Source organism: Meriones unguiculatus, chromosome 2, assembly GCF_030254825.1.
Source record: "Meriones unguiculatus strain TT.TT164.6M chromosome 2, Bangor_MerUng_6.1, whole genome shotgun sequence".
Taxonomy (NCBI): domain Eukaryota; kingdom Metazoa; phylum Chordata; class Mammalia; order Rodentia; family Muridae; genus Meriones; species Meriones unguiculatus.
In genome coordinates this window covers 95,832,871-95,977,049 of record NC_083350.1, presented here as the reverse complement: position 1 = coordinate 95,977,049, position 144,179 = coordinate 95,832,871, and the positions used below count along the sequence as shown (strand labels likewise).

Sequence of the window (144,179 nt, the reverse complement as noted above, 5' to 3'; positions counted from 1 at the left end):
TTTAAACAACCATGGGAGCCCTCTCTAGTGCCCAGCAGCACCACTGGTGTAGGGGCTAAATGGTGCTGAAGATGGGGATAGCACTGGCCACGTGTAGTTTGTAACCTTAACTAGTCTATTCCGTGAACTTTTCCCCCTTGACCTGACTTGGAGGCTTGTGGCGCTCTCTAGAGCGTATTTCCCAGTGCTGGAAAGCTGGGGTCCTGAAGCGGGCCATAAACTGCATGGTGTATGGGTTTAATAATGTCAGGGGAAATTTTCAGTTAATTCCTTGGACTGTGGGTACACCCAGGATTCAAAGGCCAGACCAAAATGACATGAAGAGAAACAGAAAACTGGTAATTATCTGGTGAATTTGGGTCATGTGGAAAGCCAAACCAAATTACTTTCGCCAAGGAAAAAGTGATTTTTTTTTTCTTCAAATGGATTAGGTTTGGTAAGATTTTGTTGGGGTCTTCCCCTCCCTGCCTTCTTTCGCCTCCCAGTATTTCCTAGAAGCCAACACATGACTTGGTAAGATGAAAGTTGGGGACTTTGAAGGATGTGAAATTGCCCATTCAGGAGGAACCATGACGGTGCATTGCTCTCAGTATGAACATGCACAGAAAAATCAGAGTTGGATTCTTGAAGCTGCAGTAGCTAGGTGTCCTTCACTGTGAATGAAAGTTGACCACTTCTTCTAATTTTGAAAAAAATTCTATGTATTTTAAAAAAATTCTAAATTTTATTATACTCCAAATTTTTATTGCTAGAGCAAAAGCAAATGAAAGCAACAGGCTTTAATTTTTATGTTTTTGGTCATCTATTATGCTTTTAATAGAGGATTTCAAAGCATTTCCTTATCCAAGAAATAGTAATGGAAATTGCTGACTCCAACTGCAATCTGCAAAATCTCATTAAATGGTGTCATGAGAATTTGTCACTTTGTCACCTGGCTGACCTTTTACAACCCTGGGCACACACACTGAAGTGACATCTCCTTCAGCTCTTCATATTTCATTGTAGTCTCACCAAGAACCCCATTTTCACCAAAACTTCAGCCAGTCCAAGTCAATTTTTAAGCAAAGTGCATAACCAGAAATTGGCACCGATCTTTGTGCATCATCCTTTCCATATGCAGAGGCTGCCCTGGACTGATTAAGCATAGAAAGAACTCTGTGAATGCCATTAGGCTGATGAACATTCCACGTCTGCCCATTTGCATTTGTATTCTGGGGATGTATCATGAAGTCACTGATGAGCTGTTTCTCTGTGCGGACCTGATCATGCTCTCTAGAGTTGGAAAAAAATATTTTCATATTGAGTTTAGAAGGTTTAAATTTTCTATTTCCATTAAACAGAAAGGAAACAGCTGGCATGTTAGGGAAGGCCAGTGCAGTTCTTCTGGCTACTATAACCTCTACTGGGTTCTTTGATTAATAAAGCATCTTTATTCCTATCCTCTCCATGACAAATATCATTAAATAGAGTTGTGGTTAGAAGATAATAGATGACACTCTCTGTCATAGGTGACTCATCCAATGCTCCCATAGCTGGATTTTAAGTTTCCCCTCTTACACAGCTTTTTGTTGGCCATCAGTTTTTCTCCTCCTGGCAGCCTTTCAACACAGGATATGCAAAGTTCTTGATCTGTAGACCACTACTGAATGGAGCATCTTTTCACCCATTCATGAGGGATCAGCAGTTATATATTTATTTATTCATTCCATAGGCATTAATTGCCCGTCTTGCCTGAGGACAGCTTACTGGTTCATAAACTTTTGCTTACATGTTTCTTTGTTAGTTGGGAGTGTTTCTAAAATCAAGGAACTCTAATATATATCTAGTAAATGGCAAATAGGATTCCAAATGAAAACAGATATTAAATGGAGAAGTATTATTTAGGGAACTTGGTAAAAACGAATTTTTTTATGGTCCCAATTTCCAGGCATTATGAACCATTTTGAGTGGAACCTATAAGGTCCTAATGTGCAGTTAGATTTTTGTTTCAGTAATGAATTACCGTGATAGCAGTGGGTACAGAGCAGGCAGATGTACTGGAGAAGCACCTGGAGAGTGGGAACAAGGACTAAAAGATAACCAATACATACTATTTCTCAATTAATTCATTGGGACAAAAGAATACTGTTTATTTCATTGCCTGATAATCTTTCAGAACATTTAATGGCACAAAAATAAAAATAAAAAAATCATTTTACCATTTGTTAAAAAGTCCGTCCACCCATCAACCCACCCAGCTTTTATCCTTTCAACAGGAAGCAAGTTGTTTGATTTGCTGTTGGGTATGTGCACATTATGTTGGATATTCTTTTGTACCCTGCTTTTCATTTAACAGTTTATGTTGAGTTTCCAACTATACACTTTATAGAGATTTGTTTCCCATTTGTCTGTAAAGGCTGCTTTCTGTTCATGACCATGAACATTCTGATGGACTTAATGTTGCCTAAATTTAAGTTATTGAGACACACCCACTGTAGTTGTATTGTTAGGGCCTTTTCAGAAGTCATTAATTTATGAGGACTTTATAATTAAGAATGGATCAAGAGATTAAAGTGCTGGAATGAAGTAGCTTAGTTCCTTCGTATTTGCCCTTTTACCTATCTCTGTGTCCTCTAGAGGATGCAGCAGAAAGACAGAATTTTGGAAGCAGAGAGGAAAATCTGTTGGCATCAGTCTTCTTCTTGAAGTTCTCAGACTCTGGAATTTTGAGAAATAAATTTTCATTATTTACAGATTGTTATTTTCCAATAGTATAAGTGGACCAAGAAAAGTCATTCCCACATGCTTGACTATGAGTTAAATATCTCCTACTGTGTGCATTAATGTCATTCACAGGTTTTGATCTGGCAAACAAAACCAAACAACAAACAAACAAGCAACAACAACAAAACCCCACTGGGCTAAACATCCTCATGCCGCTCCTTGTGCACACACATGGCAGAGCTTCCGTGCATAAAGTAGATCTTAGGGATCGTAACATGCGGGTGCTTAAAATTTCAGCAGGTACTGCTCAGCTGCCGGTGAGCCCGGGCTACACCCACAGGCAGGATCTGCAAACTCTTGTTATCCTGCCCTGTTATCAATCCTTGATATTTAAAAAACACTTAAAATTTGTCAGTGTTATGGAAAAATGATATTTCATGGTGGCTTAATCTTCTGTATTTTTGTTTAGGAATGAGAGCAGTATCCTGTTTTTCATGTAATTGTGGATGGGTTCACTTCTACAAGTTTTCCATTCATATCGTCTCTCAAGTTTTCAACTGGATTATCTGTATTTTTATGTTGATTTTACAGGAATTACAAGTAATATTCTGGGTACCTTCCACCCTCCTTTGTAATGAAACCATTTAACCATTCTAAGTTCAGATCACTCAACAGGTAATTATGGTAAAGCCAAAAGAGTTATGTAGAAGATCAATAGAGGCAAAACATCGAGTTCTCTGTGTACTGCTTGCTAGATGAAAACTGCTCACGCTGGTTGGCTTTGCTGTCTACAGTCTTATTGTACACATGATAGTCTCAGACTTTTCATAAAATCTTAATTTAATTTTCCAAGGTCTCAATCAACTGTTGATTAATCCATCCATGCATTCCATGAGTCGTTGCTGATAGCTGGGTCAAAGAAGCTGCTGTAAATAGGTCTTTGGGGCTGTCAAGATGTCATTCATTGAGGAGGAGAAATAAATAAAATCACAGAGTCCCGTGATGAGGTTTAGTGTTCAGTGAGCCTGTTCCCTGGGCTCTTACACAGACATTCCCACTCCTATCGGAGTGGCAGAGTGGCTGAGAGACACTTCACTCAGTTTAAACTGGGTGCACCTTTAACAGATTAAACTCTGTTTTGCTAGTGTATCCTGGTACTACACCCACTTCCATGAGGGAAGCAGGAGAGGACTTTTCTCGGATATTTCTGCTGGAACCTGGATGAGTAAGTCTAAGAATACTGGGGGGATCCTAGAGCTGCCTCAGACTTCGTGGCTCTCAGTATAGTCAGTGTCAAGTCTCCAGGATACAGTCATTGTGCTTCATGGTTTGCTCTCCTAGTCCTGCCTCCCAGTTTCCACTTGCGAGCCCGTTTTCACCTTTCTCTAGTCTTGGGGGCTGCGGTTTATCTTTGTTTCTTTTCCTGAATCCAAGAGGAGTTGTTGATTTTGTAGGATGCTCTAATATTTACCTGTTAGGAAGAAATTTAAGCTAGATTCTTTAAATGAAAAAAACAGAGACCCAAAGTGTTTCCTTTTAGGAACAGATCATGAGACGGATGTGGTAGCACTCGGGAAGCACCATAGTTCCAGACAACCTTGACATACAGTGAGTACGAGGCTAGTCTGAGTCTATATAGTATGAGATAACGTCTCTAAAAACCAGCACACAGACAGACTGCATAAGGTGGGACAGAACATTAATTAGAGCAGTCATAATAAAGTGACACAACCTGAGTAGATTAAGACAGCAGGAATTTTCTGCCTTACAGATTCAGTTCTGGAAGGCAGAGATGTAAAGTCAAGATGTTGGCAGGGCCTTCTCTCTATGAAGACTTGAGGGGAGAATTCTTTGCTTTGCTCAATTTTGGCATTTTCTGTCACCTTGGTTTTTTTGTGGTATCATTCTAGTTTTTACAACCCTTGGCAGTGGCTTCTTCCCTGCATCTGTGTCCCTTTTTCCAATCTTCCTCTTTGCAATCACAAAGACCTTAATCACTGAATTTAGGGCCTACTTAGGTCTAGGATAACTATGTCCGAGAGTCCTAACTAGCTCACCTGCAAAGACTCTCATTTCCATATACTCTCTGTCATTGGTATATAAAGGGTTTTTGGAGACTTAATTATATCTTACCAAAGGTTACAGTCCATCTTATCACATTAGTAAAGAACCAAATTAGAAGTTGAATATACTGTGGAGACATCTTTATGGTGATATATGTGTGAAGATAAGGGGAAATCAGATTTGAGATATATTTTTCAGAGAAAGATTGAAAAATTTGTTAATGGATTCAATTTGGAATGAGAAAGAAAAAAAGGTAAAAAATAGCTCAGAACTTTCACCTGAACCATATGGTAGACAGAAAGAACCATTTACATATCTAGAGGGAAGCAATCTTTCAAGGAAGGAGATTGTTGCTGTCTCAATTAAATGTGACTCTGCATGTGAGGAATTGAATCATCACATAGGACTCCCCTAACCTCATCTATCTCACCTTGAAAAAGATTTCTCAGAGTTTCTTTCTCTTTCTTGGAGTTTCTCTTTCATTCTCTTAGTAGATTAAGAAAACTGATATGGATATTCTGTCAGGGGGATTGAGAGGAGGAAGCAAGGAAGCTGTGGGCAACTGTCATCAGAGATTTGAAGACAGTGGCATGAAAACAGAAGGAGAGGAAACTGTCCAAGACTTAAAAGGTGAACTATGAGGAAAGATAAAGACTTATGATGTTTTAAATCTGGAAAACTGGAAAAAAGTCTTTGGTGGAAGACAGAATGTAAGGTGTCCCTGAGAACAGAAAAGGTGCATTCAGATTTATCATGTGGAAATCCTGGTAGTAGAATTTAAGCACCAGGAAACATGGTAGCATGTTGTAATGGCTCAACATCAGAATGCTTGGTAGATATTCTAGGTGGCTAAAATCTAATAGAAATATAATGAAGGCTAGTGGTGGTGGCTAAAGGCACTTGTTGCCAAATCTGATGTCCTGAGTTCAGGGGACAGAACTCACATGGAGCAAGAACAGACTGAAGCCTGAAAGTTGACCTTTGACCTCCACATGACCATTGTAGCACATGCCCAGTGTGCCCCTAAGGTACAACCCTCCACAGAGATACAGACATAAATGCTGAGAGGACTTTTTAGAAAATGAGTATCACAAAGCATAAGCTACATGTAATGAATATTTCAGTTGTTATTTTAAAAACTAAAAAAAAAAACCCTTACAATGAAACATTTAACAAATAGGTCAACTCAATAGAACTAACATATATCATTCCAATACCCAATCAGTATTAAATATTCATTAGCGTTGATTTAGGTTTTTAAACGTTTCTACCTCCCTTTCAACCCACTGACCAGAGGTAGGGGAGAAAGAAGGTTATTAGGAAAAGGGGTGATGAACCTTTTTAGAAGTAGTTCCACTCTTCCTTGTCCAGATGCGAGCAGTTCAGTGCGAATTCCAACAGCAACATGAAGCAGCATGATTCAGCAGATTGGGACAAGTCAGTGAAAGCCACAAGACTCAGTTGGATTGCCCGAGAAGTTCTCTGGAATGATTCTGTGAAGTGAAGTGTGGAAAGACCAGTGCTGCGATGTTGATCCAAAAGCATTGTCTTACTGTCCGTGAGCTTTTATGTATCTATTCTCCTCAAAGTCCACCCACAGATGTTTCTAGCTGGCCAAAGTCACACCCCTAGCATGAGACAGCTCACATCAAAAAATCACGATACAATTGAGTCTTCAAAGAAACTAGAAACTTCCACTTCAGTGTCGTGTAGCAATTTTCTCTGAATTTAAACATTCCGTACTTGAGAGACTTTTGTTAAGACTTAGGAAGTAAATGAATTATGTAAAGCTAAAGAAGGAAACAACTCCTAACTCACAGGAAGTTCCTGAAACTGGTAAGTCACCCAAGTCATTCCTCTCTCCCCCAAGGCTAAACAAGTAGTAACAGTAGCTGGAATGGGAATATTCTCTGACCGACAGAGCTGCCTGCAAGTCTAGCAGGGGTTCTGGAGGAATGCAGTGTCACAAATCCATTCTGGGGTAGACTTCTTGATAATGCAACGGTTTTTTAGTCACCCACGTTCTTGTGAATAAGCAATCCCAATGAACCCACTGGTTCACTAAGCTGGACTTGGGTGGAGCTGTTTCTTTGGTCTGGCTTTGTTGCTTATCTGTGGCGAACCGATACTCATGCACATATCCTGAGGAAAAGTCACTTTATTATTGTCATTGTTTGTCACGGTAAGTCTTTGAACTCTGGTATTTTGGAGTCATACACATCCATGTTTGCACAAGTTGTATTTTGAGAAGTAATTCCTGCTGTATTATTAGAGCTGGAGACAGTGACCACCGGGACAGGGTTTCAAAAGAAGAAGTAAGTCTGGCAAGGCTTATATAGAGAGGAAAATACTCGATAACAGGATGATAATCTCTACTCAGATTTATTTGTTTGTTTGTTTGTAAAAGTTCAGTGTCCCAGGACTGGAAGATGGCTCCATTGTGCTTGATATCTATCCAAGCATGGGGACCTGAGCTTGATCCTCAGAGCTAACATAAAACCAGGCATAGTGTTGTGTGTTTGTAATCTCGTGCTAAGGAGCCAGAGACAAGTGAATTCTTGGGGTTCACTATCCAGCCAGTCTAGCAAAGACTAGGCCAGTAAGAGACCCTCTTCCATAAAAGCAAGGAAGTGGCACCTGAGGAACAGCAACCCAAGCTGAACTCTGGCTCCTACAAGTATGTGCACACATGCACACCTACATACAAACAAGGAGCATGTGTACACGGCACACACAATTCGAAGCCATTCTCTTTCCTTACTATACTGCCTGGCCCCAGAGAGAGGTGAATTCATAGTAAGAATTCAGTTTACATTTTTATCCTCCTGTTTTCTCTACTCTGAACTTTGTAAATCCTTTGTTCTCCTCTGGGCATGCCGTGGCTCTCGTCTTGAAATGGGAGAAGCTGCGATTACTCATGTGAGGTCCCTGCAAGCTTGAGTCCACTAGCATTGCTCTATGGGGGGAGCAAGGGCTCGTGTCAGCAGTAAGGGGTGACTAAGAGGATGTAGCTAAGGAGGCAGGCAGTTACAGGAAGAGCCCTCATCTCCCTGCAGACATGGAAGCACTTAAGTCCTGAGAGGAGCTGTGGGTCTCTCTTTATCATTTAGCCACCTCTAAGATACACAAGGCTCCTTTCAGTTACCTCTGTTAGAGTTGTTGGTCACCAAGCCACACTTGGCTGGAATTATTTCCTTAGCCTGTCTTTGGTGTCCTATCTGGATGGAATTGGCATTTTTTCCCACATCTATGCAGGGAAAGTTGATACAAACCATGTTCCTGTAGTATTTTAATTGTCCATCTCTCCATGGCTGTACTTAAATTGGATTTCCTTTTAGCCACATTCGTAGAAGAGTACCTCTCACCTATCAGGTTTCCAAAATGGCCTCTGACCTAAAAGCCACATCCTTGCCTTCCATGAATTTATAATATGATTAGTAGACAGGAATTTCATAGGACAAAACAATCTAGTGTTAGACGGTAGAGAGCTAGAATTGATAATATTGCAATATGGGATCCAGGAATTCAACTGAAAGAGAATCCACAGGTTTTGAGGTAGCCTAGAACAGCAGAATTGGAACACAGATTGTCTTTAAATGGCAACTCAAAGGCTGGCCTTTGAGTACATGGAAAGGGAAAAGGAGACAAATGACAGGGCAAGTGACATGCAGAGGCAGGATGTATATGCATAGTTAAGATATGATAGAGATAAAAATGTAATTGGAGAAAAAGTAATCTAAACTAGAACAGTAGCCACTGGGTAGTAGCAGGATTTGAGTTGTGCTCAGAAGGACTTTTGTGACTGCATTCACAATGAATTGGAGACAGTAGAGGCTGCAGGCAGCTATTGCAACTGTCTAAAAGGCAACAAGGGCTGGATTAAGAGGATGCTTTGGGGGAAAGATGGGAGCGGAAATCATGACAGGTGTTTGAACAGTTCCCTCACGGGACTGATGTAATCTAAATGTGTGTTGGAAGGCTGAATTCATTGTGAAGGACAACTTCAAGGTTCTGAGCTAGGAACTGAGTGATGGTGCTGCAGGCTGTAAGTTACTAATGAAAGAAATTGCTTTTTGAGCCAGATATTGAAGGTGAAGACAAAGTGCTAGAAGCTGTTTAAATGGGAATTTCCAGTAAGCCTTGAGATGAGGAGCAGTGTCAGAGAATGTAGGTTCTTCCCAAACTTTATCTTCTCTCTCTCTCTCTCTCTCTCTCTCTGCCTACCTATATAGAACATTTACTTATGTTTCCCTGTGGCTCAGTTGATTACATTCTTATGTGTGGTCTGATGCTTCTCTGGGTTCAAACTAGTATTTGTTTTGTGCATGGTTAAAGTAAAGTGTTAATGAGCCCAAGGTCATGGATTTAATCCCCAGAAGGGCCAGTTAGTTTCCTAAAGAGGAAAATAGCATTCCACGGTTCACAGACTTCACCCCTAATCCCATCTAACTTGTCTCGAAACTATGTAGCATTGTCCCAAGAGGGCCTAGTGAGAAAGGGTGAGTGGTTATGAGTTGTCCATTAAAGCCTCTGGCATAACAGGTTCAGACAGGTTTATCTGGGATGCCTCTTTGGAAAGCACTATCTGCCTTTCTCGCTCAGCCCTTGGGAGATCATAGTTTTCAGAGACAGGGTCATGACCAGATGCACATGGGCTTGTCACGTGCATCTCCACTCCTGTCTGCTTTTCTTGGTCTAGTATGGCGATCCAGGACTGTGTGGGCCTTTGCAACAAGGGCCTCCTTACCTGTGCTGGAGTGTTACGACTTTGAGAGCTGGCTTTCTGATGTACAAGTAAATCCTGGAGAACATGAGTGTGCCCCAAAGACTGTATGCAAACTTGTCACCTACTGTAGGGAAAATTTGCCTTAGCTGCCTTAGCTTGCTGGATCCTCTTACTGAGAAATAAAAACTCACATCCAAAATTCTTGTACAGTAGTCATACAAGGATACAGCACCAAAAATGCAGTGTCTTTTAAGGGAAGGATGACATCTCTAAATTAGCCCTGAGATATGTCTCCAAAGGACTTCTGCCATATATACTATTAACAGTGCTTGCTGGGGTGGTATCTGAGATTGTTGCATTTTCAAAAATCAGTCTTAAAGGTGCCCAAATTACTTTTCCATAGAAAAACAGTCCTTGCTCCCTCAGTTAAGAGTCTCACAAAAACACCGAGCTCCACAGCTACATGTATGTGGAGGGCCTAGGTTAGACTTTCAGGGATAACTGCATGGCAGTGTTTAATCCGCATATGAATAAAAGGCACACGTTAATACCACCTTATAAAAGGGAAAGCTGGGTCTCATGGAAGCGATTTAATTGCCCAAAGCACCTGGGCGATAGTGTCAGAGGCATACCTGAACCCCACCCTCTGGTTGATTTCAGCACTTACTATTCTTTTCTTATTGTTTCATTTTTATTGTGTAGGCTCCTCTGAGGAAAGCAGATACTATCTTAGGTATTTAAAGAGAGAATTTAATGTAGGTGATAAAGAGATTAATAGTCAAAGAAGGGAGAAGAGACAACCCAAAGATGCACAAACATCCAAAAGATCGCCGTGCCCAAGGCTAGAAAGACAGACAGGAGCTGTGTTTTTATTTGGGAAAACAACATGAGGGTAGATATAGGTCTATCATGAGGGGCAGGTACTTCTTGTTCATGGGAAAAGACCATAAAAAGAAGAGCTGCAATTATCACGAAAGTGCTTCTTTGAAAAAGATAGAAAGGAGAAACTTCGTTGCTTTCTTTCCTAAAGACAGAGCTCTGGCTGGCTGGAAACTGGCTGTACAGATCAGGTAGACCTCAAACTCACAGAGATCCACTTGCCTCTGCCTCCAGAGCCCGACAGTAGTGGGGTCTAAAGATACCAGAAAAATTGTCTTTGTATTTGCAGTCTAAGAGAATTAATCTGTTTGGCTGTGGGAGGAGGTTAGGAATATCTATTTCCAAATGACCTTTAAAGCAGAGAGAAATTTGATTCTGGGGTAGTTCTAATTATGAGTATTTTAGGTTACATAAGGGTGGCTAAACTAGAGGTTCTGAGCCAAATAAGGCAGGGAAGCACAGTCTTAAACAATGTCTCTGCTTTTCTTATTGGTTTCTCCTTCAGTACCTCAAAAAACCTACTTCACCCCCTTTTCACCTTTTAGAGATTTGAGGTTGGGAGAAATAGTTCCATGTTTATGGGGTGGAATGTTAGGTTTTTTTTATAGCATTTGAAAAGAGAAGCTATTGATAGAGTCTGTGAATCCAGCTTCAAATTTCCATTTGGAAGAAGAAACTTTCTCTTTTGCTCCTTCTGCAGGATACTAGGGGTAGGCAGAAGCCATTAAATTCAAAAAGTGAAACCGAATTGGGAAATAACAGGAGAGTTAATCTTTTTATTTATTTATTTTTAAATTTGAATTTGTATTTATTCATTTTACATCCTGGTCATAGCCCCCCTCCTCCTCTCTCCCTGAGTCCCCTATCCTCCCTCCCTTACTCCTCAGGGAAGGGGAGCATATCAAGTTACATCAGGACCAAGCACATCTTCTTGCTCTGTAGCTTGGCTAGGTAGGCCCATCACAGGAAAGTGATAAAAAAGCATGCCACAGTGTCCATGCCAGAGTCAGCCCCCATTCTCCTTACTAGGGAACCCATATGAGGACAAACCTGCCAATTGGCTATATCTGTGTAGAGGGCCAAGGTCCAGTCTCTGTGTGGTCTTTTGTTGGTGCTTCCCGCTCCAACAGCCCCACCCTAGGCCCTGCTTAGTTGGCTCTGTTGGTCTTTTCGTGGTGCTCTGGTCCCCTCTGTGTCCCTCTATCCTTCTCCTCACTCTTCCACAAGACTCCCTGCTTTCCACTCCCAGATTCCACTCAGTGTGGGTCTCTGCATTTGTTTCCATCATCTGCTGGGTGGAGCAACTCAGAGGTCAGCTATTCTGGCTACTGTCTGCAAGCATAGCAGAGTATCATGTCAGTGGAAGGCTGTCTCTCATGGGGTGAGTCTCAGGTTGGGCCAGTCAGTGGTTGGACATTCTCTCAATCTCTGCTTTATTTTTGTCCCTGCACATCTTGTAGGCAGGGCAAGTTTTGGGCTATGGTTTTTGTGGAGGGTGGGTTGGTGTTCCTCTCCCTCTTCTAGGAGTCATGTGTAGTTAGAGGATGGCTTCTTCAGTCCACATGGCCCCTGTTACAAGGAGTCTCAGCTAGAGTCACCCTCATATCTTCTCAGGAGCCTACCCTGTCATAGGTCTCCAGCTTGTCACAGAGAAGTCTCTGTCCGAGGTTTCTCTTCTCTTTGCAAGTTGTCTGTTTTCCCACCCCTGCTCTGCCCAGGTCTGATATCAACGCTCCCTGTCTTACCCTGTTCCTTCTCTTCAACCACTTCTGCTGTCTATTCTATTTCTACTTCTGAGTGGGAGTTAAGCATCCTCTCTGGAGTTCTCCTGTTAAATACCTTCAATGGGTCTGTGAGTTTTAATATGCTTGTCCTGTACTATATGGCTAAAATCCACTTATAAGTGAATACATACCATGTGTGTCTTTCTGGGTCTGGGTTACTTCACTCAGGATGATATTTATAGTTCTGTCCATTTGCCTGCAAATTTCATGATTTCCTTGTTTTTAATAGCTGAGCAGTATTCCATTGTGTAAAGGAACCACAATTTCTTTATCAATTCTTTGGTTGAGGGACATCTAGGTTGTTTCCAGCTCCTGGCTATTACAAATAAAGCTGCGATGAGCATAGTTGAGCAAGTATTTTTGTTTTATGGTAGAGCAACTTTTGGGTCTATACCCAGGAGTTGTATGGCTGAGTCTTGAGGTAGAGCTATTCCAAAATTTCTGATAAAGCACCAAATTGATTTTCAGATAGGTTGCACAAGTTGGCAAGCAAGGGAGTAGTGTTTCACTTTCTCCACATCCTTGCCAACATGTGCTGTCACTTGTGTTTTTGATCTTAGCTATTCTGAAGGGTGTAAGATGGAATCTCAGAGTCTGTTTAATTTGCATTTCCCTGATGACTAAGTACGTTGAGCATTGGTTTTATTTTTTAATTAATTACACTTTATTCATTTTGTATCCCCCCATAAGCCCCTCCCTCCTCCCCTCCCGATCCCACCCTCCCTCCTCTTTCTGCATGCATGCCACTCCCCAAGTTCACTGATAGGGGAGGTTCTCCTCTCCTTTTTGATCTTAGTCTATCAGTTCACATCAAAAGTGGCTGCATTGTCCTCTACTGTGGCCTGGTAAGGGTGCTCCCCCAAGAGGGGGAGGTGATCAAAGAGCAGGCCAATCAGATTATGTCAGAGGCAGTCCTTCTTCCCATTACTATGTAACCCACTTGGACTCTGAACTGCCCTGGGCTACATCTGTGCAGGGGTTCTGGGTTATCTCTATGAATAGTCCTTGGTTGGAGTATGAGTCTCTGGGAAGTTCCCTGTGTTCAAATTTTCTTGTTCTGTTGCTCTCCTTGTGGAGACCCTGTCCTCTCCAGCTCTTACTATTTCCCAGTTCTTACCTAAAATTCCATTCACTCTGCCCAACAGTTGCCCATCAGGCTCAGCATCTGCTTTGATAGTCTGCAGGGCAGAGGCTTTCAGAGGCCCTCTGTGGTAGGTTCCTAGTTTGTTTCCTGTTTTCTTCTTCTGGCTTTCAGAAGCCCTCTGTAGAAGGTTCCTAGGTTGTTTCTTGTTTTCTTCTTCTTCTGATGTCTATCCTCTTTGCCTTTCAGGATGGGAATTGACCATTTTAGTTAGAGTCCTCTCTCTTGCACAGATTTTAGTGGGTTTGTCCTATGTTGTATGTCTATATGAGTGAGTATATACCGTGTGTGTCTTTGTGCTTCTGGGACAACTCACTCAGGATGATTTTTTCCAGGTCCCACCATTTACCTGCAAATTTCATGATTTCCTTATTTTTTCATTGCGGAGTAATATTCCATTGTATAGATGTACCACAATTTCTGCATCCATTCTTCAGTTGAGGGGCATCTGGGTTGTTTCCAGCTTCTGGCTATTACAAATAAAGCTGCTACAGACATGGTTGAGCAAATGTCCTTTTTGTGTACATGAGCCTCTTTTGGATATATGCCTAGGAGTGGTATGGGTGGATCTTGGGGAAGTGCTATTCCTAGTTGTCTGAGAAAGCTCCAGATTGATTTCCAGAGTGGTTGTACAAGTTTACATTCCCACTAGCAGTGGAGAAGGGTTCCCCTTTCTCCACAACCTCTCCAGCATGTGTTGTCACTTGAGTTTTTTATCTTGGCCATTCTCATGGGTGTAAGGTGAAATCTCAGGATTGTTTTTTTTTTTTTCAATGCAGTTTATTCAGGAACCTTGAACAATCATCTGACCCTGGGGAAAGCCAGCCCACAGCTTAAATAGCCTCTGGGTAGCCAGCCCCAACATGCCACGTGGGCAATGCAGATAGGTCCACATACATGGAAGCAAGCCAGATCCTCAGCCTTAGCCAAATGTGGAGTTGTTCGTGACAGAGAGCACTCACCATCGGGAAGGTGGAAGGCAGAAACCAGCTCCATCTTTAAGGCGCGGCATTACGCAGCTCTCTACAGTTCCCCCTTTTTGTTTTAGATTCATCAGGCAAGAGTAAAGGTCTGATCTCTGATATTAGAAATAAATTGGGACTTTGTACTGATGTTCATTTAGGTGTCAACCACCCAAAGAGCATCAGACCCGTCCGATACCTTTTTCTCAGAGACGGGACCTGGGGCATCAACCCGCATGCAATCAGACATGCTCTTCTCTGGGTCCAAAGCGGCTGACCCTGAGTGCAGTGCTTAGCCTCGCATCCTGAGCGTAACATTTTAGCTTTTTATGGTAGCCAACCATGCTTGGGGAGACTGTCCTGCTTCAATGGCTGTAAAGGCCTGAATGGTCATGGCTGCATTACGCTGTTGTGAGACTCTAATCTTGCATATATATCACAGGCAAACCAAGGAGACCAACACCAGAAGGCCTGCTAACGCTCCCATGCCCGCCCATTCCTTCAGATGATTCATGGTTGCAGCAATCCATGATGATAATCCTGTGGCTAGTCCTGCGTCCACTCTGGTAGAATTTACCATGACAATGGCCACTCTCAGCTGCTCCATCATAGTATCGAATTCTCCAGTCCAATTACCTAAAATATAGCTAGACAATTGTTTAGACAGATTTGCAGCACAGGGAAAATTCTCATGTTGTATGCTAGTGACTCAAAGTCCAGCATACTTTCATTGACAGCCAAGTTGAGCAATTTGCCATAGGGTATCAATTTGCTCCTGCACGAGGTCAATCCTCTGATTGAACACCATCAAGCCTCCTTTTAGTTGAGCATTAATTCCTTTTTGTACATCTAAGGCATGAGCTACATTGGCTGAAAGGTTATTCAGGGTCTGAGCAGTCTGCACAGTATGACTCCTGGCTAATGCCACGGTGGTAGTTCCAACAGCCGCCAATGAGATGGCAGTAACAATGGCAGCTGTAATTCCAAGATCCCTTTTCTGTCTGAAGAGAGTCATAGCGTGAGGGGCATCAACGGGCACAGGCACCCAGCGAGGCATGCGAGTAACCAGCTAGTAAATTTACTAGCACTCCAGCATTGGGCAAAAAAGCAAGTATCATTACCACAATTACTTGGCTCTATCTGGCTAATAATGAATAAAAATGGAGGATATAAACAAACTGGTGTGGGCTTATAGGAAATATTATGAGAAGCCTTAACCCCCTCGTTGCAACATCCTGCATCAGTTCTAGAACTAGCAGTGGTGGTGTCCAAGGTCTGAGTAGGTTCAGGAGACCATTGCCCCCAGGGGCGAGACGTGCTCCATGTAAATTGACTAACTCCATGTTTTCCTCCACTTTTGAAAGTCATTTAAGGTTCTTAAATTATTTTCCCTTTTTTTTTTTAAATTTTTCATCAATTACACTTTATTCATTCTGCATCCCCCCATTAGCCCCTCCCTCCCCTCCCAATCCCACCCTCCCTCCTCCCTCTGCTTGCATGCTACTCCCCAAGTCCACTGAGAGGGGAGGTTCTCCTCTCCTTTCTGATCTTAGTCCATCAGTTCACATCAAAAGTGGCTGCATTGTCCTCTACTATGGCCTGGTAAGGCTGCTCCCCCTCAGGAGGAGGTGACTAAAGAGCAGGCCAGTCAGTTCATGTCAGAGGCAGTCCCTCTTCCCATTACTATGTAACCCAATTGGACTCTGAACTGCCCTGGGCTACATCTGTGCAGGGGTTCTGGGTTATCTCTATGAATAGTCCTTGGTTGGAGTATGAGTCTCTGGGAAGTTCCCTGTGTTCAAATTTTCTGGTTCTGTTGATCTCCTTGTGGAGACCCTGTCCTCTCCAGCTCTTACTATTTCCCAGTTCTTACCTAAAATTCCATTCACTCTGCCCAACAGTTGCCCATCAGGCTCAGCATCTGCTTTGATAGTCTGTAGGGCAGAGGCTTTCAGAGGCCCTCTGTGGTATGTTCCTAGGTTGTTTCCTGTTTTCTTCTTCTTCTTCTGATGTCCATCCTCTTTGCCTTTCTGGATGGGGATTGGACATTTTAGTTAGGGTCCTCTCTCTTGCTTAGTTTCTTTAGATGCACAGGTTTTAGTGGGTTTCTCCTATGTTGTATGTCTATATGAGTGAGTATATACCATGTGTGTCTTTGTGCTTCTGGGACAACTCACTCAGGATGATCCTTTCCAGATCCCACCATTTACCTGCAAATTTTATGATTTCCTTATTTTTCATTGATGAGTAATATTCCATTGTGTAGATGTACCACAATTTCTGCATCCATTCTTCAGTTGAGGGGCATCTGGGTTGTTTCCAGCTTCTGGCTATTACAAATAAAGCTACCACAAATATGGTTGAGCAAATTTCCTTTTTGTGTACATGAGCCTCTTTTGGATATATGTCCAGGAGTCGTATGGCTGGATCTTGGGGAAGCACCACTCCTAGTTGTCTGAGAAAACGCCAGATTGATTTCCAGAGTGGTTGTACAAGTTTACATTCCCACCAGCAGTGGAGAAGGGTCCTCTTTCTCCACAACCTCTCCAGCATGTGTTGTCACTTGAGTTTTTGATCTTGGCCATTCTCATGGGTGTAAGGTGAAATCTCAGGGTTGTTTTGATTTGCATTTCCCTAATGGCTAGTGAGGTTGAGCATTTCTTTAAGTGCTTCTCTGCCATTCGGTATTCCTCTACAGAGAATTCTCTGTTTAGCTCTGTTCCTCATTTTTTAAGTGGATTACTTGGTTTGCTGCTTTTCAGCTTCTTTAGTTCTTTATATATACTGGATATGAGTCCTGTGTCAGATAAAGGGTTGGTGAAGATTCTTTCCCAATCTGTAGGCAGTTGCTTTGTTTTGATGACGGTGTCCTTTGCTTTGCAGAAGCTTTTCAGTTTCTTTAGGTCCTATTTATTGATTGTTGCTTTTAGAGCCTGTGCTGTTGATGTTCTGTTCAGGAAGTTTTCTCCTGTACCAATGAGTTCTAGGGTATTCCCCACTTTTTTTTCTAGCCGATTTAATGTGTCTGGTTTTATGTTGAGGTCTTTGATCCACTTGGACTTCAGTTTTGTGCAGGGTGATAAGTATGGATCTATTTTTATTTTTCTACATGTAGACATCCAGTTAGACCAGCACCATTTGTTGAAGACGCTATCTTGTTTCCATTGTATGGTTTTGGCATCTTTGTCAAAGAACAGGTGTCCATAAGTGTGTGGGTTTATTTCTGGGTCCTCTGTTCGGTTCCATTGATCCACCATTCTGTTTCTATGCCAGTACCATGCAGTTTTTAAAACTGTTGCTCAATAGTACAACTTAAGATCAGGGATGGAGATACCTCCAGAAGATCTTTTATTGTAGAGGATTGTTTTAGCAATTTTGGGTTTCTTGTTATTCCATATGAAGTTGAGAATTTTTCTTTCCAGGTCTGTAAAGAATTGTGTTGGTAATTTGATGGGAATTGCATTGAATCTGTAGATTGCTTTTGGTAGGATGGCCATTTTTACTATGTTAATCCTGACAAGCCATGAGCATGGGAGATCTTTCAATCTTCTCATATTTTCTTCTAATTCTTTCTTCAGAGACTTGAAATTTTTTTCATACAAGTCTTTGACTTCCTTGGTTAGGGTTACTCCGAGGTACTTTATGTCATTTGTGGCTATTGTGAAGGGTGTTGTTTCTCTAATTTCTTTCTCAGCCCTTTTGCCTTTTGTATACAGGAGGGCTACTGATTTTTTTTGAGTTAATTTTGTATCCAGCCACTTTGCTGAAGGTGTTAATCAACTGTAGGAGTTCCCTGGTAGAGTTTTTGGGGTCACTCATGTATACTATCATATCATCTGCAAATAGTGATAATTTGACTTCTTCCTTTCCAATTTGTATCCCCTTGATCTCCTTCAACTGTCTTATTGCTCTAGCAAGGACTTCCAGAACTATGTTGAAGAGATATGGAGAGAGTGGGCAGCCTTGTCTTGTCCCTGATTTCAGTGGGATTGATTTAAGTTTCTCTCCGTTCAGTTTGATGTTGGCTATAGGCTTGCTGTATATCGCCTTTACTATGTTTAGGTATGTGCCTTGTATCCCTGATCTCTCCAATACTTTAAACATGAATGGATGTTGGATTTTGTCAAATGCTTTTTCAGCATCTAGGTAGATTATCATGTGTTTTTTTTTTCTTTCAGTTTGTTAATATGGTGGATCACATTGATGGATTTCTGTATATTGAACCACCCCTGCATACCTGGGATGAAGCCTACTTGGTCATGGTGGATATCTTTGATGTGTTCTTGTATTCGGTTTGCTAGTATTTTGTTGAGTATTTTTGCATCAATGTTCATAAGGGAGATTGGCCTGAAATTCTCTTTATTTGTTGAGTCTTTGTGAGGTTTAGGTATCAAGGTGACTGTGACTTCATAGAATGAATTTGGTAATGTTTCTTCTGTTTCTATTTTGTGGAATAGTTTGAAGAGAATTGGTGTTAGCTTTTCTTTGAAGGTCTGGTAGAATTCTGCGCTGAAGCCATCTGGTCATAGGCTCTTTTTGGATGGGAGACTTTTGATGAGCGCTTCTATTTCTTTGGGGGATATAGGACTATTTAATTGATTTACCTGGTCCTGGTTCAGCTTTGGTAAGTCAAATCGATCAAGAAAATTGTCCATTTTGTTTAGATTTTCAAATTTTGTGGCATAAAGACTTTTGAAGTAAGTCCTAATGATTGTTTGGATTTCCTCAGTGTCTGTAGTTATGTCCCTCTTTTCATTTCTGATTTTGTTGATTTGGGTGGTGTCTCTCTGCCTTTTAGTTAGCTTGGCTAAGGGTTTGTCGATCTTGTTGATTTTCTCAAAGAACCAGCTCTTTGTTTTATTGATTCTTTGAATTGTTTTATTTGTTTCTAATTGATTGATTTCAGCCCTGAGTTTGATTATTTCCAGTCGTCTACTCCTTCTTGGTGTGTCTGCTTCTTCTTTTTCTAGGGTTTTTAAGTGAGCCATTAAGTTGCTTGAAAGCGCTGTCTCGAATTTCTTCTTGAAGGTACTTAGTGCTATGAACTTTCCTGTTAGCACTGCCTTCATTGTGTCCCACAAGTTTGGGTATGTTGTGTCTTCATTTTCATTGAGTTCTAGGAAGATTTTAATTTCTTTCTTTATTTCTTCCCTGACCCAGCTGTCTTTTAGTAGCAAGTTGTTCAGTTTCCATGTATGTGTACGCTTTTTGCTATTTCTGTTGTTATTGAGGTCCAGCTTTATTCCATGGTGATCAGACAAGGGATTATTTCAATCTTCTTGTATCTGTTGAGGCTTGCTTTGTGACCAACTATGTGGTCTATTCTGGAGAAGGTTCCATGAGGTGCTGAGAAGAAGGTTTTTGTGTTTGGGTGTAAGGTTCTGTAAATGTCTGTTAGGTCCATTTGATTCATGACCTCTGTTAGAGATATTGTTTCTTTGTTTAATTTCTGTTTTGTTGACCTGTCCTTTGTTGAGAGTGGGGTGTTGAAGTCTCCCACTATTAGTGTGTGGGGATCTATGTGTGGTTTAAGTTTTATCAATGTTTCTTTCACAAATGTGGGTGCCCTTGTATTTGGGGCATAGATGTTCAGGATTGTGATGTCTTCTTGTTGGAATTTTCCCTTGATGATTATGAAGTGTCCTTCCCCATCTCTTTTTATTAATTTTGGTTGAAAGTCTATTTTGTCAGATATTAGAATGGCTACTCCTGCTTGCTTCTTGCATCCATTTGCTTGGAAAGCCGTCTTCCATCCCTTTACCCTCAGGTAATGTCCATCTTTGTGACTTAGGTGTGTTTCTTGTATACAACAGATTGCTGGGTTTTGTTTATGCATCCATTCTGTTAGTCTGTGTCTTTTTATTGGAGAATCAAGTCCATTAATATTGAGAGAGATTAATGACCAGTGGCTGTTAGATCCTTTGAATTTGATGTTGGCTGTGGTTATACGGTTGTATGCTTGGTTGCTTTTTGTTTTACTGTAGTGGGGTTATTTGTTTCCTGTGTTTTCTTGAATGTAGCTAGTTTTCTTGGGTTGTATCTTCCCTTCTAGTGTCTTTTGTAATGCTGGATTTGTTTGCAGGTATTGTGGAAATTTGTTTTTGTCATTGAATATCTTGTTTTCTCCGTCTATGAGGACTGAGAGTTTTGCAGGGTATATTAGCCTGGGCTGACATCTGTATTCTCTTAGAGTCTGCATGATATCCATCCAGGCCCTTCTGGCTTTCATAGTCTCTGTTGAAAAGTCAGGTGTGATTCTAATGGGTTTGCCATTATATGTTATTTGGCCTTTTTCTCTTGCAGCTTTTAGTATTTTTTCTTTGTTCTGTATACTTACTGGTTTGATTATTATGTGCCCGGAGGATTTTCTTTTCTGGTCAAATTTGTTGGGTGTTCTGTAGGCCTCATGTATTCTAATTGGCCTCTCTTTTAACTTGGGGTAAATTTTCTTCAATGATTTCATTGAAAATTTTTTCTGGGCCTTGGAGAAGGGAGTCTTCTTTTTCCTCTATACCTATTATTCTTAGGTTTTGTCTTTTCATATTGTCTTGGATTTCTTGGACGGTCTGTGTCAGGAATTTTTTGGATTTAACATTTTCTTTGACAGATACATCGATTTCTTCCATTGTATCTTCCACACCTGAGATTCTTCCATTTCTTGTAGCCTATTGGTTATGCTAACCTCTGTAGTTCCTGCTTTCTTCCCTAAGTTCTTTCTCTGCACCATTTCTTCCATTTGTGTGTGTTTTTTTTTTAATTTTTCGGGCAGCTGAGAGTGGACCCGACAGATTCCCACGCCGTGGGAGCCTCCCCTCACCTGAGAAACATGATCGTTGTAGTTTTAGGGCCCAGAGTTCAGTCTCCTGGTCGCTGCATGGAGAGTGCTGTCCCGCTTCGCAGACACAGTGCTCTCCCTGAGCCACCATCTTGACTCTTCAGTACCTCATATTTAAATTGGATTATTTGGTTTATATTGGTGTTTAATTTTTTATTTCTTTATATATCTTAGATATTAGCCCTTTGTCAGATGTAGGATTGGTGAAGATCTTTTCTCAGTCTCTAGGCTGCCATTTTGTTCTGTTGACAGTGTCCTTTTCTTTACAGAAGATTTTCAGTTTTGAGAGGTCCCATTTATTAATTGCTTATCTTAGAACCTGAGCTCTTAGTTTTCTGTTCAGGAAGTTGTCCCCTGTGCCCATGAGTTCAAGACTCTTCCCCATTTCTTTTCTAACAGATTTAGTAAGTCTGGTTTTATGTTGAGATCATTGATCCAAGTGGACTTTAATTTTATGTAGTGATAAAGATGGCTCTATTTGTATTTTTTATTAAATTTTTATTTTTCATATTAATTACAGTTTATTCACTTTGTATTATTGCTGTAGTTCCCTCCCTCACTCCCTCCCAGTCCCACCTTCCCTCATTTTCTCCCATGCCCCTCTTCAAGTCCACTGATAGGGGAGGTCCTCTTCCCTTTCCATCTGACCCTAACTTATCAGGTCTCATCAGGACTGGCTGCATTGTCTTCCTCTGTGGCCTGGAAAGGTTATTCTCCCCTTGGGGGGGGTGATCAAAGAGCCAGCCACTGAGTTTATGTCAGTGAGAGTCCCTGTTCTCCTTACTAGGGAACCCACTTGGATATTGAGCTGCCATGGGTTACATCTGAGAAGGGGTTCTAGGTTATATCCATGAATGGTCCTTGTTTGGAGTATCAGTCTCAGAAAAGACCCCGGTGCCCAGATATTTTAGTTCTGTTGCTCTCCTTGTGGAGCTCCAGTCCCCTCAAGGTCTTACTATCTCCCCCTTCTTTCATAAGATTCTCTGCACTCTGCCCAAAGTTTGGTTATGAATCTCACCATCTGTTTTGATACACTGCTGGGTAGAGTTTTTTAGAGGCCCTCTGTGGTAGGCTCCTGTCCTATTTTCTCCTTCTTCCAAAGTCCATCCCATTTGTCTTTCTGAGTGAGGATTGATCATCTTACCCAGGGTCCTCCTTCTTGCTTAGCTACTTTAGGTGTACAGATTTTAGTGTGTTTATCCTATATTATATGTCTAGCATCCACTTTGATGTGAGAATATACTGTGTGTGTCTTTCTGCTTCTGGGATACCTCACTCAGGATGATATTTTCTAGATCCCACCATTTGCTTGCAAATTTCATGATTTCCTTGTTTTTAATTGCTGAGTAGTATTCCATTGTGTAAATGTACCATATTTTTTTTTCTACTTGTAGACATCTAGCTAGACCAGCACAATTTGTTAAAGATGCTTTCTTTTTTTTCCATTGTATGGTTTGTCTTCTTTGTCAAAAATCAAGTGTTTGTAAATGTGTGATTTTATTTCTGGGCCTTCAGTTGGATTCCATTGATTAACTAGTCTGTTTCTATGCCAGTACCATGCAGTTTTTGTTAATATTGCTCTGTAGTACAGCTTGAAATCAGGGATGGAGATACTTCCAGAAGATGCTTTATTGTATGGGATTGTTTTAACTATTCCTTTTTTTTTCCATATAAAGTTGAGAATGGTTCTTCCAAGGTCTATAAAGTATTGTGTTGGTATTTTGATGGGAATTGCATTCAATCTGTAAATTAATTTTGGTAAGATGTCCATTTTTATTATACTAATCCTACAAACCCATGAGCCTGGGGGATCTTTCAATCTTTTGATATCTTCTTCAGTTTCTTTTTTCAGACTTGAAGTCCTTGTCATACAGGTCTTTCACTTTCTTGGTTAGAGTTATACCAAGAAACTTTATATTATTTGTTGCTATTGTGAAGGGTGTAGTCTTAGATTTTTCACCAAACCTACTTTTTTTTAGCGTTCCTAAGTGCTTCTACTTCCCTTCCATGCCCTGATCAGAGGTAAGGGAGAGAGAAGATTATTAGGTAAAGAGTGTTGTAGGCCTTTTTAGAAGTAGTTCTGTGGGATAAGTCCATTCTTTGTTATCTGGATACCAGCAGTCCAGTTCAAAGACCAAACAGCAACACGGATCAGCATGATTCAGAACATTGGGAAAAGCTGCAAGACTCAGTTGGATTGTCCCGAGAAGTTCTCTGAAACATTTTTCTCTGTGAAGTCAAGAGTTAGAGCATGAAGATCAGTGTAGTGATGTTGATCTAAAGAGCACTGCCTCACTGTTCGTGGACTTCTACATATTTCCTCTCATCAGAGTCCACCCATGAATGTTCAAAGCCATGCCACTCACACAAGAGAGCTCACAGCAATTATCACATGCCCTCTCAAAAGCCAGCCTCCAGCAAAACATCACATGCCCTCTCACAAAGACAGCTTTTAGCAAAACATCACATGACTCAACTGCGTCTTCAAAGAAACCAGAAACTTCCACTTCAGAGGATGTTGTTTCCCTCATTTCTTTCTTAGCTTGTTATTGTTACTCAGGAGGCCTACTGATTTTTTTGAGTTAACTTTGTATCTAGCCACTTTGCTGAAGGTGTTTATCAGCAAGGAGCCCTCTGGTGGAATTTTTGGGATCACTTAGGTATACTATCAAGTTACTCAATCTTTAAATCTTTCTTTTAGCCAAGAAGAGGAACATGTCCTTCTTGCTTGAGAGCCAAGGGCAAATTCTGCTACTGAACACTCATGCAATAGTTTCAAATCCAATTCACATCTGTTTGCATTTTCAGTGACGGCTGTATTCTCTTCATAGTCATCTCAACCCATCACAAGGTGGAGGAGAGACTAGCTAGAAGACAGATCCTGTGCTAACTATAACCACTTTCCTTTGTTGGGTCCCAAAAAGAATTACTCTCTGTGTATAAAGATCTCCTCTCAGATCTGCGCTGAAGATTCTTCACTGCTTAGGCACAGATGCTCTGCATCATATCTTCCAATACTAGGTATGCAGAGTCATGATTGATTGTCCTAAGGTCTTGAGTTTTATCAGAACCACAGTCCCCACTTTACGAATGACTATTTTTGATATGCTAATGTTCCAAAGTGAAACAATGTCAGCATAAAGGACTTCAAAAGAGAATCATTGCAAACAATGTCAGCATACACAGCTTCAGCAGAGAATCATTGCAATGATGCATGAGAGAAATGAAAAGAACATAGAGCAAAATGTACCCAAGATGGAAATACCTTACACTTCTCCATTGGAAAGCATAATGTAGTTGTCAGAGATTGTAACTGTGGGAAGAGCTAGAGTGGCATAGAGTGACACAGGGGCAGAACGGAAACTACAAATAACCCAGCCAGTGTCACTATTGTTGATGCTATTTTCCAAAATGGAGGATAAGACTTGTTAACATTCCAAACAATGGACAGTGTGACCTTCCCTTGATTAGATAGTAATTTTATCCTTGTAGTATCCAGCTTAAGTTAAAACCATGTAACAATACTTTGAACTTAAATAAGTTGAAGTTGTATTCTAAACTTTGATGATTATGAGCAGGTTATCATTTACATGAAATGTCTGAAGTCTTGGTCCCTGCCTAGTAAATGTCAACATTACCTCTATTACTCAGCAACTCTGATTGTCTCCATAGGTCCTCAAAATTTTGGAACCTATCATGTGACCTGACTAAGGTGAGTTGGAAGGAAAGCGGTATAGGTATGGTGATGTCATGAAACTCCAGGCCATAAAGACATATATATATATATATTTCTCCAGAACTTCCAATTCAACCATTCACCATTGAGACTTCAATAAATTTGACAAACTGTTGAGGAAAAAGCAGATGGATTATTTCCAAGTCTCTGGTAAGACTCTTCATGACCAAATTACACATTTCCTTCTGTATGAATTGCTTCTTCCTGGACTATATGAGGGTCTAAGACGTAACCTTGCTCATTGACATCATCTGAGATGGGTTTGCCCTTGAATTTTCCAAACATTATTCAAAGCATTATCAGTCTAAACAAGTGGGAGAGTGGCAATAGTAATGTTGAGAGTTCAGCTTACATGCATTGGCTGCTGGGCAGAAATGCTTAGTTATGTTGATAACATATTCCAATATGGTTTATTACTCAAAGACATTTGTAGCTATATTTCTTCCTTTAACATGGAAAGCAAAATTTGAATAAGAAGTATCAATTAGCTTATGATTGTGTCCTTTCATCAGGAGTGAATATGAAATGATGAAGTTGTAAGTTTGCAGGTTTTTGGGCCTTCAGACCATATTGAGTTTTGCTTTTCCTGTTTTTGACTGTATTAGATGTGTTTGAGCCTCCGTTCTTAGTCTTTAGAGTTCATAATAGTGCGTGGTGCTTTTTTTTTTAACAGGGATAAATGAGGCAGTATAGGCAGACCACAGTAAGAGCTTATGCTTATTAGCTGTCACTATTGTTACAGCTAATGGTAACTATCACTGATACTCATAGACAGCAGAAAATACTGTTTTAAAGAAAAGCAATGGTTTGGCCTAGATGATCTGATAGATATTCCCAGGGATAGAATTGTTCCTTGGCACTTTGGGAGGAAAACAGCTTTGGTCATAGTCAACGATTAAAAAGTAAGTCAGTCTGCTTGTACCTCTAAGCATAGGCAAAGCTGTGGGGGAAGATTGCTTCCCAGAGCATAATGGAATTTTCTTTCAAGCTCATGGAAGATTTGTTAGGAACCCATGTAGTTCCTGGGAGAGTCTCAGAATAAGAGAGGGTCTTACACAGAGGCCTGTGAGTAGTCAGAGATTCTTCTTGGTGGGTTTGTATTAATAATGATGATTGGTGTCAAATTGGAAACCCTGTTCTATCATGGGCCTAACAACCTCTCACTCCATTATCTACAAAACTCCATTATCTAGAAAAGGATGTAACTGAGTTTGATGGATATGAATGGGGGGGGTGTCATTCTGGGGAGAGGAAGGGGAAGATCTACAAAGAAGGCCACTGCCACAGGAGACAAAATGCATAGGGGCTTTGGAAGAGGACTGCCTAATGTTAATGGAAAATTCATAGCCATTTTAAAAAAGCAAAGATTGGGAGTCAAAGTGAGCTCAGCTACCTTGGGGACAATATGAAATCTGTATGTGGGACAATATGAAAGCAAACTTCTGCCTTACTTCCTTAAATCCAAGGACAAATCTCATGACTTATATTTACATTTGGGTAACTTTCCAAAGACTTGAAGGTTGGTTTTTAAAATGGGAAATAGAATCAGACTCTTAATCAGGAGGGAAACTTCTGTACTCTACACTTGTCTTTCTGCTAACACTTATGTGAACGGGACACCATGGTATGTGTTCAGTAAATAGATTTTTTAAAATATTCCAGTGCTGAGAAATCATAATCTTATGAGATCTTTTTGTATGGGAGTGCATCCAGGGTTATTTGTGTATGCTCCTTATAGAATGTGTTGGTGTGAATATATTTTCCCAAATGCTTGCACCGTGGATTATGACTCACTGTTGGGTCACAGTGAGTAGGTCTCACCCACCTACTTCATCTCATGCATATTTTATACAGCGCTATACATCTCGTATACATGCTTTGTACAATGCTTTTTTGTTGCCTTTTAGGTTTTTATTAAAATTTGCTTTTTTTTATAATTTATTTACTTTACATCATGATTGTAGCCCCCTCTCTCATTTCCTCTTGGTCCAACCTTCCTTTCCTCTTCCTCCCTATTCCTCTCAGCTTTAGAAAGGGGGAGCTGTTCTCCCCTACCATCTGACCTCAACCTATCTATTCAGGACTCCCTGCATCCTCTTTCTCTGTGTCCTGGAAAGGCCACCCACTAGGGAAAGTGATCAAAGAGCGGGTAACAGAGTCCATATCAAAGATAGCACCTGCTCCCCTTGCTAGGGAACCCACATGGAGATTGAGGTGCCTGTAGGCTACACCTGAGCAGGGGGTCTAAGTACTCTCCATGCATGGTCCTTCGTTGGTGCATCAATCTCTGCAGGACCCTCTGGCTCCAGATTTGTTGGCTTTGTTGCTCTCCTTGTGGAGCTCCTGTGCCCTCTGCGTACTTCTATCCCCCCACTCTTCCATAAGACTGCCTGTGTTCTGCCAAAGTTTGGCTATGAGTCTTTTCTTTTTTTTAATTTTATTATTAGTTACATTTTATTAACTCTGTATCCCAGCTGTAACCCCCTCCCTCATTCCCTCCTAATCCCACCCTCCCTCCCTCATCTCCTCCCTGCCCCTTTCCAAGTCCACTGCTTGGGGAGGACCTCCTCCCCTTTCATCTGACCCTGTTTTATCAGGTATCTTCAGGACTGGCTGCAAACTCCTCCTCTGTGGTCTAGCAGGACTACTCCTCGCTTGGGGGGTGGGGAGGTCAAAGAGCCTGCCATTGAAATATTTAATCTGTAATTCTTTAAGCTATCTCTATGATGCATGATTAGTCTTATTCTGGGTATTTTTGTGTTTGTGACTTGCAATCACTGTCACTAATAAAAATGCTGTATAACAGTAGACATTGAAAGAAATGACACACTACATCAAAGGAACCAATTAATCAAACATGATTAATTTTAATGTAATTACTAAAGAAAGATATACCATTTTATTATGACACTCTAGCCATACATTTTCAAAATATGCTTACTAAACAGTAAATGTAAGATAATGATTCAGTTAGTTACATTTTTAGAAGTAATTAGGATTGATATTGTTCTGCCATAAATGAATTGAATAATAATTATGACAAATACAATCAGGATTAATTTGTTAGAAGACATTTTTGAACAAGACACATACAATGCATGACCAATTGTTACTTTCAGGTTTCAGTAGGAAAATTAATTCAATGTCTGCAAGTTAATTATAACACCTGGCCTTTAAGTGTGATAAAAATAAATGAAGCAAGATGCATGATTTAATCCAAATCTTTATAGCTCATTAAATCTTTAACAAAAAGAGGTTGGATATGATATAACATTTGGAGCTTTCGTGTGAACTGAATAAAAACTGCATGATGTTGGGGAGGTTTTGATATTTTGAATAGACATTTTTAATGATACACAGACACAGATAAGAATTGTGATAATCACAGATAACATGTGAATAGACAGCTGGAGGTTTCGGAGTCCTCCTGTGGCGTGTTCAGCAGAAGGTACAAGGTAAATATTCAAACAGACTGAGATTAGGAGCTAGATCAACAGGAGAGACTATGCCACGAGCTGGGGAGTGGGGTCAGTGGGTGGTGTGGAAGGGCTTTTTAGAGTTCTCTTTTCATTTTCCTGTTTTACACAGTTACATTTTGGGCAAAAGGAAATGAATAATGCTTGCATTTAGTCCCGGACAATTTAAACAAAGGCAAATTCTAAAGATTGTAAAAGGTCATTTTGAAAGTGATCCAGTTATGTTTTAAGTAGGAAAAAGTATTTCCATTTTAGCTCATCTTTCAATTGGGCAGTGATATTTGGATTTTTGTATTCTTTCTCACTTTCTGATAATGAGTTTTTCTTCTTAAAAACCCATATGAAAAACAAAAAAAAAATTAAGCAGAGAGAAAAATCATGGTTAAAATCAGTGCAATTATTCATCAAGAGGAAACATGTGAAGTGTGTGTTTTAAAAACCAGTTCTTCAGTTGTCAGACTTTGTCTGGTCAGCCTCTAAAAAATTCAGACACGGGGAAAGAAAAATAAAAAAGGAACAGGAGGAACAAAGACAGTTTCAAAGGTCCACTGGACCTCTACCTTATCTGGGAAATTTTTCCTTAAAATGATAAAAAAGAAGGGATTGTAGGAGCAAGACTTGGTTATTTAAATCGATATCTTCATTGTGTACTGTATGCACTAAAGCTTCAGACAGTCTTGGCTCTTTCCTTTTAAATGGAAACCACACAGAAAAGGTTACTGATGTATCAGTTTCTAATGCCTAACAGGGACATCTTAAAGAATACCACAATAGCAATAAGCAAATGTGTGTATAGGGAAGCACTAGAATTGAAAGTGAAAACAAGCAACAACACTTTCCCTTAGTTTTTTTTTTTTCTCTCAGATTCAGGACTTGATGATCTTTGTCAGGAGTGGGGACAGAGACTCAAGCTGTCTACTGTATTTTAAAGCAATTAGTTCCTTAATATTAATTATCCATCTTTTTTTGAAGACATGGGAAAAACCATGTGCTTTGAATGGGAATGCTCATACATGTGAGAAGAGCCCAGAAGGGCCTACACTAACAAATTAAGACAATTTGTGATCAAAACTAGAAGGACTATTCAAAACAGTCTGATTCAGTAAGTCAAACCACACATTTCTAGCTAGCTTATAAAGAGTCTATGTGAGTTTATCATCTTTCATTTGATTATGAAAGAGAAAAAAGACCAAGTCATTTTTGAACATTAAGATTTTCATTTATAAAGATTGTATGAAGTAAAAAAAAAAAAAATCAAACCCAAAACCCAACACAAAAACAAAATCTTCACAGATTGTTAGTCATCTTCTTCAACAATTTCTCATAAATTCTTTTCTTCCTTTGTCAGTAGATAACCCCCATCTCATAAGGAAATACTTCCCAACCTTTTCCAATGAGAGCCATGAGCGAGCACTCCTTGATGTCTGATGGAATAGCAACCTTTACAAGCCAAACATCAGTGTTTGCCTCAGAGGACGTTGCAGAAGCTGTTTCTGGTAGCAGGTATGTCTACATTCTTAAAAATCTTTGTTTTTATTTGCTCCACATTCTGAATATTTGTTTTAGAGTAGAGCACACGCTCACACACATGTCCATTTGCTTGTACTCTTACCCACCCACACCAACTAAAACCAAAAATCAACAAGAAACCCAAACAATCAACAACAAAAAAGCAAGAAGTAGCTTGATTCTCTTCTTCTGCCATTTGCCTTAAGTTCTTTTTCTACCTCCATTTTTACTCCATGCTATTGAACAACATTTTAGATTGGGGAAAGTATTGCTAATTTTGTTAAAATAATTGAGAGCCAGTGAAATAATTGAGCCTCCTAACTTTAATTTTTTTTTCATCCTCTGTCTCTGAACCCCCAAACTTACAACTTGGTGAACAATATTCTCCTCGAGAGTGATATAAAGCTGAAAGGTGGTGGCTAGATCTAATGCTATCTTATGAAGCCATCTATCTATAGAATTGTTGTTTTCGCACTTTAAAAAAATATGTCTATGCTTTCTTTTTTTTTCTTTTTTCTTTTTTTTTTTTAGTCAAGTACTTTCTTAAAGAAACAATAGCACCACATTGGCATAACTGGCCAAACAATAAATGGGAAAGCAAAACACGATGTCTTCCGCACGTCCTCCCAAGTGCACAAACCCATAACAGGAACCCTGGAGCCATGGGCTAGGAGATGGCCAAATCTACACAGACATACCACATTTCACGTTGACATTCCAAGAAGGGAAATGGTCCCAAGGGGGGCAGGGTTGATTTTTAAAAGAAATAATATTGTCAAGGAAATGATTTCTTCTTGCTATTCCAATTGGAGTCTCTTAGGCTGAGGAGGGGTGTGTGTGTGTGTGTGCGTGCACATGTAGGGTAGGTATTTGAAAATATTTTTTTGCCCTAGGAGAGTAGATTATAGTGGTGTGATGCATAACTCCCTATGTGGAACCGACTCATCTTACAATGTTTGAACATTTGATATTCTTTGGAGAGCAGGATCAAAACTTGACCTATGTATTGAGTATTTTTAATTAAATCAGAAATAAGCCTATCAAATGAAAACTCCTTTCTACTTATCTTTATAGTTCTTTTGTAAACTTAGTTGTAGACATTAAAGCAATTTAACTCCATAGCAAAGCTTATGAAATTCTAAATTGTAAAATTTTAAGTGTTCCTTCATATCAATTTTGAGCCATTCTGATTCATCATATAATGATCAGTTGGCTTTCAGAGTTTATTTAGATTTATCTTACAATGTTCATTCATTTGAAGGTATAATGACACTGCAGTGTAATTAATTGATGTAATTAATTAATTAGTATAATTAATTTTTATTAGTTGATTTCTGATCCAGTTGGAGATAATTGTGTATTGGATAAAGGACTGCATATTTAAGCTTCTCTCACTGAGAGAATTTTTGACTGTGCATAGAATCAAATGAACAAAATATGTGATAGACACTCGAAATTACCATATCCAACCATGGCCCGAAACCCACAGATCTGCAGAAGACCACCTATAATGTTTTCTGGGACTCACCAATTTTAAAAGCTATACACTGTGAATAAGAACTGAAAGTCAGAAATGCCACCTTGAGTATGGGAGGGTCCAACCTTTCCCACCACACCTCTGGGAAACAGGTACTTGGCAAAACTGGCCTATTATTCCATTCTATCTCTCCACAGTAATCAGGGAATGTTCAGTGTAGCCTGACATTCTTAAGCCAAATCTTTCTGAGGGCTTTACTCAAGCACTTTCTGCATTTCCTCAGAGAGTCTAGAGGCAAGCCGGTGGAAGGAAAACCAAAGATGTCTCTTTTGTTTTTCTTATATGTTTTATAAGAATATTAAGAACCCTCACAAGGGAGAATCAAGGCTGCAGATAATGAGATGTAATATTGGATAATTGTTGTTGTTGTTCTAAAGAGGGAGACAATCTTGCTCCAAAAATAAAGAACATTTTCAAGATGTTTTTGGCTATCAATGTCCAGTAGAATGTATCCTACACATCTGCTGGATTCTTCCTTTTGAGCAGACACTAGGGAGAGTCTCAGGGTTGAGAAGAAAAACTTTTGCTTCTCCAGCAGCAATTCCAGCCAGCATATTTTCACAAAAGAAAACAAATACATAACAAGCAAGGGTAAGCCTATATATCCACTAAGGTAACGTGATTTCAATAGATATTATTTTAAAATTTAAGAATATTAAGGACCTTTTTATATGCTAAGGGGAAGGCAAATGCAGTTTCAGACTGAGTAAAGTGTCACTGATAATGTTAGAGTTGTGGCTAGATTCTAAGTGTCTGGAAGGAAGAGCAAGAGTGGATAAATGGAATAATTAACTACCTTTTAATTGGCAAGGATCTTCTTTCTTTCTCTTTGCTTGTCTTTATAGTCATGAGTTCAAATGCAGAAGTCAATCAAACTGTAAGTCAAATGTCTCTTACTTTGTGAAGTGTTGCAGAGACTGAGTCACTAGTTGGACAGCTTCACCAATGAGAACTTGGATATCATAGTGACATCTCAGTGACTGATGAACAAATGATCCTTGGAGCTACATTGTCAATGGGTTATTTACAGAATTCCTTGCATCCCAGCAACTCAAGGGTTCTGATGTTACACCCTCCTGGAAACCCAGAGCAAAAATCTGAAGGTCTATCTTTTTAATCTTCATACCACCCCTTTGAGGTAGGTAGATGACATATTGCCCCCATTTTGCAGATGAGGAAACTGAGGCACCGAGAGGTGGAGTGACTTTAGCAAGGTCACACGGTGGTGATTCCATGTGGCAGAGGTTGCAAATACTTATTTCTTCGGTGGTAAAAAGAAACTAGGACTCTTAAAATCCCTAGGTTCTTGCTGGTACCACTGCATAGCTTCCTCTCTGGACTTGACAGGTACGTGTATCTTAGTGAACTTTGTATCTTATATCCCTCTTGGAAGGCAGAACTGAGGAGGCCTTTGCATCTCCCAAGAGGATGGATTTTCTTTCTTTCTTTTTTCAGTTTCCTTTCTCATTTTGTCATCTTAGGCTCCAGGCTTTCATTTTTTTTTTTTTTTTTTTTGCTTTGCTTTCACCTTTTACAGTTTTGACCAGATTCTTTCATATAACAAACTACAAAATAGCACCATTGTACTAAAAAACAACAACAACAGAGGTTTACATACTGTTTGATATTTCCTGTATTATTGATATGCTAAATTTACATAGTGCTTTATATGGAAAAAATAAAAAGAGAAACTGCTAATTAGGTTACATACTAACTTATCATTTGAAGGAACCATTGAAAGTTTAAGAGACGGTCTATGCTTCAAACACACTCCTAAAAATGATTGACTTTAAAGTTGCAGTTTTTGTCATTCTATTTTTTTTCTTGTAACATGATGTCAAAAAATAAAGCTTTGTGTCTAAAATAAATGCATCCAACTTATATTTGGTACAAATGCCACGGATGGAATCAGGTGGGTTAAAACTTGGTGGGTCATTTGACTACTTATTCGCTATTGCTTTTGAGGAGGCCAAATTCAACAAATAAAAATGTCAGGAAGGGGCGGGGCTAATGGAGATAGACAAAGTTATTGGACTCTGTAAAACAAGCAGCAGGAGCTATGTGAGAAGACGCAAAAAAAACCAAAAAAACAAAAAAAAACAGGAAAACAATTCATAAACCACTTACAGTTGCTGAATGAATGGCTTCAGCAGCCAAAATTCAAAGAGGAATTTACTGAAACTGGATCTAACTAACACCCATGCATTTTCGGCTCTTGAGAGGCAGGGACTAGGATATATAATTATATATATATATATTTTCTCTATAGAACGTTATTGATAAAGGATCAACGGCAATCTACCCACTCGAGGACCACTTTTGCAAGGTGCAAAGCTTTTAACAAACACTCCTAAAGACAATGTTGGAATGTTTACTTGTATATTTCATTGGGGGAAATGCCCATCTTTGAAATGTTATTGAACTTCTTCTTATTCTTTTTTGGTAGGTGTTTCCACGTGCCGCAGGTTGGGCCTCCGGAGCGAAGGGTCCTGCGCTGACATTCTCCGCTGCTCTGGAGGCCCCTCCTACATTCTGTAGTTCTTGTTTGCTGCAGTCCCTCTACTTGCGTTCTTCAAGTGTACTTCCTACAAAGAAGAAAGAAAAGGTGCTTTCAAGTTGCTGTGGCTTTATATAGCCATTTATGTCTTTGGGCAATTCCTCTATCCCTGTGTTTGTTAGTCACTGTGTGATAGACAATGAACTTGATACACGTATGCAAAGCGTAAGGACCAAAACAGACTAAGCAGTATTTCAGAACCTTTACAGATTTGTTATTTCTTTATGACGGTAACTTCCGCGCTCTCCTGTGATTCTTTACGAGATGGGCAATAAATTCTTGTAACTTAACCGCCTTCCCCTTCGTTCTTGTGCTGCAGGAGACTGGTACTGATTCTTTCTAGGGACTGGCCACTATTTCTCACACTGGCTTTTGTATCTTATGCCTCACCGACCAAGCTAAAGGAAGGTTTGAAGTCTCAAATTCTTTGAGAAACACACAGATGGACAGGCCTTTAGCTAATACTTCAGCCGAACTTGACTTGTCTCTGTAAGCTCCCATGTAGCATAGTTACCATCGCTTTGTAATTACACCAAGAAGCCACTCTTTCCATTTTCCATCTGCCTCCATCCCAGACTCATTCCCGGGAAGGAGGGCTGAGAACTCTAACCTTTTGACTGGAACATGTTTGTTTTTTTTTTTTTCTCCCTCCCCCCCCCCCAGTGAGTAAAACCAAACCAAACCAGCAAATACAACACCCCAAACTCATCAGACTCCGAGGTTACCCCTGTTGTTTGATTACAGCTTGTTTTACAATACTGTTTTGTAAAAAAAGAAATGTTGCTTTAAATTGTGTCCTCGCCCCTCCTCCATGGAGAGAAGCAGCATTTAGCAGAAGCCTGGGAAGCCAGGTAAAAAATCACAACACATGGGCTAAGCTCAAATCCCACCCTCTTCTGCTTGCCTGCCCCGTGTACTTGTGTGTACAATGGGTTCCTCACCCAGAAAATAGAACAGCAGTAGCTGCATCCTAAGATTGAGGAGCTGGTGTTTGTGAAGGCCCTTTTCTCTAGTGGAGGCATAATCAGCATAGGTATTAGATGTTCTTACTCATTTCCTCTCTTTACCGTGTCATCTTTGTATTCGTGTGTGTGTGTGTGTGTGTGTGTGTGTGTGTGTGTGCTTATGCGGATGTGAATGTGGGTAAACCTGTGGAACTGCAATTTTTTTTTTCCACTGAACATGGCTAGAGGATTGAACAGCAAGCTTGGGAGATCTGCCTGTTTCCATGCCTTCTCCCTGGCGGCTTTACACGAGTGCTGAGGTATCTGAACTCAGGCTCCCATGTACTCATGATGAGTTCTTCACTGTCTGACCTGTCTTCCCTGTCCTTGTTTTGTCATATGAAGTGGAAAGTAACAATCCTAAGGCCCAGATGCCAAGTTCTTTGACTTGATACCATTATCATTTCCTCAACAAATATATGACTGAAGGAAGATGAATTCTGTTTAGAACAGAAGTCCTATGGGGACAAAGACTCATCTGCTTCATGACTGTTGAAGCTCAGAGTCTAACTTGGAATACTGTGGGTTTGTCTCTAGTTTTGCAGGAAGATACAATAGAGAGGTATAGGTATAGAGTGACACTTCATAAGTCACAGTATCCTTTATCCTTGGGGCATGTTTATGTCAAGACCAAATAGTCATTCTCTCGCTGGCAGCCAGGACTGCCAACCTTTCCTCCTACCTAAGGTAATGTCTACCCATTCAATTGCAACACTGTTAGGAACTAATAGACTTTAGAGACTTAGGGATGGTGAGAGGGCTTAATACTGGTGAATTCTGCCAATACCTATCAGCTAAGACTCTTAGACATGTGGGGATTTTTTTCTGAGACCAGGAGCATGCATTCTACCAATGAGTTCTTCATGAAACATGAGGGGAAACTGGCCCTGTGTGAGTCCATGGTCAATATCATACTGACAGAACAGAAGAAAGGTGGCATTACATAAAAAATACTCTTTAAAGCAACAGGTCCATGGCCACTGTCAAAGAACAGGCCAGAAGGAAGGGGGGCCCTGAGCAGAACACCTTGAGATGCCATCATTTAAAAGCACCAAGGCTTTTCATCTTTATAGCATGCAATGATTATAAAGTTCACTTAACATGCATTTGTTGCTGGGCAAAGTATTAGACATTAAGCTGCAAGTGAGCTTTTGCTCCTTAGAATCGATTTTCTAGACAAAAGAAGGGAAGGCAGAAGAGTGGGATCATCAAAGTTCCCAAACCACTTTGAACTTTATGTGCAGGCCCATTGGATTCACCTCACCACGTGCTTCAAATAGCTGTAAGGACAGCACTAGTCTGCAAAACTATTAACCAAATTAACCAACAGAGAGGGAACCACACTAAGAATCTGAGCCTTCTTTTCCTATTTAAGATGCACACTAGCTTAGAAACAAAGAATGGCGAGTCTAAAATGCACACACTAAAACTGGTAACCATGAAACAAATTCCATGATCTGATGAATCCCCAGTTCTCAAGCTGACTTACAAATTTGTGGAAGAGCACGTCAATTATCTTCTGTACTTTACTTTTTAAATGCACAAGGGTTGTACAGCAGCTAAAAGGAGGAAAATGAGGTTAGGCTGACTATCTTACAGAACTTTATATTCTGGGTCTTTTTTTTTTTTTTTCTCTGAAAGCAGAAGGTGGGCAGGTTGAGGTTGAGCAGAAGTGTCCCCTGGTGGTTATTTTGTGGGTCTGTCTCAGCATTCAGCAGAGCTATGGGCTGAAATGCACCCACCAATGCCCTAAGTAGCATGCTTTCCAAGCGCAAAGGCTCAGCGAACCCATTTAAAACCAGCTGTGTGTGTGCTTTGCAGTTGGCTCTCTTCCCAGGCTCACATGTGATTTCTTTGTTGCAAACAATGCTAGTGACGAACAAAAGCACTCAGGGACTTGGTCTCAGTTGCATTGGTTGCTTTCGCTCATTGTCTTAATTTAATTATGCTGGCTACCCTGGACAATAGGCTGCAAGTGGAGGCCTGCTAGAAGCAGCCGTCCTCAGAGCTGGCACCCACCTTCAAGGCACTTCTTGAACAGTTATGAAACAGTTTCTCATGCAGCCAAGCAAAAACTTTTCACTTCAGCGGCTTGTCCAAGACAAACAAAGCAGCTGAAGCTGTTTCTAGTATGCAGCTAGAGTTTTGAAAGGAAAACAGTAGTGAGTAAATATTATTTCCTATTGACACTAGAGAAGGTAAGATTATTTAAAAAAATAATGCCGGTTTTCCAGCTCATTAGCGTTGATGGAAGAAACTGACCCTTCTGAAAGAAGAGCTAACCAGCTTATTAGGGAATGAGCTGGGGAAGGGATTATCTGTAATAGAGGTCATTTATTCTCTTCCATAGCTCTCAAACTTTCCCCTCAAGAGTTATCCATGGACCTTTTGAGGGTGAAGATCATCTAAGGTTAATAACAATAAGCATCACAAGAATCTTGTTTGACACCTGCTGAGGCTTTACGGTTGAGTAAATTCTCTCACTGGCTCCTCACATCCATTTTGGCAAGGTGACCTGATTTGTATCCACTCCATTTCCAGGCTGAGGCTTGCTAAGATTTCATGGTGTACCTAAAGCTGTGGAGGAATTGTCAGAGTCCTCATAGGTGGTTGTTAGAATGGAGTGGAAATAACAGTAGCCATCAGTTGAATATCGATCACGTGCTAAGGATTAGTTCATACATGCCCATTGCATATGCTTTGTCATTTCTCATATTAGTCCTCAGGATGGGTACTGGCATCTTGACTATTTGACCTTTAAGGAATCTGAAGCTTTGAGAGGGAAAACAAAGCAAAACAAAACAAAACAAAAAAAAAAAAAACAAAACAAAACACCAGCTTGCTTATTTCTTACAGTGAAGCTGGGTTTCTGGTTTGGATTTGTTGCAGTTTCTTCTAATTCTGGAGGTGACCTGCTATCTTCCATTCCTAGAGGTTAGACAAAACCTGGTGCCTCAAAGACTTCTTTCTAACAATATAACTTAAAATGTCATAAGCTGTCCACCACCTTAGCTGGTTAACAGAGGAAGGCAGGATGTCAGAAGTAGAGGGCTCTAAGCTAACAAGGGCAGTGTCCTTCCTGACCACAATGTCACCTAGGCCACATTTGCAAGGTTGTTTATAGAGCTCTGGAAATGTAGTCTTTTCAGTTAGTGAGAGCTGTAGCTCTTTGGATGTTAATACTTCTGATTTTTTCACCACACCATTTTTTTTGGGGGGGGGTGCCGTGTGAGGCACTTGCCTAGGGGGCAAAATAGAAAAGAAAGATGATGGACCCTTTAAACTTCAGGAAGGAAGCAATAGACTGTGTTTCCATCATCCACCCACTGCAAACAAGTTAAGTATTGTAGGGCATAGTTTAGGAAAGGCCTGGCATCCTATTAGAAAGGCACCAGGGAAATAATGCCCAGCATAGAATGTTAGCAGCTTGTTTACAGCACAAAGTACTAACTCAGCATTGACCTTCTCCACAAAAGGGCAAATAGAAGAAGAAAGAACAGTGAGTGATTGACAGGTAGCCCAGACATCAACTCTTCATTTTCTGAAAAGGATATGCTGTAGTTCTTTTTCTCTGGTTGGCTTGGGGACACATGGCATTGTGGAGGATGATTTAGATGTCTTCAAGGAATCCCAAGTTAAAATTCTAGAAAAGGCCTTTCTTCTCTGGCAGCCAAGCTGAGTGAGTGCCAAGAGATCTAGTCTGTGCATTCGGATGGGACTTTAAAACCAAAGAACAAAGTGCATGCTCCGAGAGGCCTGTGCTCTGTGGAGTGTGGCTGACTCTTTAGGACAGACACATGTGGATGATTTTTCCAAGCTACCAAACTTCCTCCTATTGTCTTTTGCAAATAGGTACATCTTCCAATAAAGTGCTGAAGAAGTATTGGCCATTATTATTGTTATCCAGTTTTTAACAATTCCTGCTACCAAACCACTTTCCACGCTAAACTGCTGCCTCTTTTTCTGTTGAGTATAGGCAAAGTTAGCTACTTTCTGGATTTACAGAGTGCCATTGGATGCTGGGAAGGAGAGCATGCCCACAGCTCCTTTTCTTTTTCTCTTTTAATAAATGATGTGTCCGTAGGAATGCTCAGGAGCCAAGGAACTTGCCATTATCCGACCATTATTTTCTGATTTAGTTTAACCCAATTTAACAACTTTTTCACTCTTCAAATAGCCACCTGATTTGATTTCCAGTAGATCTTCCTGTGTTGTAAGAAACCACTGGTAAATGGTTAAGAGACTAGAGGGAAATAAAAAGAAGTAGAAAATACTGAAAAAAAATTTTTTCCCTAGGCAGCAGCAGCAGGAAGATTTATATTGTCCTTACCAATCTAGAAGGATATTGTAAAATCCTGCAGGTTCAAGGTTGTTTAGACTGGATTTTATGGGTAAGTTGTTTAGCTATTTTTTTTTTGTTTGTGATAAATTCAAATAATAATAATGACAATAATAACCATATGGTGATGTCGGTGATGATAAATAAGCTTAGTCATGCTATCATTCCTTGAGAGTTGATTTTGGAACTGCTGAAAGGTTCAAATGTGACATACCAGATTCTGTTAATTTTACTGATGTTTGAAGTTCTCACCTGAAAACTAGGTTTGATGTTACTTTTCCTCGTGCTTTCACAATGCTATCGTTCCAACTGGCATATGACTTTTACTAACGTTGAGCTAGCGTGTGTGTTGATTTGTATCATGATGTCCTTGAGAGACCTGAGGCCATGGAAAGTCTTCTGATGTCAGTTCAGTGCACTGGTGATGGCTTCACAGGGTTAGTAAGAAAGGGTGTTGCCCTCTTCCTCTCATTCTTTGAGTGTGTGACAAATTTGGGCAAGAACATTTCAAATTCTGTGTTCTGAATTTTCCTTCTCACTGACTTGAGAGAAATTTGGAAGCTTGGAAGACTCCCCTGAACTTTTAGGATGAACAAAATAACACTATGACAGGTTGAAGTGATTTGCATCTGTTTGAGGTTGATGGGAGCCTTGGGCATATGAAAGAAAACACAGGCCATGCCAATCAGCGGTTTTCCAAGGCAGAACACGCTACAAGAGCAGCTCATCCAAACAGTTTTACAACTTTACAGTCATTTTCTTTGTGGCGTTAAAAGCACCTCTAACCCCTAACCTTGTATTCTTTTAAAAAAATACAAATATTTCCAGAGACAGAGCATTTAATAGTGACCTGGTCAACTGATACTGCCATGCGTATATTACTTCACTTACATCTTCTTTTTGTCTTGTCTTGCCACATCCCATAAACTTTTAAACACACCTTGCCATGACATGAGCATCACACGTTTCCAAACGCACAATTGTCAAGCCCTCAACCTGCCATACATACTCTCGCTCTTAATTATTTGAAAATTTTGTCCTGCCATAATTGTTATCTACAGCTGTGAAAATAGCCCATCATATTTTCACAGATGGCAGCACTGGTTGGTTGTTGATTACTTAACCTCTTGGTGTTGGCCAGACAGAAAGCCCCATGTGAGCATTGCTAGACTTTACACAGAATTTTGTAAAAACTTTTGGCATATGAATTCTTGCTTGGAAGTCAAGGCCATTCAGCCAGTTTAAGTTTGGTTTAAAATTTCTTGGTCTTTCCCTGGGAACTTTGGAGCCATTTTAACAAAGAGAAGACTATTTGCTATCATGCTTAGACTGAATGAAAGTGGATGTTCTGGAGAGAAGAGAGGGCTAAGAAAGGGGAGGGTAGGGGCTAGACAGACAGCTTAGAGAGCAATTGGTTCTAACAGCAGGAATGTTAGGGTAGAAGGAGAGAACCCACTTGGCCAAGTTGTTCTTCAGTCACTACATACATACCATGGCGTATTATTACTCCCCCAGAATAGACATAATTTTAAACATTTTAAAGGAAAGGATAAAGAGGTCGCAGAAGCCTGGGGCAGATGCTGCCAATCATCTGTGACAGCAGCAGGGTGCTGTTAGGAATAGACCCGTGTGTGGAGTCAAGACTTAGACCCGGACCAAGTTCCTCAAGTTGCAACTCCATTCAATGGGAAACTATTGAGATCCACAGGTAAGAGAGAACTATAGAATTTTTCTGTACATTAGATGAGATGGGTTGAAGGCTCCGGTTCCCCTAAAAGACACTATGAAAACAAAAACTACTTCCCCTGCCCTTCCAAAAATGTTCCCCTATGTCCTGAATAACACTTACTTCAGGACTATACCCCACAGTTTTTCAGAAGACAAAGGAATCTTGAGATTTTGTGGATGGTAAGTGATGTTTACAAAGGAATTTACATCCATTGAAAGAAAGCAACCCACCCCAGTGTTTACCCATGATTGTGGAAAGTCATTTACGTACAAACCCTGCTGGGTTAGAAAAGCTATACAAACACATGCATCATAGACATGTGTTCACTTGTGCTCATTTGAACATACACATGCCTCCTTCTCTTCTTGAAAGATTGGTTACTGTAGTGAGTTATAGATTCCAAATTCCTACCAAAGACATTTAGAATTAAAGTCAGCTTGCAAGTATATATAGTATTCCCATTTTAACTAGTAACCCTCTATTAAAAAAAAAATCTCCTGACCAATGCTTTCTAAAAACTATAACAGTAATATTTAGTACAGATGGGAAGTTTTTCCAAAAACAGTTCCTAGTTTTTATGACTCATCCAGCAGGCTACAGAGTTGTTTCTGAGTGCCTGGTGTGGTGAGAACTTTCTTAGAGGTGTGACAGGCATGGATTCACAGATCTGTTATGCCATGTCCTTCCTCAGTTCCCAGGTATTTGCGGCATCCAAATTCTGTCTTCTGGAGTGTAAACTCAAGTTGACATTTCTAAATTATATATCTTGGTTGCTGGATGAGGCCCAATGGCATTGAGAAATCTCATTAAAGACGGGTTCCCAAACATGTGGGCCGCAGGGAAGAATTCTGATTTCAATCAGGCCCTTGGGAGAGAAGCTGACTTCATTCTTGTGTGTTTGGTGGCTCCTGAAGAATCTTCTCTAACTAGCGTCAGGTGTCCTTTCTCGCTTAGGTCAAGGGAACTTATAACTGGCCCTTCAGCCTTGAGGTAACATTTAAGGAAAATTCTATAGTGGATATTCTCATGTAGAGATAGGAGTTTTAACTCATGAGACGGGATTGCACTTCATCGAAGACTCTCAATCTTTCCATTGCTTTCAAAAGCCTTCACTTTAATTTTAGGCTATCAACTCATTCTGGCTGAAAAGTGAACTTTGTGTTCTCTAGTACATATTTCAAAAAATATTCCATTTGCCCATTCCATTCTAACAGGCAAATAAAGACTAAGTTTTTTCTTCCCTTATAGACAGACTCTAATGGACCCGAGCACTTGTAGACTGTGTTGCCTCAGAAAGCCTTGTTTCCTGCTTACTGTCGCTTGGAGGGGAGCAGTCAGGAGACGCTATGAGAAGACAAGGCATTCTTCAGGAGACATTTCTTTGTCTCATTTGCAAACCCTTATATCATAACAGTATATATTCAAAGCCGTATGAGGTCGGCTTGTTTTTAAGAAATGTTTGAAAGATCAGGTGCCAATGAAAGGCATCGGCAGCCCTAGGAACCATAGTGTCCCAGAAGCTATGCAAGCCCGGAAACATCCCACAGTTCTATTTATTTTGGCAGTTTTACTTAAAACTAGCAAGATCTAGAATTCATGCTACAATTAAATTTTCCCCAGGCACCATGAAATGAAAACACATATTACATTTTAACTGGTTGAGAAAAAACAGTGGGTTTCTGAAAAGTTCACTCTATGACCCTAAAATAAATATTAGCAGTTCCCTATGTGGAAGAGCTAGACTAACCATATAAATTGGAATTATTCACAGAATCAGGCATTCTTTAGGTTGGGAGGAATCTTAGTCTACGGAACTCTCTTCTATCATATGTTGGCGAATATGTCCATCACTGGAACTGCCGTCAAAGGGTGGCTTGGCAAGACGGGCGACACAAGACACTGCTGCTTCAGAGAGCTGTTCTATTGCTCTAGTTTCCAGAAGGACAGCAATACCCACTAGTATTTCAATAGTGCTTCTTATTTGTAAGCATCATTTTGAGAATATATGTGTGTGTATATATATATGTGTGTGTGTGTGTGTGTGTGTGTGTGTGTATACATACATACATATATATATATGCACAGATACAGATGGCCTATATATACTTTCAATAAGTCCTCACAACATGCGATAGATGCAGTTGTTACCATGTTTGAGAGATGAGGAAACTGAGGCACAGTTGAGCTAGATAGTTAAGAGCTTTGGCTTGCACTGAGAAGGTCTGACAGAGTTCTATGTTCATGATGCTGCTATTTTGCTTTTCCAACTTATAAGCTTTATGCCTCACTTAGACATTTATAGTCATAGACCCTTATTGAGTTTTGTCTCAGAATGATGATTCCTTACATATTTTAATCAACTTTAAACTAAATTTTCAATTTGCCTCAACAGAAACACTTGAAACTGGAAATGTGGGAATTTTAAAGAAAGGGTTTTCTGCTTAATTAAAGAAAATACTGACCAAATAGATCACATTTACTGTGAAATATTTAGCATTAAGTCTTTGAGCAATTTCAGTTTGCACCAAAGAAGAATATTCAAGTATGTGAGATGTCAGCAAAGCTGATTTGCCTTTTCTGATTTATTCTGTTTGCCTCACTATCCTAGGTAAAGAGCAGTGCTCAATGAAAGAACAATGCTTTATTATGTTTTCATGATTCCTATTACATGGCAATAACATGTAGGCATGTTAAAGATTGCTTTAAAATGGTTAACACCTATTTCAAAAAGAAATAAATTTCAACACAGTCTAGGGCTATGAGAACTTATTTTAACTAGAAAGTCTTGCTGCTTTAAGTTTTCCTTGAATGAAATTTGTAATTAGATACAACGACCCAACCCTTTCCATAGGACATAAATTGCTGAACTGTGGTCTCTTGAAGAGCCATCTGTGTCTGGAGTCTCTGCCAAGGTGGTGTTAGTCAGCTTTTGCCTGGGGCTGGCCCCAATGTGTGCTGTCTTGACAGAGTGCAGCTTTGCCTGACAACCTGGCATCTCTTTTGCAGTGATGCTGGAATGGGGCTGGTTTTCACTGGGGGTTTTGACACAGACTTGGAACTGAACCTTTCGTCCTATTTCGAGCTCTGGACACCTTTGTAATATTGAAGACATCCTAGCTTTTCAGGGAGCTGTGGAGAAAAAGTGATTCGGAAATAGAAAAAAAATGTCTCAGGAACAGGAAAGACTAGGCAGAAAGAAGACTTCTTTATAGCAGGACTTCTTCGAAGCAGGTTACACAGATGAAATGCTTCACTTGTGACTTTCAATCATTTTACCAAAGGGTCATGGTGCAGTGCTTCTGCCTTCTACTCTCTTAGTGTGGTAATTCACAGTTTGGATTCTCTTGACATCTTTGCTTCCTGCTCCAGGAAGGTCTTGCTTGTACTGATTAAATCAGGGGAAGTAAGGACAAAGGTCACCAAGACCGACTCTCTGTGAGTTGATTGTCACTTTCTTCACCTCTGGAAAATTCAGCTCTCCTAAGAGCATTGGTAACCTTTCTCCTGGCAGAAAAGTGTTAAACCGAGGGGAGACTTCCCATGTCCAATTCTGCACTCCCCCCCCTTTTTTTTGTACTTGACTCACTTTGATTAATTGTTGTTGTCTGCTGCTTAGAAGGAGCTTAGAAACCAAACACATGACCACCTATATCCAGATCTCAGTATTCTGGTCTTTAAAACAAAGAGACAAAATCAAACGGCTTCCAAGCCCTTTACCAGCACCAACATAGCATGGTCATAAGGGCTTTCTAGTGAAGAACGTCATAGGATTTGAGATTTCAATATCTAGCTCTAAGTGTATGCATGTGTGTCTAAGTGTGTTTGTGTGTGTGTGTGTGTGTGTGTGTGTGTGTGTGAGAGAGAGAGAGAGAGAGAGAGAGAGTTTGTGTGTATGCATATGTGTATGAATGGGTGTATAAGCATGTGTGTGAGTGTATGTGAGTTTTTGTATAAATATGTGTGTGTGAGTTCTATGCATGAATGTGTGTATATGTATGAGAGTGTGTGTGATTTTTGTGTGTGTATATGTGTGTGACTGTATGTACAAGTGTGTGTAAGCTCATGTGAGTTTATATGGGTGTGTGAGTATATGTGAAAGAATGTGTTTGTGAGAGTGTGTGGGTGTGTGTTTGAAGAGAGGGGCAGTGACAGAGAGAACAAAGAGATGGATAGTTGAAAATAAAAAGAGGTTTTTCCTAGGAGATATAACTAAATGATATAGTTTGGTATCAGATGTGTTCATTTTGGGCTAACTGCCATCCTCTAGCCCCAAATTCATGTATAAGGTTCCAATTTTTAGTACCTCAACAATAGAGTACACTTGATACAGAGTATTGGGGTCATCAAATTAAAGTGAGGTCATTATGATGAACCCCAATCCACTCTCACTGATATCCTAATGAAAACCCAGTATTTAGACACTGAGGTATGTACAGTGAGAAGATTGTGTGAGCTCAGGAAGGAGGCCTCCAAGTGACTGATGGTTTGAATGAGGACTTCCATTCTCCAGAAGGATGAGGGGGAAAAAAATTGTCTGTGGGTTAAGCTGCTGAGTGTCGAGTCTGTGCTGCTTTGTTACGGCAGCCATAACAAACTAATACATCTTTCCATGTCTGAGACCACAGCACAAAGTAAAAGTTCAGTGATCTGTTAAAGGTTACCTCACAGGACTTTCTGTAAATAGTCGATGCTCTTTGGCCTAAACCCTGGACTTGACTAAGAAGCAGAGCCACCAGTGAAATTCAGGGAAGAAATCTGGGAACTTCTATGACACAATTCAGTGTTGCTTCGAATTTAGGGTTAATATTTAACTCTGAACATATATTGACATGGGCAATTCTTCTACAACAGATCTGTGCAAAATTTAGAATGCATGGAGAAGATGTGCTCGCTGTTTGGACACTTGTTACTCTGGTTTCTTTTCTGAAGAAGGGGAAGGGTGTGTCTTGTTGGCATGTTTTCTTAAATTTGTTGTTGGTGGTGTTCCACTCTTTCTGTGTGCAATCACCACATTCATAGCAGGTTATTTTGACTTCCGTCACAGACATTATCTACTTCAGCCGGGACTACTTTTCTTCGTTTGCTCTACAGCCTTTCTGAGTTGCTGTCGGCTCCTCTCTCAGCCTTGCCTCTGCCACTTCCCTTTTTGGCCTCTTTGTTCCCAGTTCCTTACTCCACTCTCCTTTCTCTGCTCTTCCTTATCTCCTCTGACTGGCTGAGTTGCCTCTGTTCCCCTCCTGGGTGTGTCTTTGGCTCACCTTTCCTTCTCCTTTGAGGCTTCATTTTCTTGGTTGCAGGTAGGGCCTGGGACTGCAAACATCACAGAACAATGGCATTGAGAATAGATGGTTTCTGCGATGAAGACAGTCTTTGAACCTGCCCAGAATGTCTGGGCTCCATAGGAAACAGGAACCAGCCTTGGTGCTGGAGGAGGTCTCCAACCCGCACCGGCGCTGACATTCCCGAGCTTTGGGCCTTGTCTCCCCCACCCACTTACTCCTCAATCAGAAGGAGTGAGCACTCCCTCGCCCTTCACTCACACACTGGCCTTCTCTCTGACCTTTGCGCCTCCTGCATTCTGCATATACCAAGTCCTGAACAGCCCCTCACATCCTTTGAGGGAACTCACAGGGGTGATGTCTCCACCATAGCCCCCTTCAGCCTGGGCTGTGGTTTAGGACCGGAAACAACAGAAGTATCATTGTGAACTTTTGAGACTCTTGTGCTTTCTGCAGTGTTGGCTCTGTTTCAATGATAGAATCTGTATGTTCCCATTTTTCCCCCAAAAGAATCCCTCAAAAACACCCAAGAGAGAGCTTTTCCCTCTTTATTTTCCTTTCTTTCTTTTTTTCTTCTTTTTTTCCTTCTTGTATCTATATAAGGACTATGACTCTACTTAGACTCTATAATATTTGTTTTTTCATTCATTCATTCATTCATTCACACATGTATCAGGACAGGTGGTCTTTCTGAGGTTGCTTTACAATAAATATTTGGACAAATGATGCCTTGCATTTTGATCATTAAAAACACCTAAGCATTCCTAGAGCTAAACAGAGTATGTCCATTTTCACTATTTTTTTAATTTATAATTTCCACTGTGGATTTCAAATAGGTTCCATTAGGGAGTCTGTTTTTGAACCATTGTAGAATTTCAGGACTTACAAATTGTGTTGTTAGATACAAATATGGCAAATGTTCATCCTTATCTATCAGTTACTGGGGGAAGGCATTCTGCTTGTGCATGGATTACATCTCAGAGTATATCAACTTACTGAGTTCCGACCATTTGGTGCAGTATATACTATCATTATTACAATTTTGTTGGTAAATAAAACTTGGTATGCTACTGGGTCCAAAGGCCTCACTGGACAACTTGAGTTTTGACAGGGTTAGTCCTTGTTTTCCACCATCTTCCAAGTGTTATTTGTCCAGGGCAGTTGAAAAGGTAATTTAGAGCAGAGGGTGGTTGGACGAATGGACTCATAAACTGTCCTGTCGGTGGGATAGAGCTTTTTGACCTGACATCTGGGAGAGGAAGCACGGAATTTCCACTTGCCACCCCCACCCCGCACCATGTATGACAGAGCGCTCAAGAGCAGCTGAATTCCATCCACACGAGCTTACCTTCTGGGTCTTGGGCATGTCGGTGTGGCGCTGGGCACGGATGGAGCGGGCTGACTTGGTGGGCTTGAGCGGGGCACAGTACATCTCCAGCCTTCGCAGGTCGCAGCTCCGGAAGCAGCACTCATCTACAATGCCTGTCTGGGGTGCCCTCCGAGTGCTGGAGCCGTAGCCTGTGGGCTTGTCTGCACGAATCAGAATGGCCTGGCGTTAGACAGAGTTGCCTGTGCTCACAGACTTCCGCCTAGCCCTAGATGCCTGTCTTCTCCCTACATCCCATCTGTTTGCTTGTCCACCATGTCACCCTTTTGTTGAAGTGTCTCCAGTAATACTTAACCCACTAGGTTCTTCTAGCTTCCAGCACCTTCCCTGGAATCAGAGCACACTTGTGCTTAAGAAGTCATTTGCCACACGCTGTATTTGTATTAATTCTGCCTATGTTCCCAACAGCCTATATTCAAGGATCTTGACTCTGTCCACTTCCTTTCTATCACTTTCTGTATCACTTTCCTTTCTATGGTCTTAGCTGAGAGGTCTTTAGGAGTGTTACTTAAAAGAAAATCACAGATCAAGTTTCTTAAAATTTTGTAAAAATTATTGGGGTTTTTATTGTCAAATTGAGAAGGTGATTGTATATTTTGTGAGGGTACAATGTGATACTTTGAAACACATGTATACTGAGTAATAATCAGCTGAAGGTATATAGGTTGTTCACTATGTCAAACATTTGAGCAATACGCACTGAGAATACACTTTAAGACACGGTGCTGGGAAACTGAATCTTCTTAATCATTGTAGTAAATGAATACAGTTTTACACGTAGGGCGGCTCAACCTTCCTTTTACTTAACTATTTGTATTGTAAATCAAATTGCATATAAGCAAACTTTGAAATCTAAAAATACTTCCTTCTTATGTTGGTGGGAAAAGTGAGACTCAGAATTTGAAGTGGTTGGTGGAGTCAGGATTAAAACTCTGATCCACCTGCCATTAAGCCTCGGGGCCTCCTGGAGCTCAAATATTGGTGTATAACTCAAAAATGTCACTTGGGCTCTGTAGGTCTCCATATAATTGTTCATTGTACAAAATAATAACATTTTTGTCACAGTTGAGGATAAGATGAAATCATCTATTAAATAAAGTGATAAACAGCCCCTGATAGAGAAGAGGGCTTAGCTACAGATTTGCTTCTCTTGGGGTTTTTTTCCAAGTCTTAAATGATCTATAAAAACCCATTGTTGCTATTGGCCATATTCAGAAGGCCAGAATCTCAGGACTGATTACAATACCAGTGGGAAAGGGGCTTGCCCAGTCACTCCAGAAGGCCTGGATCAATCATTTCTGTTTTGGACTGGGACAGAAAGAACTAAATGCTGGTGGGAATACTGATATAAAACTCCTTTGATATTTGCAAGTCAATTAGACCTCTTGGCAAGTAGGTTTTGGTTTGATTTGATATTGGTTTTGATGATACTTTTACTGGCTTTCAGAATTAAAAGAAAAGGTAGAGTGAGCTTGCATAGAACTTAACATGCACCTTAATTATCACTTTTTGTCACAAATAAAATGTTGTCTGTACAGTACTACATCAAACACACAAAATGTGAAGCTTGTCTTAGACAGGGACACACAAGTTTGATCTGTTCTCATCTTTTCTACATCCTTTGGGAGATGGGATGTTTAGCCTTCCATTGTTATGTAGACCTTATGGAAGACATCTGTAAACTACAAGAATTCAGTTAACAACCTGATACATGGTTAATCTTAATTCCCAGTCCAAGAAGGCATGACATTAAGTAAGGACTTATAATCACATACATAATGACACAATACTTAAGAATGGGGTTTTGAAAACCAAAGTCTTCGTCTATATTTTCACCTTTCTCACAGGGGCGATTGGGAGCATGGTAATGGCCCACTATCACACTAATTTGGCTGCCTCAGTACTGGAGAGGCCAACCGTTCATGGCCTCTTCTAAGAACCCAAATGCTTTCCTGATGGTTGGCACAGGAACCTTGTTGCTGCTTCCTCACATAAGGAATGTTTCCTCTTAGGGCAGCTGGAGGTAGTAACTTACTGAGGTTCATTTGCAGTCTCTCTGGAAAGGATCTGCTGCTGATCTCTCTTCGTCTGTCTCTGCCTGTCTCTGTCTCTCTGTCTCTCTCGTCAGAGCAGACCCTGAGGATTCCTCATGGGTGTGAGTTTTGGGAGGGACCAGACAGCCGTCCCCAGTGAGCCTCAGCAGTGCTTTTACTTGACGTTGGAAGAAAGACTAACAGAATTGGACTCAGGCCTTTTGCTTGCCAGCCAGGCCTTGGCAAATTGAAACTAGCTGGTCCCACGGGCAATGTAAACAATGTTTTTTGCTGTTCTGGTTTTCTTGTTTTGTTTTGTTTTTCTAAATAATCTTTTCCTGGGATTACAAATTAGAGGAAAGACACAAACAGATACACATGGCTGTTGTAATCCACAAAGGACCTCTGCATAGTTTTTAACTAGCTAACCAGTTAAGACTAGGGGATACATTTGGGTTCTTTTTGCAGGTATGGGCAAAGGAGAGAAGGAGCCTGTCTCTTTTGCTGTACCTATCACAATAATAACCTTCAAGTAAGGACTGCCCTTTGTTTGTGGTACATATTTCTTAAATGGTATACAGTCAGTTGTTGATTATGGAATAGTTATTTGATGGGCTGGAGAGATGGCTCAGTGGTTAAGAGCATTATTGTCTGCTCTTCCAAAAGACCTGGTTCAATTCCCAGCACCTACATGGCAGCTCATAACTCTAACCCCAATTCCAAGGGATCTGACACCTTCACACTAATGCACATAAAATGAAATAAAATAAATTATTTGAAAAAAAATAGTTATTTGTGTTTGGGAGTAGAGTTGTAGAAGTCTTTCCAGAAACTTCCACACTTGGCCTGTTCAGATACAACTGTTTTCACAACTCAGGCTTATGGATTGAAAATGGTCAGAGATTCTAAGACCTACTTAGGATTTCCTTTCCAAGCATTTCTCACTTAATTTTACTCTTTCTATCCTTGCTTACTCCAAGAGGAAGAGGTGAGCCATTATCTAGGGATACTGAAATGCAGTTCCATGCATTACATGGTCCTTCTTTGTGACTCTCAATAGCCATAAGAATGTTTCAAAAGATGACATAGACAGTAATCACCACCACAGCAAAGGATTGCACACGTGCTTAGGGCCGAGTTTGCTGTGTCTCTCAGAGAGTCAGTTTGATGTAGTTCATTCTATAAAGCAGCTGTGCTTTCCAGTCTACAGACTGATGGTTTGTGAAGCAAAGAGCTTTAGGATTTTTTGTATACTGTTCCATTAAGAAGCTTGATCTTATTTTACATCTGTATCTTTTTAAAAAATGCTATTGGAGTAGTGATATACATATGCGGATTTTCCCATGAATATAACTACCAGTTAGCTCCAGCTACACAATTCTAGAGGGATGTTTTTCAATTCATAAATGACTACAATGGACTCATTGTACTTCATTCAGAATTTATGAATCTAACAAATGTTTACCTACTGCTTTTTAAAGCTTAATTTACTTTGAATGTCCTATACACTCAGTTTCAACATTCATCTCTCAGCAACTGGGGGACCACAGTTGTGGTTCAAAGTCTTAGAATTTTTTCTTCAAATACATCCTATTAAGTCTTTTTTAGAACCACAATATAAGTATTTAGTATTACTGTCTAAAACAGGAAGTGTACTGCAATAGTTTATCAGCCGTCAAGCAAATCTCTCCAGCACCTTTTGCAGAAAGTGAATATCTTCGTCACATCTAAATTACGGCAAATTTTAGTCATTTGATTATTTTTACAATGAGATGGAACTAGTTGTTACATCATTGCCATTAAAAACAGTTGTTATGTATTTTTATTCTGATTGGTAGAATCAGGATTATCAGGTAATCAGGAAACAAAATTTTCTTAACATAAAAGATTTTAAGCAATTTAAACAAAATGTTAAATAAAACTGACTTTCTTAAAATGTAATAAACTCTGCACTGCAGGAAGTGGCTAAGTAAAAGCTGTGCAAATACCTGTCACTGACCTTGGGGGCAGAATCCAGCATTGGAAAGATGACGGTGTGGTGCTTTCTGCTCTAGGATTCTATAGAAAACCTTGGCTGAAGATTCAGCTTAGCTTAACTTAGAATACAACACTTAGATGGTATTTAAGAAAGAGCTTCAACTATTTCTAAACTTAGAAGATGGGCATTTATTTTCTAATTATCATTTGAGTTATCCAGAATACTTAAAACACTTCTCATTGTCTTCAGCCGATGCAACAGTAAAATCCAGGGACCTGAGACAGTCAGTACCTTATACAGTGGGACTCAATGTGAGGACTCTCTTACACTGTCTATATATTTAACTGGTAGAGTGTGTAACATTCCACAGATGTTCTGCTGACAAAGTCTTAACACTAAAAATTTATAGCCCTATGCTTTTTTGTGGGCAGTTTTGGTTCAGAGGTTGTCTAGCATGTGGAACAAAGGCGGCTTTCCAGACAAGCCAGCCACCACTTAACCTACACTTTGAATCTGCTGTGAGTAGACATAGTGTTTAGTCATAACACACTGCTGTGTTCTAAACATGGGCCAACAGACAGACTTCCAACGGTTAAACAGATGGCTTTTATAATAGCAGTACTTCCCTTTAAATAATGCATGGCCAGTGCAGTAATTCAACAATCTTCAGGAAGAAACTGGCTAGTTACAAGGGTTTGGGACGGAACTGTGGTATCATCAAAACCACACCGATTAGCTGAGTATCACATTTTGTCACAGATGCAAGCATGCACCCCCCTCCGTTCATCTCTGATGAGAAGTATGCGCTTCTGAGACTCAACTGGGGCCATCATTCTAGAGCAAAGAGTTCTGGCCATTCCTCATGAGTTAAAAAACAAAAACAAAACAAAACAACGAAAAAAGTACCTCTACCAATCTGCATGAATTTGTGTTTCTCATTAGTTTCTGGAAATGTACTTGAGACCCTACTTGGAACACTGTATTCCCCTTTGATTCTCTGTGAAATGTCCCCTTTTGCTTACTGAGAAAGCTTTTTTAAACTATCATTAGAAGGAGGAAAATATTTATTTGATGCATCAATATTTAAATAATGACAAATGCAAACATTTTCAAAATAGAAACATACCTGGATTTGAAGACATATACTATTCCTCTGTGGGTTACAAGGAGCACACCGATTCTCTAAAACAGTTACTGATAGGAGGAAGGAGGCACCAAAGTGGATTCTTTCTTTCTTTTTATAAGTTAAATTTAATTTTTAAATTGAGAACAGTATGAGGAAGCAAGGAAATTCAAGTCGGGGTTAGAAAATTCCCAGTCATGTGTCTGATAGAAAATATAAGTGGAATTATTAGATACTAAACAATATGCCCTTAACTTGTATTATCTGAAGGTTGATTACACAACCAAATGGCACAGTTAGGACCTGGAGGAGCCAGAAATTTGCACGTTAGTTTTTTTTTTTTTTTCCAATCTCTAGATTCACTGACAATTCAGAATAATTGAGAATGATTGGCTTCTTTAAGTCAGTCTTGGTTTGTGAGAAACATTATCTAACAAAAATTAACTCAGCTGATATCAGTTTCCATTGGGTATGAGTAGGAACATTCTGAAAACCATATAAGAAGCAATCTTGCAGCTGCCCAATAAAATATATTTTGTTGCTCTGAGGATCCTGCATGCTGAACACACATTATCCACTGAACTAAGCCCCAGTCCTGCATCTTAGCATCCTAATGTCTTTCCTTCCTGTTCCCTCCCTCCCTGCTTTTGTTGCTCCCTTCCATTTTCCATCCTTCCTTCATTTCTTGGGGGACAGGGTTTGGCAACATAGCTCACATTGTCCTTAACCTTGAACACATGAATTGCAGCCTCCTGAGTGCTGGGATTGTAGGTTTAGGCTACAACTCCTGCATCATTTTAATTTTCATTTTCTTAAATGGAAGTTACTTTCCTACTTATAATAGCTTTATATGGAAAACTGACTTCTTTTATAATTCCTAATATAAGAAAAAAAATGGTAAAACACTGTACAGTAGTTGATATTTCCTGGATCCATAATTCCTATAATTAATGTCTTTGAGGGTCAATATTTTCTCCTTTAAAAACTTTATAGTAGTCATATTTAATTTAAAAAAATAATAAGGTATGCATGGCTGTATGTTTAGTAAAGATATAGAAAGAGAATTTATCACTGGACCCATCATCACTGGCTATTTATGATAACATGGGTGTATGCTTATATACTCAGGCATATCAGAGAATAAGAAGAATCATAATCAATAGTAATGTTTTTCAAATTAGGATTTTTTTTTTTTCTAGGCAGGATTCTCTGTGTAGCCTTAGCTGTCTTGGAGCTCGCTTTGTAGACCAGGCTGGCCTTGAACTCACAGAGTTCTTCCCTTTGCCTCCCAAGTGCTGGGATTAAAGCTGTGTACCACCACTGCCAGCAAATTAGCATTATTTGAAGAAGGTTTAAAACCTGTATTTACAAATAACAACTGACTGATCCTGTCTAGATACCTGTGTTCAGTACTGCATGTCTGTGGAAGGGTCTTTCCAAAGCTTGACCTTTGGCATAAGGAAAAGTGGACATTGAGAAAATGTCCTCTTTTCTATGAACCATGTGTCAGAAACAGTCTCGACAGCCTATCAAATTTAGACATCGATTTCACTTTTGGCCTGTGTTAATTTTTAATTGGCAGTGTTTACTAGTCCCACTATTTCTCAGTTGGATGAGGTCATCTTTTCTAGGAATCATGACCCTATATGACCCACCCCACCCCACCACTCAGCCACCCTTTCTCAGCTACTAAGTCCTCCTAATTCGAAAGACAACGCTTCCTTGTTACCTAATCATGTCAATGTTTATGTATCTTTGGGTCTAAAAGGAATGAAATAAAGTATCAGGAGGCTTATCCTTTCTCATTCTTGACTCTGTTCTTTTGGAATCCCTCCCTCAAGGGCAGGTATGGAAAGGATTCTGTTCAGGTACCCTTTGTTTCAAAGGACATGGAGTTGAAGTACAAAGCTTAGGGGCAGGAACAACTGAGGTTCAAAGCAGAAACATAAGTGCCTTAAGCCTCTTTAGAGAGATGGTCTGACAGAGTGGAAGAATGTGATGTGTTACTTTAGTCTGATACAATGCCCTGGAGAGTGAGCATCTTGCCAGGATAGCAGAATTTACTAGAGTGGGGCTCATTCCAAGGTTTGGAGGAGGTAGATATAGCCAACAAAATTATACTTTGGCAATAGAAATGCTTCACTGCACAAAACTTAGTCCTAAGGGAACAGTTTGGTTTATCAGTGTCTAAGGTAAAAGGTAAATCAAATGCCAAGAGGTCATTTTTTTTTTTTTTATGTTAGAATTACTTCAGTGGGAATTTCTATGTAAGGGTAGCTACCATTAAATAGTTAGGCCATTTCTTCCATTTACAACACTTTGCCGAATGTGAGTGAGATTTTTCTGGTAATACCTGTCACACCAATGATGGAGTCAGTAGACCGAGTGTTAGCGCACAGGTTATGGGAGTTTAGTTTCTGCCACTTATTTAACTGCGTGAGTTTGGAATGAGACCAGATCCCTTGAGGTTCAGATCTTCACAAGTAGACTTGCTATACCAAAAGTATCTCCCAGAAATGCTGGGAGTATTAAGTAGCTCTTTGTCTAATGTCTGGTAGGCAGTGAACTATATGAATATTGGCTCTCTGCATTATTGGGTCATGATTATTAACACAGTGCTTTGGGCGGCAAGAACTGTCTTCCTCACTTACACTTTAAACTGCATTCCTCTCACCCCTTAAAAAAAAAAAGAAAGTTTGTTTGAAACAGATTTTCTAGATAGACAAGGCTGTCTGCATGAAGGCAAATAAACAATGTTCTGGTGAAAGGATATCTAAACTTTACGTTGTGAAAACCACCCTGACTGACCCCGAGTTGATGGCAAGGACAGATCCTTCAGTCAGGTCTAATAACATGATGCCAGACATGTTTATTTTGCCCATTGCTACCTTTGATTTCACCCAATTAATCTACTGGTTCAAACCATTGCTTTTCAGTAGCCAACTGACTTCAAAAAGAATTTGCAAGGCATGAGATGAGTGTTGGCTGAACACATGGTCAGAGAGGTTTCCCTCTCCCTGTCTACTTCTTTTCTCTTGCTCACCTTTTTCTTTCCTCCTTTAAGCTTGCTTTTCCTGATCTGATCATGAAAGCCACTGGTGTTGTTTTTCCTCACTCATGGCTGGAAGCTCATACCATGCTGAGTTCATGGCAGGCTAGGAATTAGATACTAGTTCCCTCCCTGGATAATTGAAAAGTAGGGCTTCCTTCCTGCCAGCTCTGCTTTGGGAATGAATATTCACCAAAGATCCAGTACTACCAGACCACTAATCACTACTCTATCTTGGATTTGTGCCTGGATGTGGAAGAAACTATAAGAGAAAGACTAAGAAGGGGTGCTGAGGAACCACGTAGAGGAGCCTCCGTGCCCTCCTTCCCCCTTTCTCCATCTGAAAGATTGAGATAAAAGTTGTCAGCGAGTCTGGCTCTAATCTGGAGATGGTAGCCTTGCCGTCAGCTTCATCGCCTCTGCATACACTGTTATTGTTATTTTACCCTCAGCTGTGATAGGAGCCTCATAGTCAAAACACAAGGCATTCATGACAAGAGGGCAATAGCTTTCTTTCTGGTGCCACAGAGAGATGAATCAGCCGAGAGGGTATTAAAACACACTCTCTTTATTTTCAGTTTCACTCCAGAGGCTTATCATTTCTTTTTTCTTTGCACCTTGGCACTTTCCCAGTGTTCTCGGGGGCTCCCTCTCAGTCTCTTCTACTCAGGCTTCTGTTTTATTTTTTCTTTTGCTTGGGGCACATCTGGACATTTTCCCAGGAGTGGGTGTGATGGGGTCAGTATGGCAGGTAAAGGGGGTGATAGCTGCCAAGGAAGTCTGGCATGTCTAAAGGGAGAGTGTTGAGAAGTGGAGGCCCTGAAAAGAGGGACACCCAGACCTGCACCAGAGAATAAACTGTTGGAAGATGGCCTCCACAGCAGCAGAAACAGCTCCTGGCATTGTGGCAGAGGAAAAGTCAGCCAGAGTCAGTGCCAGACTGAAACACACACACAGAGGGGAAAGGAGGAGGGTGGGCAGGAAGAGACAGTTTGGGCGTTAAGCATCATAAATAACTGCCTGATGTGGACTAGGATGCCAGTTGGGCTGAGTGTGACAGGCCCTTCATGCTGGTGTGTCGACAGCGATGTTTTCCAGTTGAAAAATCCCAGAGTGTTTCTATCGCATCCCATAATGAGCGCCATACAGAGAGGGAGGGGAGAGAAAGATGGCAGGGTGGCACATTGAAAGCTATACTGGATCTCAGCCTTAGATCCTTCTCGTGGGCTCACACCTTACCCAGACACTCAGAGTCATTCACACAAGAAAACTGAAGCGGGGATGATATCAGACACCCTCGCTGAAGACAGGCCTCTCTACAGTATCAAGTTGGCTACACTTACCACTTTCTGGATAAATAATCTTTACATATGGCACATGAATGCTTCTCTGAATTAGGAGGGCAGCGTAGCAGTGAAGAGGGGTCTGAGGAGAGAATCGGAAATTTCTTCTCGGTTAGGTTTAGATACAAGAAGGTTTCATCAGCTCAATTTGAGGACAGTTAAGATAAGGTTAGGCTTGCTGATGGCCAATAATGAAGAAAACGTCAAGTTCTGATGCTCCTTAAAGAAAAAACACAGGAAAGTCTGTGGGGTTGCAGAGGCCATTTGAGATAGCGTTCAAGCATAACTTAGAAGGAGAATAGGAAAGAACTCTCCAGAAAGCTGTCTGTTGGAGGCATTGAAGCAATAGGAAGAAACAAACTACATATTGATAACCAAGATGCTAATGAAGAGCAATGCTTCTCATTTCACTGAGAATTTGCAAATGAGTCTCGGTATAAAGGAGTTCTTTGCTGTTGTTGTTAAAAATTCCTGAAACTTTTAAAGGTTTTATTTTATGTGTATGAATGATTTACATGTATGTATGTATGTGCATAAACATGCCTGGTGCCCATGGAGGCCAGCAGGGGGCGTCGGATCACCTGGGACTGGAATTACAGGCAGCTGTGAGCCACCATGTGGGTGTCCTGAATGGAATGCTAGTCCTCTGCAAAGACATCAAGAACTTTTTACTGCTGATCTACCTCTATAGAGAGCCATATAAAGAAATCCCCCTCTAATGGGCCTATTCTACTATTCTACTATTTTACTATTACTCTATTATCATTTACTATTATTTACGAGGTTTCATCTTCAGAGGGTGAATAAGTGGCTCTCTGCCATAGGCAGAAAGGTTATTAATATTGTTGAACAGAATGTTTAACTTTGTGATACCCAGTGGGGGTCTTAGCTACCTAGTTTCTATAATATCTGGCAATGATGTATGGACCTTCTGTGTGATAGTTCCTTCCCATCAGGTAGACACATGCAGTTTCCTTGGAAAAGGCTAGTTACAGCTTATGGCATTTCATCTTAGATAATGGAAATGAGATTCTAGGCAGTCCACCATGTTGTCCAGGGGACAACATCGGCTAATAGATTTTTCAAATGTTCCCTTGATATCATTCTTTCTAACCCTCTTTCTCCTCTTTTGTTCTTTTACTTTCTCTGTTTGTAAAACCAACTCTTTCTGTGGTTTCAAAAAAATTTTAAGTGTATATAAAAAGTTCTTAAGAAAGTCAGAATATGTTATTTGTCAAAGTACTAAGCAAATATACAGATTGAAGCCAGATGGCTTATTTACAGTATGTAAGTAAATATATATTAATAAATAATTATATTATTTCAGGGCATTTCATATAAAAGTGGGCTTGTTAGACCATTATTACTTTTCTTTGTGAGATTTTGCTGCCATAGTTACTACCCCCTTTTCCTAGTATTTGATTTCTTAAATATAATCAAGAGACCTTATGTATTTTCTTCAAATTCTTGCATTTTAGCTTCAAAAAATGTCTTTGGACGTTACAACAAAGTCAGATTCTAAAATGGTTTCTCAGAAAGCTTTTGGCAATCATGGAGCCTGTTAGCTTTGAGCCATTACACTCTCAACCTAGCCCCACCCAAAGGAGGTGAGTTGTGAATAAGCTAGGAGAGAGAGAGAGAGAGAGAGATTGAGAGAGAGAGAGAGAGAGAGAGAGAGAGGAGAGGAAAGGAGGAGGGTGAAATGGGGGAGTGAGGGAGTCAAGTAATAGCTTGACTCCAAGTTAGATGTTCTCATCTTTATTTCATCTGGGACCAATATCATGCCTACATTCCAAAACTCATTAAATGCTTTTTAGCAAATATAATTGTCCACCAAAAAAAAAAAATCTGATTCTTTTAATTATTTTCCTAAATTCAGCATGGAAAAACCACTTAGGGTTTGTGATATTGGATAGGGAAATCACATTTTTATTTGTATTTTTATTACACGCCTAAACACAGAATGGCCACAGCTCTCTGCCCTGGGACTTGGTCTGAGGCAATGGCCTTTTGGCCTTCTGACCAATCACTCACTTCTGCGAATTTCCTTTCTGAGAACTAGAGACTGTTGCCTCAGAAGTCATTTTCCAATTCTTCACAAAACTTATTCACAGTTGCCGAATGAGTTGGCCTCATGGAGAATAGGCAATTTGAGACCTAATGTGACACACAGCTGGGAGAATCTTTGGTGCAGGGACACTGTGCCAGCATGGCTACTTGTGGGCCATTGTGTTTCTCTAACTGCCTCTGTCTGCTCACTTTAGCTCAGATCTAGGTCTAGGAAAGCTCCAGGGGTACTAAAGTATAGTAAACTCTGCTCCTACTGTCGCAGGAAACAGGTGTCTAATGATCTTTTCTGATCTAAGTCTTGCAGCAGGGACCTTCATTCTATTTTTTCAGCAGGCCTTCCTTGACCTTCTTCCTCATAATTCTATGCAAGGCTTCTCATCTTGGAAGAAAGAGCAGTTTAAAGCTGAGAGACCTGTTGATGGGTATGGTCTACACAGGCTCCACCATAATACACACATGTATAGTCATGTGAGAGCTACATCTATAAACAAGCTACAGAGAAGAAATGATCCTCAAGCTCTCCTGTCATTTCCATAAAACAGAGGTAGAGGGGAGAAGTGAAGCTTTTGGCTTTGAGTAGTAGGAGTTCTGCTAAAGACAGGCAGAGAGCACCTCAGGTCTCTTCACTGTGTTAGGTATCTTGTTATGGCTGTGATGGAATATCTGAAATAAACAGCTTATGGGTGGAAGGACTTATTTTGACTCATGGTTTCCAGGTCATGATTAGCTGGCTGAGTTGATTTTAGGATGCCACTGTGGCACGGCAGAGAGCATCATGCTAGAAAGGCGTAGTGAAAGAATGTCTCTTACCTCATGAAGGGATGGGAAAACAGAGGGAAGGAGAGGGAGAGGGAGCAGGAAGAAGTAGGAAGTAGGATGGCAGGGGGGAGAGAGGGATGGAGGAAATGGAGGAAGAGGGGTAGGATAGATAAGACATGCCCTTCAAAAGTATGCCCGGGGACCTCCTTCCTCAAACTAAGCCCTATCCCTTTATAGTTCATTTAGGTATCATCAGCAGATTCATTGATTAGTGAAACTAATGCCTTTATGATCCAATCACCTGTTAATAGCACCATAAACTGGGGGCCCAGGATTCCGATGTATGGAGCTGTAAGCATAACTTCATGTTCAAATCAAACACACCTGGACTGTACGCTTGAGTCACTGAAGATGCATTTGAAAGAAAAGAATGATAGGAAAAGGATGGCATGGGAACACTTCCAGTTACTTCTGAAAGTTCACCAATTCATCCCCCCCCCATAAGTTCTCATCATCATTTGTGCTTCTGGATCAAGAAGATAGTCAGATAAAGATCAGTTAATGAGCCCCAGCCCCTTCTTTTCCTCTCACTGACCAAGAGACTTGGTCTAAGGAGACTTGCCTTTGGCAGACATTTCTTGCAATAGGACCATGACCCGACATAAATTCCTCACATTCTTCACAACATCTGTGCCTTCTTTGGCCAAACCTTGTCCTTGGTGCTCAACAGGCCACAAATCACCCTTTGCTTCTCTTCCCAGGCTGTGCATGGCCTAACACTCTTCTTTCAACCCAAATTCCTCTCTCGCCCTTGGCTTTGGCTCTTGGCGTATGAGTCCTCTCACAACCCCCATATGGCTTAGTCATCGGAGGCATCTCCACCAGCATTGCTCCAACCGTTCTACCTGACTCAGAATGCTGTCTTTCTCCGAATGTTAGAGTTGCTAAAGAGGCGATGCTACCTAGTCTGGAGTCTAAATACTCTAACCTGACTTACACAGCGTAGTGTAGACAATTCATCTATATAAACAAGAACAGTCACTAAGGCTGACATTTAGAGGAAATTGACTAGGGAATGAGCCAGAGGGCACTAAAAAAGACCCAATGATATAATCCATAAAACACCATTTTCTTTCTGACACTTGGAAAAACTGAAGCCTTTGAGATAACATGTTGCCAACAGCGTCTTCCCTTTTAAGTGATTTCTAGTAAAATTTTCATGTCTTATTTTGCATGTCTTATGTACAGCTTTATAGCATCTACATGGGGTAGGCATTATGCCTATATCCATTTAACATAGCTGGGAAGCTGAGCTTTACAAAAATTAAGTGGTAACTTGGTTTTTTTAAGTAGTAGAGTCTGGCCCCTTCCTGGGGACACTCTAAAAGTGGGGGAATTCTCTGGTGATAGAAGCATCCTGAAGTTGGTACCATTTAGTGGCATTCTCATACCACATGATGCTAGTTTTCGTGAAGGGTGTAGGTGAGGTCTTCTAAGCTAAGCTTTCAACTCAAGGGTGTAAGCGCTTATATTAAGCACTTTTCTCCTAGGTATTGCGGTGACTTGTAGAAGGGATCATGTGGCTTTTGCCCCTCTCTTTGAACTTCTGCAGCAAGGACATAGCTTAGGCATTGGATGCTCACACCCACTTCATAAAACCATGGCTCAGCTTCGAATGGGGGCACTCACCTCTGTCATATAGCTAGATAATTCACTTCCAGTCCTACTGGGTTTCAAACTTCAACTGATAGTAAAACAGCAAAATATTACCTATCATTCAAATATCCCAACAGATTGCATTAATTATGTTTTTTTTTTAAGTTTTCCTCATTCTCATGCACAGGTAGATAATTTTGATAAAGCTACAGTCACAGCTAAAATTTAATACAATGTTATATTTCCTCCACTTTTTTTGTTTTATTGCAAGCATTTCCCATGTTGCCACCTGATCTCAAATAGTTATAATTTTAAAGCTGAAGAATATTTTATTGGGTAGTGTCTTCAACGTTTTTTGCATTACCAGATATTTTGGCTAAGTCCAGTTTTATTATTGTTTTAACTAATGTAGCAATTAAGTGTTTTGTGAAGATAATCTTCTACTCCTAGATCATTGATAAGAATGAGTGTTCAGGAACTGAGCTGTCAAGCCAAATTCAGTTTTATTTTCAGTCAGTCTTATTTTGATGAGAGAGCGCTTTTCCACCATAAGAACCAGAAACAAAACAAAAACGTAATATCAAAAGCAGATAATTATAGCCAGATTTTCTCCCAGTGTTTGGATGGAGAAACCTGGGGAGGGGCTCAGACAGGAAACTTACCTGCATCCCATGAATTAGAATAAAGGAACTATGTTCTGTTTTCAATTACTAGTGCTATTTCTTATGAAGCGTACATAGGATGTAACCAAGCTTGAGTTTGGCATTCATAGGGTTACTAAGGAGCAGAAAAGCCAAGGGAAATGAAATTGATGACAAGAAATCCTGGTTCTCAATTTTCAAAAGCACTATGCACCAATGAGGTTTCTTCTCTAGAGAGGGCTCTAGGGTCACAGCTGCCATGGCAACACCGTATCCCAGTGGAAGGAGTAGAATTTCCCCTCCCAATATCAAAGGTATTGCTTTTATGCCTCTTTTGAGCTGAGGTACTCTACAGAGAACCAAGCTTTTGTTTAACCTTCTTTGGGGGTTCATAAGACACATTTTTTTTGCCTAAACAAAAACCTGGGCAACCATATTTGCTTTTCTGCCGCAACATTATTCACTCACGAATTTTTCCTGAGTACCTACTCTATAATCTAGATACTATTCTCAGCAAAAAGTATAAATGAGACGATAGATCAATATGCCTATGACCCCAGGAACTGTGGATATTGTAGGGCAGGAGTGCTAAATTCAACAGTTCAATGACAACTATTCAGAGAAAGTATTAAAGCCTCTGTATAGCACAAGAAAGTTATTTCTGGTAGTGGTGTGTCCTCCACTCTATTTCTATTCTATTAACCTCTTTGAACATGTAAAACAACCAATAAACAGTAGGTAACTATATATTTGCCTTTACCTTCTTTTTTTTTATGATCAGCCCACTTTCACAATTTGGTTTTAAATATCTTAAAAAAAAAGAAACTTCATCCATGTACTTCTATGTCTAAAATAACAGCTTCAGATATGTGGGTATTTCTGAAATGCTCATTGGTAGATGTATTGGCAAAATGGACACACAAATGGCACATAAAGAGAAGCAATATGAAAACACCTGGGCATTGGAAAGAAGAACTCTAACATAAGGGACCGAGGATTTGACAAAGCAATGAAATGCTGGCCTTGGCTATACAGGGTCTTGGGTTTGAGATTGGCACCACACATACAGCACCACCACCATTACCACCACCACCACTCACAAAAATAACCACCAAACAAACAACCATCCCCACCCCAAGTATTGGGGCTAGTGTCTGTATTTCAAGCTCCTCTCTGTTAAACACATAATAAAACCTGTATCTATGGGTAATTTCAAATAAAGGCACAAAGAGAGCTTGGAGCAATGGGTGGCATACAGCAGGAACTCAAACGATGTTATCTCAGGTCCCTTCTCTCACAATCACCATCATAACTTGAGTGTGAGGTTTTGTGGGAAACTGGTTTGAATATGGAGCAGCTGGAGCCGCTTTTCTTGAGTTAAGACATTGGTTCCACTATTTCAATCTATGTGACCCAAGTAAACCACTAAACCTCTCAGGGCTCATCCTAAGAGGCAGCCACCTCATAAGGTTTGTGATGGATGCACGAGTAAACACATAACAAGTTTAGTTAATGTCATTCAGCAAAGAGTCGGTGATAGGCAATTGGGTGCCTGGACTTGGTGCTCCGAATGCAGAGAGGACAAAGGAGACAGGGAGTTCCTGCCCCTCACCCTCGTCTCCACCCCCTGGAATCTGCAGTTCATAATGTACGTCAGCATTATCGATCCATACAGCCAACTAGCTCTGCAGCTATCTCCAGATAGTGCCTGGCAGTACAAATCACTATCACACATCTTCTGTCCTTTAGCCCTTTCAGCAACCCCACAAGGTACACAGAATCATTCTTATTGTATAGGAGGACAAACCAAAGCTTAGGGGCTGAATGAGTCTGGAACTTCCTGTGCTTTCAAACGGCAGGTCTTCTCACTTCTGACTTCAGAGAGTCTTAACGGAATGGGTCTCTGGCTAATGATGTGTGGCGGTTCCGGAATCAGCTAGTGGCCAACAGAATGACCCATCCTGAGACACACAATGATACACACACATCGGTAGTTCCCAAACTTAAGCCTGCATTGCTATCACCTAGAGGGGCCATTGAAACATGAACCATTGGGTCACGCCTCAGATCTCTGTTTCAGCCAGTCTGGGCTAGTTACATTTTCAAGTTCTCAGTTGATATGGTTGCTTCTGTGTGACACTGGATAATGTCATATGATGGCACTGGATAACGCCCGTCATGGATAGGACCAAGGAAGAAGAATGGAAAGAAGGAGCCATTGAGAACTGCTGTACTGAGAATGACCTCTTTCAAACATTTAAAATATGTCAAAACATTTTCATATCTCGTTTGATGATTGCCTAGTAAAGGTATCCATATGTTAGTCTGGTAGCAGAACCAATTTTATTGCAAATAAGAGAGGGGGAAACCTTCCAAAGGAAGAAACTGAAATGAAACAAAAAACACATGTTGACCTTTCCCCCTTCTCTGTGCCTTTTATTTTCACAGTCTGTGTTATTCTGGATTCCAGCTCGTACCTGAAGACAAGATGTCAGGGCTGAGGATAGGAAATTAGAGTCTTGACAAGTCCCCTAGCCAAACAGAAAGCTAGAAACACAAAATGCCCTCCAATACTGAAAGCTGCTTTTCTGAGTTCCATTTGTTTTGAGGCTTTCAAAATTGTACAGTGGGTATTCTAGCCACCAGGTCCACAAGGCAGGATTCACTTTTCTGTGCCTTCCACCTTTGTTACCCACTATGGCAATATAGAGAAGTAAAAAACAAAACAAACAAAACAAAAACCCCACCAAAACCAAACCAAACAAACAAACAAAATCAACAAAAAACTGTGGAGTAGGTTTATAACACACATTTAGAATTGGACCATCAAAGTCTCCTTCCAGAGACCATTCAGAAAGGGGGGTGGAAGGGGAGCCCAGCAGGCATGATCAATTATAGAAACAACTTGGGGCTACAAACTAGAGGACATACGATTGTGTAAAAAGAAGAAATACAGTTTTCTGTTTGTCCAGTAAGCCATATACATAGTTATCAACATGTCTCAAGCAAGTCTTCGGCTCAGTCTTGTTGCAAAAGCAGGATTAATTAATCCAATTGCTTCCAGAGAGAAGTGACACTTTACTTAGCTTCTAAGCCCACTTCATGAGGATGTCTTGGAGTTCCTCACAGGTTTAAGTCAAGAAGGGCCCTGAGGGCAGCAGCTAAATGCTGGTTGCATGAAGAAGGGAGGAGCAACTGTGCCTGGCATGGTGATTACAACTTCCTTCAAGTCCCAGTTTGTTAGAAACAAAAACAAATCAGGGTTCCTAATCATTCTTTTCCTAGCTATCTACTTTCCATTGCTTCTTGGGGACATTTCACAGAACTTCTTCAAAGATCTATCTCTGGAATAGGTAAGATGGGAATGGTCTCACTCACTCAACAAGAAGTCTGTTACGTATCTCCAGGGGTGAGCTGCATCTCTGTGTTGAGATACTGCCCATCTTTTTACTGATTTCTCACAAAACTTTGAAGGACCATTTAGTGAGGACCTGCCACAAGCACAGAAATACTTATGAGCATCCCTTAATGTGTAAGTGCTACACCAAGACCAAAAAGAGTTTGAAGGGTGGCATAAGACTTTGGTTGGACCCAAAATGTTCAAAGACTTCTACTAACCATCATGACCTAGAGGGCGCTATGACCCAAAAGCAGAGGCTTATTCAAATGACAGAAACCTTCTAGTTAATGCTTACACCTGACACCCTTTGTATGATATATGTCTATGGATGTTCTAAGAGAAAGGAAATTTAAAAAAAATAATCAAATGGCTCCATTATCCAAAGAAATGGGAGAAGTGTAGGCCCAGCCTCACAGAGAAGCTGACGTAGTCATGCTCTGTCTCCCACTGCAAACTTTTCTCAGGCATTCAGGACTTACCTACCCAACGAGGAATCATACCCCAAATACCAATTATATTGTTAAAAGACACCCAAAGATCCAAAATGTTTCTTTAGGTCAGCATTCATCAGAGTATTTTTTTTTTTGTTGTTGTTGTTGTTGTTCAAGAGATTCCATGCAAGAAAATCTTCAGATGGGCTGCAAATATGTGTTGAGAGTCCTGAGTTCCATGGTGCAGAAGTCTTTCTGGTGACACTAAATTCACTTGTTCTGGGCTTAATGATACCATGCTCCTGTTTTTTAGGACCATCTATTGCCTGTCTAATCTCTAAATTCCCTGTTTATCACATGTGATTAAAAGCACTGCAAGAATCCATTGGGTGTGTTAATAATTAACTGAGGAACAATGTGTTACCAAACATTAACCTCCCATTAAGAGTTCTGGGTCAGAGAAAACAGAAGGGTTAGTTTGCTAAAGGGGATTGGTTCAGAATATCAGAACTTTCTTAAACTGTAAAGTCCTCAGGGAATTCTCAAAGAGGGCCCCCACTAGCCACGTTATCTAAGGAAGCCCCCACCCTCAATTCCATAATCCTAGTCTTTCTTTCAAGACATTTATCAAATTTTGACATGACTTGTTCATTTGTTGACTTGTACTTTGTCTCTTTTTACCCTCAAACCCACTATAATGTGAGGTTTCCAAAGCCAAGAGCTTTTCACTCTGTTCTGACTGCTGCTGACACAACAGTCAGAACAGCTCTGCAGAGAGTCAGTGCTTAATGACTACATTTTAATACATGGATAGACAAGTTAACGAATGGATAGGGAAGCCGATTTGTCTACTCTTGCATCCCAAGTGCGTGTCATTAGAGTTCAAGAGATGATCATTGTGTAAGTGAATGAAGAGGGGTGATCTGCACTATTTTTCACTCTCAAAGCAAGCTTGTGGGGAATGAGAGAAGTGAGTGATGTTCCAGCCCTTCACAGGATTGCTGTAAATCCAGACTCCTTCCTTAATGACAAAAAATAGAAAAGAATAGATTTCAGATTGTCTTAAGTCTGGGAATAGATCATCAAAAAGAGTTGAAGGTAGGATCAGAATTTAAAGAGATCTCTAGTGACTTCAAAACAGAGTCACTGAAAACAGAAGATGTTTCAAACGGACACAAATGGGCTCCACCTGGCAGCAAGTGGTACAGCAAGTGCCGCAGCAAAACACCTGCGAGCTCTGTGAGCAAGAAACTACCACAACACACTAATGGGAGTCAGGCTCACGGAGGGGATTGTGAACTGAAAGCCTAGAGAGTCATCTTTCCACAAAACTTGGCATTCCTGAAGTTTTAATTAGAGTGGGAACTCAGATTTCACTCTATTTTAAGATTCATTTGGAGAACCTGGAGATATTTCAGTAAAATTTTAAAAAAGTGATTAACTGGGTGGAAAACAAAGTTAAGATATAGGTCCCCTAGAAAGATGAGGTTAAGCAAGGCTAAGACTCAACCATTATGGTGAAGTGTAAGAAACATTATGATTACATGGCACTCTTCCTCATCTCCCCTGAGGACCAGAGATCCAATGCACTGAAGACAGCACGTTGATAAATAGACTCAATCTACAGTCAAAGCAATTCCATTTAGTATCAGGAAGATTTTGATTATACAGGGGAAACATGCTGAACCAGGGCTTGTGGGAAGCTGCGTAATTGCTACCCTGGAGATCTCTAAATGTAGAATGACAACCATCTGCTTGGGAAGGCTTAGACAGAGGCAGGGGACTGGACCTAAGAACCTCTTGGCTTTCCTTCCACCTTTGAGTCTGTGTTCAGAGAATTGTGGCCACTAAGCACCTCCATTCTTCAGGAATCCTCCATTCCCATCACAGGACAGACCCCACACTGTCCAACTCTGAATGGCTTCCCTTGGGAAGAGTTCAATTGTTCTTCTCAGTACTGGAAGGAAACTGATAGTGTTGCTTCAGCTGCTTCCCCTCTGCAGCCCCCACAGAGAGAAGCCAGCTTTTGTCTTGTTGGGGCTTCTAAAATGCTGGAGCAGCCTGCTTCTCCATCTTGTGTGGGATTGAAAGCTGGGTGCAATTGAGCCTAGTCATGGGATGCCAGATCTTCAAGACATCTATGATCCAGTCTGCATCTATCCCCTTGTTACTCAGACTAAGCACTTCGAAGGTAAAACAACTCTCAAGGAATACAGCTGGTTCTTATGGCATTGGACTGAATCCTAAACCCCTTAACTCACAAGGTCTTCTTGTTACCCAGGTCTGTACTTTGGTTAGAAGGAATATTTTTTGATGAAGTTAAAGTGTCTAAAATCTTCTTTTCAGTAGCTGGACTAGAAGTGAGAAAGTGAGCAAGGGAAAACACACATTGTAACAGAATTACTGCCAGCACTGTTGCTACCTTCATATACAAGGGAGGCATTTGGGATAAGAGCATTGAACATCTTATACCAGTTGCGACATGTTATATTTCTGTGATTTGAAATTATGATTTCAAAACTAATAATGGGTACATGTTCAGTTGATGGTTCAAAGGATGGTTTTGTTTTAGAATAAAACTTATACAACTAAGTAATACTTAGTCTTTTCGAGGCTCTAAAAATGGTGATTTTCATCCTAATGTATTTATTTTGAAAACAATGTGTTTGTGTGTAGTGTGTGATATATGTAATGTCAGTGTGTTCATGTCGATGTGGACACCACATATCTTCTTCAGTGGCTTTCTGCCTTATTCTTTGAGGCAGTTTCTCATTGAACTTGAAATTCATTGATAGAGTTAAACCATGCTGGCTAGCCAATTAGCTCCAAGGCTGTCTTAATCACACCCCATGCCCCTTGGGCTAAGATTACCTGTTGTCACACCGGGCTTTGCACACAGATGCTGGGGATCTGGATCTTTGGTTTCCTTGCTTGTGTAGCAAGCATACTACAAACTGAAGCTATCTCCTCAGATTATTTATTCCCATTAAAGAAATAATTTACTCATTCATGTTTGCTGAGTAGGGTAAAAGGTTATGCTGCAGCTGTTGCTTGTACAATGAAACTTTTAGGCCAGTTCTTCTGTGATGCCCTCTCTCAGCTTTGTGTTATTATCCTAACAAGCCATGGGAATTGTGTGTTATTTGTGGTTCAGCATCTCTAAAACCAAAATCAGCATCTTCACTACCCATTAAAGCCAAGTTGACCCAAGTCGAATCTGTAGACTTGCAATTTCTTCTTGTTTATCCTGACTCAAAGACTGATATCTCTATTTAGCTTCTTTCCATAGGTGATACTGATACATGTCTTCTGTTACAGATTTCATGACCCCTTTCTACTTTATACTGCCCGTTCCTTTTGAAAAATTGCAACAACTTGTGATTCTTTTCCTTCTGACTTCTTCCTATTAATTTCTTGGGTAAACTTAGAGCAAAGGAGACAGGTGATGGGATGCCAGTTCTAGAAGTCAAGCATAAAAATGGGAATGGGAAACTGCTTGTAAAATAAGATGAATTAGAAAGATTTAAAAATCATAGAAAATACAGAGAAACCAAACCACAAGCCATTTTATATAGATTCTGGACAGGTCTGTAACCCTAGGGGCCTGGAGACATTTAGTTTAGATATAGCTGTATCATTTATCTCTCATAAGAATCTTATAATAAGGAGAACATTATTTGCCTCAAATTTTGTTGAAAATATTGAAGCTTAGAAAAGCTTAATAATGTGTCTCTAGCTCACCTGTCTATTAAATCGTTAAGCCAGAACTCAGACCAGGATCCTTCTAAGCACCAATTCATCTTATTACTTTGCCTCTTACCTTAAGTAGAAACTTCCTGGTGAGTTAGAAGTCAATGGAAAGATCCTACTGCCTCTTAGAACATTCTCTAAGAGTCATTTAGCATGAAAGAAGAAAAAATCCTGGTACACCCTCTTAACTATTTGCTTGACATGGCATAGTAAAAATATTTAAAAAGTACATTTTTTTTTTTACTCTTTTATAGTGACTTCCCACATTAGTTTCCATGGCTGCATTAAGAAGATGATATGGAAAGGAATGCTGTCTGCATTCTGAAAAGCCCCTTTCCCTATTCTGAATAATTTTCTATTATTTTTTTTTGCATATTTCTGATTCCAATTATTTCTTATATCTTTGAGAAGTTTATTAATTTCTTCTGCCTGGTTCAATAGCATTCAATAAAGATGGGAAGGAAAGGGTAGATGAGGATAATGACACTCTCTTTAGCAGCTGCTCATTTGCTCAAATGCATCTGGTGAATGGATAGGGTGTGAAATTACTCAAGAAACACAGCTGTCAGAAACTTTGGGAATGTTTTCATGCCCAGGTTGATTTAAAGCCAGCCTTACATTCAGGCAGAATTCAAGAGTGATAAATGTGATCTGAGCATCTACTGTATGCCTCTTTGGGCTAGGCATCACCAATCATCCCATTTCATTCCACAGGAATCTAGGAAAGTTGTTTTGCTTCCATTTTTAATAGCTTACAAAATGGTTCAGAAATCACCGAGCTCAATAAATGATGCCGAAAGACAAGATGTAAGTATAGTACTGGCTGACATGGGAGAAGCCTCAGACTGTGCAGTGCCTCAAGGTTGAGCACCCAACTCAAATAACTTAAAAGAAACTCAAGATTTCTTACAGTTTTCCTACCCATTGTCAGTATCTATTCTCCCTTTTTTTTTCTGTGATAATAGAACTCTTAATCTTCAGATGACTACATTTGTCAGCCTCCCTTGCAGCTATATTTGATCATTTTCCTCAAGTTCTACATAAAGGAATATAAGTGAAAGCAACATATTAGAGCTTTGGGATTCTTCCTTAAAGATCAATCAGAAGTCTTTTCTACTTTCTGTGTGTCTCAAGCACACATTCACTCTCTCTCTCACACATACACAAACATACACTCTCGAGCACACACACACACACACACACATCTTTCTCTTGGCTTTAGAGTAGTTATAATGCTGAATCTCTAGCAAGTATCTATATCCATGTAGATGAGGACTACAAAACAGGATGATGAAATAGGATGCCAAAAGCTGGATTCTTTCTATAAAAAATACTTTATTTTTATCATCATTATTATTAATTATCATTGTGTTTTGATGTGTGTGCATGTGTTCACACATACCACAACATACTTATGAAGGTCTGAGGACAACATTGTGGGCTCCTTTTTGTCCTTTCACTATGATATAGGTTCTGGACATTGATCTCAGTCATCAGGATTGCAAGACAAGCACTCCTGCCTTCCTGGCCGAGCACTAGATTCTTGAGGATGTTTTGGAATAGAGCCTCTTTGCATAACAGATAATTTATCAATGTTGTACTATATATATTAAAACTTAGATAAGAGGTTGTATTTTCATCTCATTGAAGCCAGGGTGATCCCAAGACATTCTTTCTTCTCATCTCTTGAATGAAGAAAGAAACGGATGATTGGAAGGCTACTGGTGTCTCAAAAGGCACCACCACTTCTTTAGCCTATTAAATTAAGATTTGTCCATATAAAGATTCTTGGAAGACAGACACACAATAGATCAAGAGTACATTAACAGATCAAAAGAAGGCACAAAACAGGTAATTCTGGGACAGGCTTTGTGCTTCACAAAGAAAGGAAAAAACAACCATCATGAGCAGTTGTTCTTTCTTTCTTTCTTTCCATCCATCCATCCATCCATCCATCTATCCACCCACCCATCCATCCATTCATTGATACATAAGTTCACCCCCAAATACTTATTTATAGTCTGGAATGATTTTCAGTGGATTAAATAGTAAGAAACCTGAGTGCATGTAGGCAAAATTATGTTCTTTTTAATTTAAAAAATTGTATAAACTTTGTTATAAAAGACTTGTAAATAAATAAAAATAGCACACCAAAATTAACCAAACCCAAAGTCTATATAACTCAGTGAATGTGACAAAATTATTTTTAACCTGATTGCCTTCTTACAGAGCTAAATCTGCTAGATAATTTAAAAACAGCACTCATTAAAAACAACAAGCAAAACCACTGGTTACCTGCCATATTTAGGACTCTGATTCCCAACGCTGTGATTGTGAAAATGGAGGGGCAAGCCAAAACTGTGATCCTCAAGGAGTTTATGACTCAGCATAGAAGAAAATAACCCACTAATAACTAAAATACAAAGAGAATAAAGTTAAGTGCCTCAGCAGGTGCAAACAAGGAAGGTTCAGAGGAGGAGCACAGCTGAGTCATCGGTCCATTGCTTAGTGTGATGTTACTGTGATGTACTTTTTGTTTGCGGCAGAAGGGAAGCAGTGAAGTTGTTTTGGTCCCCATCACTGGAGAAATTCCAGCACAGGCCTTTTTCAGGTCATGGAGGAAGCAACTTCCTTCTCTACTGAAGTATCTTATGAGGTGGAAGGTTTTTTCTAACTCTTGAATTCTGAGGTTCTATGTTTATTTTGTTTTTAATTTTCATTGTGTCTGTTCTTTGTACAAGGTGCCATGTTACATAGGCATTTTCATATAAGTATATATTGATTTTTGACTGTATGTCCGACTATAATTTGCTCCTTCCCCTTCATTGGTTCTTTGTTCCTCCAGACACTTTAGTTTCTACTCTCATGTCATGTCATATATGCATGCATGATGTACCTATGTAAAATCTAAGAACCACAAATGAGAGGAAGCATTATATTTGATTTTGAGACCTAGTTAACTCTCTTCATTATCCCCAGTTGCATCCATTTCCTGGAAACAGCATAACTTACTTCTTTTACTGCATATACACTATGTTTTCTTTATCTGTTCCACTGTTACTTTGCATGTAGGTTGGGTTCAGCTAATGTGAGCAGTGCTGCAACAAGCACTGGTGTGCAGCTGTCCCTGTTACATGTTGACTTGAGATCCTCCAGGAGACTACCCACAAGCGGTAGAGCTGGATATGGTAGACCCCCTTTTAGATTTATGGGGTGCCTCCATTCCGATCTCCATAGTGTCTGCATCGGTTTACATTCCAATCAGCAGTTTATAAGGGTCTCCTTTGTCCACATCCTGGACAGCATTTGTTTTATTTGTTCTTTTAACAACTGCCACATTGGCTAGACCAGAATAAATCTACTTCTATTTTTGACATGAGCTCTTTCCATGACAAAGAGTTAGAAAATAGCACAGAGAGCAAAGTGACTATTTTGGATATGACAGGGATGGCGTTTTCCTTTGGGACCTGTTCTGTGACTTTGTAAAGCCTCACTTGCCTCATAGCACAAACACTACTGCCATGAAAGGAAACAAAGTCACCAAATAATGCTCCACATGGCCATGAATGTCCTCTTAAATGGCTCTGAGACTAAAGTAGATAGAATGAAAATTGATTTTTGAAGGGTTCTTCAATTCCCTCTTTACTATCCATTTTAAGGCTAAGAGTAACCATTCTCTAATTCTCTACATGAGCAAAACAAATAAAGAATACATTCATCACTTAAAAATTATTTATATATTTTGTTACAATTTATTTGGTTCATTGAGTCAACTTCTTTTGATTTCCCCATATTTATACCCTCTTTGTCAATATACCTCTTCATCTTTTTTATTAACTCTGCCTAATTTTAATAACTTCCATAATACTTTTGGTAGGCTGGCGGAAGAGTGGGCTTGAGCTCATTTCCTTTAAGCCTCTGGTGACCGGAGTTAGGATTTGGGTTCTAGGGAGACAGCATGACAGAACAGCACTAAAAGAAACATTGGATCTTGCTCTGTTCCAGTAGCTTACTCTAATAGTGTTTAAAGACAAACAGGGAAAAGGTTTTGTCAAATCACAAATCCTTCTGGGGAGAAAATAAGCTAAGATCAAAACACTCTAATGCTGTATCAAATGAGTCAAAGTCTCCTGTATGGAATTTTAGGAATGGTTGCACACACTTAGTCTAGCTTGTATTTTTTTTTCCAGAAATCATGCAGATACCATTGAACTCCCGGATGGGGGTTGATTTGGTGAGTAAAGTCATATTAGTCCTCCTGGCTTCTTTATGAAATCTATCTTCAGAGATGTGAGATGAGTGCTCTCGGTTCAGTATCCCTCCAGCTGATACTGTGAGCATTACCACTTTTCATTAGAGTCTACCGGATTTGCTTACAGAGCATGACAAACGGAATGTTAACAAAATGTAGTAGCAATGGAGATAGCACTTCTGGAAGTTTTGGATCAGGGCGCCAAGAAAAATTCCCTTGACACATACAGGATCGAGGCTCTTCTCATGACAAGTGAAGTGTGCGCTGCATGTTCCAAAATATACAGAACAGTGGGAATAAAGATTATGACTCTAGATATGGACCAACATGCCTCCTTCGGTAAGGAAGGATAAGAGCCCAAAAGGAACCTTAGGGTGAAGCTTCCTCACTACAGGAAATTCAAATCACTTCCTGTAGCCGTGTGTTTACAACAGTGCATGCTGCAAGGGTTAGTAAGGAGAGAGATGAGGAAGATCAGGTGTCTGTTTCAATCATTGGGAAGGAAAGAAAGCCTAGGAAATATACTGTGCGTCTTCCTATCAAAGGATCCTGGCAGACAGCACTTTCCCTCTCTTGTTGTCCTGTAGCACTACCCAGCCCACCTGGACTTTTCTAACTAAATTCTGAGAATCTATGACAGAAATCCTGTCAGTTCAGTTTAACACCACAAGCTCAGCACTTGTGATTGACAGGTGCTCATTATACATCCATGTACTTATCAGTACTCAGATTTGCACATCTGGAACAGTAGCTGGGTTAGATGATCTGGTTAGTCAGATCATTGTAGGCCATTTGCCATTCTTATTGTTATTTCAGTATTACTATTGACTTTCTGAGTTAAGACAACTAATGGCAAACATTAACAAATGTATGTTTAAAGGGCAATATTGTTTTCCTACTGATAACTTCATCTATGAAGCAAAGAATACTGGGACTAGAAAGATGTGGATGAAAGAGAGAGCTCATGGGTTGGAATCTTTCAGAGAAATTGGAGACCTTGGAGACAACTATATTGCAAAGCAATTTAAGGATGTGATCCTGAAAAAAGAAACTGCAAGTGCCATGCAGAAGAGTTTACTTTGGAAAACACTAGATGGTGACACATCGTACCTTGTGAAAACTTGTGACTTCAATGTAAAACAAAACAAACAAACAAAAAAAAGAGCTCTCAATTAAATTGGGTGTTTTTAAATCTTCTTCAGAGTTATTCATGTTTAGGGTTTGAGAAGCTGAGAACTTTATTAGGTTGAAGGAAGCCTTCTAGAAAATCCTGGAACCCCATAGCCCTTGGTGAGACAAATCATCCACATGTGGACACAGTTTTGCCTTTAGAAGCATTGTGGTCAGTTCCATTCTTTTACAGCCATGTGTGGCTAAGCCTGGAATGGTGTCTTGGTTGTATCCCAGGAATGTCTATACAGTGCTTTTCCAAACTCATTTTTATGGATTGTAGACTTTAAGGAGTGGGAGAATTCCTTGTAGGGCTCAGCACTTCTTGGGTATTTATTTATTTGTTTGGGGGTTTTGGTTTGAATTTGAAAAGATAATTTTAAAGACATATTATAGTTGTAAAGCACTTTTTTTTTGAAATTTCAGCCAGAAGCTCTGGCATTCAGCCTAATTCACAAAATTTTCATTGTGTGGTAGTTTCTACGTGCTAAACATTGTCCCAAATTCTGAGGCTATACAGAGGAGTAGGCTGTCCATTCTGGCTGGATGAAATTGGTGAGCAAATGCATTCTTAACTCAATTTATAAGTATATGTGGGGACTTTTCTCATTGTACAAATAAAGAAATGCCCAGAGTGTGAAAGGACTGCTTCTTCCTAATGGTGTAAGAGAATATACTAAGCAAAGAATAGATGGTGTCAGCCTTAGTGATTACCCAGAAAATGAACTGAAAGAGAGGACAAAGACCTAAAGCTGTGAAGGTCAGTGGGCACTGTGAGCACCTAGCTAGCTTGGTTGCCTGAGTGGAAGCATTACCGGTCACATTCAGAGTTTAATGTTCTCATAGGTGTATGCATGCTTCTGTGTTTCCAAGTGGACCCACTTGTAACGGTAATACTTCCTGTTTTACAGAGGTGGCTGAGAATAAATGTGCTGAAGATACACAGAAGTGTTTAGAATAGTGCCACGCATGTAATGAAAGCTCAGAATGCAGAAGTTATTATTCTTCAATGTAAATGTTGTACCAAGTTATGTCTTTGGCTTATTTTTGCCGGCGCTCCTCCACTAACATGCAGACAACTGCCCAGATGTGTTGTATGCCCTGCTCACACACCTGATACTTTGATCTCTAGATTCTCCTTCTCATTATCTCACCAGAACATCTCCACTTATCAAATCCGACATTCTACCTTAACCACCTGCTATGAATCTCAGAGGAACACAAGGATTCTCATTGTCTATCACAGAACTTGCCTTCAGAGTAACCAGTTCCTGAAATGGACCTTTTAGAGTGACTCACAGGATCTGAGAGTGGCAGAGCTAAAGAGGACACGTAGCAGAGAAAAGGAAGACTCATCTTTCTGCTATTCCTAGATTTCCCTGAAAGATGACACCAATACCAAAAGAACAAGACAAACAGTCACATCAGCTGGTCCCTGGCATGTGCCAATGTTTGACTTCACTGAGTCTAAAGGCCATCTCCACCTTTGTGAACAAGCCAGGACTTGGAGCTCTTTATGAAGCCTCCAAGCACATTCTAGGACAGCTTATTTAAGAATGGAAAAAAGCCTCACATCTTCAATTATGAAAACTGTTCGTAGATAGAGCCAGATAAGTGATTCAGAGGAGGTGATAGCTTCCTCATCAAGAGGCCAATTAAGTTAGAGGTCAACACTGGATGGAAAGTCAGGCTATTGAATGCAGCCCTGACAACTTACAAGGATGATCAGAGGGTGTTTTCTGTTTCCTGTTTACCTAACAGTCTGGGAACACATTGATGTCCTCGGGCCCTGGTCTCCTCAGGCCCTGGTCTTCATGTGCCACTGAGTCAGAACCTGCACACTAATGTGTACTTCGTAGGGAGTTGAAGGTTGGCCACATAAGGACCTGAACTGCTTTGTCACTTCTGCTCTGGCAAAACCTGAAGAATTTTGGATTGGGGTGTGGGGACAAGAAAGGCCACCCACAGTGCCATTTGTAGGTTTGGATGAGGAAATACTAGATCTGGTAGTCTTGACTTACAAGGTCCAAAGGTGGTTTGGCTTTTAAGAGGAATGAAGGGCTTAGGTTGCAGGGGAGTGGTCCTGCTTAGCACTTCTGACTCAAAACTTGGATGCATAGCAAGTGTAGTTAGCAAAGTGCTATTGCTGCGGGTCTGGGTTACTCCACGGTGAGCCAGCTCTGGTGGGAGCTGAGCTGTGGAGCAGCACCCCTCAGAGAGGGAGCTCACACCCAGCAAGCTGTTCAACCGTTCTAAGAATTCGTGTTTAAAATGTTCTATATGCTTCTTTATGTGCTGGGAGCCAGATTTTTCAATACCTGTTCTTGTTTATCAAGAAGTGAATTTTCAACTGATAGTTAAATTCATTCAAAAATATCCCACAGGGAAACCAGAAGAGGTCATTTCAGGTGTATATGAGCTTCCCAGAAGGATAACTGCCCATTGGATCAGCCCTCACCTCCCAGCTACTTTTATATATATCCCCTTCTTTAATGACCCATCTGGGGTGGCCATAGTCAAAACCCTTAATGGACCAAAGTGGGGAGACATGGGCAAGATGTTCTTTCCCTGTATCCTAGCAGAGTGGAGATGTACCACAGCATTGCATGGAGTGGAGCCTGGTAGAGGACAGAAGCACTTAGCTGCTTTGTCTTCACCCCAGAGTGACCTCAGCAGGCAGTGTGGCTAAGAAGCTGCCATTTCTCACCCTGACACGGGGGAAAAGATGAGTCATGAGCACAAGCAGAGAATGAGGAACTGGCAGGACACTCATGCAGGGTTGTCATCTCTCAAGTGTTCAGATGGGAGAAGGAGACTTTTCCCTGCTGCCATTTTCTGTCAGTGCCCGGCCATATCACTCACTGCTCATATGGGGCTTATAAGGAGCTGCATGTGAAGAGTAACTTGGCAAAGGTTTTGTCCTGCTAATGGGATGAGCGCTGTAATAGCACGTGGTTGTCGTCTTGGGAGCCTCTGAGGAAATAGTCTTACCCCCTTTAGGATTTTGAAATTGAAACACTAACGTGATTAATTCAGGAAGGAATGTGTGCAGTGTTTTCTAGTCTAGGGGGTAAGGAGAGAGCTAGAGAACCATTTAATGTGAACAAATGGACTTCAAAGACTATGCTAAATTTTAAACTGAAAAGAGAAGACTTAGAGCAAGTCAGAGAAACTGACTCAGGAAGGAACAATATCAACCTGTTAGCATGTAATAATATTTTGTCAGAGGCTCTTCCTTTGTTTCTGTTCAAGCACAGACTTTCTGCTACCACTAATCTTCTAATCAAAAGGGAACAAATCTATTTATAATTGACATAAATGACAATCTTATTTATAGTTCTCCTTCGCCTTCCATGTTTCTCTGTGGGAGATTTTCCCTGAAACAAAAGCCTAGTTTTTCAAGTGACTGCATTCCAGGGACAGCCTTGACTGTTTCTGTAGCCCGAGAGGTGTATGTAATTAACCTTTTATCTCTACTCACAGGGTGGTGGAATGTGCAAAGGATCGACCCATAATGTAATGACTCCTATTTTTGCCCTTGTCATTCCAGTCAGAAGAAATCATACATGACCCAAAATAAGAATTGTAGCCCCCAAGCTCTAAAGAAAGGTGCATTGAAGGCAGGCCTAGCTAACCCACTTTCAGTTTCAGCATGTATTAGTTCAATACTCCTTGAGGTCTGAAGACTTGTTATGCAAATAATTCCTGGAGGTTACATAGTGAGCCTTGACTCTCAGAATTTGGTAGCAACTCCACAGATGTCAGCTCACATCATTTGGCAGGCAGATGAGATGTCAAATCCCTGTTTTAAAGGGAGAAAATTGCCTGAAGTTTCCCAGCTACTTCAAAGCTCTTCATGGGGACCAGAGTTCTTTTGTTATTTTCTTCTTTTTTAATTTTTATTTTATTTTTATTAATTACAGTTTATTCACTTTGTATCCCAGCAGTAGCCCCTCCCAGTCCCACCTTCCCTCCCTCTTGTTCTCCTATGCCCCTCCCCCAGTCCAATGATAGGGGAGGTCCTCCTCCCCTTCCATCTGACCCTAGCCTATCAGGAGGACCAGAGTTCTTAACCCCAAGTTAAGAGTTTTTATTTTATTTTTTTTAAATATTCATTGTTGTCTTGTTGGTAGTGAAATAAATGTTACTTCAATGTACAGAAGACACTCAGAGTTGAGCCTCTGCTTCATTCAGGAAAAGTATCCTTATGCTTTGGGAAATTAACAATGCCCATGTGCTCTCTGTCAGCTCTTATCTGTATACTGGGATAGAGATCAGGGGGAGAAGGACCTTAAAACTCTAGGTAGAATCTGGAAGGCATTCACTTTACATTGGAAAGACTGGCCTGGCAAGTTCACAAAAAAAGGATTCCTAGGTGATCTTTCCATCAATTCCAACTTAGATGGAGCTTATCCACCTTGTATTTCTGGCTTCTTTCCAGATAGAGAGTGCATCCAAACCTTTACCTCACCGAAGATTTCAGCAAAGAGTGCTCAGAAGTAACACAATCCAACCTATATTTAAGCATCAGTAGAAATTCCCACATGATTATATATGGAGAGAAAAATAAAAATTCTTCATATTGACTTGGAAATTCAATAACATGGTTTGAAATCTTCCATGTGAAGGCAAAAGGGAAAGAAAAGAATACTATTTTAATGTATCCTTTTGGGTGAGAGTTGAGACAGGGTTTCTCTGTGTAGCCCTGGCTGTCCTGGACTCTCTTTGTAGACCAGGCAGGCCTCAAACTCACAGAGATCCTGCCTCTGCCTCCTGAGTGCTGGGATTAAAGGCATGAATCACTACTACACCTGGCTTTATGTAGCATTTTAATACTAGGTTGTGGTACTTATTTATATATAGATAAAGATCATTTTTTAAACCTAATTGATGGACCTTATGACATACCTGATACTATGACAGGTGCCCATTAACAATATTGTGTTCATTCATTCAGCTGGTTGATTCTAACTCCATTACAAACAAACAGTAGTTCAGTTCATGGGTTATTGTAGACTTTAATTATGTTTATAATAGGGACTTTTCTACATCATTTTATGGTTGGCCACTCTGATCAAAATTCATTATATCGAATCCATTTCTGGAACATAAAATTGACTATATAATCTATATATAAAGATGATAGGTAGCCCATCTTTCCAGGTGAGGACAAGAGTCTATAGGTATTCCAAAACTATAGAAATAGGTATTATAGGATTTAGCAGGCAAAGTTTTTGCATTTCATTTTTCTGTGATATTTGTGTTTTTTCCTGGCACTGACTCAATGCACAACTTTCAGCTGGGGCTCTGGGGATAGACCGGCTCCTGTAATTCTAAACAAGTTGCTCCTTGTGAGGCATGCCATGGTGTTTTAATCCGGAGATCATAGCAAGCTTCCAATAAAAAGGTTCACTGTCTATTTACCTAAATCCCCTCACCAGTGTTCTTTCAATACATCAGTTCTCACTCTCTCCTTAAAGTGCCTGTAAGTCCGGAGGGAGCATCCAACCCAGCATGTCTGCATTTTAAATAAGTTACTGCCTTCCTATGGGCATGCACAGTTAACCCAGGCCTGTGATTCCAAAGAAAAATGGGTAACTTAATGAATTCCATACAACATTAACATACTGTAGACAAGGGAGCTAGGGAAATCTTTCAGAAATTAATAAAATATTGCTCTCACCTTCAACAAGCTTTTTTTCTAAGCAGATGGTGGAAGGCACAAACATTCACCAAAACAAAACAAAACAAAACATGAAATGGAACATATTATAAAGGTTCCTAGAGTTATAGTATTCCTTTCCTGTTTCAGAAGGAAGTTGACATCTGCCAGGAGACTTTACCAAGGAGGTGACATTTGAGAGAACAGGAGGAAAGTCCAGAAAAAAAAAACATGGTAGTAATGGTTGGATGTTGGAAGATGTTGGGGCCATTTGTAGACCCAATCAGTCAATTAATTCAGTGACTCATTGATTGAAGCAAGTCATAGAAAGAGGTTAGATGGGCCAGAATAAGACAGTTAGAGCAGTGGAGGTTTAGGTGAAGCAGAAAGACATGCCAATATGAAGAGCATTCAATAAATATCAGAAGATAATTAAAAATTTAATAAAAACACAGTATCTTCCAAGAAAAATACTTAGATGAGGATACAACCAACAGGCTGCTGGTTTGGGAGTTCTGCTGTAGGGAAATATTAAGAAATGTAACTGGAGAAAGTCTGATAGTGGCCTTCCTTAACATGCCTTGCTGTCAGATTGGGGAACTTGGGCTCAATTTATCTGGTTGTGCATGGTCACTGGAAAGTTGTTTAGGAAAGGAATAAAGTGATTAGAACTGTGTTTATAAAGATTAATCTCCTGGGTGGGATGGCTGGTGTCTAGCAAGATTGGACCCAGGGCGATCGTTGAGGAGGCTGTTGCAATAGTTTGGGTGAGTGATGAGGGGGATCTGAATAGTGACAGGACTGAATGGAGGGACACATGTGTAATATTCCAGTGAATTGGGAACAGCTGTTCTGGATCTTGGTGCAAAACAAACTATAATGCTGCAGCTTGCTTTGTCTAAAGAGTTGGGTTTGATGGGCTACACTGTACTAAACATGCTGGGTGATTGCATAAACCATCCATCGCATTGGCTAGAAACCTGGACTTTAGTGCTTGACAAGGGCAGTAGCCAAATTCCCCACTTGCTCTTGAAGGAGAGTCCCTTTGAAGATCTCTAAATTATTAAATGTTTGAGATATCAGACATGGGTTCTTCTTTCAATCAGAAAAGCCTGATATTTTACAAGTTCTAGATGACTTGTACCTTTGGTATGTCTGGGTAGGACAATAGAGTTGTGCAAAGGATAAACTCTGTGTGGTATTCCTATGAATCAGTGGAGGTTAGCTGAGTGAGTGGGTGATTAGTACAAAGACAATAAGTGAATGATGGATTGGATGAGAGAAAGTGAATAGTCACCGTCCAAAGGGATCCCAAGCAGAAACAGCATGGGTCCATGCTAAAAGCAGGTAAGTGTGTAAATGAAGCAACCCTTCAAGGGCACTGTGGTAGTTCGGGGGTCACAGTCCATATACTAATGGTTCCAGCCAAAGATGCCATCCAGGCCCTACCAGAGTATGGCACCCTAATTTTCAAGAGACTACACTGATTTTTGCTTGTATTTAAAAGATTTTGAGTATTATAAACACACACACATATAAAAAATTCATGTTTTGGGGTTATAGTTGGGTGGGTTAGGAATAGCAACTGGCATCTTGTGACACCTGCTCACAAACTCCATGTGTGTAGTGGTTGCACTTACTTAACCCCTTTGTTGCCAGTGCATGGCTAGGCAGAGAGCATTCTGCCAATGGTGAAATAAGGAGATGGAATCAGAGATGGAAGTAGTATTTCCTTTAGGACTAGGGTTGTAAAATTGATATTTAAGAGGTCCTTGTGCACAAGAGTAAATCTTCTGTCATGGCAGGCTTCATCTTCCGTTGGATACTGTGCCTCGCAATGAAGATGTACAGTAGACAATTCCATGGCTAAGCTGGTGGTTGCTGTCATTTCACTTCAGTGTGTGTGTGTGTGTATGTGTGTGTGTGTGTGTGTGTGTGTGTGTATGTGTGTGTGTGTATTTTAACTAAAGTACCAACTCAAAGTTAACGAGAGAAGAGTGTTAACAGCAACATAAGCAATAAGGTCCATATCTAACGGGGTCTTTTAAAAGTAGGATTAAAGAAACTTAGATGCAACGTTAACTGCCCATTCCAGATAAGCTGTCTATGCTATTTTTGTCAATATTGATTCAAGGATATCGTTGTATTCAAATAGTGTGGCCTGGGTCTAAACAAATCAAATGTAAAGTTTTGGTCTAAGAACATTATCAACTTACCCTAGATCAGGTGGTTTCAAAGAGCCTGAGGAAAATTGTGATAAAATGTAAAAAGTTGTATTGATTTTTAAATTTTTTCTCCTTGAAAAACAAAGAGATCAGTATTACCCATTCCAGAGGTAGAATGCCATGGTTATATCACTGTTCCTTTAATATCACTGTTCCTCTTCTGGCAAGTTTAATAACTACATTTCCTGGGTTATTTAGTTCTGGGTAGATCCAAGATTTTCTAACTGTTTGATTTAAAGCCCCACTTTTGTTTCTTTCTAGCATTGTCCAGAGGACAGCAGTTCAAGCTGGCTTGCTTTCACATATATCTGCTCAATGAAATGTTATATAATATACACGTGTAAATAGCCATATACACATACAAATGCATGTATGTGTGTACACATGTACATAGCACAGTTGCTGTTTTTGAAAACTGTGGCTATTGAAAAAGAAACTGGCAAGAGCTTAAGGTCTTGGAGCTTAGTCCCTGGCCCCAGTGACAGGTCTGAAAATTGCAGCCACAGCAATTGGGAGTTTCAATATCTAGTTCATGGAAAATCAGGCCACACGGTTATCCTTAGAGTGTCTCTGTATTTCCTCTGTAAAGAAACTTCACTGACTTGAAGGAACAGGGGTGAGGTACAGCCTTGTACATTGGTAGGGAACACAGACGGGTTTGACCTCAGCAACATAGATCGGCTTCAGTAGAATCTTAGCATTGCTGAGCTTTCATTCTCTCTCTTCTGTAATGGGTACTTCCAATTGTTTTCTAGAACAAGTTTCCCTTGAGCCCTCCCCCGTCCAGTCCATACAGTCTCCCGAAGTATCTGATTAACATGCAGATTTGAGGTTGTTTGGGGTGCTAGGAGTCCTGCCTCTCTAATAAGCTTCTAGGATGCTTTGAGCAGCCTGTTTGCAGTCCTACCTTCATATGCCAAGCAACATTAACACACCTCTTTAAGAACATTTACTAATCAAACACACTTGACCCAATGTAAACATATTATTTCTTGATCTTTTCTATAGTTATCAATCACATTTTTTCTTTCCCCTGAAGAGACAAATTTTCTTATGTGATGTTGATAGTAGGGTCAAAGTCATTTATCTTGAAACTAGTCACTCATCCAGTGACTGCAAGACTCCAAGTGGCAAGTGCCTGCTTCAGAACCAGCTAGAAATAAGCCCTTCTCTGTCTTTAGCTTATACATCATGGTAATTCCGCATGGTTTCTGGGCTATAGCTTATCTATTAAGATAAATTTGAGCAATTCATGCAAAAGAATTATTATTATAAGCCTACAGGAATGCCAACCAGACTCAGGACACTGAAACTTTTCAATGCTTTGGGGTCCCTACAACTGTAAGACCTTCAAAATCTACTTTAAGGGAAGCATACTATATGATTATATCATTGATAATCTAGAATGTTACCTCCAAATATCTGCTCTATACTTAGGTTAGGACCAGCAGAATAGAAAGAATCCCTGGACACACAAATCTCTTTCTACACCCAATCCCAGAGAGTGGAACTCTAAGGTAAGTCACTAACATTTGCATCCGTGCTGAAAATGTAGCCATCTTTTTCCTAGGGAACATTTGCCGTGCTTCAAATGGTTGGGTCTATAAGAAGAAACATACGGAAAATGGTTTCTACTTGATCCTGTTTTTTCACTCAATATCCATTGATTGGGGGTGCCCAGCCAAGAACAATGAGACAACGAGCCAACTATAGTTTTCTCCTTCAACTGTATTATATATAGTTGCAGCTAAGATTTGTTATGTGCTTCAGGAATAGTAAAGCATCCATATGGAACAAATATTTGGCAGTATGGCAGATCATCAATCCAGAAAAAAAATAGACAAATTATCAATTCCTCATTCCCAAATTACCCTAAGAAATTAGATCCATTTTCAGTAGCTTTGCCTTCAACTTTCTTCATTACATGAATCACTGTTACCTTCTGCCAAACTAAATAAGCCTATGAACAACTGGAGACTTAACTGGAAAGAAATATAAAACTCAAAATACGTAGGACATTTTAAGCTTCTTCATGGAAGACTGGCAAGTCGGGAATGCATCGACTGTGTCTTACACACCTTTGCTTCGGGTAGCTTCGACCAGCAAGTGATGGAAAATGCAGGAACTAGTCAGGCAGTTGACGTACTTTCACATTAAACTAACTCAGAAAAAAAAAATACCTTTCCTCCTTTCATTTTGAAGCCTGACTATATCGAATTTCTAAGGTTAATGAAGCTGTCTGTAGTGCACTAGAGTCATACTGATGGGGAAAAAAGAGACTCAATGAAATTGGTTGATAGAAATTGGAAGACATGTATTCTGAATGATTAAGGGCTTGGCATCTCAATGACTGTTCTCATTCACTAACCAGAAAATGTGAGCTAGTAGTTCATTGTGAGGACTTAGACTGTAGTTAGTGGGACTTCTTTACGTGAGGTTTTCAAGGTTACCCTTAGTGTGCCTGTTTGTTTAGGAGTTTCTCGGGACTGAATGTGTATGACCAGATTGCTTTCCTTTCTAGTCTTCTTAAGACCTGGTGCACACCGATTTTCTCTGATTCTTGGTTCTCTGGATTTGATTGCAGTATGTAGTTCTTCACAGTTCTCTGATTCATCAATTCTGCTTTGGCAACCAGAAACTTATTGGAGTGTTTGATAAGACCAGCTCCTCCAGCTGTGCTATCTTGCTAATTATATGCCAGGGACCCATCACTTGGAGTAAAAAGCTAGGTTTTCAAACTTGGTAGGACGTACTAGTGAGGGTCTGGTAGCCTTTAAAAAGTCTCTGTTGACTTAGCCATGAGCTGAGTTTTCAGTTGTGAGGAAAATCTCAGAGCTATAACCTCAAATAGATCTGAAGACTGAATTCTTTTGTTTCTTCAGTCTCTATACATAATAACGGTAGTAGCCAATGGAGAGTCAAGGGGTTATTCTGGGGATGGGAAGAAGAAAACAGATTTTGGAATGATGTTCTCAATTTCAAATCCAGAGTACTATTACTTTTCCTATACTGGCTACTATGAAGGACAGAAAAAAAAAAACCTATGGAAGTTTAGTATCTGTTTCTCCCAGTGAACTATAAAAAAGGATAAAAATCCACAGCAACAGGAGCCAGTACTTCATTTTGTGCTTCAAATGGATTTTTACTACATTAAATTTGTATCTTTGTGAATGATTGGATGTAAATCCTCTGAGATAGAAAAACCACCTTGTTACTGGTCCATACAGTAATAAAGCTCATACTTTTGACCACATCAAAGTCATGCTTAAATAAAAAGCTGTTTTTTTTTAAATCAACACAAACACCTTAGATGGGAAACTTGAGAGAGAAAGATACTTTTCAGACAAGAAATAAATCCTCTCTGCTGAACACTGTTTTGAGGTAAAACAGAACTCACTAATAGCTGACTGGAGGGAAAAGAAATCTTTTGCCTATGTGTGCTACTTCAGTGACTCTCTGACAACCTCCTAGAGAATAAGCCCTCTCAGCAGCATCAGTGAGGTAACATAATAGGCTTCCTCTCATCTTACTTCTTCCAACAAGAGAAAATAGTGACACCCAATGAGCACTCTACCCAAGCAGTAATTAGCTCTCCATCATTCTAAAGACAAAGAGATGAATGAGAAGGAGATACCAACATGCTCTTATTTTGAATTAAGAAGTTTGAAGAGAACACATGGCTGAGTAAACTTTTCTAGATTGTAATTATTACAGAAAGTTTCACAGAAATTGTACCAGAAACTAAATTGTCAGCCACGAGTAAAGACAAAAGGCAAAGTATCTCATTCCATCTGTTAACAGTGACGTATCTCAGTGGTCCTTTCAGTTTCTGAAGTCCTTCTGTGGCTGAGATTCAGAACATTTGAGGCATAGTATTTTTATTGACATTGTATGTGAGGCTCAAGATAAGAGTGACTTCCCCAAGATGACAGAGATGTTCAGTGGGGATACGGGTCAGACTCAACATGACTGCTGACTTTCTGGACAATGAGCCTGTTGACACTTAGATGAAAAAAAGCACAACAAAGGAGGAGAAAAAAATAGCCATTTGCTTTGAATTAGGTCTTGTACCAGTAAAGACTAGACAGTATATTTATCATGGTTTTTAATACAGGGAAAGACATAGTCACAAAGGGGAAAGTAACCAGCTTCCTTTACTCGCTGTAGGAGATCTCAATCTAATTTCTAATGCCTATGGCTTTGCGTTGGACCATTTCTTTTTGCCTTTACTTCTCTTACCAAAAATGAATGTGTTCTATAGCTATAAGGCAAAAAGGAAAGCCTGTAAAAGCTTTCTAAATAGCGTATAGAAAGAGCTGTGTATTTCCATAGAAAAGTTGCCCAAGGTCCATTGACTTTTCTCATTGCTTACTCTAGGCAACGGGCCATCAACTCCTAATTCAGTGACCAATGTCTGAGCCCATAACACCTTCACTTAGGAAGCCTTCTTAGGTGTGTGTTATTTTTAATTTTATGCATGAATTTGCTCCACTTCATTAGTTAATTGTTTCTCTTCTAGTAGTTCTGAGTTGGGGGTGATTTAGCACCTCCAAATATATTAGGCGACATCTGGGGGTAACTTGGGTTTATTACAGTGGGAGAATGGGGCTCCTGGGATTGGTAGGAACCAAATGTATTTCTCTGAACCTACTATAATGCACCGGACAGGCCCCTTCTTCAGTACACATTACCAGAGCCCAAACCAGTTGAAACTCCTTTTGCTAGTAACACCACCAGGAAAAGAAAGGACTGTTAGAAGAACGAATGTGATTTCAAAGCATGTTACTTGGTTTCATAAAGGGGAAGGAAGGGGGAAGAAAAGAAGCCCACAGCGCCCTCACATCAGTTGAATCCAGAGTCCTAACTCTCATGCCCCTTTCCCCGGTTTCATGGATAATCAGCAGTTGGCTCCATGTGGTTGGCTCCAAACACTCTTTTCTAAATTGCTTGTTTCTGATGAAAGACCCATTTCATCAGGGTAAATGGCACAGAGGTAGTGCCATCTTCCCAGAAAACACAGAATTGCCTGGCAGTTCTTACCCAGTGTAACCAAACTTTAACTTAAACATGCCCCCCAGACAGCCTTTCCTAGTATCTCACAAAGGCCACAAACAAAGAAGAAAACTAGTATTTGCTTGAGAGTCTGAAAAAAGGTCAGGTGAAAATTTCTTTTGGCATGAGGCAGAGAAATCTCCAGAAAAAAAAAAAAAAAAAAAAAAAAAAAAAAAAAAAAAAAAGCTGACCCTACAACTCATGAGGCTGTTTCAGATTTTCCAGGAACACAGCATTGCTAAGTCTGCTAAGTCATTCCAAAAGCAGTTCTACCAAAGTTGACATTGGAGGGAGTAGCCAGAGGACCAGAAGAACATAATATACAATAATAGTATAAATTACAGCCTTAAGTAGACGCCAATGCCCAAAGCACATCTGAAGGCAGTGTACACCATATATAAGACAGACAAGCAGGGGATGGCTTTAATTTATAGCATTACTGCCACAAGGAAAGACATTGTTAACTCTCAGGTGAGTTTATTAGAGTGAAGGGTCCCCCTGGGACTGTTCGTTTGGATGAACTTGACTTGAGGCCTCCCATGCTCATTTTAAGTTACTAAGTAATTTCACATAGGCATGATTAATTGTGCTAAGTATAGGAAGTCTGTTTTGGGATCAGAAATCAGAATCAACATATCTTCTATTGCCACTAATTAACTATGTGACCTTGAACCCATCACTTCTCTCTGGGTTTCTGTTTTAGTGGTGATAAGATTATTTCTCAAAGGTTTCCAAGCTTGTAGCAGCATTTAATATTTTTCCTTTCAATAAACAGGTTGCTTTAAAAGGGAGATAGAAACATGCATATTTGATCAATTTTTAGGTTCTTAAGTATCTTCCTGGGGCTCTCAGCACACCTTTTTTCCCCCTTTGAAATGGAAATTTCTATTCCTGAAGAATTCCTGAACATTTAAAGCAAAAGGTTTTAATTTAAAAGACTGTGTGGTCTCTTCTGGGTTGCACAATTTCTCTTTGTGTTCCTGCTTCCGCTGATCAAATATTGCAAAGCCATTAATTACCTTAGGACAAATACAGAGGGCCGCGTGCAAAGGGTCTGGTGAATTACATAAAACAATATGCCAGATGTAAAGCAAGTGAAGGGTTTTTCTTGGTATCCAAGGTTCAGTGGAAAACTAAAAGAGGCAGTTATGCCAAGAATGAAAACCCAGAGCCTGCCAAGTGCTTCTTTAAATGGCTGTAGCCAATGTCAGACTAAACAATGCATTAAATAGGCATACAACTTGCTACAGTTAGGGAGTTGCATGTCAAATAACAGCTCTTTGCTGTGTTTTAAACATGATCTCACATATAGATTAAAAACAAACACAACTTGGAGATGTCGTCTTTTCAGTCTAGCAGCTAATGAGAGGTTTGAACTTTCCAGGCAACCCAAATAATTCTCCGGGATGGAAGAGCTTATGAAGTTTCGTAGAAAGGTGTGGGATGGAGCCATGCCAGGCTAACAGCTCAGTGCAGACAGGATAATTCGCCACCATGGTTGTCAAGGACATCTGGCTACATGAAAGATCAAAGCTTTTGTGGCCTGTTAGTGAGGACAATAGGGAATTTCCTTGGGAGAGACCCCGTGCCTGTTCTCAGTGTGTCTGGTTATTTGCTGTGGGCTTGGAAATCCAAAGGAAGGCTTCTACAGGGATGGGTGTGGCTCTGATGGAGTGACTAAAAGATGCATGGCACATGGGGTCTGGACAAGGTATTTGAAAGAACATGAAAGCTATACAATGCTCAATATCTTTTTTGGATCTACACTGTCTACCTGCCACTAATAATGAAAGACCTTTTCATACCATGATCATAAACAACCAGTTGAAATTTTCATTGCACAGATATAAATCTTACGTTCCAACCTACTTTTATAAGTCCCTACCTTTATCAGTTTCCCAGTCTGCATCAGGTACTTCATTACCTTTGCCAGCACCTTCCTGGTACCTTACAAGAGATGTTTGGTCCACCTAAATAGCCTCTTGGTAATTCTTTGAGAAAAAGGAATGAACAAACAAACAAAAACAAAAAACTTCCCAAACTAAAAGCTGCAAGAAATGAAACATTTGAAGTTTTCTCATAGAGGAAAAAGAGTATGAAACTGGTGAGTCATAGGTGAGGCTCTCCTAAGCAGAGGCCATCTTGGTTCTCACAGGAAAGGGGCTATGTAGTGTCTGAGGGGAGTCCTAGGAAGCTTCTTGTATAGTGGCTATCTCTAATGAAAGGAACATTTTCTTTACTCTGAGGAAATCTTATTTTTCTTAGTGGTCCCAGAGGTAAAATGCAAGTTCATGACATGGAGATGTACCTTTATCTCAAAGGCCTCATTTCAAGAAAATGCTGGTTTTCAACATTTTTACACCAGGGCTTTTGCTCCTTATTTTCCAGAGAACGACTGGGGTTTGGTGAGCATTTCCCTAGGCTATAAAACAGTGGGCTTCTAAACAACCCAAGTGACCAAATGAGCATATTTCATGGAGACAAGAAGCTGAGGGTTTGATTTTTGATCCATGAAGTTTCAAAATCTCCATTTTGTATGTATATGTGTATGTGTGTAATGTGTCTATTCTGTGTGTGAGTGCGAGTGTGCACACCATAACATATGTGTGGAGGTCTGAGGTCACCCACTTTGTTTGAGGTAGGCTTTCTTGTCACTGAGTATGTCAGACTAGCTGGACTGCAAGCCTGTAGGGCGATCGTGTCTCTGCCTCCCATGTGTCTTTATTGGATCACGAGAATTGTAGATTTGTGCCAGCACAATCTGGCTCTACATCTTCAAACTTGTGTGACGAGTGTGACCTACCTCATATCTACCCAGCCTGTTGCCTTCCCCTTTTTCTTTGTCTAATGTAGTAACCATCTTTGCCTGTCAAATTGGGGATAAAGGCAAAGCAGGATCAAATAGAATTGTTTTGAAAGTAAAAGGTGAGACAAGAAGGAGAGCATTCTTCTTGTCATTAATATGGACATAATGTGCATGATTGTATCTAATAGTAATGGGATCAGCTGCCCCAAGCAGAAGAAATGTGAGTGTATAACTGACCGGGCTCTTCAGGTTATCTTGCCTTTTACAGTGGAGTCTACAACAGCTCTCAGAAAGGCGTAAATAAATACACAGGCTAATGAGCGTGGCACTATGTTTCAGGCACTATTCTAAACTAACATATTTGAATCTATTAGCTCACTTAACCCTAATATCAACACTTATAAGGCAGGTCCCATTTTACAGATGGAGAAATCAAGGCACAGTGTGATTAAATAGCTTACTCAAGGTCTTCCGGGGAGTAAGTTACAGAGCTAAGGCCCAACCCTAGATTCTTGTCAAAAGAGGCCACACTTTTGGTCAGGAACCCTTCATTTTCCTGTTTATAATTCTCTGATCCAGGAGTAGACAGTTTTAATAAATATTAACATGAAATAAAATAAAAATTATTTTCTAATTTTGCACAGAAACCATCATTTTCTTAGTACCCCACACAAGTCCTCTTGGATATATTTTTTTAAAGTAGTAGCAAGCATTTGAGGGCCAAAGATAAAAGCCATGTGTTCTTTTTGTTTTCTCAAACAATATCTGTGGCCTATTAGCTCTGTGTACTAATGAGGGCAAGGTTGTAAGGTCAATTCCAGATGTATCAATTTCAAAGAGAATAGTTTTTCCATAGGCACTGACCACACTCACCCCTAACTTGAACCAGCATATGTGTGATTAGATTCCCAAGAGGGGTGCTGTGTAAGGAAATGCATACAGATGGAGCACAAAATCCACACTTTCCCAAAGCAAAGCTAGAGCTGGGTGGGTGTCTTTTTAAATGTGTTCCTCTTCTTTCATTGGATGGGCCTTATCTAAAAAGCTGCCCAAGGGCTTTGGGTGAATTCATAAAGTCCTTTTCTGAGACAATGAGCAGAGTTACTCAGTGCTCCTGAAAGTCAAGGCAGTGTGACAGTGTAAAGATGAGAACCATCAGATTGTCTTTGATAACAAAGAGAAATGACAACCTTGGGTTTATGACCTGGGACTTTGTGGTCATGCCTCTGTTTCTGTTCTGTCCTTGGAGAACTAAAGCTCAAATTAAAATAAAGCAAAGCAGCTGGCTCCTATTTCTTGAAGTGAGCAGATTTGCTACCTTTGGGGACTAACTGAAATGATTATCAAGAAGATAAAAGAAGCAGAATGTCCCTCAGTCACTAGTTAAGTCCTGGTCTTTCCTCTCCCCAGTGGAATGAATGCTTGTTGCTAGAAACCTAGACATCAAGTCTGTTAAAGTTAAAGGTCATTTGCTTCAACAAAATCCTTTTGTTTTATAGACAAGGATATTTCAGCCCAGGAAGTTTAACTGCCTGCCAAAGTCATATAAATAATGATTGACAGGTCTGGAGGTAGTTTTCTGAGCTCTGTATATCAAAGAAAAAAAGTCTGAGTTCATAATAACAACCTAAACCTAGGAGGTTTTTGCAATCAATAACAATGAAAGCTAATTGCAAAGTTTCACTCAAACTCTTTAAAAACAGTATGCTTTAACACATGAAGAATGTCATTCGTTTATTCAGATCTGTTCTTAATAAGCATGCATTGGAGGGGGATGTTTTACAAAAGCCATAAATCTGGGGTAGCTGAAAGGGTATCCAACTTTCTTTTCTAATTGATTTACTTCTCCTTTCCCCCAGACTGCCCGAGGTAAAGCATATACAGTTTATTTAAGGGACTGTTTATAGACTCTTAAAACTGAAAAAGACCCCAGAACCTTTCTTTCTTCTGGTTGTTCTTAATTGAAACCATTCAAGATGGTTGGTTGTCTGTCAACTTCTTAAATACCTCAAAGGAGAAAAATTCCAGAAGTTCCCAAAGAGCATATTAAAATGTTTAATCACCATAGCTGTCAAAAAATTATACCTATGCTTAACCTCTCTCATTTTACCCATTGGTGTACTTCAGACAAAACAAAGTGAGAATGGGACATCTTCTGGGTGGTTTCACTGGTGAGCTAATCCAGGGCCCTTTCCTCATGAGCCTTCACCTCCAAGATAGCATTGCTCTCCTCACAGGGCCAAGAGAGCATAAGCTTGACTGACATGCTCTCTTTCTGTGGTACATGGGGAAGAATCTGTAATTAGCTCTCCATTGGATCCTTCATTTGGGAAACTGTCTGGGGAAACTGCATTAATTTTGGATCGGCTGCTCTACTTATGCTGGGGAGATCTTCACAGCAGATGATCCAGGAGGCTGTGTCTGCTCTGCTCCCGCAGAACCTGGGCTAGAAGGGTAACGTGCACTCATTTGAAAAATTGGGTCAGTCTATCCAAAGCAAGAGTTAAGAACAACAAAAAACCTACTCAAAACCCTTCGAATAGGACTCAAAACCCTCACTTTTTGAATATTTTTTATTAACCAAAAATAAAAATAAAAAATGGAGGCGGATTTCTTTATGATGTTTAAATACCAACCAAGATTAGACACTGCCTTCTACAATGATGAGAAATACATACTTCCAAAGTGGAGCTGAAACAGCTTATAATAAAATGGTATGTGCTCAGTAAAACTTTGTAAATAAGAGCAAAACCCAGTAAGTGTCAACTGGAGGGATAAAAATGTGAGGAGTGCTTTCCTTTAAAAGGTGCTTCGAGGACTGTAAATGCTTAGCTTGGACTTTGCCACACACAGTAAATCTCAGGGGATGAAAAGGAAACTCAATAAAATTTGTTGACAACAGTTAATGCCTGTAAGAATAATTGGCTCCAGAACAAAACAGACCATGAGTGTATCTTGGGGATGGCCTAAGTACAGCTTCTAAGTTCTTGTTGATATACATACATTGCATTGGGAAAAGGCAAAAGAGTTTCATCAAATAACTGGGTAGGCCTGAGGTGAGAAGTATGTCCCAGAGTATTTGGTAGTCATAATTCTTGGTGGCTCTTACTGGGACAGTCCTACAGAAGCAGTTCTATTAGCTTCACTTGGATTCAATCTTGCAAGTCCAAATTGATAAATACCAGCAAATACTGTATTAGTCAGAAATTGAACTTGACACTGATCTTTAAATATAAACAGCTATGGCCTTTAGGAGTTCACTTAGAGGGCAGAACCTGATAAATGAGATAGAATATTCAGGAAAAGCATTAAGAACATAACCTCTTCTCCAAGGTTATTTTCTCTTATAGCATATGATATATATACTCTTTTTCTAACATACGACTAGACTCTGAGTACTTTAAAGGCAAGACCAGTCTCTCATTCATCTCCTGACACCTCAGTTATACCTCGTGTTACTGCACAACAAATGCTTTCCCAGTATTTTGAAGTAAACTAAAGCAATTTAAAAGGATCAGCTTTTCTCAGGTAGAGAAGATTGTATACTTGACCAGAAAGTTAGCAAGAATACCTTTGTGCTTAAGGAACTAATGGCAGGTAGAGGATTTAGCTTAAGTAGTAGACTTCTATAAGGCAGAATGTGATTTAAAAAAAAAAAAAGAAAGAAAGAAAGAAAGAAAAGAAAAGTACTCTTCATGGCAGAATTGACAATAGCATGTTTCACAAAAGTATCAAAAAATCCAGAACCCTCTTATAAATATCAAGTGGCTATAAGATTCTTTTTATTTTAAGCTATTAAAACACAACTTAAACACATTTACTGAAACTTGATCCTCACAGTGATCAAATGCAAAGACATTTTCAATGCAATAAAATGGTTTCCATTGTTGGTGTTCAATGCTCAATGGTCTGTTTGGACATATATAAGCCCAGTTACCTAGGGCTGTTATTGTATTTCTTGTTTTTGCTTTCATTATCTACTGCAAACGTCACAGGCATAGAAAGCTCAAGTAGTCATGTACCATGCATGGAAATCCTGGAGTACAGACATTGTGATGAGCATTACAGTTCAACCTGGCACTAAACAGAAGGCACTTGCAGGCTTGGGAATTACAAGGGAAATGGATGAAATAAACTTGCCTGCATGGAGTGCCAAGAGAAGACAAAGTTCTTGGGAGCTGGAGGTGAGAACCACTTATGCTTTCAAAATGAAAACATGTACCCACTGCAACAAGTTACAGAAAGACCGCAGTTCGTTGTTCCCCTGGGAACATGTCTCATGTTCACCCTCTATAGAATGTTTCTTAAAGGTGAAACAAGTCTGGCATTTAAAGAAAAATCACCCACCTAATCAACTCATTCATTTACCCTGCAACAGAAAACTAAATGGAGCTGTTTCATTGCCAGAAAAATAAGTGAATTTATTCAAATAAAGGACTGGCAGGAAGCACAAAGTGGAAAATTTCCCATTCAAACAGCTGAAAGCACGTTGGACTGTTTGATGATATTCTCTCACTTTGTCTGTTTTTATTTTATTTTGCCAAAACCATGGTAAATGCACATTAACAGTCTCTTTAGTAGTTCCTTTGCACATCGCCAAACTTACATGAGTAAACGTTTTTCTCATTCTCTCTCTCTCTCACACACACAAATGCACACACACACACACACACCACACACCACACAAGCTACCACCACTACCACCTGCATCAAGAGAGACTGACATTTTGCAGGAAGACAAGAGAGACTTGAAGAATATGAATCATCTCAAGAGCTACTCCGAGCTTGAGCCTGGTGGGCCACTGAGGTAATCTGATCACCCCTGAGTGATAGGAACTCTAGAGAATGCTTCATGCCCAGTTTCCAGGAACTCTTTACTCTTCCAAAGGAATGTGCACACCTCCTTTCATTTTTTCACTGCATTATAATATACTGTTTGATGGATGTCTTTGAGACTGATTCTTTTCAAGTGACCACTCCCTTTGGTGGCCATTGACTTATCGGGTGTGTGTAACTTGCAGACATTGTCTCCTTCGTGCTGACTGCTGACTTTCTTAGTGCCTGAGACGTACTTATAAGGTCTGTGCTACTGAATTCAAAGACTCCTGTCTAGGTGGATATAGTACCCAGGGAAGAACTGCATCAAAGGAAAGGAGTGACAAAGAGAATCGAGGTCAGTGTGCATAGAGGGCGTCTCGGCACACCGCCACAGTGCACAGTTGGAGCAAGCCTACCAATTCACAAGCACGTCTTGGCAAAGATCACTTCCTGTTCACTCATGGTGACGTGGTATTGCATGGAGTCAGATAATTTGTTCTCCATTTAATTCATCTCTCAAGTTCACAAAAATTTGGGGTGGGAGATCCTTACCATTTTACACAAAACTCTGTAGAGTAACCCTGCCCAAAGGGCTAAGAACAAAATCTCCAATACTCCAGGGTTAGTCTGTCTTGTTTTTTTCATTGAAGGAATAGGAGAGTGGGAGAATATGGAGGAAGGTGCGTGTGGGAGCAGTTAAAGACAAACTCTTAAGGAAGAAAATTCCCCCCCCCCCAAATCTCTCAAAGCTTCCAAAAGCCTGGACGAAATGCTATGCAAACTTTAAGGTGAGGGATCTCAGAGCCTGAGGATGGCTGCCAGCCATGGGCAGTCACTCAGTTATTCGCACAATCCCTGCAGTTGTAAATCCACAAAGCCATATACTTCAGAATTTTAGCAGCACAGAAAAGTGAATGGTGTGTGTGTGTGTGTGTGTGTGAGAGAGAGAGAGAGGGGGGGGGATGGGAGGGCTACTCACTGAAGTAAAAGCCCCTTGGTCCGCACACGAACTGAAGAGCATCCACCAGCTCAGCCCCGCAAAGGGTCTCTGGTCCAGCTGTGGCAGAGCTGGTGAAGGTGAGCAAGCAGAGCGCCAGGTAGAAGAGATGTGAAGACGATGTGGTGTGCATCTTTATCTGCCAGAGGGAAAAACAAAAGGAGGGTCAGGTGTCCTTCTGGGTCCTCTCTGGTCGCTGGCCTAGAGAACAGCGTGGCATGAAGGACCTCTGTGGGTCCTGGCCTGAGCCTGTCTTGACATCCTCTTGAGGTTTTTATGAGTTCTTATTATGAATAAAGAGGGCAAGAGGGCTGCAAACATTTACTGCATGACAAAAGATGTGGTTATTTTAGTTGGGGGATTCTCATGCCCCTCTGAGAACCTGATAAAACATCCTAATTTTCAAAAGGTAAATGTGCTCAGCTTTGTAGTCAAACTGTTTTAATTTACATATTCTAAAACTTGGCTGTTTGCAGATAGTACATATATTCATTATATTTATTATTGATCAGAATAGTAAATTAACCAGGACATCATTCTCTGGCCATAGATTAAGAAGATTTTACACTGGCAAGAAAAGTATTATGAAAATATATCATTATAACTTTTCAGAGAGAGAGCAAGAAGGGAGGAAGCACAGGGGGGAAGAGAAAGAGAAGTCTTACCTGAAAATGTTAGCAGCTAACACAACCATAAGCAGAAAACAAACAAACAATCCAGAAACAGGAAAAAAAACATGAAGACTTAGGAATGCAACTGTCTCACAAAAATCACAATGACAGCAAAGCCTGACACCTTTTCTTACACATCATGAAGGGCATAGTCTGTACCTCTATAACAAAATGCAGATTGACAAGAGAAAGTCATGACGCTTTTATTTAATTAAGGGACTGGGTGAGGTAAGAGCCTTTGGAAGGAGACTCCAGAATGAGGTCCCTTCCATTTGTTGTTGCTGCTGCTGTTACGCTTCAGTCCAATGAGGCATGGGCAGTGGGTAGAATTATGATTTAATGACAGTAGACTGAGCTGGGAAATTCAGCATGTCTTGCCTCTCCTGATACTGCTAGGCCCCTTTGTGAAGCATTCTTAGATCCAAGGTATAGTATTTAGGGCCTCTCCTGGAGAAGTGACCAATGACCTACTATCAGACAGGGCAGGCAGCAGATTTCTCTCTGATCAGCATCTCTGCAGCAAGTCTGGGATGGGGGTCAGAAGCAAATGCCCATGTTTTATGGTTGCCTTGGGGAAGGGAGTTTCTAATTTCTATGCCTGCCTTGGGGGAGAGTGACAAGCAGGAAAAAGGAGGATGGCAGAAAGTCAGGGAGTTTAAAAATCATTCTCAGAGGTTCAATGGAAATAAATGTAATTCTTATATTCCAAAGCCTCTCTCTTCTAGTCCACTACCACAGATGTACATACACAGAGAACCTTTTATGTGCAGGGCAGCACAGGGCTTAAAACCTGTAAGAACCTTTCCTTGAACAACGGGAAGTCTGGCTTAATCTCTGGGAAGCATTCATAAGCCACTTTACCAATTTTATAACGAAAATCTACCAAGAGGCTCCTGTTTGGCACAAGTTAGTCAATGCTTGATAGCCAAATGGCATCCTTGCCAACATTAGGATTCCTCTAATGTTAGGATTTCTCTCTTCATTCTAAGAAGCAGACAAGTGCTATGGTGACATCCCATTCTTCCATACTGCTACTTGTGAAACCAGACTGTACTTTCTTCCAGTACAGGTGAGCTCCCAAGGTGAGCAGCTTCCCCTCTTTCAAATGCGTACACTTTCAGCAGCACAGAGAGTCACAAGAGGGCATTAGGTGAACTATCCTATAAAGGAGGTCATGGGTGTACACTGGGGGCTATAATTTTTTAAAGAGGCTTTTTGAACCTCACAGTTGGGGCAATTTCATTCAATCCCATCTTGTTTGGAGAATGAGACTCAGACATTAATTTATGGCCACTTTCCCTGCCCTGTGTGAATTCTCAACTTAACGGCTTCTGCATCACTGATAAATTTTGCTAAACTATTTTAAACAAATTTTCAAATTTGTGGTCATATCTTCAGCCTAGCATTTGGAGAGGGCAAGGAACCCAAAGCTCCTGATTCTTGACAGCACATGGTAAATGTTTAATTAGTGCTTATAGAGCAACTGAAGACGAAAAGAACTCTCTATTTACAAATCATCATGAACAGTGGACATGCAATTAAAGAGGAGGTATGACCTTCGTGAAGCCCTTGGTACATTTTCTTAGTAGGATTTTGGCATGGAAGCACTCTACCTCTACATAACCAAAGACCCAAGATTTTCTTAGAAATGAGCTAATATGTACTCATTTCTCTTAGTTATGAAAAGAATTTGAAGGGGAGTTTCCCCTTTAGTATTTCTCATAGAAACTTGAATAAATCCAACCCAACAGGGCTTCATGGTTCCTTTCCAAAGGGCAGCCCTGTGATCCCCATAATTGGCCTTAGAGAACACATCCCTACACTCTGGCAACAGATGAGCTCTAGAATGAATAATACTCCAGCAAACCCATTCTGGAAACACTGCCCCCTACCCCTGCTGAGTGTCAGATGATGGTGAAGGCCAGGCACCTGCAATGATTAGTTTGGACCAACTCCACAGGAACTATTACTCAATCTCACAGCCTTTGTAAATTTAGACTGTCACGAGCTGTCCCAAACTATATTTTAATAATTATTTTTAAGGGATAGTGCCTTTAAATTCAGCAAGACACATGAATCTCTAGAGTTGAAAACTGAAAATTGCTTTAACTGATTTTCCCCCTTTTTTCTTTCTGCATGGAATTATACTAAAACACAGTCTGATAAATATCAGTACTTACAATTCTAGGACCTCTGGTGCATTTTCCTTTAGCTCAGAGACCAGTCCAGCACACTAGAATCAGAGCCGACCACACCATGTTCCCCGAACAGAAAACAATAACAAACTTACTTGGGAGTTTTAAAAAAAGTTCAAAACAAGTCTCCCCATATGTTCCCCATTTCCTCAGCCTCCTATTTCATCAACCACAAGGAAAACGGGTAGAGAGAAGCCATTGGTGTGATAGGAAGAGGACAAGGAAGAGCCTGAGAAAGAGAGGGCAAAAAAAATCCCAATCCTGAACTCGGAACACTTTCCTCAAAGATCGTCAGCAAATCCACGTCTCCAAAGACCTTTCTGTGTTAAACGAGTGGGGTATCAATTGATTCCAGATGCCTGAACAACAATGAAAATGCCCAGTAAAAATGTGAGGGCAAGCATCAATAAGAAGGTACTCACTGGAGCTGCAGTCATTTGGGACCGTCCAGGTCTTTTTCCCAGCAGGTCAGAGTGGGTATTATGAGGCTGATGTGAATAGAAAACTGAGGACTTAAAAACATGTGCTGTTTTGTGGGTGGGGTTTGTGAAAGCATCTAGTTACATTAGGACACCCAGGCAGGTAAGCTATGAGCCTGGGTGAACTGCCTTTTGTCCATTTAAACAATGAGCAAACTGCACAGCTGGGAGGCAAGTCAATCCTTTCCCCCAGGTGAAGCCACTCATTTCCATTGTATGGTTACCTATCTCGGCTACCCAGAAGAGAGTGATTCAAGTTCCAGCTCCTTGCCTTCCTCCCCCACCTTCCCCGGGCTCAAGCACTGGGAAATACCTTGAGACTCAGAATACAAAGCCAGATTGTGCCCCAGTGTACACTGCTCTAGGCAGTTGACCTCCGCTTTGAATTACATTCCAAAGACCACCACACAGCAACTCCCTTCAACGTCTCCTGCTGCAAGTTCAGGGGAAAAAAAAAAGTTGAAGCATATTGCTAGCTCCACTTCTGTAATGTTCTGCAGACCCGGCATGGAAACAGAGTTCATTTGGAGACAATTTTCCAAACTTGCAATGAACGCTGAGGTAACATTCCACAGTCGCTTTGATGAGCCTCTTAAATAGGGAGACGCAATCCCAGACGCCAGACCACACAGCGTATATGAAGGCTGACTTCACTCCCGTAAGGTGGCTGGAGCCTGCTCAGCATCTCAAGGAAGGCAGAATTAGGTGCCTGACAAGCTTGTCTCCCTAAGTCCCAAGGCACTTACTTGCCTAAGAAAAGTCCTAGCGATGAAGCATTTGAAAGCAGCAAAGAAACGCTGCTCTCTGTGCCGGGAGCTTTTATGAATTAAGCTCTCCCGGCAACTGCCTCCAAGGAGCCAGTGACAGCGGCTTAAAAGTGCTTGCAAATTGAAAAAACACAAGTCTGGAAGGATATAATTTTGCTGAGAATGGAAACTTGAACTAGGGCCAGTGATCGGAAAGGAGAAGTCAGCGCTGTGACAGCTGCCCGGGCGGCAGCCAGATTCACCTAAAGAGACTTTACGGTGCCGAGCGTAAGAGCAAAGCTTGCAGCCCGAAAACTAAGCCCAAACTCAGTCCACTGAAGTCCTCTTCCAGAGAGGAAAGTTGGAAAGACAGCCGCCAGAATGCGCCTGCTTTCTGAGCTCAGCGTGGATCTGCTTAAATTTTCTGAATATGCAAAGACGGCAAGTTGTCTGAGAGCTTTTTCAGAAAAGCAAATTAAACTTCACTTTAACTTTGACTTTCTGGGCATAAGTGCAAAGAATTCCCGGTTCTTGGCTCCAAAAAGAATATTTAAAAAGCTTTCCTATCATCTAAAATGTAACTTTTAATCTGTGACATGCCTCCTGATAAATCACACACATCCATAGGCACAGACACACACGAACACGACCTTAAAAACCGAACGCCTGCACCTGTGAAAGAAAAAGCACACCCGAGTTTATAACCATGCTCTCCAGCCCCGAGCCACAGGCAAGATTTACAGGACTTGCTTAGAAACGGCAGCGTGGAGGCTCTGTAAGTGGAGGGTTTATAAGTACCTTGCAATAGTTTCTACCCGTACAGATATCTCTGCAAATGCACTCATCTCCCGGAGCTCTTTTACAGCTCCCACAGAACTGCACATTCAGCAATTTGTAAATAACTCCCAGTTCTAAAACAATGCAAATTCTAAAGCAAATAACAATTCTAGGCAGCAGAAAACAGCACACAGTTTAAACACAGTTCCCCAACGAGTTCAAAAAAGTAAGAGATATTTACCTTCAAGAAATCACAGAGGCAGCACTTAAATAATTGAGTTGGAAGACTGCTGATTTTTCCCATTGCTTCGGAAGTACAAAGTCTGGAAATGAATTGGTGAGCAGGAATAATGAGGCAAAAAGAAATCCAGAGAGATGGGAGATGTTAGAGCAATGTCACATTTCAATTTTGAGGACTTTATTCCATTGCGCAGGCTCTATCTGCTCTGGATTTAGCAGTGACAGTGAGATTTAGCAAGCAGAAGAGGGATTTAGAGAAAATCCTCACATTTATCTACAAAACACAGACACTGTAGACAGGAAACAGCTGGGGGAACATTCGCCTTCTCTCTCTCTCCCTCTTCTGGCAAAGTTATCGAGTAAGGACTTTTTTGGGCACTGTGACAAATAACATCATACCTTTGCTTTTAAAAACTGGAGCACAGAAGCATTTTTTTTCTCTTAAAAGAATGTGTGTTACTGACAGGGTTAGCCAACGTTAAATACTGATGCTGCCATAGAAAATAGGATCTGTTCCCTGATTAACTTTCCATAGGGCATGAAGGTACACACGTCTCTAATACGCCTTACCAGGATTACAGGATCTAAGTGGGACACAGGAGCAATTTTATATTTTAGGACAAATACAAAATTTGAAGAAAAGAATTAAAAGAAAAAACAAAAGGGAGAAGAAGACCATCACCAGAAAGCACAGCGCTGTTAACCCTGAAATGACCAGGGTAAACTAGATTGAAAGCTAGCACTTGGGTGAGCCCTTGTCCTAGTTGCCAAGTGAGGGGAATGATCTCATTTCCTAAAACCTATAGATGGGCAGGCTGCAGTGGGTCGGCTCCCGTTAGGGCATTGTATCATGCTTTGTGCAGAGAAAGAGCCTATGCTGGGCTCTGGAACCAGCTGAAAAAAAAAAAAGATCTTATTTTTCAGCAAAGCTGGATGCCTGTCATCTCCTCAACCTCAAGGAAACAGTATGTGAGGCGCATACTATTTCCCATTGGCCATATTTTTCTGCTAAATGTGTGTGTGTGCATAGCATTTGTATGTGTGTGTTTGTGTGTGTGGGGTGTATGGCTGTGTTTTCTCTCTCCAGTTTTTTGTATGTGTGTTATTGCAAATAATACCAGCTGGCTAGCAATACCATCTCCAGAGTTATGATGTCATTCAAATCCCTCAACTGGGTAAGTGGCTGGCAGCAATGTTCAAGCCGGCTGCTTCACTATTTATAATGTATACTTTCCTTTGCCATAGAGAATCAAGTTCTGATTGTTTGTTGATACAGTCTGAACCTATTTCTCAACGGTTTTGAGAGCAGTAGATAAGTGAAATCTGAAAGGAGATTACAAAAGCCCAGATGAGACATTGTGCTTTCCATGGATGTCCCTCCAGGTATGGTTTCCCAAGGGGGATGGAAACGAGCCAGGCTTGCCTTCTCTCTCTCTCTCTCTCTCTCTCTCTCTCTCTCTCTCTCTCTCTCTCTCTCGGGGTTTGAAGACACTGACCTACACACCAGTTGAGACAGAGGGTGGCTGGCAACAGTGCCCTCTTCTGCTGCCCACAGCTAGGCATCTGTTGGGAGAGGTGGTTGTCCTCAAGGGAAACAGTTTGGTTTTGCAAGGGGGCTGGGCTTGGTCCAGTCCTCTGTGTGGTCAATATCTCATAGCAATGTTTACCTTTCACACAAACATTAGAGGCCTGGCGTGAGTCAGTCCCAGTGGTGGATGATGAAGGTATCATTTGATGAGAGCACCTAGTGTTTACTCAGTTACATACAGCTCGAGAGAAGCAAAAAGGAGCATGCAACAGGCAGGAAGAAAGAAACTCCACAGCCATATGTTGAGTTTGTGAAACTGTAAGGTATATGAGCAGTGTACAGTGGGAGGAGGTGGTGGTTTCTCAGGGAGGCAGGGCATGAAAGCCTTTTTTGGGAATGGAGAAGGGTGGGGGAGAATGCTTTGTGAGAGGCATGGGGCTGGGAAGTTCCTGTGGGTAGGGTGGACTCAGAGAACACACAGAGCTGCAGCATCACCAGGTGGTCCTGGCACGTCTGCTAGTTGTGGGCAACATACAGTAACCCCAAGCTTCCCTTAGCAAGCTCTACATGAGCACTTGATTTATGACAACTCATAGAGGGTTTTTTTTTTCTTTTTCACAAAGAAGAAAAAGAGAAAGAAAGGAAGGATCTGGATGATATAGATTATATGTAACCAAAGTCCTATCTGCAACTCTTTGCCAGCTGAGAGGTTCTTGGTCTCCGAGTCTGAAGAATCAGGTCCCGGCTGGAGTCGAGGGAGCTAGCCCCGTCCTCAGGCGACTACTGTGTGCCTTCACCGTGGAGTCAGCACTTGGCGCCATTTCTTCCCGGTGCGGTTGTGCCATACTGTCTCAACACATTCTTGTAGCTTACTACGTTTCTTCAAGTTTGCAGGTCTGACTGCTACGCTCTCTGGGCACGGTGCTGGGCGGTGCTGGGCGGTGCTGGGCGGTGATGCTATTATGCACAGCACAGATCACGTCATCCTCTACTGCTTCACCTGAAGGGCTGCTCTGAGGACTGAACACGTTATTCCATGAGATGCTGCACTCCAGCAGTGCCAACACGGGGAATCACTCCGTTTTATAGCCCCAAGTACCCTTAGAGGATAATTGAGTTTTAACTTATGTCCCAGTTTATGTCCCAATCAGAGAAAACTGAGTTTCAGTGCATTGTATTGTCATCAAGTGTGCTGTGGAAACATCCTGAGGTGAACTGTCTGTTGCCTATTGGGGGTGGGGAGCAATTTATTTCAAGCTGAAGACTGCTGTGTTAGGAGGGTGACTAGCAGCAGAGCCGGGGGCACCAGCGCATGGAGAGATGTCCGTTTTCATTGTGAATTCCAGGAGTCAGTGTGAAGAGGGAAGTGGCTCTAATGATGGGGCACGGTGCCTGTTTAGAAGAGAATGGGGGGGGAGGTGCATCTGTTGACCAACCTCAGGCTGTAGTAAGACTCACGTCCAGGAAGAGTCCAGGGCAGGAAAACCCCACTGGATCTTCCGTGGTCATTCTGAGGTTATTGAATGCTTATGGAGTTGCCTGTCTGGAAGAAGAAGCTACAGATATGGGAACTGTGTGCCACAAAAATAGCCAGCTGCAAAGATGTGCTCATCGTGAGAGCCTCCGCCCTGGAGACTTAGAATCACAGTTTCACCTTTTGCATGTGTAAAGCCTGGTGGATATAAATAACTCTCCCCCTCGAGACTTCTGCTTGACTGGCGTATTTGCATAAAGCCGCAGCTTCGGAAGACTTCTGACACCTTTCTGAAAAAAAATAAAAATAAAAGGAACTTGCTCATTTTCAGAAGGTGAAGGTTGACTGAGAGTCATAGAAAATGGGGCGATGCCTGGTCCCCCGGTCTTTCTGCTCGAGTCATATTCCCAATCTTCTCCATGTTCCTGAGAGAGGGGTCCTTTTCAAAAGCCACATTTCACCTTTGCACAGTTGGGCTTATTAACTATTTATGTCTTTAAGGTTTTTGCTGACAGTAATGTCAGTGTGTGTGTGTGGGTGTGTGTATGTGTGTGTGTGTGTAAAGGCAATGTTACAGAGGACGGGAATATCTCAAAGACGGGGTAAGAGAAGAATGAGAGAATAACGGAACACATGTGACATGAAAGCAGAAGGAAGGACTATTTAGAGGAGCAGGGATGTGGGGGAGAGAAGTTCTGGCTAGAGATTTGGAGGGAGGGGGCCCTGGCTTGGCGTCCCCAAAGGCCACCAGGAGAGAACCTGGTGAAATCGGTGTCACTCTTGGGTCTCTGCTCCAAGGTCTGAGGTGAAGAGCTTGCAGAACACAGAACTTAGAGGAAAGGGATGGACCCTCAAACTCAATGTGCTAAAGAGAGGGACCTGCTAGGTTTCCCAAGCCTTCTGCTGGCAGGCTCCCGTGATCCTGGAAAGACGCTCTTTACCTCGGGAGGTGACGCTGTAGCTGCTTGAAGGAACATTTTCCCTACAGCCAGGAGGAAACGGGAAGACAAATCCATTCGCTGAAGATATCAGTGTTTCTTCTCAACATCAAACTTGGACTTGATTTCTTCTTAAGTATCAAAAGGACAAACACTGGGAACAGAAATCAAATAGATGTACATTTGTGAGCAAAATAGTCTTAGTGATGGTAGATGAGGCATCCTCACCAGGGCTAAGTGTGGGCTGGTGGAGAGAGAACTTGAGGGTTCACGGCATTTGTTCCACCCAGGTTGAGCAGTGGGCAAGGACTCTCCAATTCCAGGCCTCAGGCCTACCCACCCACCCAGGCTCGGTCCTTGAGAATTTAAAAAAAAAAAAAAAGCGCCCTCTTGTGGTCATTTGGGAAACTGCTACTCTACTTCAATCTTCAAGTTTCTGGAAGGATTGTGGGGGTGGGGATGGTGAGGTGGGGGTGGAGGTGGAAAAGTCCTTGATTCATAACATTAGCTGCACGTACTTAATTAAACATTTTAAAATAATCTTGTATATATTCCCCTTACTATCATTTAAAAGGGCGGAAGTGTTCAGGCGGAAAGAAATACCATAAACTTCACAGATGTCTTCTTCATGCCCAGTCTCCTGGTATGAGTTTAAAACATGGTGTTCAAAGAATTATAGCACAGAAAATAAATTATAATAAAAGTAAAACATTTCTTAAAGTCATAACCCTCTGAATAAAGTGGCCAACCTCGTTTTCTTAGCAAGAAAAGTGACACAGGGTGTAAGCATTGCTAGATAGGAAAAATGATGTATCCAATGAAAGCTAAATTTATGTGCTCCCAAGTGGAGCTTGATTCATGCTTCTTGTGGACTCTTCATGATCTCTAACACTTCGGTTTTCAAAATGTGGGTTAGAACACCTGGAGTCAGAGACTCACCAGATACAGAAGTGATTCCATTTTTAACCCTCTTTCTATCCTGAATCTACGAAGAAGAAAGTTTCAGTCTGACCCGAGTCGGTTTGAACATGCCCACCCCAGACTTGCTAACCCTTTATAGCAAAGGCAAAGTCATCCCTCAGTCTTTCTACGTGGCAGCTTCTAGCCAAAATTCAACAGTATTGTTTTATATTATTAGCATTACTATTTAATGTTACTGATATTAATATTTAAGATTATTAAATTTTGAAAGTTTGTTTTAAGCATCTGATTTTAGGAATTCCTATTTAAGACAATTGATGCTGGACTTGGAATAAACATGTTATTTTCTAGGAATGAATTTATTTCTTTTTAAAAGTCAGCATACAAAGTAATGGGTTTCACTATGGTTTTTTTCATACATAGATGTCGTTATAATTTGTTCGTATTCAGCTCCCTTTGTCCTACCCTCCTACTCCAGCTCCTCTCTTAGCCCTAAATAGTCCTTCCTTCTGCTTTCATGTCACATGCATTCCACTATTCTCTTCCCACTTCTTTCAGGCCTTTCCTTCCTCTCACACATTCCCTTTCTAGTCTCATGCCATACACATGCACACACACACACACACACACAAATACAGAGTCTGCCTATGAGGAAAAAAAATGTAGTTTATGCCTTTATGAGTTTGCTTTTAAAATAAATAATTTAAAATTGAATATTAAAACATATGTATTCAAGTTTCAAAGATATGAACTTAAGAAAAATATATTTAAACCAGTAAATGGTGCCATGGATGCTCAGTGATTAGGAGAGTGTATGAACAATGTGTGGAAGTCTAGCATCTGAGAAGCAAACCATGTGACATGTTGTTTTGTTGAGAAAGCAAATGCAGATACAGGACAAACACTGAGAACAAAGACCATGAATGTTTAGGAAAAATGGCACCCTACAAATGAGTTAATTCTATTTCTAGGTAGTTTGGATTTCTGTTAGGCTCATTCATGTTTTGTTGCAGTCTTCAGAAGGATCCAAAGATGTTATAACAAGCTGGAATCGAGTTGGGGCTTGAGGCACAAATTCACTTCCCAGGTGGAACACAACAAAGGCTGTTCCAGTCATGGGCATAGTGAGTTCCAAGTGTTGGGGTGACATGGGAGATGAGGCTGTCACCATGGACACAGTGTGCTGTTGTGGAGTCCCTTTATCCCCTCCCTCATTGACAGTTTTGACTGGAGGATAGTCTCAATCCCTCATGTTTCCCCTGTGTGATGAGCCCTGGGAACAACATAGAGCCTCTAACAAACAAACAAACAAACAAACAAACAAAGAAAAACGAAACAAAACTATGCAGTAATGTACTGTGTTCTTTGGGGGTTTCAGAGGGACAGAAAAGACAGAATGAGAACATACTAAAAGAAGGGATACCACATTGGCTTCAGGATGGGGCTAGGTTGTCCAGTAATGGCCACTTGGACTTGAGAAGCTCCGAATCCTGTAGCTCTGCATCCCACTAAGATAGATGCAACCTTAGTCTGGTACTGAAGTTTCAGATTGCTGGAGAGCTGCTGGTTTTCAGTTCACATTGGAATAATGGATAAGTTAGATTCTGATGCTTTGAAGGATGGCAGCAGCAGGGGCATCTACAGAGCAGATGTCCTACAAGCAGGAAGCAAGGGCAAGCGGACAAGACAACATTGCCTCTCTAGAGGAAATGGGCAGTCACTGGAAGATGTCCCCATTATGGTGAACAGTCTCCTTCCCTCAAATAGTAGTTCTTGGAAATGCCTTCAGAGACCCTCCCAGGGGTGTGTCTCTACTTATTTTAGAGCCAATCAACTGATGATCAAGATTTACAGTAAGGCAGCCCCAGGTTGCATTTTCACCCAGGTTGAGCTCAGCAGCCCTGGGGAGAGCTGACGACACACTGACCAATAGAACACTCCGCATTCAAATGCTATCCCATTTTGAAAAGTTCAACTGCAATGTTTATACTTCAGGAACTAGATTTTTATGAAAAAATGAAAATACTATACTTAATAATGATTTAGGAATTGAGGTGAAAAGGTCTAATATCAGTGAAGCTCTGAACTGTCCAGGAAACCTAGCTTATCAGCTCATCCCACCTCTCCATGTGGGTTGAAGAAGTTTTATTGTGCTCTTTGAGACAGGGAAAACGGCCTCTGCCTTTTTGTTTTTTTCTGTCAAGGATGCTCTTGGGAACCTTTTAGCTACTTTCTGTAGGGGTTCCTTGCATAGACAAAAGTTTGAGTACTCAATTAAAGAGGAGACTTTGTATCTACTGGGCCTTTTTGTAATATTCCACTTGATAAGCATATACTCTGAAAGCATGAACTCACTTCCAAGCTGGAACAGAGTGAAAGCTGATACAGGAATTGGGAACAGTATGAGCAGAGGCACATGAGAATGAGGCATTTAAAGAGTTGGGGTGATGTGGGAGATAAGGTTGCCACCCTGGATGTGAGGTCCCTTCATCCCTTTTCTTGAACCTTGAATCAACCCCTGCCAGACACAGATGTGCTTACAATATACTTTGCTCCACCCTATGAACTCTTGGTGGCAGCCTCAGCTTCTTTTAGAAAATGAATATTAATTATTTAATATTAATTTGATAAAAATTTAAACATGATTGTATTAGTAAAGATTTTTTTAGAGAAGTATAACATATGCATGTAGGGTTTTCCTTTCAAGGACTTACATAGACATAGTGGGTTGATCAGTTAAAAAATCTACAAGGTAGACCAATAGGCTGGAACGCCAAGGAAGAGTTGCATTTGAATTAAAGCAGTTTGATATCACAATTCTCTCTTTTTCAACCAAGGAGTCCAACCAATGACTGGTCCAACCTGAGACTCACCCCATGGGAGAGAGCCAACCCTGACACTATTAATGATACTCTGCTATGCTTGCAGACCAGAGCCTAATATAAATGTCCTATGAGAGGGTCCTCTAAGCAGTAGATAGAACAGATGCTGAGACTCACAGCCAAACATTGGGTGAAGCATAGGGAGTCTTGTGGAAAATGTAGGGAAGGATAGAAGGATCTGGAGGTGATAGGAGCTCCACAAAAAGAACAGCAGAGCTGCCTAACCAGGGCCTAGAAGGGCTTGTAGAGACTGAAGCACTTAATCAAAGACCATGTATGAACTGGACCTATGACCCCTACACAGATGTGGCTGAAGGGCAATTCAAGCTTCATGTGGTTACCCCAGTAAGGGGAGTGGGAACTGTCTCTGACTAGGACTTTGTTGTCTAATTTTTGATCACTTCCTCCTGGTTGGCAGGGGGGGGGGAGGCTGCCTCACCAAAACAGGGGAAGAGGATGCCCCCAGTCTTGATGCGACTTGATGAGCTGAGGTATGTTGGTGGAGGTGGAGAACTTCCCTTTTCTGAAAAATAGGGGAGGGGAGAGGGGAAGTAAGGAGGGAGAGTGGGACATGGAGGAGAGGAGAGGATAGGAGGGGGCTATGATGTAAAGTGAATAAATAAATCAATAAATAATTTTTTCAAGTGCTATAACTTGTAAAAATGGGCCATCATTGAGGCCTCTCTTTATTTACAATAAAAGACACCATTTTGAAAAAATTCTATTTAAACATTAATTCTTGTTTAAAAGCAGTCACAAGAAGGCCACTCCTGACAACCTGAGTTGTCTGCCAAGGAACCATAAGGTGGAGATTCAAATTGCTTCAAGTTTGTCCACACATGCATATGTATGCTTATGCATGCAAACACAAATGCATGAGCACACACACAAACACACAAGTACACACACATTAAATAAAAATTAATAAAATTGAAAAAAATCATAACAATGTTTAAAGGACATTTGACTAAGTATCTAGGTAAGCTGCTGCATAGAATTAACCATGTCACCCATGGCTGTCCAAAGGGACCCTCATTGACTCCCACTAAAACTGAATCATTGTGATAATACAAATCTTTTCCAAGCTACAAAAATGAAATCTTACAAGTGTATTTTTCTCAAACCTTTGGTTCCCTCACTTATTGCTGCTTGATTATCGCTAAAAGGAAGCCCTCTGAGGCACTTGCTTTGGTTATGCTATTAACATCTTACAAAGGTGCTGCTTCCTGGTGACAGTGTTTTGAAATTTTTCCCCTGCAGAAGGATGTAAATATGCATGAAGCACGCACCTTCACACTGCTCAAACACATGCACACAGGCACCTACTCAAACATCTGTGCTAAGTTTTTCTAGACAAGATGAACTGTGTTCATTCCTTCACAGTGCTGTCTGTTGTTTAGCTCAATGGAGAGAGACTTCTGGCCTATTGAAGGCCGCGTGGCGTTCGGGGTAAGGCCTGATAAAGATAGACAGTTCTATATTCTTTGCCTTCAGAAGGTGTCTGGACTTGTTTGCATGATGACAATTTGAGTAGCAGAATGACAAGAGATTTTTTTTTAAACATTCATAATGCTTTTCTGTATTTTCCAATTTTCTTTTCAGTGAGCAGGTATTACAGCAGTTGTTAAAAACATCATTTTACCAGTGCTGGTGTCATATACGTTCTGTTATTAAGGTCAGCTGAAACTCTAGTGCACATGTGCGTTTGTGTGGGTGTATATTTATTGTCTCAGTTTTCCTCTTTATTTTCAAGGACTCTAGACCTCTCCAAGGATTGACCTTGGCTTGCTTCTGAGACATCTCTATGCACTTTATTCATCAAACCTCACCGGATTCTTCCACTCTCTCTTACCATGTCCTTAAGACGCAAACCTTTTATTTCTATTTTCCTCCATCCTCTTCCTCTTCTTACCTCATTATTACGTGGATTGTTTTTTAACCCAGTCTTCCCCTAAGCAGTCCAGCCAATATCCCATTGCTATAACCATTTTCTTAACATCCTATGGTTATGGGTCTCACCCTTCTTCCAGGCACACGAGGCGGCCCTTGGAGGCCCTTGGTTCATTTAGGTCCTCCGCCTGACTTTCAAAGCCGCTAGCCTCCTCTGTTGCTAGGTCCCAGTGCAGTAGCGTCACAACTAAGTTGCTACTATTTATGCACACACCCCTGGATCTGAGTATACATCTGGCTATTTAATGGCTGGCCAACAGAATTGGCCAATTAAAAATGATCTGACCACCACTACTACTGAGCACATATTATATCCAATTCTTTATTTCATCTTATTTTAATGATCTCATTCAATTTTTGTGTACTTTAATGGAATATTCTATTTTCATTTTCACTTAAAAAGGCTTAGTGCCATTTTAGGAATATGTAACACCCTCAAAGTGGCTGTGAGACACACAAAGAGAGCTAGAAGAACACAAAAAGTGCTTCTGCTAATGTATAGCTCGTAAATTACAGACCCCAGATTTAAATTCTGGTTTGTCTAATATATAGTACAATCTACATTAATCAGGTTCAGACAGACTTTCTTAAGTGCTGGACTGCCTCTAATAAAACATAGCATGCAGCTAGAGAGGCACAATTAGAAAATTACTTTCCAGAAGGAAAACGCATAAGAGCCCATGCCAGAAGTTCAGGCGAGGCTCTACCTGGACTCAAAAGCACTTAGGCTTTTCTGATAGAAATAAAGGTTGGGCTTTCTTCAGCATAGTCTTCTTGGAGCTTTAGGTGTGGGGAGCTGTAATAAAGCAACTTCAGTGCTAAGCACCATTTCGCTGATCCCCCAATGTGACTTAGATAAGCTTCGTTCAGGCCTTAACTCTTCTCACTTGATGGCTATACCACTTCTCAGAGAGCTAGGCTCCAAGGCAAACACCAGCTTTGTTTTGGTGCCTGGGTTTCCTAAGGCAGAAGGAGCCAGGTATTCTTTGGGGTCCCTTGGCACCCTACTTCTTTTTCTTGCTTTCCCTGTCTAATGAGTACTAGTTGAACTGGCCCCCTTTAATCAACCTTGGCTTTACATCCCTGATTCTTCACAAGGAAAATGGTGACTTCACATTTGGATCTTGCTGGAGTCAGAGCCCTGCCAACCCAACTGGCAGGCTCTCTTCCCCACTTGGGCTCCCATCAAGGTAGTGATCCCACGTCCTGGCCTTGGCAAGCTCCTCTGCAAGGTGCCAGGGTTATTAATCTCACTCCACTGGTTGGCAAAGCAAGAGACATCCCGAGATGATTGTAGTATTTACAGAGTTGGGAGAAGCCTAAGGCTTCTAAGTCCAGGCTTCTGTTCCAACTAAGGGGCTCTTAAGGTCAAGCCTTCTCACACCTGGCCTTTACAAAGGCCCTCACTCCTGGGGATTTTGCAGATAATGCAAATGAAAGCATAGACAGTTTGCCAGGTGCTGCCAATAAGCACAAGCCCAATAGAGCAACCAACTGACTCTTAGAACCCAATATAAAACAAGCATGACATAAACCCAAAGGCTCTGGGGACTGAATGGAATCTTTACAGTGGGAGGAATAAACCCAGAACAGATGCTAAGTGAGGTCACAAAGAACCTGTTAATGACAGTCATTAGTGCTCTGCACCAATGGTCATCCCCATGCCTTTCTGCAACTAATAACATTTCCACAGTGGCACCTATGTCACAAGCATTTATCCTACCCTGGGGAATTTTCTTTATGAAGGGAAAGCCATGACTTGAACGAATGGCTGGAGGATGTAGCTCATTGCTGGGACAGTGCAACCATTCATGCTGACACTGAGGTTACCTTAAAGTAGACCATCTTCCTTCTCTGACAGCTGTTAATCTACACCACCTGGAAAAGAACTTGATGTAGTTACCCAGAATCAATCAAGTTAGTTCAGTCCATAAAGTGAGCAGGGAAGGCCAGGCTGGGCTGAGCAGGCGCCCTCAACTACAGCATCTCTTTAAACGAGCCTGTCGCTGACGCTCTTAAACAAATGTTATGTGACAAAATCATGTGGAGGCTTAACTCTGTTAACACATTTTATAGTCCATGGAGAACCCAGTGGGATTAGGTGTATGGGTAATCATGTAAAGACACTGAATATGTATTCCAGACGTCCTCTCTTTGCTGGGAGCAGAGGGGAAGTTTTTTTGCCTTGGCCAGGAAGTTTGACTTTAGAACTTTAGTCAGAGACACACTTGAAATCTGATATACTTGGGATTATAATGTTAATTCTCACTCTTCCAGTTAAATAAGTGCACTTTTTTTTTTTTAAACAAAAAGTGAGGAGAGTATTGAGAAGGAGAAGAGAGAAGAGCAGTTGAGAAAGTAGGGGGAATTTGTTTCCATCTTGGGTATTTCTGTCCAACTTCAGACTTAGAGCAACACATTCCCTTCTTGTGTCAAACTGAGTGGCCATTGTCAAGCAGGCTTAGGGCATGGAAATCACACTCAGAGGTGGGCCCTCTCAGTAACACCACCAGGTTACAGCCCAGTGGAAAGTCAGGCTCTTCAGTGTCCTACACCTTCAGAAAACGGTGCATTGGCCTGTTGCTTAAATTTCAGAATCTTCTCCATTAACCGTAAGCAAATTCTAATGGTTTCCTCTAAAAATGTATGTTTTTCTATGAGTGATTATGGTTCTGTCTTAATAAATAATAAAGTGACTCCCATTTGTACCTGTTTCTTTGAAATTTTAATTCCTACGCTTTAGCTAGTGTGCTAATATGTTGGTGACAAAATAAATTTATTTGCTTTATAAAAGTATATGGTATATTTGAAAGTGAGGAGATGCTTCATTGAGTAAAATGCAGCTTGAGCAAGAGCAGCAAGCGGAGTTCAGGACATCATTACCCATGTGACAAGCCGGACACGTGGCATGTTCCTTTCATCTCAAAGCTGGGGAGGTAGAACTAAGAAGGGTCCCTGGGGATAGCTGAACCTGTGATTGCCACATCAGTGAGAGACCCTGCCTGAAAAAGTGTAGTGATGGAGGAAAGTGCCTGATGCAACCTTTGGGACTACACACATGTGCGCGCACGCACGCACGCGCACAGACACACACACACACTCACACACACACACACACACACACACGAGCATGCAAGCATGCATGCACACATACATGCATGAACTCATCACACACACAAATAAAGAAAACTCATACTTACATGTAAAGCACACAGCATACAGTATTCTAGACCACAGAAACCTGCTTCAAAACATTCTTTATTCAGGAGTATGATGTGTTGATTTCCATCAGCCTTTCTGTTGATGATTCAGAGGAATCAGTGCAGCATCCCAAACCCTTTACTGCTAAGTAGGACCTGAGCTTTGTAAGAAAACACTTGACTTCACATAATTCATCTGTTGTTCTGGCCACATTGGACTATAAACTGGACTGTGGATACACTGTCCTGTCTATACAAGCTAGAAATAATGGTTCATCCATGTGAACTCCTGTATATACTCATTTACACACTTACCCATGGTTTCATTCACAAAACAATCACTGATCATAATATGCAATTTGCTAAGAGTTGGATAAACAATAAAAAATACACATCATTTTCCCCTCTATGGAACTTTTATCCAAGGCAGAAAGACAGGCCTTTATTCACTAACCGTATTAATAAGTGGATGCTTATCATCTGAGCTACATATCCTATGGGAAATTCCTATTGCTGTGTTTATATTTGTTAATCTTTTAAGCAAGATAACAAAGGCGCCTGCCCAGAGTGTGACCTGAGAAGGAAGGACACGTGGGAGCATTCCTTGGGGACCCACGGCACAGAGGCAAAGACACTATTTACTTATATTCCACATGTGCAGGTTTCCTCAAGGTTCACTTCCAACATTCTCCCCACCAGTTCCCAGCAGCGTGTGCCTGGGATTCCCTTCCGTCTGGAATGGCCCACACATGACCACTCAGATAGTTCACTCATGAATGTGTCGTGCCACCATCATTTTATGTTGTGTCCTCCTACACAACAGATAGCACAAGCTGCTAAAGATCGCATGAGGCTCAGGACAGCACCGCAGATGTCATGCAGCTTACAGTCTAGGGACTGTCTAAGTGTGTGAAGAGTGAGGATGAAGCTGGAAAATAAGCCCTAAGAGAAACAAATAATTTCAGGAAGTGCTAAGCACAACAGAACAGGTAAAGCAAGGTAACAACAGTGGAATAGCCAAGCAAAGAGACTCAGCAAGGGTTAATTAGGTGGCGCAGTGAGTATGACCCAGAGATGAGCCTGTTAGAGGGAGTGGAGTGGAACCTATTTTTTGTCTCATTTCCCTGATTGTTTTCAGAGGTCACTACTGTATTTGTTGCTCTCTGGTGGAAGAGAACAAAACAAAACAAAACACGTTTTAATCTATTCTGAGCTTATTGCTGAAACCCTTACAACAAAATACAGACTAAAAAAGCATACACATTTATTTAGTGAGTTTATTTTATAGCTTTTAAAGGAATTTTAATTATCATAATTCCCCATCTTTATGTGTTCACATTGTTATCAACCAGAGCTGATTTAGACAGGATAAATATTTTTATATATGTCTATAAGATATATTTGTTTAGATTTTACATTCACAATTGAGAAAACTAAGCAGCAAATAACTATTCTGAAAAATGTGCAATTTCCTCAATAGAAATGCAAATTGAAAGAATAATATAATTTGACTTGTGTGATTACCAAAAATTTGCCATATTTATATACCTTTTATTAGCATACCCTACTTACATGAAAGGCATAGAATATACATGCTTTTGATCGTATTCCACCCCTTCTTTGTTTAACATGTTTTGGAAATGAAGATCCAAAGACACAGATAAGCACAGGTATCTTTATGTTAGGCTTGGTAGAGTATGGGTAGTCCTGAAGAGATGGGAGGTCAAAGCCATGATGTGATGACGATGATCTGGGGGAGACCGAGGAGGCCACGTCTGCTCGGATTATTGTCTTCTCCATAGCCTGTTAGCACCTTATGACTTGATTCAGAGGAGAAGGTGAGGGGAAGACCTGCAGCTTCTGCAGTTTCCTAAAATACCAAGGGATCATGTTAGAATGTCCTAATCACTTTCATCCGCATACTTTTAGAGGTATAACTCTCAGCCACTATGTGCCTAGACAGTTATAGCCCTGAGCCACTGACAAGACAGCTCCTATAGACACAGAGGGAAAGAGGGTGCTGTGAATGCTGACTAAGCAACCCGAGTCCTTAGCCTCCCCTCCTCTCTTTTATCATCCTCATCCTCACATATACCCCATGGTACGTTTCCAGGCTTTCTTCTACTTGTCTGTTTAACTACTACCTCATTTTTCTCCTTCCACTAACTGCAACATTATTTTGTTAAACTTTTTTCGCTTACATTTTAAAATTTCACAGCTATTGGAAGTTGATTTATAAGTGCTTAGAATTTCTACAGGTCTGATTGCAATAGGGTTAAGTATTTTCCTTTGAGAGGGAGAGCCCGAAGTACCACTTAAAAGCGGGTATTCTCTGGGACATACAGTCAGTTGTTTTGCAAGTCTATTATGGCCATAGACATCTTTTTGTTAAGCATCTAGTTTTGATTTCTTGGAGTCATAGACTCAAGTTTTTATTAACATTTAGAATACAAATGATTAGTGCATTAAGTATTCTGGTTCTATGACTATGATACGCTTAACCCATTATTAGCAAAGACTAATTTATCTTATGAAATTGTACCAACATTTTGTTAGAAGCAGGTGAAAAGCTATTTTGGAAAACAAGAAATGGCAACAAATACAATTTAAGTGGGAAGCAGCCAGACAGTTTCTAAAACTCTCAGACATCTGGAAGAGTTGTTCTCAATCTGTGGGTTGCCACTGCTTTGGAGGTTGAAGGGCCCTTTCATGGGGCTGCATATCAGATACCCCACACATCATATATTTACATTAAGATTCATAAAGTAGCAAAATTACAGTTATGAAGTCGCAACAAAACAATTTTATGGTTGGGGGTCACCACAGCATGAGGAACTGTATTAAAAGGTCACAGCATTAGGAAGACTGAGAATCACTGGGTTAGAGGAAGTCAACAAATTCACACCCCCTAAAGGCAAAGGCAAAAGCAACGGGCATGCATGCTTCTTTTTGGTTTACTACTGAATGCTGGAAACACTGATTGCAAATACAGAAACTCACAACCATCTTTCATTCTTATGTTCAAGCCTGTGCACACAAGCTCATGGAAAAAAGAAAAATGGAGGTCCAACACTTTAAACAATTTCTACCCATTGTGTTTCTTGGGATGGGAAGGAGGAGACATATTTGCAGCCAGGGAGGATCATTTCAAGATCAAAGTCAAAGGCTGAGCATTCCTAGTGCTTTTCAAAATAAGAAACACAAATAACAATAAATATTTAAAGTAAATGTTAAAAACATTAATGTCTTTAACCATAATTTAAGAAATTAAGAACGCTTTGATATTCCATCTAACCACAGTGAGAATGGTTATGATTAAGGGGAAAAACCCACAAATATTGGCAAGCTGTAGGGTAGGAGAAAGTATTGTTTCACTGTTCGTACAAATAATTAAACTGGTGTAGCCACTAAGGAAGATGGGGAGGAAGTTGCTCAAAACACTAGAAATAGAACTACCATATGACCAGTTACAGCATTGCTGGGTACGAACACAAAGGAGTATGTATCCTAGTGCAGAGATGTTTAAAAATTCAAGTGTATTGCTGTTCCGCTCGCAATAGCAAAGAAGTAGAACTAAACTAGATGTACATCAATTGATAGATGGATAACGAAATGTGCATATGCACATGGAATTGTATTCAGCGACTTAAAAACGTGAAACTGAAACTTGCAGAAGAATGGATCAAGCTGCAAAAACATGTGAATGGAACTAACACAGACTCAGAAAGACAAACAGCCACATATTCTTTCTCATATGCAGCTCCTGCTTCTACTATATACATGTATATATATACATACACATATGCATATATATTCAATTATTTGGGAGTAAATGTAGGTATATATCATGAAACTAGAAAAGGACCACAGTGGAATTAAAGACACTTCAGAAGAGGAGTCGTGGAAAGTTTAATAGAATACATGTGACATGCAAGTGGGGTGAGGAACACTGGAGCTACAGGTGAAGAGCAAGTGTGGAGGATTGGGGAAGAGGGATTAACCAAAACACGTGTGTGTGTGTGTGTGTGTGTGTGTGTGTGAAAATGCAGAAAAAAAAAACCCTGTAACTTTGCATTCTAATTTTAAAAACCAGAACACTTGTAGATTGTTGAAATGTTAGAACTGGAAGGGACCTGAGTTGGAAACAGTCTAAAGTCCAACTTTCTATTGATTTCATACTTGATGGAAATGGAGAAAGGGAGATCTGATAAGGAATTACTGCACGTAATAACTGGGTACAGTGACCCCAAACTGGGCACAAAAGGACAAGGAATAAGAAATGGGTAATTTGCCACGTGTGTTCAATGTTGCTCTTTATGGGGAGACAGGATTAAGTATCTTTTTGAGAGAAAGTATTTCTTTTAGATTTCTGCACTTAGAAACGAGGCTACACTAAAATAGAAGGAATTTTGAAACAAACTTTTGGGAACCAGGCCAAACTTCAAGATAATTCAAGTACATAGGGTAAAGCATTATGCTAATAATGAAAAACAATGTCTCCCAAATACGTCTTAGAGGCATCAACGTACAGTTGTCTGTTCTCGAGCAAGCCAGTCGTCCTTTCTGGCTTTGTCATCTTTCTCCCATAGAGACAGACTGAAGCTGCAGTGTGGGCCACGGCAGTAATTCCAGCTCTTAAGAAGCAAAGACAGTATTCTATGCTTAAAACAAGGAAGAAACTATAAGAGGATGAGCTGAAAAGACAGTGGAGGATCTCTTCAAACAGCTGTTATGAAAGGAGCATCAAGGGAGCATCTGCAGGTGACAGTTAGATTAAAGAATAGAGGGACTTCTTTCAACAGTGCGCTCCAGCCCTGGTCTAGAAACAGAGAAGGCCGAGAGGGTTTAGCTGGGGTAGATATTACTTTCTTTCTGTTTTATAACAATAATACCTCCATTAATGAGCGCTCTGGGAATAAAACCCTTTACTATGAAAACAGGCCATCTGCAAAACAAAAACACGTCCATAAATCAAGACAGCAAAACATTTGTAGCCTTACGGCAAAATTGCTTGGTCCACAGTTGCTTTCTGTCTTGGATCAGGATTCTACACTAGATCAACATGTAAGATCTGCAAAGATTATCTTCTGCCCCAGGTCCCCCTGACCGATTCCAAAGACCTGACATTTCTGTTAACTTCAGCGCCCCCTCCCCCCTTAGCAAACCTGGGACAGATTTGATGATCAGCATTGTTGCTGTTGATTGCAAACTGCTGGTCTCCCTCTTCCATTTGTCCCTCTAGCTAGGGCTCTGTGTCTCCCGTGCTTTCCGTCTGACTGTGTAATCATATTAAATTTTTTTTTCTTAAAGGAAAATTTGGTTTTGCAATGTTAGGTTTGTTCCCAGAAGGCTCCCATTCTGGTGGCTCGATTCCCCATGCTACCGAGGAAGACCTAGCAGGCTGTGAGCATTGGGTGACCAGAGGAACCATACTTAAGAGGCTGGATGCCCAATTTGAAAGAATAGTTTAGGACTCAAGGCACTAGTTGGTTACTGGAGAGTAGGTGATTATAAGATACTTTTCAGGCTTCCTTCCCCAACCCCTGCCTTCTCTCTCGTAGGTGACTTCACCATGTAACACCATCTGTCTGTTATAGCTGAGTCAGAAGGCCCTTCCAAAGAGTGGCAGAATGCCCCCCCCCCCCATGAATTGTGACCTTACAGCCAAGCTAAATTAACCTCCTTTCTATAGAATACCAGGCCTTGGGCATTTTGCTTTGGAAACACCAAACAGACTGTGAGAGGTGTCAACTTACAAGGGGATGAGTGCAGGTAATGGGGGTTGGGATCTGATCTGATCTGATCCAAGGCCAGAGAGGTATCTGGCATAACATGGCGAGAAGTCCCAAATCAATGTCCCAGCATCTGCAATGACCTAGCTCTTTCTTTACGTGGCATAGGGTGGCACAGTAAGAGGGTGATGGGTCCCTAAGGAAGGAACTCTCCTGACCCCTGCATCTCTTGTTAGGTGCTACCCTCTGAGACCACACTGGGAATCAAGTTTTCAACACAGAAATCTTGAAGACAAGTTCAGAGATAAAAAATACTTTATTTGCCAGGTGAGCCCAAGTAATCCCGGTAAAGAAGAGAAAGAGGAAAAGGAAGGATAAAAGAGAGTATAGTAATGATACTTTTGTTGTGATACTGTGAGGCTCAGTGCCACTGGACACCTGTGAGAGATGGTACAGAGTTATGTCTGAACAGACAACAAACTGGGACATTCATTCGCCACGTATACCTGAATGTGGAGGAGGGCTGTTCTTGGGTATGCTCACTCCTCAGTTCTGATCTACCCCGTGGATGGGCAAACTGCTGTTTTACAGCTAGGGAACCCTCCCAGACAGAGTGACACAAATGTTTATGGTAGAAAACACTAAGTATGAGGAAGGCCGGCACCAGGAAAAAATCTATATAGTAACTTGTTGGTATCTTTCCAAATTGTAAACACCCTTTCAAGCAGTTATCTCATGGCTCCTATATAAACTTATGTACTTCAGAGATAGCACATATGCACCCAAGCATATTCACTGCCGAATTATTTAAGTAATAAAACATTGGACACATCTTGGTGGCTGATTTTAGTTGGGGATTGTCCTGCCTCTCAGGCAGGAAGACGGTGGCCACAAAGAAGATGAAAAAGTCTCCGGAGTCGATCAACTCTAGGCTCCAACTTGTTGTGAAAAGTGGAAAGTATGTGTGTGCTGGGATACAAACAGATTCTGAAGATGATCAGACAAGGCAAGGTGAAATTGATAATCCTTGCCAACAACTGCCCAGCTCTGAGGAAATGTGAATAGAATACTATGCCCTGTTGGCTAAGACCGGTGTCCATCACCACAGTGGCAATAATATTGAACTGGGCACAGCGTGTGGAAAATCCTGCAGAGCATGCACACTGGCCAGCATTGACCCAGGTGATTCTGATACTATTAGAAGCGTGCCAGAACAGACTGGTGAAAAGTGAACAGGAAAGGTTTCCTTTAATAAACTTTACCAGAGATCCTTAAAAAAAAAACAACAACAAAATATTGGACACGACCTCAGCATTCATCAGAAGGGAGCTTTGAAATGATCTACACTTGTCAACACCAAAAAAAAAAAAAAAAAAAAAGATAATAACACATTAAGTTTTTTTAATTCTTTTTTTTATTAATTACACTTTATTCACTTTGTATCCCCCCATTAGCCCCTCCCTCCTCCCCTCCCAGACCCACCCTTCCACCCCCTTCTTCACATATGCCCCTCCCCAAGTCCACTGATAGGGGAGGTCCTTCTCTCCTTCCTTCTGATCTTAGTCTATCAGATCTCATCAGGAGTGGCTGCATTGTCATCTTCTGTGGTCTGGTAAAGCTGCTCCCCACTCAGGGGGAGGTGATCAAAGAGCAGGCCAATCAGATCATGTCAGAGACAGTCCCTCTTCCCATTACTATGTAACCCACTTGAACACTAAAATGCCATGGGCTACATCTGTGCAGGGGTTCTAGGTTATCTCCATGCATGATACTTGGTTGGAGCATGAGTCTCAGGAAAGACCCCTGTGTTCAAATTTCTGGTTCTGTTGCTCTCCTTGTGGAGTTCCTGTACTCTCCAGATCTTACTATTTCCACTTCTTACATAAGATTCCATGCGCTCTGCCCAACAGTTGGCCATGAGTCTCAGCATCTGCATTGATAGTCTGCAGGGCCTTTCAGAGGCCCTCTGTGGCAGGTTCCTAGGTTGTTTCCTGTTTTCTTCTTCTTCTGATGTCTTTCCTCTTTGCCTTTCAGGATGGGGATTGAGCATTTTAGTCAGGGTCCTCTCTCTTGATTAGTTTCTTTAGCTGTATGGATTTTAGTGGGTTTATCCTACATTACATGTCTATATGAGTGAGTATATACCGTGTGTGTCTTTCTGCTTCTGGGACAGCTCACTCAGGATGATCCTTTAGTGAGATGCATAATGTTTTGAATAGAGCAGTATGCTGCCATACATGAAGTGCATATTTACATACCTTCCTTCACATATGCATAGAGTATCACTGCGAAGATACCAAGTGACTAGAGACAATGAATGGTTGCTTTGCCACAGAAACTGAAGGTAAGAAGAAAGGCAGATGAGATGAAAGAGTAACATTTTAAAATAGTAATCTGTTCTATTATGTGATTTAAGGACATCTTGATATGTAGTTTCACTTAAGAATTCAAAGTTTTGAGTGCATTGGAATTCTGTTTGCAACTGTATAATGGGTAGCTTCCAAAACACAACCTGTTCCCCGGGCCTATTTTCTACCTTCTAATCCTAAAGAAGTTGAATCCCAAGAGTTGGTGATAATGCCCTGGTGTTTGGATTACACCCCTCTAAGTCAACAGGAGAGTGACCTCCACCAGGATTCTCTCTGTATTATATTTTACTATGTACAATTCTCTCCTGGGACTCAAAGACATAGTGCCTGAAAAGTGTCAAAACAAACTCAAATGGCAAATGACAAATGAATTCCAGCACAGGCTAGATTAAACGTTCTTAAAGAATTGTTTTTGTTTTATTCTATCTGTACAGGTAGTTTGTCTGTATGTACATATGTGTTCTACAGCCATGCCTGGTAACCATGGAGGTTAGATGAAGGCATAGGATCCTCTGAGAGGAGTTATAGATGACTACGAGCCTGTATATGGGTGAGCCTCCGTGAGGGACCTGAACACGGACCCTCTGCAAGAGCAGCAATGCCCTTAATCACTGAACCCTATCTCCAGCTTCTACTAAATGTTCTTGATTGTAGGCCGTGAGTAGCAACGTTCTCACCCTTGAACAAAGTCCTTCAACTGGCCATGGCATGCTAGAGCCTCTTCTGGGGTAGAACATTTCAACATCTGCCTGGGTATTGTGGTGCCACAGAAAGTGTCTAATTAGCATGGATCCTCATTTTGAGGAACAGAAGCTTTCCCCAGGGTGCTATGGGTAGAGGAATTAATTCATTTTTATGAAACTGACAAACTGTATTTTTCTGCTGTCTCAGCCTCTGCATAGAAAGTGGGATTAATCAGCTGGTTGCTCAATTCACTGAGTTTTGAGAACCACATCTGATCTGAAGGGCCCAGACTGGATGGCTTGTGTTTTGTTTTCTGTTTGTTTCTTTTCTTTCTTCCTTTGCAAGCAGTATGACTAGAGATGTAGCATTCCAATTTTCTCTTTGTTTGGAGTCACTTAGTAATAAAGACAAGTGTCATAATTTCCACATGGATTATTGCAATAGCAACTGTGAATGTGTTCTCCTCTCCGGCCATGCACTTTTACATTGTATATCAAGATATGGGCATAATGATCCTTGTAAAACATATATTTAGCTTAAATGGTCCATGTCTTCCTCTGTTTGTGGACAAGGCACACACATGAATATTCAGGCACTCTTGCTGATGTGAACACACAGAGGCCAGAGCGGAACACTAGATGTCTTCCCTGTGGCTCTTCACTTATTACCTGGAGGCAGCATTTCCCATTGAAACAGAAGCTCACCTTTTCAACCAGGCTTCCATCCAGTGAGCCCTTGGGATCTGCCTGTTTCTGCCTACCCCACTAAAGGCTGGGGTTACAAGCACTCACAGCATGCCCAACTCTTCGTGAGGTTGGTGGTGGTTTGAATTTAGGTTTTTATGCTTGTGGAGCAAGCATTCTTATCTACTGAGTCATCTCCCTCAGCTCCTGATGATCCATTTCTTGAAACCAGTTAGCAGTGCTTTATTTTCCTTTAAAGTAAAATATGTTGCACTTGTCCATCAGCTTTTCTAGCTATATTGCTTTCCATTTGCCACGGTTTTGTATTTTGGCATAAAGTTCACCTTCTATATTATCAAGCATTGGTCCTGTGAACCTGATATATCCCTTCTCTGTACTAACATTTATTACTATGTCCTGAATGTTTGTCTCTTTGCCTATATTTGTTATTAGATGGTAAAATTTTCTAGACCAGTGCTGCCTTTTTGTCCTTGAATTCACAACATGCAGTAGACATTCAACACTAGTTGTTTACACACAGTCAGTTTCCTTGTCCCTTTCCGTGAGCTGCTGCCTAAATGGCTGCATTTGGCCACCTTTGCAAGCATCTCATTCCCCTCCCCTCATGGTCAAAAGCAGCACCGCAAAGCGCCCTTTTACAGATACTCTGCAGTGGAGATTTGTATGTATGAGCTTCGGGCTAGTTCTCCCAGGAACAGGGTCTACAGAGGAAGTGAAAGAGGCAGACCTAGAAAATAGGGAAGTTAGGCTCATGAGCAGTAGCAAGTAGGCCTTGAGTGACCCCACAGAGGGCACTGAGGCCTGGATAGTCCTTTTTAGTTGGCCAAATTTTTATATCAGTGTATGACTTTTAGCTTTTATATTAATGTATCAGCTAGACATTAGATGCAGGCTATCTTTGAAAAGGTCATGACCTTGGACCTGAAGGTTCTTTTCTGCCTTGAACCTGGGAGTCATTTGTAGACAATAGTCACATTGGGGATATATATATGGTAGTTCCAGGTAGTGACCTGAGCACTGTAACATTATTTACCAGCTGTTGATCTGGGTTCTGGAGTCAGGATGATTTGGGAGTGCCATCATTTGGTAGGTGCTATCCATTGCTATGTTATAAATGACCCCTCTAAAAGAATAGCTTAAAAAACAGCAGTCATTAATTTGATCACAAGCTTGTAATGTTGCCAGGGTTCCATGGGGGAGAGTTCATTTTTTTCTGCATGGTGTCAGCTAGGATGGGTCTTCTAAGATTGGAACATTCACTTCCTGCTTTCTCACATGGTTGGTGATTTCAACAGGGACCATTTTAAATTTCCTCATAGGATGGTGGCTCAACTCCTATCTATCTGAAAATAGCAAGGCAGAAGTGCAGCACATAGAAATGACCTGGCCTCAGAAGTCACCCAGCACCATGCTTGGCAGAGCAGTGTTGTGGTTTGAAGTTTGTCCTCTTCTCTGTTGAAAGTCCATCTCCTTTAACTATAGCAAGAGGCAAGACCTTTAAGAGATGTTCAAATTGTAAAAGACTTGCCCCTACGAATGGCAGAATGACATCATCATGGAAGTGGGATCACTATAGAGTTCTATTCAATATAATCATCCAGCCTCGGGCACTGTGTCACAGCAGCACAAGTAGGTTAGGATGAATGTCTAGATCATATTGCAAGATTTGAACACAGAATCAAAAACCATCGAAAACATATCTTCCCTCTGGGTAACTCCTGCTCATCCTTGTATAAAATAAAATCTACCTTTTCCTAGATTCCAAGGTTTTGTCTCTTATGTCGTTAGGTACAGTCACCTGAGTATCATTTTTGCCTGTGTCTAGGGAGGAAGTGATCTGCTCTTTTCACATCCAGCATATCATGTGGCAGATACAGAGCACCTCATGTACATGTTCTCATCCCAATAGGGGGGATGGAAATGAAGAATATACAAATACTGCAGGTCGTTGTTTGTAAGTTTGGTCAGGGCTCCTCCTACTCTTTGGGCATGATCCCTCATGTTTTCTCTCTTGTTTTTTTCTCTTAGCCTTTGCATCTTAGCTATATACTCTGAATTATCACTCATCTTCCTTATTTGAAGCTGAGTCATTTTCTCAGCTACACTCTATAGTCTAGGCCTATATAATCTTGTATAATGGTTGTTCATTTTCTTCTGAATCTTCAATGCTTTCATCAGAACACTCCTCTTTAAACAGATAGCACAGGGTTGAAGAGTCCTATTCCTGCCTGCACTTGGATCTAGATTTAATTTGCAGGACACACAAAACAAACCAAAACAGAAATGCCAGGGCTGGCCAGGCGTGGTGGCACATAACTACTTCTGGCACTAGAAGAGTTGAGGCAGGAGCATCTACTAGTTGAGATTGGTCCAAAGTAGTGATATCCATTCTTTAAAAACCACACGCACACACACACACACACACACACACACACACACACACACACACACACACCACTCACCATATTTTTAAAGACAACTCAAGAGACATTCCAGCAAAATCAATATAGCTCTTGTCTGAATAACCCTTTCAATAGATTTAGATTAAATGTAAAATGACATTTTGTTTTAAATCAATTCAGTCTTTGATAACTGCAAACAAGTACACAGTGTATCTGGTCACTTGTCCTTTCATCCACTTACTTGCCTCCTACCCCCACTGTCTCCCAGTATACCCTTTTTACACCCATTTCCAATTCTTTTTGGTTTGGTCTTGTTTTTGCTTTGTGACCCACTGAGTTTAACAAGGGCTTCTCATAAAGGGGTGTATATAACACTGTTCTTTGCAGCATGAGTCACTCAGTAGTGGATGCATCACTAAAGAGAATGACTTCTGTTCCAGCAGCCCTTGACACTGCCTTTAGCTCACCTGGGAGGGACAAATTGTTATATGGGCCTCTGCCCCATCCATGACCGAATGTGTATCGGTGAGGATCCTATGCAAGAAACTGAAGCTGTTGTGAGTTTTAAAGGGATGTATTTGAGACATGCAGGAGGAAGGAACCCAAACAGAGATGACATTGAAGGTTATTATTATATTCTGCTAATGGTGGGGCAAGCAATGGGATTTGGCTGCAGAATAGCCTTGGGTCTTTTGTACCATAACATGGGTGAAACTTAATGGCATTACACTAAACGAAAGATGCCACACACAAAAGGACAAATATTGTGTGGCTTTTATGAGGTCCCTGGAATTGTCAATTCCCTCAAAATCAAAAGCAGAATAGCAGCTCCCAAGGGCTGGGAGAGGTTAATCAGGAATCAGTGTCTAGGAGATGTAGAGCTTCAGTCTATGAAGCCAACTACAGTTTTAGAGATGAGTAGTAGTGATTTTGTCAATCTGACACAAGCTGCAGTCTTCACAGATGAGGGAACATCAACGGAGGAGTTGTGTCTATTAAACTGACATGTAGGTATGACTGTGAGTTCATTTTTCTAGGTTATTGATTTATGTGGGAAGGTACAGCCCACTGTGGGCCATGCCACCACTGGGAAAGTGGTCCTGAGTTGGATAAGGATAAAAAACTGAGCAAGCCATGGGGAAAAAGCCAATAAATAAGGTTCCTCCATGGCCTCCGTTTCAGTTCTTGCTTCCAGGACCCACCCTGCTTGAGCTTCCGCCTTGGCTTCTCTCCGTGCTGGACTGTGATCAGGATGGGTAAGCCACAAGCTGATTTTGCTTATTTATCACATAGATAGAAAGGTATACCCCTTCAATACTGTGTTCCAGTGAATGACTTCCTTCACCTCCTGAGGTTGTATCATTTCCAAAATCTGGATAGTCATGAACTGGGGTAATATATCACAATCCAATTCTTTTCACAGACCCACCTTTGACCAAATGGTCACCACATGAGCTCTGGGGACATTTCATATCCAAACCGTAACACACATGGATCAGTTGATATGTAGTGTTCATTCACAAAAGGTTTATTGAAAAGTAAATCTGGAATGGTTTGCTTGGTGTCCTATACTCCAGCCACTTGACAGAGTCTTTACTGCTCTCTAAAGATTCTCTCTATGTGTCCATGTATCTATTTATGTATGTATGTATGTGTGTGTGTATGTATCTATGTATCTTTTTATCTATTGTTAGGGGGTAGTCATATGTCACAACGCATATGTCAAAGTCAGAGGACTACTTGTGATATCCATTCTCTCCTAACCTGTGAATGATGGGGATCAAACACAAGTCATCAGACTTCGCAGCTCCTGAATCAGAGAACTACTGAAACAGCTCCCCAGCTCTGTGACAAAGAATTTACACACAACCTTGTGTCCTTCATTCTACCCAGGGCTTCTAATGGCCAGAGACCAGAGCTTTTTTTTTAATGTGAAAATTCTTAGGTTTTCTTTTCTTTCTTTTGTTTTTGGTTAGAGAGTTTCCCGAGCTTTTGCTGGAACAGTATTCTCTATACCCAAGAGAGAATTGTTGTGGCTGTTAGCAAGTGCATGGAAAGATAAGAAAAGCTGCAAAAGGTTTTGAGGCTTCACAGAAACACCATTGTAACACAATGCAATTTGGAATAACATTAAAGAAAAATGATTTATACCCATTTATCCAAAAGGAAAATGAAAACTTCTTGGACAGGAATTTGATTCTAGAATTGAAGCCTTTAATCAACTTGACAGTAAGATACTGTCCTTCTATGAACTGAGCAGTGATAAGCAGCCATTTGCAATCTGAAGCCATGGCTGTTGGTATTCAACTCTGTTTCACCTCGGGAGTGTTGAGAATAGAAATACTTTCATAATCAAGCACAAAGTGGAGTGAATGGATTCAGCTAACTGAATGCGGAGTGTAAACAACTCCACATAGCTTCCATTATTCACCTCTGTTCCTAGGAATTTGGTGAGAATATACAAAGAGCTGTCTCTGTGGCCAAAACGTGCTCTCAGCTTTTACTGAAAGTAACCAACCCCTACATGCAGAGATAGAATAGATCATCCAAAGATTTAAGTGAACAGTGGTAGATGTCTGGGTTTGTCTAAAGTTAATCTGAGTGAGTACCAAGGGAATAGAATTCCCATACTAAGCAAACACAGATTGTAGAAGGTCTGGATAAATTTTATTCAAGGACAAATGCTTGGATATAATACCTGAGGCATTTTTGTAGCAATGTATTCAGTTTTTACTAGACATTCTGCTTAAACTGAGCATACTTTGTTTTGTCTGGAGATTCTATAATCAAGAAAACAGAGGTCTTTTTTCACAGCTACATTAGGCACATTACTCCAGGGTGTCTAGAATGCCTGGGAAAGGCAGATGGTAGGTTCGTGTCCAAGGACATAGACCAGAAGAATAGCTGTGGGTTTCAGATACTACAAAGTCAGTATATTAGTTATCAACTACCGTATAACAAATGACCCCACATTTTTGAATCTTGAGACAGATTTACGTTTGATAGAGTCAGTGCAGTTTGTTCATCTAGGGCAGATGAAGAGCCTGATGAGCTCTGCCTCTAGCTGTAGATCTACAATTCAATTGGGGTTGTTTAGTGTAAAGCTAAGGTTAGCTTTCTTCCTTCGCCTGAGACCCATGGGCTGGTGCTAACTAAGCACAAGAGCATATACAAGCTGAAATATGCAAGGCCACTTGAGGCCAAAGTTTGAGACTAGCACACTGACATTTCCACATACATCTACTGTTCAGGGTAAGCCCTATGACTCTTATTTCAAGGGAAATAAACTTTGCTCCATTTGCAAAGAGGCCGCAGTGAGTATCGAGAAGGAATAGAGAAACGGGGATAGCAGTGTAATCAAACTTACGTTTGCACAGGGAAATTCAGGTGCAGGCAAGGAAAGCAAGTCCTGGTACTTCAGAATGTTAGGGGAGAGGGGGATCTAGAAACTGGGGATCTAGGCTACCAGGAGCAAGAAGAACTTAGCCCCAAGACTTATTGGATTGTAAAATTCACCTTTAATGTCAACATTTTTGTGTTTGCCTCAAAAAGTTTCGTAGTCTAAGATGAGCTGGGACAGATGATGCGGGATTTAATAGTCATGGTTGTGACTACCTAACAACAGGATTATGGCATATATTTCTCTTAAACTTACCCGCTCACTTCCCATTAAATACTCTTTTGGTTGGATAGAAAAGATACAAAGACCACAGTAAAAGAGAACTCAAAATGTATTCATTAATGTTGTTATTGGGACTTTTTCCAATCAGAAAGTCATTCAAGAATTACTGACACATAATCTAAAACTAGACTAGGCATTTCAGCTTCAGGTAGAGATGGATCCAGGTGTTCAAGCATGTCACCAGCCACCCTTGTTTCTCCCTTCCTCTGCTTCTGGGTTTCTCTGAGATGGCCTCGTTCCTAAACAGGTTTCTGCTTCACATCATTACAGCTGCATAAAGCTGCATGGTGAAGCTCCATCAACATGGCAACCGTGCCATCTTCAGCGAGAACCTTATGACTATTTTAAGATTAACACAGGTCCAACGACTACTTTGAGACCAGTCACAAGGACCAGGACACTAGTTCCACAGACCTGGGTATTCCAGCCTTGCATGATGAACTGTCACAGGGCTTACCTAAAACGCGGGCCAAGTACGGAAGAGGGATGTAAAAACTGGGGAACATCAAAGATGGGACATAGGTTATGGAAAAGGAAAACAGTAACAAGTATCTTTGCCCAACAGCTGTTCCATTTCCTTAGAGTGAAAGATCTGCCAGTACCAATGTTCTCTGCTGCCGTTCTCTCCCAATCTACCTTACCTCAGCTCTGGACATGTTGCTGTGCTTCAATAGGACCAGTTTCTCCCTGAGCCCTTTCTAAACATTTCATTTTAAACATCAGTCTGATACCCCATTATTGCTGATTTTTTTATTCTGATTTCGTTGTTTCTATTTTTTAATATAGAGTTTATTCATCTACCGTGTTTACTGTCTATTATATCTTATTTCTCATTACATTTTCTGTTTACTGCTCCAACCAATATCACGTGTATAAGAGCAGGGTGTGTCTGTGTCTTTACTAATTGATATGAAATGCCGACATTGTTAGGAACAGCAGATGGCCAATAAAAAGCTGCAATCTTATGAACTGAAGTGTCAGGACAGGAGACAGGCGCAGTGGCACTTGCTTGTAATCCCAGCATTTAGGGAGGCAGAGGCAGGCAGATCACTGTGAGTTCGAGGCCAGCCTGGTCTACAAAGTGAGTCCAGGACAGCCAAGGCTACACAGAGAAACCCTGTCTCCCCAAAATTAAAATAAATAAATAAACATCAGGACAGTTTCACAGGAGAAAAGACATTTTCCACTCAGGGTTCCAGTGATGGGTCCATGGTTTTTCTCTGCTGAGCCTGATGAGGCCTACCAGGCAGACCCACACACTAATCAATTGAGTGTTCCTTAAGATTACAGAGTTACACTATAGTCCTGGTCATGTTCAAGAGAGAATGAGCTATCAGTCTGGACATGACACATCTATAGAGTCCCAGATGCCTGGTCTGGGACAAAAGTGCATGTTCAAAGTTCAAGGATGAAGAAAGCACCAAGATGGAGATTCTCTGAGGAGAGAGAGGAGAACTCTCTAAAACAAGATTTTATTTTTGTGTTTATACCTTAGAGGAGAGACCTTAGTTATCAAGTTCAAATTCATACTGGTCCAGGTGCTGATTCAAAGACCCTTCTGGTTTGTAGTCTTTCACTCCCGTGTCATTTCCTCAAACCCCAACTTTGTTTCTTTCTCTGACTTGAGAACCTTTGGATTTGGTCTGATAGAGATTCCCTAATCCCGTGCCCACCTTCTGTTCACTTTAGGAATTGCTTTTCAGTCACTGTACTAGGGTGATGCATTTGAGGTATGTGAAGAAGAAGTATAAAATGGGCTTGGATTTTACCAGGCAGGACCTTGAGCTACTGACAGGCAGAGCCAGCATTTAGGAGAAGTGATGAAAGAATCTGTTTTAAAGGTTATTTCTTAGGGTTTCTTTGAGAGAACCACACTGAGATTTAAACAACCAAATTTAGGCTGAGCAAAGGGTGGAACCCCCAAATTAACATGGGGGCCTGTCTTCATGTGGAAAGTTCCAGAACAGAGCCTTGCAAGCGTCCTTGCCAGTGACCTTGCAAGCTTATTTAACTGACCAGCTGAAAGTTCACCCTGACATTTCAGCATGAGGCAGATTCTAGATTTATAGTGACACCTCAGACAGAGGAAAGGACATTGCCCAATAGGGCTGGGAGAGTGACTGTTCCAGAAGCCTGCTCTTCAGGTTTTTTGGTCCTTCTCTCTTCACATGGTTCCAGCAGCTGGGCTGTCCTAAGTGACTATGCTGCAAGGGCCACGTGGAAGCTGGCAATGGGCAGCTGCTATTCTCTGGGAAGGAGTGAGGAGGCCTGGAGTGAAGAAAGGAAGCCACATTCAGGAGCCAGGCAGATGACAAGATACTTGCAGAAAAAGGAGGGAGGAAGAGATGGCCTGAAAGGAGAAAGGGCCCTTTTTTGGCACGGTTCAGATTTTTTTGCAAACATGTTCCATAGCCTTCCTGCCCTGGTAATCCCTGCAGAGCTAGATGCCACAAGCAGAGAAGGCATGCCTAGCCCAAGGAGCTTCCGCACACTGTTTGGTCAGGTTGCTGCTCATAGCCATTGTTTTTCATAGGAACTTTTAGAAAGACTGCTTTAATTAAAGCAAAATAAATCACAGGGCCTGATTTTTCTACCTTTATTTTCTATGATCCAGGAAATAGGGGCTTCATTCGCCAGCTGTGTGGACTTTGGCGGATTATTTCACCTCCCTTGGCCTACTAGCTCAATGTGGAAATCAGGGCTTACAAGAGTCTGCATCAGGGGATGGCCGAGCTTCAGTGAGATGTGAATGCACTGCAGATCTCTGTACGCAACAACCTTAGGTATGACTGAGATCATTCAAATGCCACTCTACCGCAAAACGCATCAAGGTTGCCTAGAAAAACAATACCGAACAGTCGAAACAGGTGGTAGCCACAGCTGTCTCTGGCTCCCATCCCTGGTCCTGTGGAGGAGGTTTGATCAACAGTGATCCAAGGGGATGGGTACCTCTGCTGTCCAGTGCATCCAAAGAGGGAACAAGTGGCGAAGTGCAGATGAACCCATAAGGAAAGGCAGAAGGCAGGGGCAATGGGGTCACAAACACATCTGTCATCAACTCAGTTAAATAAATGATCCGCTTCCTGTCATGCCCTGAATGCATCAGCCATTGTACTGGAAAGAAGAGAAAATATGCAATGGCCCAAGGGGAAGCTGGAAAAGAAGTATCCTTTAGTGTGTTAAAAATGTAGTCTGCCCTGCCATCTTCCACCAACACCTAGATTATGTACCTAAAGCTAGTCTGAGGCATGCTTAGAATAAAGGGCTCATTGAACTAAGGACTGAAAACAATTGTATACATTGATTTGATGTATCCCAGATAATCTAAACACGAATTAGCTAACACACTGACTTATTTATTTATTTAATATAGTAAGTTGAGCCAGAAGTTCAGCAGTGCTATCAAGTTCAGGTTTTTCCTGTCTGTATTATCATGCTTAGAATATGGGTTGTGCTCTTGGATTTTTGAAAGTGTAGGTAGTAGAGCACGTTACTCTTCTTTCTCTTTCTAACCAATGGGTAGGAAGGGAGGAAGGAAGGCAGGAGGTGGAGATTCCCCAACTATGGAAGGAGAAGTGAAGCTTTGTAAGCCTCTTGAGATAATTCAGGACATGTATTCGCTACTGGGCCAATCACAGTGGCTAGGTAGGAGCAGGTAATAGTTAATCCTGATTGTCTGCTTGACAGAATCTAGGATCACACAGAAGATACCATCAAAATTGTCAGTGAAGGCATTTCTAAGTTGGATTGGCTAAGTGGGAAGGCCTGCCCTGAACATGGAAAGCACCCTTCGTTGGGCTGGGGCCAGTTCTGAATAAGATGGAGAAAGTGGTCTGAGGAAAAGCTTTCGTCTTTGTTCCTCCTTCCTGTGGATGCAGTGTGGGCAGCTGCCTCAGATCTTTGTTGTCATGACTTTCCCACGATGAACCAAAAATAAATTCTTAATTTCTTAATTTACTTTTGTGATAAAGCTAATGGACACAATATATAATATTTATTGGCCTAAACCTGGAATTTTAATTTTAAAATTATTGAGTATGTAGTGTTGGTTGTGTGTGTGTGTGTGTGTGTGTGTGTGTGTGTGTGTGCTAAGGCTATGGTGAACATATACAGTTCAGGAGACAACTTTTTGGAGTCCATTCTCTCCTTCCACCTGAAGATTGAATTTAAGTGTCAGGCTTGTGGTGAAAATGCTTTTACCAACTAAGCCATCTTGTCAACCCAAGTCTAGATTTTTCAATACATTTTAGCCAATTTTTAGTTTTGACACAGGCTTTTTAGATGTGAGATTGTTTCTCTCTGTGGCAGGGTAATTCTTTGTTCTGAGAACTTTCCTGTGAACTTATCCTGCTTTGCTTTGTGTCTAGTCACTCAATGTCATAAGCATGAGACTGTGTGTAGTTAAACCCAAGAGGAGGAAGGGACTTGATAGGTGCTTTATCTGTGGTTGGTTGTGCTATAGCACAATAACAGAGGCAGACCAACAAAGGAAAGAGTCTTCGAATGAGTTTCATTTCAGTTAAAGAACATAGCCTGGATGCTAGCTTGTCTCTTGTGAGGGCTGTCTTGGCTATGCTCCATCAAAGCACATCACATCTTGGTAGGAGTACGTGTGTGAGGAGGATATCAAATGACCGGAGCAGTCTTGGAGTCTCACAATCTCTTTTGAAGGTGTGCTTCAGATTTGCCTAAGAACCTCTCACGAAGCCCCATCTCCTAAGATCTTACTGCATTTCACACTGGTATTCTGTGGATGAGAGGTGCCCATAAATGTGCCACTGGAAAGAAACTCGAGTTGTACCCACAACACAATAATGGGGGCAGCATCCTTGAGGCCACGTGAAGGATTTCTATTTCATTCTAAAACACTAGGAAGCAACCCAACAATTTAGAATGGAGGATAATTGAAGCTGGATTCTGGAGAAAGAAGTGGAGCATCGCAGTGTGGGAAGAAACTAGATAAGGTCACAGCAAGCAGCTGAAACCTCAAGGCTTCAGCTAGAGACCTGGAAACAAAAGGAGAGGGAACTGGGCATACTTGAGCTCTGTTTAGAAGCAAACAAGTTAGAACCAGTGCTGTAGTCAGTGAGTGTATGGTGGGGATGAAGAGAAGGCAAGGCAAAGAAGGTACTGTGCACGATGCAAGGGTTTCTAGCATATTGGAAAAGGGTCAGATTGAGGAATGAGGCTTTGCTATGCACTTGGTAAGATAAATTGGAGGTGTATGTGAGATCTCAAGACATAAACGGAATGTAATTTCTGTGTGGCTCACTTTCCTCAGTTGTGTAAAGGGACTAATTATGACATCCCTAACACAAAGAATTATGACAATTAAATTCAAAAGTAATTGCTAAGGAGTTATGACAGCCCACTATCTGTTGGCTGTTACAGACTGAGTATCCCTTATATGAAATGCTTGTGAATAAAGGTGTTCTTTTTTTTTGGGGGGGGGAGATATTTGAGGCACTTTCAGATCAGACCCAGATCTGAATAACTCCATTAATGTCTCATGTCCATGTTATGCACACAGCCCGAAGTAACATTCACAGAATGTTTTCAGTGAGCTTGAGCTTGACTGACTGCGGCCCACCACAGGTTAGGAGTGGACTTTCCATTGTGGCTTTTTGTATGTGCTCAGAAGATTTTGGATTTGGAAGCATCTTAGATTTCTAAATTTTACATGAGAAACGTGATGGGGACAGAGAGACAGCTGTGCTCCAAACTCATAATCATAGAGGCAGAAAAACCTACCTCAACCAAGGAAATCACAATGAACAGTTGCGTGGAATGAGGCAGGAAGGACCAGAAGAAAAGTAACACTGCCTTCAAGAAGTCTGAATCTATCTTCAAGAGTTGAGACTCTCTCATGATTTTACAGTGAATGCCTCCTCCCTCATTTCCCATCCAGCTTAAGCAGCCACAGTGAATTGCAATCACAGGCAGAACAACTATAGTGGCTGAGACAGAATTTGAACCTGAGTCCCCTGGCTCCTAGTCCAGCTGTTGATTATTGCCGCATGCCAGCTTATTTAGGACCTTGATGTAACTCATGGAGAAGCATCTCTCTGGGGGAAGAAGTGGCTCTTTGCAGCTGGCAGCAGATTGTGTCTGGAGTTAGATTTAGAGTGCCTGGCTTCAGAAGACATTGACTTCTGAACTTGGAGTTGCTGCAGCCAGCGCCTGAACAAAGCTGCTGATGGTTTTGTTGGAGAGGTTCAAGGCTCCGGAGACATGCCTCTAAGATGTTTGTCTCAGTGATTGTCTCATGGCATCATCTAGATGTTGATTCCGTGGGCAATTATGGACTGTGAGGCTGAGTGTGAGATTGCCTCCAACATACAGACTCCAAAATCTAGCTTGCTCACCTCTCCTCGCTTAGGATAACTGACCTTTCACTTGATTCTTCTTGCCATGAGCCTCTTCAAATGCTCAGACTTCAGCAGGCTGCAGGAGCACCTGCTGGTGCTGTGAAACTACCACCTGACCAGGCAGGGCCAGGAATCTGACACTGAATATAACAAGCCGTTCAGCAAGCCCCTGTCTCTACCTGACCCCGATGTAAAAAACCCAGGATTATTCTCTGAAAGCACTGCAGTCTTTTATTTATATCTACTAGGAAAAATTATAGACTGAGAGGATGCATGGAATGAGATTAAAAAAATATTGTTGTCTCAACATCTACCTTGAGACCCTGCAAGGTAGAGTCTTTCAGAGGCCCTCTGTTGTAGACTCCTGTCCTGTTCCCTGTTTTCTCCCTCCTCCTATGTCCATCCTCTTTGCCTTTCTGAATGGGGATTGAGCCTCTTAGCCAGACTCCTCCTTCCTGATTAGCTTCTTTAGGTGTACAGATTTTTAGTTTGTTTATCCTATATTATATGTCTATTATCCACTTATGAGTGAGTATATACCCTGTGTGTCTTTCTGCTTCTGGGATACCTCACTCAGGATAATCTTTTCCAGTTCCCAGCATTTACCTGCAAATTTCATGATTTCCTTGTTTGTTTGTTTTTATTGCTGAGTAATATTCCATTGTGTAGCTGTACCACAATTTCTGTATCCATTCCTCAACTGAGGGGTATCTGGGCTGTTTCCAGCTTCTGGCTATTACAAATAAAGCTGCTACAAACTTTGGGCAGAGTACAGGGAATCTTATGAAAGAAGTGGAGATAGTAAGACCTGGAGAGGACAGGAGTGTCACAAAGACAGAGACAGATCCTAAAATTCTGGGCACAGGGATCTTTTCTGAAACTGATACTCCAGCTAAGGACCACTCATGAAGATGGACTGGAACCCCTGCACAGAGGTAGCCTGTGGCAGTTCAGTATCCAAGTGGCCTCCATAGGAACTGATTGGCCTTTTCTTTGATCACCTCCCCCTGAGAGGGCAGCAGCCTTACCAGGCCATAGAGGAAGACAATGCAGCCACTCCTGATGAGACCTGATAGACTAGGGTCAGAGGGAAGGGGAGGAGGACCTCCCTTTTCAGTGGAGTGGGAGAGGGACACAGGTGGGGAAGAGAGAGGGTGGGGTTGGGAGGGAGAGGGAGGTACAGGAGGGATACAAAGTGAATAAACTGTAATTAATAAAAATAATTAAAAATATTGTTGTATACAGTAATAAAAACTGCATAGTACTAGCATAGGAACAGACTGGTGGATCAATGGAATCAAATCAAAGACCTAGAAATAAATCCACACTCCTATAGACACTTGAATTTTGACAAAACAGCCAAAACCATACAATGGAAAAAAGATAGCATCTTCAACAAATGGTGCTGGTCTAACTGGATGTCTACATGTAGAAAAATGTTCCAATAGATCCATATTTATCATCCTTCACAAAACTAAAATCCATGTGGATCAAATACCTCAACATAAAACCAGACACACTAAATTGGTTAGAAGAAAAAGTGGGAAAGAGCCTTGAATTCATTGACACAGGAGACAACTTCCTGAACAGAACACCAACAGCACAGGCCCCAAGATCAAAAATCAATAAACGAACTCATGAAAAGCTTCTCTGAAGCAAAGGACTGTCAATACAACAAAAGGAAAGCCTACAGACTGGGAAAATTTCTTTACCAACCCTACAACTGACAGAAGGCTAATATACAAACAATTTAAAGAACTCAAGAAATTAAACACCAACAAACCAAATAATCCAATTAAGAATGAGGAACATAGCTAAACAGAGATTTCTCAACAGAGGAATATCAAATGGCCAAGAAGAACTTAAAGAAATGCTCAAGGTCCTTAGTCATCAGGGAAATACAAAACAAAACGACTCTGAGATTCCATCTTACACCCATTAGAATGGCTAAGATCAAAAGCCTTACAGCACATGCTAGTAAGATTGTGGAGAAAGGTGAACAAGTCTCCATTGCTGGTGGGAGTGCAAATTTGTACAACTGCTTTAGAAATCAATCTGGCATTTTCTCAGAAAATTGGGAACAGTCTACCTCAAGACCCAGTTATACTATTCCTGGGCATATACCCAAAAGTTGTTCCACCATAAAACAAGAACACTTGCTCAACTATGTTTATAGTGGCTTTATTCACAATAGCCAGAAACTGGAAACAACCTAGATAGTCCACAACTGAAGAATGGATAAAGAAATTGTGATATCTACACAATGGAATACTATTCAGCTATTAAAAACAAGGACATCATGAAATTTTCAGGTGAATGAATGGAAATGGAAAATGTCATCCTGAGTGAGGTAATCCAGACCCAGAAAGACAGGCATGGTATATACTCACTTATAAGTATATATTAGCCATAAATTACAGGATAACCATACTACAATCCACAGACCCGAAGAAATTAAGTAACAAGGAAGGCTCCAGGAAGAATGCTTAATTTTCATTCAGAAGGGCAAATAGAATAGACACTTAGACACCGAAGCAGTTGAGGAGAGGGGTCAGGGTGGGAGACTACCATAGATGTCCTCTGAAAGACTCCATCCAGCAGGGCATTGAAGCAGATGCTGAGACTCACAGATAAACTTTGGGCAGAGTGCAGGAAGTCTTATGAAGAATGGGGGAATAGAAAGACCCAGAGGGAATGGGAACTTAACAAGAAGATCAACAAAGTCAACAAATCTAGGCCCAGGGGTCTGCAGAGACTGATTGCCCAGCAAAGGACCATGAATGGAGAAGACATAGAGCCCCTGCTCAGATGTAGCTCATAGGAAGCTCAGTCTCCATATGGTGAGCAGGGCCGTCTGCCATGGCCTCTATTGCCTGCTCTTAGATCACTTCCTTCTGGAGGGGAGGTCTTATCAGGCCACAGAAGAAAAGGATTCCAGCAATGCTGATGAGACTTGATGGGCTGGGTTCAGTTGGTAGGGGAAGAGGGCTCTGCCTTTCTGAGGACTAGGGGAGAGAAATGGGGGATAGAGGGAAGGTAGGTGGGACTGGGAGGAGATGAGGGAGGAGGCTACGATCGGGATGTGAAGTGAATAAATTTTAAAAAATAAATGTAAATTGAAAAATAATATGGTTGTGCAAAGTCAAAATCACATGGAGCCTGGATTTTTAAATTCAGCCTCAATGGCCTGATCTGTTAAATGAATACAACAGTGGGAAAGCCCTTTACTTATTGTACAGTTCACAGGGAGTAACTGAAAACAAAGAATCCTATATACTGTCAGGTAGGTGGCAGTAATTATTGTAACAAAATACAGTTTTCAGTGAAAGAGAGGCTCTAATCTGTTCCCATCTTATTTCATCATTTTCCTTACCTCAGTAACAGTGCAGCAGCAGGCCTAATTTCTGTTGATAAGGACCAATGTTTTTAAGCCTTTGCCTAAAAATGAGTCATCATACAAGATGCTGATTGGCTCAGTTCTGCTTGGTTGGGTGCTAAATAATGAAGGGTGGAGGAGCTGGTTATTAATTCAGAGAGGGAGGGAAAAGAGCAGTGAATAGAGAAATAAAAATAGCTTCAGTAATTATAAACCTTATGAAGCCTGTTGTGACGTACTGAATGAGTCAAGAATGAAGAGTGTGTGACATGAATCACTCTGTGAATAGGGAAAGAATTTTACTTACTAAATTGTGTTTTGTCAGCAGTAATGCTGCATGCTGAAAAAATGTGTACTCTTCAGTCAATGATGGATAACTTTGCTGGTCTAGCATCAAAAAACAAAAACATTTTTTTTTTCTTAACAAAACAGAAGCAAAACCAAAATCCTCCTGGTAATTCAGTGTAAGCTCAGCTCTGGACTCACCTTAGTGGGAAAACATATTATAACATGTTTAGGTAGGTTTTAGTGTGGCAACCAGTCTCTGCCTCCTTGAAAATATAGGAACATCAGCTTTGAGTTGGGAATTGCGATGTGAGCACAGGGATGATCCTGGCAAACTGTGCGGGTCAGTGAGAGAGTCACGAGGAGGAGAGGAGAGAGAAGCATTTATGCTAGGTGACCAGAGCAGTCCCTTGTGCTTGCGAAGTGGAGTGTGGGGGCAGGGTGGGTACTGCAGCTGGACCAAGACGTGTTCTAAAAGTTGGAGCAGCATCTGGGATGCTCTACCAAAGCATCCTCTGGGTCTGCGGAGCAGACATTTGCTTCTTCTAGTCCTTCCAGCACTGGGAGATTCTGCATCTGTGCACTCTGCTTCCCGACTCACGGATGCCACCTTTTCATTGTTGCCTCACGCAATAGAAGGAGTATGGTGGCTTTGGGGCTTCTCATTTGTAAGAGAGTTCATAATCTGTTCATGTGGGTCTGCCTTCATGGAACTAATTCCTCCCCAAAGACCCCAGATCTTCACATGGCTCCAGTGCCTTAAGCGGGGGGGGGAGGGAGGGGACTTCACAGATATTCTAACCATAATATGTTTCAGCCATCTTCCTGCTAATGGTGGGCATCAGCGTGTTAAGACTTTCAAACCTCAGCTGCAGGTTTCCAGTGGTTGCATTAACTAATAAGATTGAGTTCCAATTTGCCAAAGGTCTAGATTTCCACTGGGACTTTGGTAAAAGAGATAGAGAGAAGGTCCATAGAAATTAAGGGAAGATATGAACAAAGGATTCAAAACAGCCCCTCCCCCAGATGGTAAAACAGACCATTTGCTTCCAGGGATTCTTATTGTTATACATGGGTACAGGGTCTCACATCTGTGGGGTTTCAAATGCCAGTTGGAAGAGCTGTGGGATTATGTTCTGACAAACAAGAACTGCTGAGGACTTATCAAGCTAGTTACCATGACCCTTGACCTGGCATCGTGCAGAGTCCCTCAGCAGGAGGAGGTTTGATGAAACCTCTTTCCTGATACACATAAGAGCCACACACCTTGTGTGCTTGAGCTTTTAGTTTGCCTTGGTGGTTTCAGCTGGCACCTTCTGTGCTGCCTCCCATTTCTGCTGCTCTTGTGCATGCTATTCTCTGTCTGTGTTAGCCTGGTTGCCTTCCTTGCTTGACTATCTACAGCTAAGTCATCATCGTGATCAGTTCTGGAATCATCCAGGTTTGGCCAAGTTATGCTTGAACACTTCCAGATTATTGCCATTAAAATCAAGTGTGTTTCTAGTGTGTGTTGCATGTCAGTTGCAAGTAAGAGAATCATTTGGCCCTCTAGAGTGATGGGGTCTTCCACCTCACAACATGCTCTCTGGTAGCTGAGGCTGAGAAAGGAGACACGGGTCACCGTGTGTCGACTCCTAGGGTCACATATGGCACTCTAGTTATATTTTGTTAGTGAAAGAAACCCGCTAGCTGAAGCTGCCTTCATGAAGCAGGGAAGTTTAGTCCTCCCTGGAGGAAGAACAAACGATAGCATTTATGACAGAACCCTCCATGTCAAATTCCTTTCTGTTATTGGCCTCTGCAAAACTAACAATGCTAATGTAGCAACTGTTTTGTTCTCCCAGTAGCCTCTCATCTCCACTGCTCACTGTATCCATGCATTGAATGACACTTGATATTGCTTGTTATTATTTTCCATTTAATCATCGAAGTAACTGTGGAGTCTTCATTGATTGTTATGAACATGATTGATTCATACAGTATTCTTGGGAGAAAATATTATGATCATCTACGTTTTGCAAATGACAGACTGAGTCACAGAGAGGCTGTGACTTAATGAAGATCATAAAGCCAATAAAAACCAGGTAGCCAGTTGCTAGAATTTGTCTTAACCTCTGTATCAGCTTCCATAGTAATGTAAATGTTTGCTACAGGTGAGCTCTGTCTTACATTTCATTTGTTTTCATTCTTTTATCTCCTGTAGAAACCTCCCGCTGTAGGCACTTTTATTACTGCCGAGACCCAGAGACTCTAAATAATGTACTTGGACTCACAGAGAGGTAAGGTTAAGAGCTGGGGTTTAAGGCCTGGCACCAGGCTTCAAGGACAGCACTCAAACTACTGTGTCGTATTTTCAACAAGTTTTTCATTTATAACCTACTGTATTCAGACCTGTGCAATGGGACCAGATGGGCTTGAATCAAAATTTAACACAGAAAACACACACACACACACACAATGAGACTAGCTGATCTTTCTATTATCGCTTAGGGAAAGTTCAATGTGTGTGCCTTTGTTTGTGGTTGTAACTCACAAACAAGAGATTCCCGTGGGTCTAAGCACCCTGCCTAGGACTTGGAGCAGTGGCTCTCAAGCTTTTTAATGCCACAACTCTTTAACACAGTTCCTCATGTTGTGGTGACTCCCAAGCATAAAATTATTTTGGTACTACTTCATACCTGTAATTTGGCTACTGTTATAAATCATAATGTAACTATCTGATATGCAGGACACCTGATATGTGACCCCAGGGTGTCACACCCCTCAGGTTGAGAACAGAGCAAGGAGTATAGCCATGGATAAGGAGTTCTGTTAAAATACTCCAACATGGCCCATGATGCATTAGACATCACATCTACCTGTGTAGCTTGGTTTGTTCTTTCATTTGCTTCTTCACTCATTGATTCCTTACATGATACTTATGAAACCCTACTAAGTCCAAGTCACTCTTTGAAAAATTGGGTGAACAAAACTAAGTAGGTAGATATCTGCTTTCATGTGAAGAGTCAGGTAAAACACAAACTAATGAATGATAAATGCTGGGGAAGGGGTGAAGGATGGCATAAATAGGGAGTGATGGGAGAGGGGAGGTGCTTATTTAAACCAGAAGCTGATGAAGACCCTTCACAGTAAGCGCTGGAAGGAGTCAGTAGACAGTGGGATAGGTTATAGCCAGTGTAAAGGCTCTGAGCTAGAATCAGGTTTGAGGGGCAGTAGGAAGGCCGGTATGCCTGGAACAGAACAAGGAGTACAGAAAAAGCTGTGACCTAAAAGACACAGGGGAGTAAAGAAATCACCCAGGCTTTCTCAGGGCCCCCTGGATCCTATGCAGCTTTTTTAGACTGAGAGAAGGCATCTCTGGAGATCCCTAAGCAGCAACTCACCTTTCAAAAGTCACACTGTAACTGCCAAGCGGAGAAAAGGAAAACCAACAGCTTTGCAAGAGTGCACTGTTGGATAAAGCACAGCATGGTCAAGGCAAGGCTGAGGCACTGTGAAGACTGACCTGAAATCCGCCAGCTAATGCGGAGGGATGTCCTCGAGGAGATGTTGAGCAGAAGGCTAGAATGCAGATAACTTCGGGCTTTCACAACTTTCCAATGTTATCATAGAAGACTAGGCAAAAGTGTGGAGGGGTGCATATGTGATATGCAGAGGGCCACATGGTTTATAAAAAGAGTGAAAACTGCTCTTCAAAATTTCCGTGCAGGACTG

At 41.0% G+C, this 144,179-nt stretch overlaps 1 protein-coding gene and 1 pseudogene across 11 annotated transcripts; one reads left to right on the top strand and one right to left on the bottom strand.

Moving 5' to 3' along the window:
• Positions 1-27,677: 27,677 nt before the first annotated feature.
• Igf1 (insulin like growth factor 1) lies at positions 27,678-103,490 on the bottom strand. 11 transcript variants are annotated; one of them, XM_060377863.1, is made up of 6 exons: positions 103,467-103,485; positions 101,972-102,053; positions 96,845-97,001; positions 47,609-47,790; positions 46,240-46,291; positions 27,678-33,937 (listed from the first exon to the last, which is right to left on the bottom strand). In XM_060377863.1, the coding sequence occupies exons 2-6, from the start codon at positions 102,032-102,034 to the stop codon at positions 33,912-33,914; spliced, it is 480 nt and encodes a 159-aa protein (XP_060233846.1). In that variant the 5' UTR covers positions 102,035-102,053; positions 103,467-103,485; the 3' UTR covers positions 27,678-33,911. The 11 variants fall into 11 exon arrangements, with proteins under 11 accessions (XP_060233846.1, XP_060233844.1, XP_060233845.1 ...); XM_060377861.1 differs by lacking the exon at positions 103,467-103,485 and adding an exon at positions 36,403-36,472 and having other exon boundaries at positions 101,972-102,312; XM_060377862.1 differs by lacking the exon at positions 103,467-103,485 and adding an exon at positions 102,239-102,300.
• Positions 103,491-120,625: 17,135 nt separating this feature from the next.
• Positions 120,626-121,827, top strand: LOC110561623 (large ribosomal subunit protein eL30-like; annotated as a pseudogene).
• Positions 121,828-144,179: the final 22,352 nt, after the last annotated feature.

What these genes read in the sequence shown, in the direction of transcription:
- Igf1 (XM_060377863.1), bottom strand. Translation starts at nt 102,034, where the DNA reads ATGGGAAAAATCAGCAGTCTTCCAACTCAATTATTTAAGTGCTGCCTC. An exon ending in ACATGCCCAAGACCCAGAAG is followed by an intron (nt 46,292 to 47,608) that starts GTAAGCTCGTGT and finishes TGATGTTTGCAG; the next exon opens with TCCCAGGCCCTACCTGCAAC. An exon ending in GCCTCAAAGGAGAAGGAAAG is followed by an intron (nt 33,938 to 46,239) that starts GTGAGCCAAAGA and finishes TCTTCTTTGTAG; the next exon opens with GAAGTACACTTGAAGAACGC.